This window comes from Epithele typhae, assembly GCF_022376455.1.
Source record: "Epithele typhae strain CBS 203.58 chromosome Unknown BXZ73scaffold_107, whole genome shotgun sequence".
Lineage (NCBI taxonomy): Eukaryota > Fungi > Basidiomycota > Agaricomycetes > Polyporales > Epitheliaceae > Epithele > Epithele typhae.
The window spans coordinates 1-102,366 of NW_025954298.1; the positions used below are offsets into that span (position 1 = coordinate 1).

The 102,366-nt window shown below is 57.4% G+C and overlaps 36 protein-coding genes across 36 annotated transcripts; 18 read left to right on the forward strand and 18 right to left on the reverse strand.

The window, feature by feature from the left end:
• Positions 1-886: 886 nt before the first annotated feature.
• Positions 887-2,370, reverse strand: BXZ73DRAFT_82236 (uncharacterized protein; the record flags this gene model as incomplete). Its single annotated transcript, XM_048023660.1, has 4 exons — positions 887-940; positions 1,040-1,164; positions 1,344-2,115; positions 2,218-2,370. 4 exons carry the CDS (start codon positions 2,368-2,370, stop codon positions 887-889), a joined length of 1,104 nt encoding a protein of 367 aa, XP_047871899.1.
• A 587-nt stretch (positions 2,371-2,957) lies between these two features.
• On the reverse strand, positions 2,958-4,285 carry BXZ73DRAFT_107340 (Mob1/phocein; the record flags this gene model as incomplete). Its single annotated transcript, XM_048016880.1, has 9 exons — positions 2,958-3,038; positions 3,096-3,142; positions 3,247-3,366; positions 3,425-3,558; positions 3,718-3,743; positions 3,797-3,888; positions 3,993-4,065; positions 4,122-4,209; positions 4,266-4,285. 9 exons carry the CDS (start codon positions 4,283-4,285, stop codon positions 2,958-2,960), a joined length of 681 nt encoding a protein of 226 aa, XP_047871900.1.
• Positions 4,286-5,802: 1,517 nt separating this feature from the next.
• On the forward strand, positions 5,803-7,429 carry BXZ73DRAFT_107341 (NIF-domain-containing protein; the record flags this gene model as incomplete). Its single annotated transcript, XM_048016881.1, has 5 exons — positions 5,803-6,044; positions 6,092-6,842; positions 6,931-7,047; positions 7,122-7,236; positions 7,296-7,429. The coding sequence occupies 5 exons, from the start codon at positions 5,803-5,805 to the stop codon at positions 7,427-7,429; spliced, it is 1,359 nt and encodes a 452-aa protein (XP_047871901.1).
• Positions 7,430-8,549: 1,120 nt separating this feature from the next.
• On the reverse strand, positions 8,550-9,630 carry BXZ73DRAFT_56119 (Snf7-domain-containing protein; the record flags this gene model as incomplete). Its single annotated transcript, XM_048021436.1, is given in 6 exon segments — positions 8,550-8,605; positions 8,712-8,820; positions 8,895-9,006; positions 9,113-9,290; positions 9,375-9,414; positions 9,433-9,630. The coding sequence occupies 6 exon segments, from the start codon at positions 9,628-9,630 to the stop codon at positions 8,550-8,552; spliced, it is 693 nt and encodes a 230-aa protein (XP_047871902.1).
• A 716-nt stretch (positions 9,631-10,346) lies between these two features.
• BXZ73DRAFT_56118 (longevity assurance proteins LAG1/LAC1) lies at positions 10,347-11,657 on the reverse strand (the record flags this gene model as incomplete). The annotated part of the gene is made up of 3 exons (XM_048021435.1): positions 10,347-10,670; positions 10,729-11,019; positions 11,142-11,657. The coding sequence occupies 3 exons, from the start codon at positions 11,655-11,657 to the stop codon at positions 10,347-10,349; spliced, it is 1,131 nt and encodes a 376-aa protein (XP_047871903.1).
• Positions 11,658-12,139: 482 nt separating this feature from the next.
• BXZ73DRAFT_56147 (RNA-binding domain-containing protein) lies at positions 12,140-13,071 on the forward strand (the record flags this gene model as incomplete). Its single annotated transcript, XM_048021442.1, has 4 exons — positions 12,140-12,379; positions 12,447-12,702; positions 12,744-12,843; positions 12,894-13,071. 4 exons carry the CDS (start codon positions 12,140-12,142, stop codon positions 13,069-13,071), a joined length of 774 nt encoding a protein of 257 aa, XP_047871904.1.
• A 203-nt stretch (positions 13,072-13,274) lies between these two features.
• BXZ73DRAFT_82240 (ThiJ/PfpI) lies at positions 13,275-14,237 on the reverse strand (the record flags this gene model as incomplete). The annotated part of the gene is made up of 5 exons (XM_048023661.1): positions 13,275-13,370; positions 13,458-13,682; positions 13,771-14,024; positions 14,079-14,115; positions 14,175-14,237. The coding sequence occupies 5 exons, from the start codon at positions 14,235-14,237 to the stop codon at positions 13,275-13,277; spliced, it is 675 nt and encodes a 224-aa protein (XP_047871905.1).
• A 1,356-nt stretch (positions 14,238-15,593) lies between these two features.
• On the reverse strand, positions 15,594-17,423 carry BXZ73DRAFT_82241 (uncharacterized protein; the record flags this gene model as incomplete). The annotated part of the gene is made up of 11 exons (XM_048023662.1): positions 15,594-15,699; positions 15,745-15,774; positions 15,946-15,974; positions 16,026-16,070; positions 16,187-16,230; positions 16,258-16,271; positions 16,313-16,449; positions 16,607-16,685; positions 16,871-17,009; positions 17,127-17,229; positions 17,262-17,423. 11 exons carry the CDS (start codon positions 17,421-17,423, stop codon positions 15,594-15,596), a joined length of 888 nt encoding a protein of 295 aa, XP_047871906.1.
• Positions 17,424-19,096: 1,673 nt separating this feature from the next.
• On the reverse strand, positions 19,097-19,315 carry BXZ73DRAFT_32347 (high mobility group box domain-containing protein; the record flags this gene model as incomplete). The annotated part of the gene is made up of 1 exon (XM_048017819.1): positions 19,097-19,315. A coding segment is annotated over one exon (219 nt), but the record flags the coding sequence as incomplete, so codon positions are not given.
• A 1,325-nt stretch (positions 19,316-20,640) lies between these two features.
• BXZ73DRAFT_56144 (translation factor) lies at positions 20,641-21,852 on the reverse strand (the record flags this gene model as incomplete). The annotated part of the gene is made up of 1 exon (XM_048021440.1): positions 20,641-21,852. One exon carries the CDS (start codon positions 21,850-21,852, stop codon positions 20,641-20,643), a length of 1,212 nt encoding a protein of 403 aa, XP_047871908.1.
• A 1,012-nt stretch (positions 21,853-22,864) lies between these two features.
• On the reverse strand, positions 22,865-23,139 carry BXZ73DRAFT_28659 (uncharacterized protein; the record flags this gene model as incomplete). The annotated part of the gene is made up of 3 exons (XM_048017760.1): positions 22,865-22,923; positions 22,974-23,033; positions 23,088-23,139. Coding segments are annotated over 3 exons (171 nt in total), but the record flags the coding sequence as incomplete, so codon positions are not given.
• A 231-nt stretch (positions 23,140-23,370) lies between these two features.
• On the forward strand, positions 23,371-23,828 carry BXZ73DRAFT_93160 (like-Sm ribonucleoprotein; the record flags this gene model as incomplete). Its single annotated transcript, XM_048026586.1, has 4 exons — positions 23,371-23,484; positions 23,540-23,641; positions 23,695-23,748; positions 23,805-23,828. The coding sequence occupies 4 exons, from the start codon at positions 23,371-23,373 to the stop codon at positions 23,826-23,828; spliced, it is 294 nt and encodes a 97-aa protein (XP_047871910.1).
• A 96-nt stretch (positions 23,829-23,924) lies between these two features.
• Positions 23,925-24,469, reverse strand: BXZ73DRAFT_56117 (uncharacterized protein; the record flags this gene model as incomplete). Its single annotated transcript, XM_048021434.1, has 2 exons — positions 23,925-24,125; positions 24,188-24,469. The coding sequence occupies 2 exons, from the start codon at positions 24,467-24,469 to the stop codon at positions 23,925-23,927; spliced, it is 483 nt and encodes a 160-aa protein (XP_047871911.1).
• Positions 24,470-24,823: 354 nt separating this feature from the next.
• BXZ73DRAFT_93161 (uncharacterized protein) lies at positions 24,824-27,647 on the forward strand (the record flags this gene model as incomplete). The annotated part of the gene is made up of 3 exons (XM_048026587.1): positions 24,824-26,105; positions 26,164-26,450; positions 26,502-27,647. 3 exons carry the CDS (start codon positions 24,824-24,826, stop codon positions 27,645-27,647), a joined length of 2,715 nt encoding a protein of 904 aa, XP_047871912.1.
• A 527-nt stretch (positions 27,648-28,174) lies between these two features.
• On the forward strand, positions 28,175-28,942 carry BXZ73DRAFT_93162 (acyl-CoA N-acyltransferase; the record flags this gene model as incomplete). The annotated part of the gene is made up of 6 exons (XM_048026588.1): positions 28,175-28,198; positions 28,249-28,318; positions 28,383-28,467; positions 28,521-28,630; positions 28,683-28,811; positions 28,887-28,942. The coding sequence occupies 6 exons, from the start codon at positions 28,175-28,177 to the stop codon at positions 28,940-28,942; spliced, it is 474 nt and encodes a 157-aa protein (XP_047871913.1).
• Positions 28,943-29,601: 659 nt separating this feature from the next.
• BXZ73DRAFT_56148 (uncharacterized protein) lies at positions 29,602-31,060 on the reverse strand (the record flags this gene model as incomplete). The annotated part of the gene is made up of 6 exons (XM_048021443.1): positions 29,602-29,824; positions 29,894-30,333; positions 30,394-30,505; positions 30,563-30,669; positions 30,766-30,907; positions 30,966-31,060. Coding segments are annotated over 6 exons (1,119 nt in total), but the record flags the coding sequence as incomplete, so codon positions are not given.
• A 173-nt stretch (positions 31,061-31,233) lies between these two features.
• On the forward strand, positions 31,234-31,988 carry BXZ73DRAFT_93163 (uncharacterized protein; the record flags this gene model as incomplete). Its single annotated transcript, XM_048026589.1, has 2 exons — positions 31,234-31,836; positions 31,890-31,988. 2 exons carry the CDS (start codon positions 31,234-31,236, stop codon positions 31,986-31,988), a joined length of 702 nt encoding a protein of 233 aa, XP_047871915.1.
• A 487-nt stretch (positions 31,989-32,475) lies between these two features.
• BXZ73DRAFT_107352 (uncharacterized protein) lies at positions 32,476-36,041 on the forward strand (the record flags this gene model as incomplete). The annotated part of the gene is made up of 7 exons (XM_048016882.1): positions 32,476-32,828; positions 32,884-34,480; positions 34,534-34,701; positions 34,760-35,375; positions 35,434-35,581; positions 35,642-35,758; positions 35,807-36,041. The coding sequence occupies 7 exons, from the start codon at positions 32,476-32,478 to the stop codon at positions 36,039-36,041; spliced, it is 3,234 nt and encodes a 1,077-aa protein (XP_047871916.1).
• Positions 36,042-37,010: 969 nt separating this feature from the next.
• Positions 37,011-38,107, reverse strand: BXZ73DRAFT_93165 (kinase-like domain-containing protein; the record flags this gene model as incomplete). Its single annotated transcript, XM_048026590.1, has 3 exons — positions 37,011-37,370; positions 37,448-37,818; positions 37,948-38,107. 3 exons carry the CDS (start codon positions 38,105-38,107, stop codon positions 37,011-37,013), a joined length of 891 nt encoding a protein of 296 aa, XP_047871917.1.
• Positions 38,108-40,430: 2,323 nt separating this feature from the next.
• BXZ73DRAFT_93166 (glycoside hydrolase) lies at positions 40,431-41,483 on the forward strand (the record flags this gene model as incomplete). The annotated part of the gene is made up of 7 exons (XM_048026591.1): positions 40,431-40,488; positions 40,544-40,572; positions 40,630-40,987; positions 41,043-41,107; positions 41,164-41,205; positions 41,262-41,398; positions 41,456-41,483. The coding sequence occupies 7 exons, from the start codon at positions 40,431-40,433 to the stop codon at positions 41,481-41,483; spliced, it is 717 nt and encodes a 238-aa protein (XP_047871918.1).
• A 605-nt stretch (positions 41,484-42,088) lies between these two features.
• On the forward strand, positions 42,089-43,137 carry BXZ73DRAFT_93167 (14-3-3-like protein; the record flags this gene model as incomplete). The annotated part of the gene is made up of 4 exons (XM_048026592.1): positions 42,089-42,161; positions 42,274-42,583; positions 42,673-43,019; positions 43,106-43,137. The coding sequence occupies 4 exons, from the start codon at positions 42,089-42,091 to the stop codon at positions 43,135-43,137; spliced, it is 762 nt and encodes a 253-aa protein (XP_047871919.1).
• Positions 43,138-43,215: 78 nt separating this feature from the next.
• BXZ73DRAFT_56132 (Deoxyhypusine synthase) lies at positions 43,216-44,587 on the reverse strand (the record flags this gene model as incomplete). The annotated part of the gene is made up of 6 exons (XM_048021439.1): positions 43,216-43,284; positions 43,335-43,430; positions 43,483-43,512; positions 43,569-43,778; positions 43,838-44,311; positions 44,390-44,587. 6 exons carry the CDS (start codon positions 44,585-44,587, stop codon positions 43,216-43,218), a joined length of 1,077 nt encoding a protein of 358 aa, XP_047871920.1.
• A 556-nt stretch (positions 44,588-45,143) lies between these two features.
• On the forward strand, positions 45,144-51,483 carry BXZ73DRAFT_93169 (Sec7-domain-containing protein; the record flags this gene model as incomplete). The annotated part of the gene is made up of 21 exons (XM_048026593.1): positions 45,144-45,178; positions 45,201-45,232; positions 45,267-46,221; positions 46,270-46,443; positions 46,494-46,767; positions 46,823-47,007; positions 47,058-47,559; positions 47,612-47,733; positions 47,789-47,985; positions 48,040-48,356; positions 48,407-48,864; positions 48,913-49,021; positions 49,074-49,262; positions 49,312-49,485; positions 49,535-49,640; positions 49,693-50,014; positions 50,071-50,354; positions 50,406-50,609; positions 50,665-51,103; positions 51,160-51,286; positions 51,346-51,483. The coding sequence occupies 21 exons, from the start codon at positions 45,144-45,146 to the stop codon at positions 51,481-51,483; spliced, it is 5,343 nt and encodes a 1,780-aa protein (XP_047871921.1).
• A 202-nt stretch (positions 51,484-51,685) lies between these two features.
• Positions 51,686-55,721, reverse strand: BXZ73DRAFT_82253 (uncharacterized protein; the record flags this gene model as incomplete). Its single annotated transcript, XM_048023663.1, has 10 exons — positions 51,686-51,768; positions 51,817-52,005; positions 52,061-52,090; positions 52,140-54,183; positions 54,237-54,794; positions 54,848-55,039; positions 55,092-55,166; positions 55,219-55,398; positions 55,453-55,534; positions 55,588-55,721. 10 exons carry the CDS (start codon positions 55,719-55,721, stop codon positions 51,686-51,688), a joined length of 3,567 nt encoding a protein of 1,188 aa, XP_047871922.1.
• Positions 55,722-56,262: 541 nt separating this feature from the next.
• Positions 56,263-58,282, forward strand: BXZ73DRAFT_56130 (eukaryotic polypeptide chain release factor 3; the record flags this gene model as incomplete). The annotated part of the gene is made up of 5 exons (XM_048021438.1): positions 56,263-56,707; positions 56,770-57,403; positions 57,465-57,906; positions 57,964-58,155; positions 58,211-58,282. The coding sequence occupies 5 exons, from the start codon at positions 56,263-56,265 to the stop codon at positions 58,280-58,282; spliced, it is 1,785 nt and encodes a 594-aa protein (XP_047871923.1).
• A 218-nt stretch (positions 58,283-58,500) lies between these two features.
• BXZ73DRAFT_56145 (uncharacterized protein) lies at positions 58,501-60,389 on the reverse strand (the record flags this gene model as incomplete). Its single annotated transcript, XM_048021441.1, has 7 exons — positions 58,501-58,603; positions 58,657-58,679; positions 58,741-58,817; positions 58,843-59,039; positions 59,104-59,209; positions 59,264-60,189; positions 60,241-60,389. Coding segments are annotated over 7 exons (1,581 nt in total), but the record flags the coding sequence as incomplete, so codon positions are not given.
• A 1,048-nt stretch (positions 60,390-61,437) lies between these two features.
• BXZ73DRAFT_56103 (uncharacterized protein) lies at positions 61,438-70,048 on the forward strand (the record flags this gene model as incomplete). The annotated part of the gene is made up of 33 exons (XM_048021433.1): positions 61,438-61,510; positions 61,563-61,758; positions 61,808-62,240; positions 62,295-62,479; positions 62,541-62,782; positions 62,924-63,626; positions 63,723-63,968; positions 64,039-64,249; positions 64,308-64,513; positions 64,566-65,418; positions 65,479-65,503; positions 65,555-65,698; positions 65,758-65,831; positions 65,882-66,020; positions 66,150-66,422; positions 66,485-66,585; positions 66,639-67,129; positions 67,193-67,216; positions 67,271-67,349; positions 67,409-67,471; positions 67,531-67,604; positions 67,657-67,903; positions 67,957-67,966; positions 68,031-68,139; positions 68,194-68,231; positions 68,290-68,616; positions 68,713-68,755; positions 68,812-68,834; positions 68,889-69,058; positions 69,168-69,550; positions 69,605-69,694; positions 69,751-69,910; positions 69,974-70,048. Coding segments are annotated over 33 exons (6,510 nt in total), but the record flags the coding sequence as incomplete, so codon positions are not given.
• A 2,236-nt stretch (positions 70,049-72,284) lies between these two features.
• Positions 72,285-73,020, forward strand: BXZ73DRAFT_107362 (uncharacterized protein; the record flags this gene model as incomplete). Its single annotated transcript, XM_048016883.1, has 3 exons — positions 72,285-72,380; positions 72,581-72,788; positions 73,004-73,020. 3 exons carry the CDS (start codon positions 72,285-72,287, stop codon positions 73,018-73,020), a joined length of 321 nt encoding a protein of 106 aa, XP_047871926.1.
• A 332-nt stretch (positions 73,021-73,352) lies between these two features.
• On the reverse strand, positions 73,353-74,490 carry BXZ73DRAFT_107363 (uncharacterized protein; the record flags this gene model as incomplete). Its single annotated transcript, XM_048016884.1, has 7 exons — positions 73,353-73,464; positions 73,518-73,540; positions 73,601-73,647; positions 73,705-73,901; positions 73,950-74,067; positions 74,131-74,148; positions 74,226-74,490. The coding sequence occupies 7 exons, from the start codon at positions 74,488-74,490 to the stop codon at positions 73,353-73,355; spliced, it is 780 nt and encodes a 259-aa protein (XP_047871927.1).
• A 164-nt stretch (positions 74,491-74,654) lies between these two features.
• BXZ73DRAFT_107364 (uncharacterized protein) lies at positions 74,655-78,677 on the reverse strand (the record flags this gene model as incomplete). The annotated part of the gene is made up of 11 exons (XM_048016885.1): positions 74,655-75,030; positions 75,181-75,297; positions 76,355-76,377; positions 76,438-76,484; positions 76,540-76,630; positions 76,682-76,736; positions 76,795-76,900; positions 76,955-77,955; positions 78,008-78,075; positions 78,208-78,345; positions 78,408-78,677. The coding sequence occupies 11 exons, from the start codon at positions 78,675-78,677 to the stop codon at positions 74,655-74,657; spliced, it is 2,292 nt and encodes a 763-aa protein (XP_047871928.1).
• Positions 78,678-78,815: 138 nt separating this feature from the next.
• On the forward strand, positions 78,816-80,850 carry BXZ73DRAFT_107365 (uncharacterized protein; the record flags this gene model as incomplete). The annotated part of the gene is made up of 10 exons (XM_048016886.1): positions 78,816-78,882; positions 78,935-79,011; positions 79,060-79,225; positions 79,281-79,473; positions 79,525-79,713; positions 79,771-79,936; positions 79,991-80,181; positions 80,241-80,495; positions 80,630-80,732; positions 80,791-80,850. The coding sequence occupies 10 exons, from the start codon at positions 78,816-78,818 to the stop codon at positions 80,848-80,850; spliced, it is 1,467 nt and encodes a 488-aa protein (XP_047871929.1).
• Positions 80,851-86,336: 5,486 nt separating this feature from the next.
• On the reverse strand, positions 86,337-89,521 carry BXZ73DRAFT_56123 (uncharacterized protein; the record flags this gene model as incomplete). The annotated part of the gene is made up of 9 exons (XM_048021437.1): positions 86,337-86,524; positions 86,574-87,271; positions 87,320-87,437; positions 87,497-87,697; positions 87,747-88,174; positions 88,227-88,363; positions 88,404-88,578; positions 88,627-88,832; positions 88,892-89,521. 9 exons carry the CDS (start codon positions 89,519-89,521, stop codon positions 86,337-86,339), a joined length of 2,781 nt encoding a protein of 926 aa, XP_047871930.1.
• A 906-nt stretch (positions 89,522-90,427) lies between these two features.
• Positions 90,428-96,208, forward strand: BXZ73DRAFT_82260 (uncharacterized protein; the record flags this gene model as incomplete). Its single annotated transcript, XM_048023664.1, has 20 exons — positions 90,428-90,446; positions 90,747-90,827; positions 90,886-90,953; positions 91,010-91,053; positions 91,290-91,305; positions 91,364-91,463; positions 91,516-92,814; positions 92,872-93,344; positions 93,400-93,613; positions 93,746-93,771; positions 93,987-94,253; positions 94,308-94,647; positions 94,681-94,696; positions 94,861-94,994; positions 95,046-95,646; positions 95,699-95,806; positions 95,857-95,912; positions 95,960-96,026; positions 96,070-96,126; positions 96,175-96,208. 20 exons carry the CDS (start codon positions 90,428-90,430, stop codon positions 96,206-96,208), a joined length of 4,020 nt encoding a protein of 1,339 aa, XP_047871931.1.
• Positions 96,209-96,897: 689 nt separating this feature from the next.
• Positions 96,898-97,336, forward strand: BXZ73DRAFT_82261 (uncharacterized protein; the record flags this gene model as incomplete). Its single annotated transcript, XM_048023665.1, has 2 exons — positions 96,898-97,152; positions 97,199-97,336. 2 exons carry the CDS (start codon positions 96,898-96,900, stop codon positions 97,334-97,336), a joined length of 393 nt encoding a protein of 130 aa, XP_047871932.1.
• A 1,241-nt stretch (positions 97,337-98,577) lies between these two features.
• Positions 98,578-100,661, forward strand: BXZ73DRAFT_82262 (uncharacterized protein; the record flags this gene model as incomplete). The annotated part of the gene is made up of 9 exons (XM_048023666.1): positions 98,578-98,700; positions 98,749-98,847; positions 98,896-99,012; positions 99,061-99,381; positions 99,434-99,547; positions 99,597-99,632; positions 99,680-100,157; positions 100,217-100,365; positions 100,416-100,661. The coding sequence occupies 9 exons, from the start codon at positions 98,578-98,580 to the stop codon at positions 100,659-100,661; spliced, it is 1,683 nt and encodes a 560-aa protein (XP_047871933.1).
• A 1,435-nt stretch (positions 100,662-102,096) lies between these two features.
• BXZ73DRAFT_33931 (uncharacterized protein) lies at positions 102,097-102,258 on the forward strand (the record flags this gene model as incomplete). Its single annotated transcript, XM_048017838.1, has 1 exon — positions 102,097-102,258. A coding segment is annotated over one exon (162 nt), but the record flags the coding sequence as incomplete, so codon positions are not given.
• Between the last annotated feature and the right edge of the window lie 108 nt (positions 102,259-102,366).

Here is a 102,366-nt window from a genome sequence, read left to right on the forward strand (position 1 = left end):
CGTCGATGTAAAGTCGCGGCACTCGGGCGGACACAGCAAAGACAACGAGGGCGCGAGCGAGCGAAAGCAAGCGGCGTGTGTGTGGCATTGCCTCTGGGCGCGCTGAGCCCTCATGTGGGTGGAAGGGAGACTATGCCACCTCGCGCGTGCAGGGCAGAGGCGGGTGCGGGAACAGTACGGTAGCAGCAGTAATCGGCAAGAGAGAATATGCTAGACGTGTGTGCGAGACGCATGCTTCTCAGTACAAAGTCCATGAGAAACAGGGGAGGAGGGGCACGAGGGTCGTGACCGTACTCCGTATGGGTGCGTGGGGGTAAATGCAGACGAGGGGGGATGCAGGTGACGGGCAGGGGAAGGGGGAACCGCGCACGGCGTTGCAGGCAGGGTCTGTCGTTTATGAGGGAACGGCCTGCAAGAGCCGTGCTGCGGCTACGGGACGAGGGAGGGGGGAGAGGGGCTAATGCTAGGAAGGAACGAAAGCGCTATGATACAGTCAAGACAGCGGCGGGTGTTTTACAGTGGATGCGAGGATTCATGCGAACGAAACTGGAGCCTGGGAAGTGGGATACAGAGCGACCGACGACCGGATACACTATGCGTGTGGAGTGCATGCGAGAGAGCGGGTGCGAGCTGCGGAACGAGGACGGAGGAATAATTTACAGGGCGGAGGGGAGATTTTTTGGGTTCGCCCGCAACGCGACGGCAGGAACGGGGGTCGGGGTCAGCGGACGACCGCTTGTCCAAGTCCTCCGCGCAGTGAGTTAACCGTGGAGCGGAACGCATGCGTTGCGGAGCTGCGCGAAAGACGTCAACGGGTGCCCAGCGTGAGCGGCCTCACATGCGGGGCGGGCCGAGGCGAACATAGGAGAAGGTGGAGTCGAGGGAGTTAGAGAGGCGCGCAGCTCGCCGGCTTCCGAAATCGTGGGTGTGCGGGAGAAGCCTTCGATAGCGCAATCTGACCTCATATTGATCGCTGGCGGGCGTAGACGGGACCATAGTCAGTGGACGCCAGGCGCGGACACGAGTGCAAACAACATACCTTGACGACGGACCACTGGATGATGAGTTGCCGCACACGGTCCGCGAGGCTCTGCTTGCACACTTCGCACGAGAGGTGGTCGGCGAGCGGGCAGAGTGCGCCCTCCATCGTACTGGTCGACAGGTCTGCGATGGTGGTCGCGCGAGTGTGGTAATGTTTGAGTGTTGACGACCAGGAGAGTGCACCAACATCAAGCGTGGCAACGATGAGCGCATGTATGCGTCATATACAGGGCACGCGTTTGATGAGAAGGACAGCGAAGCTCAACAAGCAATCCATAGCGAGCGAGGGCGAGGGCACGTACCTGGCCGCGCGTCCCACGCGAGATAAGCTGAGGCCAACGCCCACGCGCGCGTAAGCTTCTTCTGCTCCGTGAAATCGCATCCTGATGTAGGTGGATGCGGATGGGGCGGGGGCAAGAGGAGGCGTTTGAGCGCGTCGAGTCGGCCGAGATGGAGGAAGAACAGGCGCTTCATGTATACTGGCCCGATCCGGACTGCCATCTCGTCGGTGAGCGAGTGGAGGGCGAAGGAGAGAAGGTGGGACGAGACAGGGACTGCGAGCTCATAGAGGTCGTGAGCGGAGGCGAGCGCGTAGACAACGATCGGCTGAATGGGAGCCTGGCTGAGGATGAACGAGTAGAGCGGGGTCGAGGGAGCGATATGGCGCTTGGGCGAGAGGCCGTACACGTCCATAGCGTCGACGGCGGCGGCGAGGGTGTCTATGCTGGGGTGGTAGTGGGCGCATGAGAGTTCGTAAATGACATGAAGGAGGACATTGAGGACGGCGGCGGGCTCGGGGAGGGGGACGACGGGGCCGAAGTCATCGCGGAGCTTGGACTTGTTGAGCTTTGGGGGGACGAGATTGTTGAAGTGGTTGGCGGACAGGGCGAGTACCTGCGTAGTGTGGGCGTAAAAGAAGACGCCGTCGGCAGAGAGGAAGATGAGGTCTGGGGGAATAGGGAGGAGATTCGAGCCCGGGTGGAAGGTGGTCGAGACAGAGACGATGGTGTTGCCGGGAACATGCCCCTGCGGGACGTCGTCCTGGAGGTCGGGAGGCGACTGCTTGTCGGAAGCCTGTGTGCGGGGTGGTGCGGGGACAGGAACGCGACGCGACGCGGGGCGGGAGAGCAAGATGGGGTCAGCGGAGGGAGTGGAGAGAAGCTGGGGGACGCGTACCGGCGGGGTGAGTACCTGTGTCGGGGTGGGGAGCTGTGGATGGAGGGGGAGGCCAGTGGTCTCGGCGACGGGACGCTCAGGTTGGGGCGAGGGCAGGTCCTGAGGCGTGTCGGAGATGTACTGGAGCACGGAATCCCAGTCTGCGCTGTCCATGACGGGGGGCGGGGGAGGTGGAGGGAAGAAGGAGGGAGTGGGGAAGGCAGCGGGAGTGGGTGCGAGGGGCAGAAGCGGGCGGGCGGGAGGGTATATGAAGGAAGGCTGCTGAGCTCAGACGGGCATCTGGGATGGAGTGCACGGTACGGATCGGCAGAGCGCGGTCGAAGGTGCGGCCGCGGTGGCGGGGCGGGACGAGGGGGCAGATCCAGCGCCTGTCCGGCTGCCGTCCATTCTGGGCCCCGGAGTGGACGAGCGGCGACGATGCGGACGGGCTCTCGCGCATGTGTGGGGGGTCGCGCCAGGCTAGGAGATGGGCTATTATACCCTCGCAGGGCCTGAGCCTGCCACCGAGCCAGGCCCATCCCTCGTCCGTTCCCTGCTCTTCCTCGTCGCTTATGACGTCACCCCGCCGTCCTCGCTCACTATGGAATCTGGCGTGGGGTGGTCCAGCCCCGGGTATCTATCCCAGCCCAGCGCGGTGCCATATATTCTACAGCGCGTACCGTAATCCAAGCCCAAGTCCGCACCTCCCTCACGCCATTACTATGCCCCGTGCCGCCTCCTTCTGCCTCGCGCAGCGCCGTCTACCGGCTCTTGTCCTCTGCCAAGATCGCCTCGTTCAACTCGTCGAGAGGGGCCAGCTCGCGCTTGTCCACGAGATCGAACTGCGCCGCCAGTCAGCCTTCCCGGCCCACTCAAGCGACCGAACCCTAAACGCTCACCTCGTTCACGAAAAGGAAAAAGTGCCGGTAGCTCGTGTTCAGGTGCGCTGCGTCCGCCGTCAGCACGCCTTCTCCAATCCCCACCCCCATCGCCGATTCCCGTCCCCGCGCGCCGGCACAGGGGTCCTCTGAGATCGCTGACTGTGCGCACCTTCGATGCCCAGCGCGCATATGTGCTCAAAGTGGTTGCTGTACAGGTGCGCGTACACCCGGAAGAGCCGCCTAAAGAGCCGCCCAATCGTCTCCCGGAACGTCTTCCCGAACGGTTTCCCTGCGCGCGCGACCTCAGCGTACGTCCGTGCGCATACGCCGAGCGGCGGCGAACGCACCCATCTCGCTCGGGAAGATCTCCTCGTTGTCGAGCAGCCCCTGAGCCCAGTTCATGAGCGCGTCGACGTACTCGGGCGCCGGCAGCTTCGTCGCCTTCTTGTACCGCGCCCCGTCTTCCCAGAGGTACTCGTATCTGCAGACCCTCGCTGTCAGCGAGCAGTCCAGGGTACGAACGTGCGTCCACGTCCGACACAACACCCCAGTACTGGCATCAATCATGCCCGTTGGGCGGGATTGGGGTGGGATGTGGACAGACGGACGGGCGATCGCCCCGCAGAGCCCGAACGCTCACCTGGGCCCGGCGGACATGATCGGGCACTGTGCACGGACGCACGGGCGGAACCAGAGCCTCAGCGAAACGGCGTGCGAACCGCGGCCGACGGGGATGTACTCGCCTCCTGTGGCGTGCAGAACTCGGTCACTGTGCCGTAGAGCATGTTGAGGTGGTTGAAGAAGTCGACAGCTACCGGCGCGTGGGTGTGGATGGGAGATGGCGAAACGGGCATGAATTGGCGAGCGTGTACGGGGGTATATTCCGGTGATGGGTGGGATGGGGAGGAAACGCACCATGAACCGCAAGCCACTCGTTGAGGTCCTCGCCCTCGGGCAGGCGCACCGCAAGACGCAGGTTGCCTGAGCCCTATCACAAGTCTTGTCAGAGCACAGTATCAGGGACCATGCATCGTATATGCGTACAAGGGTAGCCTCGGCGTACTTGCGCAGCTGGTATTGTTTCGTTCCCTCCGGCACATCCTTGCGAGGCTTGAAAGTGCGCGTCTTTCCTCTGCGATCGACAAGACATCAGAGACATACACGGGAACAAAATGGGAACAAACACACAAGTTGAAGAAAGCAGACATGGTGGAGGTGATGAGATAGTTGTAAGGGAACGCAGGTGGACGAGCAAGTGGGTTTCACTCCGCACGGTAGATGCTCAGACGGGTAGAGATAGGCGCCTGTTCTCGATCGCGGATCACTCCAGGGAGATCTAATCTAATCTGTTACTACGCACGCGAGGCTTGCCGCGAGCGTATACGTAGTGACCGCTGCAGTCCTCGAGCCTCGAGGGCCGTCTTAGCGAGGCGTTGACGTCATGTTGTAGTTGAATAGGATGATGTACGGGGCGCATGAAAGAGAGAGCGGGGAGGGATCTCGGGCATAGATTATCGATTTTGTGCCACTTTGCGGGCGTTGGAAAAAGTGTCGCATATGAATACATCCGAGTCAAAATAACGCACAACGTGGGCGCCGGAGCAAACGTAGACCCGCATTTTGAAGGTGTAACTGTCCGTGACCTGTCTTGTCATTCGTACCGGAGACATAATCTGCAGCTGTGACAAGATTAGCGTGCGTCCTTATGATACTGGCCCAACGTGAGAGAACGCGGGGTTCGAGAACGCGTCAACGTCGCGGTCCAGAGCATCCGAAGCGGCCAACGTGGGGTCAAGAAAGAAGGGGCTTGTTGCTGAACGGCCAACCACCAGTGTGCGATGCAAACGGCGTCTTGGAGATAGACGACAAGAGCCCATCGCAGGGCCGCGGATCGGTGCCGTGTGCGACTGGTGGGCCGTGGTGGCTGCCCCGTTCCGTCGCCACCATCTCCGAACGCGCAGCGGATCGGCCTCCGCCCGGGATGACAGTCCATAGCAAACACGGAGCAAACCCGGGTGACGCCTGGCACGAACCTCGCATACACCGACCGCAAGCGGTGCGCGAGAGGCGTTTCAGCCGCACAAAAGCCCAGCTGAGGCAGCGGTGGGTGGGCGCGACGGATCTCAGCGTCCGGGGTCGTCACGGGGCGGGCGGGAGTGAAGGAAGCAGCTGTCGCTGCGGCCGAGGGTGCGGGCGGGGCAGACGGGATAACATCAGCGGGGGCTTGTGAGGGAGACGATGGCTTATCTGCGTTCGAGGCCTGCGGGGTGAGAGAAGGAAGGACGGGGCGCGCACGTTGGCCGTCCGGGGCGTCGTACGTAGCACGTGCATATGAATGCGATCGATGCTAGCTCGCGGACCGGGGTCGAGGACGCAGCGAGAGGCAGGCCACGGACGCTGGGGACGGAGCATGCACCTCTCGCTGGGGCCAAGTACAAAAGGCTGGGCTGGGGAGGACGTGCGAACGTACGACCGAGCACTGTCATGGCCGCCCTTGCCCTCCGCGGTTGGACGAGCGCGCGCAACGTGAGCGCTATTGCCTCAGCCACGGACGGCGGTCACTGTCGCCCTCAGGCGCACCAGGCTGCTCAACTCTTCCTCCCGCCATCTCTCTCCCCCTCCTCCTCCGGCCCCGGCCCCGGCCCGGCCCCCTGCTCCCCGCCTTCTCCTCCTCGTCTTCACCGCTCTTCTCGAGGCCGCCCTTCTCGGCGCTGGCCTCACCCCCATGAACTCCCTCTCCTACCTCTCCCGTCAGTTCGATGTCCTCGCCTCCCCACGGACGCCACCCGGCACCCCGACGAACGAGGACGCCCCCTTCGCGCTCAAGACAGACCCTCACGCTCGTCTAAAGCGTTCTGGCTCCACCAAGTCCTTCCTCGCCCCCCAGCCCTCGTCGTCTTCTCACACCTGGCTCAAGCGGTCCTACTCGTCGCCCGCCCAGGTGAACCCGACCGCAAGCCTGCTCGCGTCGGCCTCATCCCTGCTCGCAGCTCCGCTCACGCGCACGACCCCAGACCCGTCTCGCGTCGCCCATCTGTGTCTGCTGCTTCCACCGAGAAGGCCATCCGGCTCAAGGGCGGCCGCGACGCGTCGCCCGCGCTCCGCCACATCTTCTTCGTCCGTATCGTCCTCCAGCTCTGGCATGCCCTGCTCGCCGCCATCCGCTCTCTTCCCGGAAGGTCATTGCCCCCCATACCGGTTGTGGTAGATGAAGTGGCTGTAGACGACGCCTCGGACGATGAGGACAAGGACACCGAGGAGGACGAGGGCAGCAAACACGAGAAGGGACCGCCAGCACCTGTATCATTAGACTCTTCGCCCCATTCACCATACCAGCCAGCCAACCGCTCCCCTCTCTCGCAAGATCCACGTAAAGCCCCGCCGACACCCCCGCCATTAGTAAAGGCCCTAGAAGCCGGCGCGGAGCTAGAGAAGGAACGGCGCATCACACCAACGCCGCCTCTAGACCTGAAGGCTCTCCTCGCGCCCTCAATCACGCCTCCCGGTGCCCGTTCTCGTGCAGATACTCCAACCCCTCCCCCGAAGCAATCACCTTTCCACCGGCAAAAGACCCTGGTGCTCGATCTCGACGAAACCCTCATCCACTCCACGTCGCGACCCATGCCATACGTCGGCGGCTCCGGCCTCTTTGGCTTTGGCGGCCGCAACAAGGGCGCAGGGTACACGGTTGAAGTCGTCCTGGGCGGCCGCAGCACGCTCTACCATGTGTACAAGCGGCCGTTTGTGGATTATTTCCTGCGCAAGGTGCGTCTTCCGGTCTTCTTGTGCAACGCCACCCGTGCGTGCCCGCGAACTCGTACCGACCACCCGCGCCTTCTCTTCTTCTCCGCAGGTATCGCAGTGGTACACGCTTGTAATCTTCACGGCCTCGATGCAGGAGTACGCGGACCCCGTCATCGACTGGCTCGACGCCGGCCGCGGTATCCTGGGCCGGCGCCTCTTCCGCGAGGTACGTATCTGGTCATTTTACTCCCCTCCACGTAGTCGGGCACGAGGACTGACGTCAGGCCACGCGTCCGACAGTCGTGCACGCAGCTGCCCAACGGGTCGTACACGAAGGATCTGTCGATAATCGAGCAGGACCTCTCATGCGTCTGCCTGGTGGACAACTCGCCGGTGTGTTACACGATCAACGAAGGTGTGTTCGTGTTCTCCGTCCTTCTTGCGCCCCGGGGGCTGACACCACGGCGGGGATAGCGAACGGCATACCTATAGAAGGCTGGACCCACGACCCACACGACGAAGCGCTGCTCGACCTCCTTCCTGTGCTTGACTCGCTTCGCTTCACGAGTGACGTCCGGCGCGTACTTGGGATCCGCGGCTTCTCATGACACGCGCGCGGCTGCCTCCGCCTCTCTAGAGCCTGCTGTCTCGTCCCGCTTTCTGGGTCTTATGTCCTCGTCGCGTCTCGTCTCCCCATCGCTTAGTCGTTGAAGAACTATCGTCGCATTTGCTAATTATTCCCTCAAGTTACCATCGTTCTTGCATCCTTCGCCCCCACCCCCTTCATCACCCCCCTCCCCATTTCCTCCATCGACACTCCCCTTCGACCTCCGCCATCCCGTAGTTTACGCCGCTCCAACGCCGCACGCACACGTCCATGTCCGCACGCATACCACCCCGCCGCACGCCCTCCTTCCACGTTCGCTTCTGCCGTTCTCTCTCTCTCCCTCTCTCTCTCTCGGGCCCACGCATCCACCATGTTTTCCGACGCACCGTCGTAGTAGTCGTTAGTAGTCGTGTTAGTGACCGTCTTCCGCGCCTCCCACGCACTCTTCCCGTCCCTGCAGCAGCCCGCACACCGCGCTAATCGGCCCGCTCCGCTGTACATATGTACGTACATACTCGCTCCCCGTCTCAACGCACAGAGCACCCTCGTCCGCCCTGCCCCCGGTCTGTCTGCCGCGTGGACGGACGGCGTGACGGCGCCCGCATCCGGGACTTGAGATCTTGAGAGCGGAGGTTCACGACGGCCCGCGGTCCTCGCGTGTTCGACGATCAGGCATGCGCTGCGCGCGCTTGGCCGATCGCACGAAACGGGTCCGTCGAGCCGAGGCAGGCACCGTCGAGCATAGGGATGCGTCTGCGCGACGAGCACCGGGAGCGCAGCCAACCTCTGAATGAGGTCTGCCGTCACGCCATGCCGGATGTCCCCTCGCCTCGCATGGATATCGGTCCTCGGGCACGGGGAGGTCCTGAGATCATCTACGTCAATTCGCAGTTCGTGGGGCGCGTGATATATATCGGGGTACAGAGTGGACGTGGGACGGGAGAGCAACTAGTGTGACAGGGTCGCGGCGGGGGCAGGCCTGGCGTGGAAGCGGGCGGGCGGGGGTGGTAGTATACTAACACAATGGATTAGAGACGGGGACTGAGACAAACGGGGATCCGCTGCAGGGGGCAAGAGGAACGGAAAAAGCGAACGGAACGGGACGGGCGGGTGTCCTGGTATCACATCGCGAGTGCAGCTTGCAGCTCCTTGAGCTGCGCTTCCTCGTCGTCCTCCACTGCCGCCGGTTCTGGAGGAGGGTGTGCGGAGGGGCGGCACGGCAGAGCGGCACGGGTGGTCGTGAGCAGGCGAGACGGCGAACGAGATGGGGGGAGGACACGCACTGCTCTCCACTCTGCTCGGACCTGGATGGTGCACGGGGACGGTGTCCGCCATGAGCCGGTCGTTGAGCTCCTCCTGCTCCAGCTCCGCGAGCTCGTTCTTGATCTCCTCCTGCACGCAGACGGCGCGAACCGCGCGGCGGTCAGCACGGGCACACGCACGGCGCGGGGCGCGGGGGGACGTACGTCGTCGAACTCGTTGCCCACGTACGGCGACGAGATCGCCTCGGAGACCTCGTTCGCGAGCTGCGTCTGCTCCTGGATCTCGGACATCGTCTGGTCGACCTTGTCGATCGTCCTGGGGCCGGCACGAGCCAGCGTCAGCGCACGCACATTCCGGCGAGCGGGAGACCAGAGGTGGGAGGGGGGAGGCAGGGAGAGGGGGGAGGGATGGGCACACGCACAGCTTGCCGTGGATGTCCTTGAGCGCGGAGGCCGCCTTCTTCATCGCGGCCATGTTCTCCTGGTTGAAGCTCGCGGACTCGAGCGTGTTGACCTGCATCTCGAGCTGGAAGCGGGCGCTCTGCAGTCGCTCGAGCTCCTGCTCCGTCACCTTCTTCCGCTTCAGCGCCGCCGTCGCCGCTGCAGGGCACACGGGCGGCCGCATGGCGCATGGTATTACCCCAGAAGTACCATGGACAGTTCCGGGTAGACGAGGGGGCGGACAGGTGAGAGGGAGACAGAGAGAGTGAGCGGCGCGGTGAGCCTAGGACGGGCATGGGACGAGCGGGGAGGGGGGCGCACCGGTCTTGTTCGTGACCGCATTCGCCTTCGCCTTCTTCATCTCCTCCTCCACCTTCTTCAGCAGGTACTCCTCCTTCTTCTCGATCATCTGCAGCTGCTGCCGCAGCGTCACTATCGCTTCGCGTGACGATTGCTTTGGGTCGCGCCGTCCGCCAAAGTAGCTCATGAATCCGGCCATCATTGTCGTCTCCACGGGGAGCTAAGCAGTGTGTGCGTGTGGGATCTCTAGTTGGGGAGGAGAAGGGGCGAAGGAGGGGAACGAAGGAGGTCGGGGTGTTGGTCAGAGAGAGAGAGAGCACAGGCGGGGCAAGGCGCCAGGAGCGCACGAGCCGGCTCGTGCCGCTCGATGCCCCCGATAAGGAAGTCGAGTACGTTCGCAGCAGCGCTGACTCGTCTGTCCCGTCGGCGCGCAGCTACGGGCGAGGGTACTGAGTACTGAGGGCTGAGGTGCTGTGCATGACTAACGGTTGTCAGGACTGCTATCGTTGAGAGAATCCAATCTGTTTTCAGACCCCATTCTGGTCATCCAGGCATATTGCTGCACACCCATGCACGTAGCGTGTCTAGGCTGCAGTGGGACGAACGCTAGCCGCATACACTGCATCCAGCTCAACATCAGACATAGGGGCGGCACAATGAGGTACTGGAATAAGACGTCATATCCAGGCTGGATTAAACTCGCACAGTAGTACTAATTCCACGGCATCAGCGAGTATTTTCATCTCCGTCTGTCCCACCCCAGAGACCTCGACGGAGCGAATCCGAGCAGCGTTAGCATATCGTAGGTGAGTCTATCGTGTCATCTACGTGAAGAAGGATAAATTAGTTGTTCTTGTCGCTGTCCTCCTCGCTGGGTCTACTGTCAGCTTTGATACGCGGATCAAGGGGGAAGACTCACTCTTCGTCATCGCTGCGGGTGTCCTCCGCGCCTTTTCCTGATACTACCAGGTATGCGACCCGGCAAATCATCCCAAACCAGACCAGCTGGATAACCTGAAGCGTGCAAAGCATCGTGAAAAATCCAAGGTAGATTTCCTTGGTGAGGTAGTGGCCACGCGACGGATCCCAGATGCGTGGAACAATGTACCACACCTCCCAGGTGACCTTGATGACAATATTGAAGAGAACATGTCGAGTGATGAACCACGAGACCATGAATGTGATGAACATGACGTCACAGAGGGTGCGCATGCCCAGGTACTTGAGCATCTTCGCGGACTGGAGCATCAAGCCTGTTCAGTTGGTGAAGCTCTAGCGGTCAGCAGGGTGGACTGACCGGGAGGAAGATATCGCAGATGTCCATCAGGAGCATGATAAGACAGCCGACGCGGGTATAGTTGTAGAAGTAGCTGCCGACCATGAGCGCGATCGTGATGACATGGTGGCTCATCATCTGCCAGTGGTCCTTGCGGCGTGCCTCCGCGTTGAGGATGAGGACCTGGTGGATGTAGAACGCGGTCTGGAGGAGGTAGTAGAACTTGACGGGGCCGGCGAGCGGGAAGTGGGGGTAGTTGGCCCACACATCGACCGGGTTGAGCATCGAGGTCGGCAGGTTGGCGTGCACGTACTGCAAAAGGCAAGGCACAGAGGGTACGTCATGAGCCACGGGTTCGCGCGACGATGGGATAGAGTTGACGCGGGCGCGTGGGAGACGGAGTTTAAGGACGGGGAGGAGGATGGCAGACGTACCATGCCGAATGGGACCTGGATGGCGTAATAAACGACCGGCCAGCCCTGCTCCGAGAACCGCGTCACCGCGTGCCTCAGCTTCTTGCGCTCTGCCGGCGTGACCGTGTCGGGGGAGGATGCATTGTACCCGTTCCCGTTCCCGTTCTGCGCGCCGTGCCCGTTTGCCTTCTCCGGGGTCCCGTTCGCCTTCCCATTCGTCTTGGCCGCGGCGAGCTTTGCCAGCTTGTGGGCGCGGAGGTTGCGGGTGAGCTTCCACCTCGCGAAGGGTTCCGCGAGGAGAAGTCGCGTCGCGTCGCGGAGGACGGCCATGACGGCGATGAATGTGATCATGAGGCAGAAGTCGAGGAGGCCTGCGCCATAGTAGCTGGAGTCTGGGAACGAGTCCGGCTTCACGGGAGGAGCAGTGGGGACGGAGAGGGTGACGAAGGGAACGAGTTGGCGCGGGAGCCAGGAGGGGGCCTGGGCGGTGTTCACCGCAGAGGGAGGGAAGTTGAGGGCGGCGACGAGCACGTCCATGGTGTGCACGGGTGCTGCTGGGATACGCAGTGGAGGGAGCCGACGAAGGTTGTGCGCGGGGGTGAGATCTTCAGAAGGCAATCGTCAATTTCGAGCGACGTGTGCTGTAGCGTTATAGCAATGGGCGGCAAAGAGCGGGCGGGGCTGCGGCGGAAGAAGCAGCGGAGGGGGGCAACGGGCAGCGGAGGGGGTCGGGGCCGGACACGGCGCGAGGGCAGGGTCGCGCGGGTCGTGCTTGCAGAGGCCTGCGTCGGACGAGGGGGCTGGGGCAGCGTACTCGAGCAAGCAGGCTTTTTGCGCTGGCCGGGAAGAGGAGCGCCCCAAAGCGGCGAGCGCGAACGTGCCACCGGCGTCTCGCCGCTTGATGCGCTGCCTCGGCGTCTCCCCACCCCACGCGTCCTCGCCTCCTGCACGCGCAACGCGCCCACCGCCGCCCGCCATCTCCCTCCTCCGCTCCCCGCCCCGCTCCGCGCGCTGCCATCATGGCCACTACGCAGCCCAACACGACGCTCTACGTGAACAATCTGAACGAAAAGGTCAAAAAGGACGAGCTCCGCGCCCAGCTTTTCGTCCTCTTCACCACCTACGGCCGCATCCTCGACGTCGTCGCCCTCAAGGGCCCCAAGATGAAGGGCCAGGCCTTCGTCGTCTTCACCGACCTTTCAGGCGCCACCGCCGCCCTGCGCGGCTGCGAAGGTATGGTCTTCTACGATAAGCCAATGGTGCGCCCGTCTCAACTTCCTCCGCCCGGAGCACGCCTTTGATCGCGGGCCCCGCCGCTCGCTGCAGCACATCGAGTACGCAAAGTCCAAGTCGTACGCCACCCTCCGCCGTGAAGACCCCGAGTTCGTGCCCCCGACGTCCGTGCACGTCAAGAACGCGCCGAACGGCAAGCGGCCCAGGGAGGAGGAGGACGCGCGCGAAGCCAAGCGCGAGCGGCCGGCCCCGGCGGACGACGACTCGGACGACGAGGAGATGGAGATCGAGGACGATGATGAGCAGGCGGCGGGGAAGGCGTCGGCGAGCGGTGCGTGGTGTTTCGGCTGTGGATCGCGCGCCGGTCGTTCATGGGCTTTCGCGATGCAGGCCAGATACCCGCGGCTGCCCAACAGCCATCGGCACGTCTCATGTGTCTCAATCTGCCACAAGAAGTCACCGAAGATGTCCTCTCGGTCCTGTTCCAACAGTGCGTACTTTTCGCGTTCGTTGTCAGACTGCAAACTGAGGCTTGCCCAGGTATCAAGGGTACCACTCAGTATCCGTTGTACTATCACAAACACCAAGTGCATCAGGGCAAAAAGCGAAGATGGCACATGTCATGTTCGATTCACCAGACCTGGCGTCGGTCGCAAAAGAAGCCCTCGACGGTTTCACGCTGAAGAAGGGTTGGGTGATGTCTGTCTCCTACGTCTAGCATTTGTACTCTATACTGTTTTCATATCGCAGCATCTCACACTGTATCGTCGCATCGCAACCCGCTCGCATCGTGGCGCGAGACTATCGGCACTGGTCTCGAAGCACCTTGCATATATTCGACACTACTGGCAAAACACTGCTGAAAGACCGCCATCGATCTCCCAGGACCATATCGTACACTTTTTCTGTATTTTTGCCATCTCAAGCAGACAACGCCTTGTCAATCGCCTCCCCGACGCCCTTCGACGACGCCGGGTTCTGGCCCGTAATCAAAATCCCGTCGACTCGCACCGCAGGCTGCAAACGAACGCGCGCGCGTACGACCGCGTTTCGCATCAGCCTCGCATCGCCATAGCGCATCCCCAAAACGCGCGCACGACGCACCTGCCACGGCTCCGCCGCCTTCTCGAACTTTCCGCCGAGCGCGACGAGGCGGCTCTCGAGCAGGAAAGGCACGTCCTTGACCTTGCCCACGAGCTCCTCCTCCTTGTCCGTGAACCCGGTCACGGTGCGGCCCTTGACGATCGGCGCACCGGACGCGTCCGTCGCGCCGACGAGCGCGCCGGGCCCGTGGCACACCGCCGCGGTCACCTTGCCCGCGCGGAAGAACTGGGGCGGAGGGGCGGACAGGGCGAGCGAAAGGCGGAAACGTGGGATCAGCGTAAACGGGCCGGGGACGCGACGCGGCGCGACGCACCTCGGACGCGAGCTGCGCGTTCACCGGGTCGCTCGCGAGGTCGAGCATGGGCCCGTGGCCGCCGGGGTAGAAGACGGCGTCGTAGTCCGCGGCGGAGACGGCGGCGAGCGGCCGAGCGGCGGCGAGCTTCTGCCGCACGGCGGGGTCCTCGAGGAAGCCCTTGTCGGCGGCGAACATCTGGACGCTGCCCTCGTCCACGGGCGGGTTCGCGCCCTTGGGCGCCGCGAAGTCGATCTCGTACTTGGGCGCGAGCACTGGGCGCAGAGGGTGGTGAGCGCGGGCGCGCGGGGCCGGGGGGTGTGGCGTACCGTAGTAGGGGTGCGCGGCCTCGGGCAGGTACCAGCCCTGGTCGAGGAGCGCGGAGAGGTCAGACGCGGCGGTGGGGCGGGGGTGCGCGCACGCACCGTCTGCGCTCCCGTGAGGGTCTTATCGGCGGAGGTGAAGACAAAGAGGATACGCTTCGGCATGCTGCTGCTGTGGTGGGTGCTGAGCGAGGAGGGGCCTGTAGCCTACTACATATATATGGCGGGAGAACGGACGATGACGATATCTCTGCCATCCGCGAGCGCGTTTGTCATCCTGATCCACCACGAGAATCCGAGCCTCGCACGTCGACGGTCGTAGGGAGACCCGCAAGAGCGTGCTTGGTCCGGCAACCTTTACTCCGTTCAACCGGCGGCGTGGGTGCCGGGAGAACGTGAACGAGAGAGAACATTCGAGCGTCCTTACTGGGCATGCGATCGCTCAGGAGCCAGAGCGGTGTGGCGTGGAGGCCGGGTATCCATACCGAGCAATAAGAGCTAACCCAGCCGAAAAGCGAACACACTTATGAGACTGCAATAAATCTTCATTGAGAACACAATCGAAACTCGTTCAGGAAAACACGCTCCGTCCTCGGGCCGCGTTCAACATCAACACCATCTCGCACCCCAAGGGTGGCAGAGTCAGATAGCCCACCTGCGTCCTGGGCGCAAGGACGATCAGCCAAGAAGGGTGCGCAAATAATCCCTACGCACTCACTTCGAAGGCAAGACGCCCTGCTGGTGAGGATTCTGCATTGAAGACCAGTAGCCCCACGGACGAGGAGGTTCGTTCGACTCTCCAAGTGGCAGCTGATAGAAGTGGAGTTGGCCGACCTCACCTGGGAAAAGAGAACAGATCGCCTGCGTTGGATTAGCTGCCAGACTGTAGTTATGCCATTCAAAGAGGTTACCATTGGGGCAGGGTCGCTGTAGTACCAGGATCGTTCATTGAGGTGGAGCCCGGTGGGATACCCGATAGGCTCCGGTTCTGCACGGTCGCGGTATGGATCGTTTTGTGAACTGTGCGGGACAGAGCGTGTCAGATCCGCAAAGAGTCGTAGTGTTTGAATGGACTCACTGATAACAAGGTCATGCATGGCCACGCCATGTTGACTCGCTAGTGCGGCGGCAAAGTCCCAGAAAAACGCTCTCCGGGCATCTTGATCGAGCAGGCGCTGAACGCGTAGAGTGTTGAAGGCAAGAGTTGATCGCCAGGCTGGAAACAAGTGCTGAAGTTATGACTGTCGAAAGAGTGAGTTACTACCAACGAAGTATATGTATCGGCTCCCTGAAACTATGTCCTCTGGCCAGGAGAGTACTCCCACGTCGACCGAGCCCGCTAGCCGAACGTCGTGAGCTTCTGCAGTTTATTCCGAGTGGGGCCGCCGAGATTTCGTTGAGGTGCCCGAGCGGTATAAAAATGCCTTTGCGAATGACCCCATATTCACCGATCGACCCATAGCATCATCGTTGAGCATTTGAGCTGCCCAGAATTACCGAATTCTGAAAGTGCAATCTGATCTATGTCTTTAGCTGCAAGAACGCCCGTAGCCAGAGCGGCGTTAAGGTGTTCTGATATATGTTGATTGTAGTATCAGCAGGTAACGGGTTCCATCCTCCTTCTGCACTGTAATGTCAACGACATCAAACGGTGACAATTGGAATTACGTACTGTCGGGCACCACTGACGAGGATCGCTGTCCTGTCGTGGGCAATAATTAGGAGAGGACCGAAGCATGGAATGAAAAAAGCAAACTTTGCTGTACAGCTGCGATAAATAGCGTCGGAAGCAACGTGCATCCGCGTTATGCAAATCCAGCGGATCGATGATAAGGCGTCCGTAATGATTGACTGTCAAATGGGGCAAGCATACGGCATGATCATGCGGCGACCCTTCGTGGGCTAGCAAAAATATGAACGATGCAGCCAATAATCACATCAAGTAGTACTTACGTCGCGAACGGGAAATCCCATTCGTCTTGCGAACTCCCAAGCGCTCTGGAAATGAATAAGCGTGCGTGCTTTGTGGGTGTGGAAGGCAGCTTGCATGATAATCCACAAGCTAGTAGAAGTGGTTCTCAATATCAAGCGATCACCTGATTCAATACACTCACATGCTGCAGCCACCTCATAACTCGAGGCAAGCCTTCATCCGCGTCTGAGAAAGATGACAGAGAGGAAACACCTATGATGACAGAACTGTGAGTATTTGGCGAGAATTGATATAATCAGGGACCCACCTGACTCGAGAACGTAGAAAGCTTGTTCGATAGACGGATGAGAAATCCAAATACTTGCGCGAGACCACGCTGCAGCCCGTGTCTGCCAGATCGACAGTGGTGAGACCCTTCTTAGCTTGATGCGCAGTCGCACGCACCTGTTTGGATTGCATAACATCAAAATTTCGTCATCCAGCTATAGGAGATCGTTAGTGTGCTGTCGCAGGTTCACTATGGCATGATTACTTGCCAGCCTCTCAGAAGCCCGGCGGGTAGCAAGACATCGGATCACCACAACTCTTCCATTCAATCTACCTTGCCACTCTTGCCGTCCGTTGGATCCTCTACCAGATTCACGCCCGATATCGATGTCACTCCACCGCAGCAAACGGGTCTGCGGGAGACACAGTGTAAGTCAGACTGCACATGTACGACTCGAAGGGACAGCTTACATTCGTCTGGGTATCATAGGTTGCCTGAGAGCTGAGAATATTGACCGTGGCTATCATGCAGGCCGTCTGCAATTAGCCTCATGTCAGCGCCAATCGTATGGAAGAGGAGATGGCTGGAAGTACACACATCGAAGGCGTGCCAAGCATCTTCCAACTCAAGTAGGCACTTATTGGCCACATCTTCAATGGATGCCCTATGGATGACGCGGCGGAAGCGTCCCCGCCGTAACTCGTCTTGTGCAGCGCGCTGTATCGAAGATAGCTTCCTGTAGAGCACATCAGCGCACGGCTGACGATGGGGGAGCGATCTTCGTTCATACAGTTCAAGGTTCTGCACATTCGTCAACATCTCGCGGGGAGTGTACGCGAAAGCATTGACAGACGCGTGGACATGTCGAAGGAGAGACGACGCCCGTTCTGCTGTCCGAGTGAATCGCTCTTCCACTTCTGCCGCTTGCTGAGTTTGTCCGTGGAGTTAGTGACGATCTGGCGGTCCTCCAGTGCGCACGCACACTCACCTGGATCGCCTCGACGATCCCGAGGACAACAGCCAGAGACGCACTCAGGCCCGGGACGACGCCCACTGCGTCGGAGGCTTCTTTGGCGATTGCCAACGTGGTGGCCACGGCATGTAGAGCGCCGTCTGTCTGGGGATGCGCGTGAGGCTTGGACAGGCGCATCCTTACCTGCGTGGTACCTGTGCTCAGTACTGGGGGATGGGAAGCATCAACGAAGGTGTCGGCAATGTATTTCTTCGAGTGAGTGACTCGTCAGAGCAACAAGATTCCCAGGGCGGGGCGGTGTCACCTAGGTTTGTTGGGTGACAGCATCAGTACACGTTGGTAACATCGACTGTCAGTAGTCTGTGCAGCGCGACCATACATTTTGTAGACAGCGAGATGATCGATTGATCCATGCAGTGTGTCAGATGAGATGGACCATCATGAGAGTCGAAGTACAAGTTCCGAACCGCGCTAGACGAACTGCAGACGCCGGGACCACTGGCACGAGCCGCACCGGGCCGTCTGTACGACTCCAGTACTCAATACTCATTCATCGCTAGAAACAACTTCTCGGGCGTCGCGTGTGAAGCTGCTGCAGTGAATGGCACGCGCCCGTAGCAGTATTATCAGTAGTTATGTGCGCGTCGTACCACCACCAATCAAAATCACTGGCGGTTTCGCTGATAGGACTTGTTGCAACTTTGTAGGTCACTTCGGGCAAAGAGCAGATTGGTTAGAGCAGAGCTATGGATACAATTTCCAGCGTCATACGGCGTATGTATGTACAAGGGAGCGCGTGGCGTATGGCGGGTATCAAGTGGACAAAGAACAGAAAACATACAACAAACACATAACGGAGATCATGGGACAACACGGTACCAGGACAGTGAATACAAAACGGCACAGAGAGGAAGAAAGAAGGAAGCGCGAGCTGTTACAGCCGCCCCGGAGGCTCAGCGCCGCGCTGCACAGCAGCGGAAGCGGCGGGGAGCTCAATCCGTCGGCGGGAAGATCGTCTCCTGGTCGTACTCGACCGTGTGGTCGTAGGTGAGCGAGGGGTCCGGCCCCCGCATCTCCAGCATGCTCGACACACACCCCGGCAGGTCGCTCCCGAAGATGCTCTCCCACTCGTTCGCAGAGATCGACGGCGGCGGCGGCGACGAGTCCGGCTCCTCGCTCGGGGCGCAGCTCGCCCCACGTGGGGCCGGCCCAGCGAGGGGGCTCAGGTGCACGCCGAGGCCGAGCTCCAGCTCGTGTCCATCCCCGGGAGGTCCCGGCATCGATAGCAGGGGAGAATACGCGTACTTGTGGGGCGACATCAGACCGAAGGCGGGAGACCTTGGGGTCTAGGGTGAGGGCGAGCGTCAGTATGCGACACGCGGGAAGGACAAAGAACATTGGCGTACCGCGCCGTCGCCGAGTGGGGTCGCTGGGATGTCGAGCGGGTACGGCGTGAAGTAGGAATGGTGGAAGTAGCCCGGAGGTGGGGGCGGCATGCTGAGCATCGCGAGCTCGTGCGGAACGTCGTAGACAGAGACGGGAGGGAGGTGCTGAGGCATGGGAGTACCTCGCCGTGACGGCCCCGCCGGGAAAGAGGGCGGTGCGGATGCGGTGCGCTCCTGAGTTGGAGTAGCAGTGGGGGACGGGTGCAGCGAGGGCGGGAGGGATATAGGCGTCTGAGAACGTGCCTCGGCGCCGCGACGGGACCTAGGCTTGCGCGGACGAGGGGGGGTGCGCGCAGGCCCATTGATGCCAACGAAGTGCTCGCGGATGTAGCGAATGTACTCCTCGGAGTTCGGCTCAGGCGCGTCCGGGTGCGGCGCGATCTTGCGGCGCGAGGACTTGCGCTCGGGAGCGAACTTGTAGTCGGGGTGACGGAGCTTGTGCAGCTCGAGCGCGTTGCGTGCCTCGGCGTGCCACACCGCCTTCTCGTCCATGCTGAGCATGTTCCAGCACTCACCGGCGACTCGGCTGATGTTCTGCTGGCGATGCTCGAACTCCTTCGGGATCTTGCCAGTCTTCAGGAGGTGAGAGCGGTAGAGCATGAAAGCGTTGGGAGGGCGGGGGATCTTGCGTTTCGGACCTTCCAAGGGTGTACTGGGGCGTGAGGACGAGTCGGGAAGGGGATGAAGTGCGCCGGCTGTAGCAGCGGATTGCTGCATGCTCATAGCTTGCCATTGTTGGAACTGTTGGAATAGCTGGAAGGTGATGGGCGGGGTCGGGACCGGGGTCGGGAGCCGTGCGGGAGAAGGGGCACGAGAAGTCACCCATCGACGGGTTCCCGTCACGACCCAATCATCATCGGGGGGTAGCGCAAGCGCAGCCGCGCATCCTGATGGCGCGGGGAACGGTGAAGGGGTGTGCTGACCTGGAGTAGGAGCATTAGCCGCTATGGCTAGCCACGTTGCAAACGAAACTCACGGCTAGGCTCAGAGGACATGGCAAGGGACCAGGGCGTCAACAACGGACGGGGGCTGAAAGGGGAAGGGAATGCGCGGAAGCGGAAGAAGAAGAGAATCTGGCGTCCCGACATACGGCGGACAGAGGTCTATATAACTCGGAGGCGAGGACGTCAGCGCCAGCGGGCGGGGGTCAATGGACGGCGAGCGCATTCGTCGCCCTCGATGAAATCAAGTTGCAGCCCGCAGCCCTTCGGCGCGTCACATCGCAGTGAAAGGCCTCAAGACCGACGCTACCGTACCTGAAAGGTTTAGACGGCGCGCGGAGTCGCGTGGCGTTCCGGGCACGCCTACACATCGTTGCCGCGTGCAGCTGGTGTTGGTACCATCCGCTTGAGACCAATCTCCATAATGCAAAGTCGTCAATGTTTCGAACGAGAACTTCTCTGCTAGCCACGATGCATTGGCTCTCGTGCCTCCATCTTCAGATTCTTCGCTTTGTGGCCACGTTGCGTAGTGGGTGATTTGGGTCCCGTGCCCCAAAGGGCCCCAAAGAGAAACTGGAAAGAGGATTCGTTAGTTGTCTGGGCGACAGCAGGCGTCGAGGAGTATCGTCTGAATTTCGAGTGCGCCGTGCATGGAGATGCCAGGTGTACTGGGACAAGCGGGTGTCTTCCTTGCACGGCTGGCTGAGCCACTCAGTACATGTGGCTAGCCTCGAGGTCGCAATGAGGTGATGAATGCCATCCCACCATCAGAGTCGCTTCACAATTTCGGTGCTCTGGCGTGTTCATGGTCACGAACACCGTTGCTTTCTTCGAACGCCTCGATAAACTCACCCTGATGCCATACTTTTGCCACTACGCCTCCTGCAACTGGCACCTCCTGGTGCCACATGATTGCCACATGGAAGAATTCTATAGCCGGATATTAAACGATGTCAAATCGCAGCATTCGTACTTGTTTGAGAGAGCGCACTGTACCATTGAGCAGAATTACATTCCAACGTCTAACCATACGGAATCGCCGGCAGCCTTCTTTACGCGATTCATAACGGCCAAACCCTCTCTCTCCTCCTCTACCTCTTCGACGAGAATGAGGTCAACTCTAGCACCGTCTAATGATAAAAGTCCGTCGAACAAGCGTTGGGCGGAGATGGCCGGGTTGGATGTCGGACCGAGGGGATACACGTTCCATCGGATCTCCGGCGCGGTCACGCTTGAAATCCTCTGGAGGAGAAGAGAGTCTGAGGGCGCCATAACACCGATGTGGAGAGGCCGGCCAACGGAACGCGCGTCTGACTCAAGGGCGGCGAGGAAGGTGTCCACTGGTGTACGCTGCGCACCGAGAGGGGGGGAGGAGAGGGTGTGCAGTAAAGTCACGGGTACGCTTGGCGAGTAATGCCGATACTTCATCCCCGGGGTCGTGGGCGCATGTTCGAGAACTTCATCGCGATAGTCCCGACGGTGTACCAACACTTGCGGAGGGGGTGCAAGGAGGCCTAGAGTTTCGCGGAGGATACGCTCGAGGTCTTCGACAGTGACGCCTCCGGGCCGCAGCACCCGGAGATGGCCATCCGGCTGTAATCCATCCACGACGGTGCTCTCCAAGCCGACCCCGCAAGGACCACCATCGAGGATAATGCCTAGCTTCCCCGAGAGGTCGTGGAATACATGTTCAGCGCGAGTAGGACTGGGCTTTCCCGACGAATTTGCGCTTGGAGCGGCGATGGGTGCGTCGGTGAGTGCGATCAGCGCCCGGGCAATCGGATGAGAGGGCATCCTGACTGCCACAGTGGGCTGACCGGCGGTAATGATGGGAGGGACGATGGAGGAGTTGGTAGGGAAGAGCAAGGTGAGGGGTCCTGGCCAGAAATGCTTCATCAAAGCCTCGTAGATGGGCGGAATGGCGTACCCTGGGGGCAAGATCCGGAGCAGCATCTCGCGAGAGGAGACGTGCACGATGAGAGGGTTATCGGCTGGCCGTCCCTTCGTCGTGAAAATACGGGCAGCGGCGATAGGCTCCAAGGCGAGGGCCCCAAGCCCGTAGACAGTCTCGGTGGGAAATGCGACTGGTTGACGTGCGCACAGATCTTCGGACGCCCTTTGCAGCGCCTTGAGGGTGGCCACCGATGTGATCTCAGGAGTGTTGGATGGGAAGGTGACTGACGATGGGTCGCATTTGAGGATCTGCGTGGTGAGAGCCATGACGGTACGATGTTTGCTCGCGAGCAGAGGACATGAACGGGGCGTGTTCCTACGCAAAAGAGATTTGAGGGAATGCATACATGATCCAGGAGGAGCGATGGGCGAGATTAGGGCAGGGGCGTCGAGTCAGCTCAAAGACCAGTCCGAGTGTTCGCGTCTGCTGGCGGCATTTCCCCATTAAATTCGGCGCTTTTGAAGCATTTTATCTCCAGATAGCACTGTAGGCGCCCGACACGCGTGGGCCGAAATTCAGTGTTTTTGCAAGCGTTATGCGAGAGGGACTAGAACAAATGATTCACAATAGCAGAGAGAACATGACTTGTGCATAATGGAACTGCGTATCCAGTTTATATACATCTCGCAAACGGGAATGACCAAGGACATAGCGAACGCCCCACAAACTGGCTTTACCTGCCCATCATCCTCAGCCTGTCCGGATGAATGCCAGGAGCGGGAGTGTCACCGTTGGGGTGAGAAGGGGGGCCTTGGTTTGGGTTGAACCCATTCGGTGGACCGCCGTTCGGAGGGCCACCGAAATTACCTGGAGGCGGTCCGTTCGGTCCGCCCGGAGGACCGGGAGGAAAGGGAGGACGGGCCATACCAGGCGGCCCGCTGTTTGGCCCACCCTGAACATTGGGAGGGAAAGGCGGCAGATCTTGTGGGGATAGACGTCATCGGATGCAGGAGAGTAAACGCATGGACGCGACGTACTGGGAGGGAAGGCACCAGGGCCCATGCCTGGAGGTCCCATTCCAGGGGGCATGTTCGGAGGGAAAGGAGGCGCACCTGGAGGACCCATCATACCCGGAGGCGGCATACCACCTGGCGGCATACCAGGACGGCCTGCGACGCGTCGGTACTGAGGATAACTGGCGGTGATGTAGGACGTACCGAAAGGGGGAGGGCCACCAAACGGAGGCGCACCGTATCCCATAGGCGGACCCCCAAACGGAGGGCCAGCAGGAGCCAAATGTTGAGGACCAAAGCCGAACCCACCAGGTGGAGGGTTGCCGCTCTCGTACGCTGCTGTGATTTGGTCAATGATACTCTGAGCCTTGTCATGACCAAGGGCTGCGTAGAAGGTCAGTAAGTGGAGGTCATAGTACATGCAAACCACATACACGCATAATAGTCCCTGACGTTGGCGAGATGGTTGCGCCCGTTGTTGTGTGCTTTGCGCACTGTCGTGGAGGGGAATCAGAACCGTGCGGACCCTGGGCAAAATTCCAACTGACCTGAAGCAGAGTCGTGGGTTAGAAAGACATCGCAATAGTCACAATAGTGTTTCTGAGCAGCTGATAAGCGAATATTCCTTGAGAAATACGAGGGGACATACGGGCATGGTGGCAGAACACTGTAGTGGCAGCGGGCAGAAGTCGTCCTTCCTCTGCCTTAGAGCTCAGCGCCTGAAAGGTTCTATCGGAGCTTCAAAACTATCACGTGCGCCCTGGACCGCGATCGCGTCCGCCGAGATTAGCGCTGACTTCAGCTTTGTTCTTCCGTTCGTTCCTCACCCACATGGATTCCTCCTCTAACGGCATACAAGAACCATTCGACCTGATCCGTCTATCTTTGAGTGAACGGGTTTTTGTAAAATTGAGGGGAGATCGCGAACTATCTGGTGTACTACATGTTGGTACAATGCGATCACCGTTCATACGTACGCTGATGGACCGCTTTCCATTAGGCATACGACGGACATATGAACCTGATCTTGAGCGACGTAGAGGAGACGATTATGATTGTGGACCAGGTCGACGGGGCCTCCGAAGGCCAAAATACTGTGAACGTAAGTTCTGTTGTCTGTTATGTTCTATTCATGGGTGAACGCCGCCTTTTAAGATCGCAAAACGCAAGATGGAAATGTTATTTGTTCGAGGGGACGGGGTCATATTGGTAAGATACTTCAGTCCTATTGCACACCGATAAAACCCGACATTGTGTTGGCGCAGGTCTCCCCACCGTCGCGACCGTAACCAGCTCAATTCGTGGCTCTCGCGACCTTTCGCCAACAGTGATTGTCATGTCCAACGCATAGTTCAGTTCGTTGGCCGCCAAAACCACAGATATATCTAAAATCCAGTTTCCTCGACAGTACAACTGCGGTCTGCCGCAGACCCCGGTGTAGTCGCCCCGGACATCCCGGAGATGACTGGCGGGACGGACTGATGTGCAGGTTCATCTTGAAGGCCAACGCCTTCGTCGGAGTCTGGGGGTACCGCTCCTCTCGGCCATGTGCCCTCACGTATCCAGCCTGCTTGTAGAATTTTGAGCTGCAATGGAAGCTGCACGGTTACCGTCAAAAGTTCGCTACTGGGTGCAATGAACGACTTACGACCAGGACAAGAGGGAGCCGATGCTTCAGTCTAGAACCTCCCACCAAACCCCGCCACACCCTATCCACACCAGCATCCCATACTGCATCGTCTTCTGTAGCACCTGGCTCGTCGAGTAAAGCCTCAAGCTTTTTCCGGGAAGGGTTGTCTTGGTTGCGAGACGGGAGATTTGGAAGTGACGATAACCAGAGGGCTCTACGAGCGTTGTATAAGGCGGGCCCAGAATATGGCAGTTCGGCGGCAGCCACACGCTCGTTGAAGGAAGACGTGGGTGTGCTCATGCTGGGTGTAGGCAGGGGACTTAGTTGGGAGTCGAATGGGATAAATGATATCTCATCTGCCAAGGCGTGGGTCGACTTGAGGGATAGCAAAGAGAGAGACTTTGGAGAGGAAAGTGGCGATCCATCAGGAGACGAGGATGGGGTGACGATGATGTTGGCGGATGGCAGGCCGGACTCTGCTAGCAGGGCATCGTCGCAGAGAGTTTGCATAGATAGACTCAGATCTCAAAGGTTGAGGGATATATACCGAAGACTGCCAGAGCCGGCGTTTTCTGCTTATGTCATGGACCACGTGCGCTGCTTGCGACCCAACCAAGCCTCTCACAGAACAACGCTCATGCTAGAGCCACCATCATGTACTCCTGCCATTCCCCCGCCCAGTCCAACACATCCCTCTCCGATAACGACGATGACGACTTTCCCGTCAAGTCCGCTTTCTTTCGCGACAACGACGCCCAATCGTCAGCCACCGTCCTAGTCCCCGCACAGTGGACCTCCCGCCGTGGTTCCCTCCCCAGGACCACCCCACTGTCGCAAGCCTCCCGGCTGCCCCCAGAAATTCTCATCCACATTCTCAAGCATCTCCACTCCTCGCGCGACCTTCTACATGCTCTCCTTGTCTCACGCACATGGTGCGAGTGCTCGGTCGAGCTCCTGTGGTATCGGCCCAGCATCTCGGCTGTCAAGTCCCTTCTCAAGATGATGCGCGTAATAGCCAGAGAGGACCAAACCTTCATATATGCACATTTCATTCGTCGCCTCAACTTCCTCTGCATCGGAACGGACCTCTCCGACTCGCTCTTCTCCCGAGTGGCCAACTGCATCCGGCTGGAACGCCTCACCCTCATCAACTGCACGTCTCTTTCTGACGAAAGTTTTGGTCGCGTCTTCCCCAAGTGCCCCAATCTCGTCGCAGTCGACCTTACAGGCGTAACGGAGGTTTCGGACCAATCACTGGTCGCACTCGCAAGTACCGCCAAGCGGTTGCAAGGCATCAACCTCACCGGATGCAAGAAACTGACGGACATCTCCGTCCTCGCGCTCGCAAGGAGCTGCCCTTTACTTCGTCGCGTCAAGCTCGGAGGCGTAGACCAGGTCACAGATGAGTCAATTTCAACACTTGCCCATCATTGCCCCGTCCTCCTCGAAATCGATCTCAGCAATTGCAAAAACATCACGGACATCTCGGTTCGCGACTTGTGGACCTATTCGGTACAAATGCGAGAGATGCGGCTGGCCCACTGCGTCGAGCTGACGGATGCGGCATTCCCGTCCCCCCCAAAACGCGACATTCTCCCTCCGAGCTCAAACCCTTTCGCGGCACCGTTCCTTCCTTCTAACGAACTCCCTCCCCTTCGCGTCTCTCAACCCTTTGATCAACTTCGCCTGCTCGATCTCGCGGCGTGTAGTCATATCACAGACGATGCCATCGAAGGCATCGTCGCCGCGGCCCCCAAGATCCGTAATTTGGTCCTCGCGAAGTGCTCACAACTCACCGACACCGCTGTTGAGACTATATGCAAATTGGGCAAAGGGCTGCATTACCTTCATCTCGGGCACGCACAAGCGATCACGGACCGTTCGATCAACAGTCTTGTACGGTCGTGCACACGGCTGCGGTACATTGACTTGGCAAGTGAGTGGACCCCAGTCTTCGACCCGACCGCTATTAACTTGGCCTCTGCTCGTTTTAGACTGCGTTCACTTGACGGATATGTCAGTCTTCGAGCTCTCAACTCTTTCGAAACTCCGCCGCATCGGTCTCGTACGCGTCAACAACTTGACAGACCAGGCCATCCAAGCGCTAGGAGAAAGACACACGAATCTAGAGCGTATTCACCTGTCATACTGCGACCAGATTTCCGTCATGGCCATTCACTTCCTTCTTCAAAGGCTCCCGAAGCTCACGCATCTGAGTCTCACTGGGATCACATCTTTCCGTCGACCAGAGTTGCAGCAGTTTTGTCGTGCCCCTCCTGCGGTATGTGTCCAGGCAATAGGTTTGTGTGTCGAGGTTTACATTGTTGTGCAGGATTTCAACTCCACCCAACGGGCGGCATTTTGCGTCTACTCAGGCAGGGGAGTGGTTGAACTCAGGGACTTTCTGGGCGAGCTGTTCATGTCCATCACGAATGAGATGGCTACGTCCAACGACACCGACTACGAGGATTATGACGAGTCTGTTCCTCGCCGGGCGCACAGGGAGCCGGAGACAGAGGTCATCGAGGAAGACGAAGATGATGAAGACTCTGGGTCGGGAGAGGTCTTTCCGCAAAGTACCCATGCAACCCCCCGGATGCCCGAGCGAATTCCCATCGCTCAGGCAACTCCCCGGCCCTTCATCCCCGTGACGGCAGAACTTGCGATGACTCGAGAGCCCAGGAGGAATCCAACACCTCGCGCTCAACCCCGCGCTTATCCCGGCTCCAGACCATCATGGCTCGGCACCGATGGTACTGCTGCGCGTCCACGACGAGGTTTTGGCCAACAGCCTCTCGTGGAGCAGTCGACGTCCCCTACTCCCAGTGAAGCGGCGTCCAACCGGAGTGCAGGGACAACCCACTCGAACGGCACGACGTTTTTTCGGTCCTACGCGGACGCCCCATCATCAGCGAGGAATGGCGTCATGACCCCTGATCTTGTCTATGCTGAGATAGGTCATGGTCGCGGCGCCGGCCCCGGTCCCAGCACCATCCTGGTCCAGAATTACAACAGGCGCGAGCCTGCTGTTGAGCCTACTTTCCCATCCATGATTTCCGCTTCGCGTCACGCGACCAATCCTGGATCTCCCTCCAGCATTGTGACAACAACGGAAGTTTTCAGCTCAAGTACGCGTCCTTTCCGCATGCAAGATCATCCGGTCCTCCACGACGCGTCCAACTCATACCTGCGAGGAACTGGCCAGGTCGACGGCACCACCTCATTCGACATGATGCATGATGTGTCGCCTCCGTCGCCAACAACGCGCGAGCTGCAGGAGTCGGTCCAGTCGGCGCTGGGGGGTCCGAATGCAGCCCTAGACCTGGACGGAAGGGGGCGGAGTGTCAAGAGGACGATTAGAAGCACTTTTGCTGCCGCCGAAACCTTCTTCACGGGGCGTCCTCCTGGCGGCAGCGCAGACGGACCTGGGGCCGCTGGCATGACTGGTGGCCGCGATATGGACACTCACGGGCATTGATGCCTCTATGTATCTCAAATTGTCCCCATCCCCTTTTGTCATCCCATCTCTCTCACCACATGAGCGCATGCTTATGTATAACTACCCATCTATATTTCCCCGTCGAATTGCAGGTTGTGTAATGGATTCCTAATTTCTGTCTGTAGTCGGTGTCACACGCGTATTCTTGTGTGCGCTCTATTGTATCATCATGTAGTCTCATGTAGATGTCTCGTCTGCTGTGTGCATAACATGCCTCCTTGAACCCGGCGGCAGGGCGGTGTGATTAGACGCCATCGGGTGCACGCGGCAGTCCGAAAAGTACGGCCTGAAGCGAATCGTGGCTAGAGTGACTGTGACTCGCCCAACTGCTACGCAGGGTCCGTGCGCTCGCGTCAACGAAGCGGGATAGAGCTTAGCAGTACTTACGTCCGATACGGTACTTACGTACGCCTATGTGAGATACTGGATAAGCAGATCATAATAATAATAATAATAAAGCTAGAGTGACTGTGTCTTCACTTCTCATCCTGCTTCATCTTTTTACGATGGTCAATATAAGGCCCGCTCGGGTGCGTCGATGCAAATGCGCCCCGAGTATCAGCTGATTGAGAGAAGCCAGGTAGAAGACCTCACAGGCATGCAGGCCTGCAATCTGCACAACCTCCCGGAAAACTACACCTTGAAATATTGTGAGACCAACCGGATAGCAGTAGACGAAGAAGCCGACAATGCGTTTCCCCCTTTCCCTTACAGACCTCTATCATGCCTTGACATGGCCGCAGCTGTCGTACGTCGCGGAGGATGAGGGCAAGGTCGTTGGGTACATCTTGGCGAAGATGTGAGTGCACCAGCCCCGGTCTTTCCCCAAAAGATATCCTCAAGCACCCACAGGGAGGAAGATGTTGCAGAAGGCGACGAGACGCATGGGCATGTTACCTCGATATCGGTCCTGCGCTCGTATCGTCGACTGGGGCTTGCAAAACGTCTCATGATCCAGTCTCGTACGTCCTATATCGATTTCGCAGTGCCGCTATCTTAAATTGCGCACCGTAGAGGAGGCTATGGCGAGAGTATACAAAGCTGCATATGTGTCCCTGCATGTTCGCAAGTCAAATCGCGCCGCACTATCCCTCTACCGCGATACACTGGGCTTCACCGTGAAGGACATAGAAAAGGGCTACTGTACGTCTTTCCCTCGCACCACTCCTTTTAACCGCAAGATACCGTGGATCGTTCACCCGGCTGATGCATTTTCAGACGCCGATAGCGAAGATGCATATGCGATGCGGATGTCGCTGAAGCATTTGAGGTGAAGCTAGTTGGTTACCATGTTAGCACAGTGTATGTGCCGTGTACAACACGTAGTGATACATTGTTCCTGTGAGGCGCAAGGCCAAACCCGATGTCCGTCCCACAAAGCCCCATGTCAAGTACTGCCTTTAGCGGCCGAGGGAGTCGCCTGCGTTCCCTCTTCCTCTTCCTCCTCCTCTTCGTCTTCGTCTTCGTCGTCGTCGTCGTCATCATCGTCCTCTTCCTCTTCCTCTTCGTCATCGTCTTCATCGTCATCGTCATCGTCTCCTTCGTCCTCTTCAGAACTTTCCTCGTCCTCATCTTCGATTTTCACTTCCGCTGACGGCGCGGCAGGAGTTACGGCAAGAGTCGTAGTTGCAGCCTCCGTATTGACTGCACTTTGAGGCGCCGCCTCCTCCTCTTCTTCTTCCTCGCTGGAATCCTCCTTATCGCCCTTTGCTTCAGCCGCAGTGGTCACTCCAGCGATGCCGACTCCAGCAATAGCGGCAGCAGCGGCCACCGGCACCGCGCTCCCAGCGCTCGGCGCCGCGGCGGCCTCCACCTGTCGCGCAATCGCAGAAGAGTGCATCGCGGTTGTGACCTCCTGCGCGGCGTCCTGCTTCGCAGGCACCGGCGGCACTGGGAGGTCCTTGGACTGCGCCTCTCTCGACCGGTGGTGCCTGACGGCCTCCCGGATGAGCTTTGCGCTGGACAGGCCGAGTTCGTAGTAGCCGTCGTTCGTCTGCGTGCCGAACATGCCCGTGTGCGCCTGGATCTCGTCTTCCGCGAGCGTGTTCGTGTTCGGCGCGAAGTATGACGCCGCGACGGACCGCGGTGGCGGCAGGAGCGTGAACGTCCGCGCCTCGGGGGAGTTTGGGGGGCGCGGCGGGAGCAGGGTGAAGAACCTGTGCCGTCGGCGAGACCGCACCGGGGTCAGCGGGCCAAAGGGAGGGAGGTGCACACGGCGCACTTACGTGTGGAAGAGCACGCCGTGCTCGGTCTGGATCGCGAAGAGCTTCAGGAGACGCGCCTCGAGCTCCTCACGGCTCCAGAGGTTCCCGACGTACTTCATGTGGTCCGACACCCAGGTGTAGCTGCCGCTGACGACGTCGGGCTTGGAGTAGACGGCGCCCGCGGCGGCGCCGGCGAGGATCGCGGCGCCGGCTGCGTACGCCGCGGGCGCGGCCCACTTCTGCCAGAGGGACGTCGCGCCAGTGGTGGATGCGGCGTCGGCCGCGGGAGGGGCGGGGGCGATCGCACCCTTCGGAGGAACGGGGGGCGGGGGCGGGGAGCTCGGCTCGGCGGCGAAGCCGCCCCACGACTTGAGGCTGCTGAGCATGCTGCTCGCAGTGGAGACGTACTGCACGGCTTGGTTCGCCTGGTTCTTGAAGATGTGTGGGTGGAGACCGAGGTACTGCGGAGCGAGGCCGAGTTATCATCGGTGGGGGACAGGGCGGGTGCGGGTGCGACGCACCGGAGTGTCATACGCTAGGCACGCGACGATGTTGGGCCAGAGTGGGGCGTATTTGTCGGGCAGAGTTTGGACGAACTCGATGAGAGCGTCGGCGGCAAGGAGACCGCCCATGCTGCATGCAAGCCAAGAGGTTCAGGGGACGCTGTTAAACAAGCTTTGGGGCGCGCACCTGTGTCCGCACAACACGATCTTTGCCTTCCCTGCCCCACCATTTGCGACCTCGCGCCGAACGGTGGCCTCGGTGAGCCAGTCCGCGAAGAGTACGACTGCTGCGTTCTATGCGGGGTGTCAGAGAAGTACGGAGAACCCAGTCCTGCTGTAGCCTACAAGTTCGCCTTTGGTCTGAAGCAGCGAGATGAGGGGTTAATTGACAGATAGTGCCATCAGCAATCGCGCCCGTACCTCATACGCAGGGAAGACGATGCTTTCTACCAACGTATGGTCAAGGCTTTCAGACACAATGTGCTGCAGACGTTGGGGAAAATCTCGAAAGGTCGAATCGTCGCCCTTGAACCTGGAGGGACGTAGATCACCGTCAACAGGCCGTACGGATGCTTGAGCGCCCTACGCACCCATGAATGAAAACAAGCAGCACGAGATCGGAGGGTGCAGCATCAGGCGAAGCTTCCGGAGGAGGTTGCACGGAGGAGGGTTCAGTGGATGCCATGTTGATGAGAGAGCATGAATGATAGCGTCAATCTGTGTCTGCAGTGTGCTGAGCAGGGCGACCAGGGCGGGATTTTCTATCCGGGGCTGGGCGTCGCGCTCGTCACGTGGAGGCTTGCTTTGCGGCGAGACGAAGGTTGACGAAGTCTGCGTCTTACTCTCACGTCGACCAACATGTCCGTCCTACTGACAGACACTGCCGCATCATCCATCCTCTCTTACTTGGCCCTTCCCCTGACATACGAGCCGAACCCGTCCGCGGAACCACTCGACTTCCTCAAGAAGCATTTTCGCGAGCTCCCCACACATCTCCTCAAGCTCTTCTCGACCTCCACTTCCCCGAGAGAGCGGACCACAGTACCCGCCATACGCAATCGCCGGCTCAAGTATGCTGATACTCGGCCATCAGAACTCTCCCTCGTGAATGCGAAGTCCACATGGCCTGCGCTATGGGAAGGTTATGAGAGACCCGGTGTAGAGCAAAACCAGGAGGAGAGAGAGTGGGCGGAGAAGAAGTTCCTGGGAGGCGACACCAAACAGCATGTTGGACGATTAGGTGCGCTACTCGGAGACTTCGAGGAAGAGCGGGAGTTCGTGCGCGTTCGGACAGCTCGGCGGGAACGCGCGGAGTACATCGAATCACTCCCTGAAGAAGACGAGGATAGCGACGAGGATGGCGACGAGGATGCCCCCCCTCCTCCGGAGATTCCATTGGTGGAGAGGGAGATGATGTTCCTCCGAGTTATCAGGGAACGGTTCATATATGGACACTTGGAGGTGCGCTGGATGTACCCACCAGTCACTAGAACACAAACCGACACTTACGATAGTCCATCGACTACGATCTTGTGGATTGGGATGAGCGGTGGGACGGAGATTCGGATCGTGACGCAGAGGAGCGGTGGTTCGACGATGAGGAGGAAGACTGAAGATCCGCCTCTAGTGGTAGTCTCTATCTTTGCCCTGCCATCGTCCAGCCCATGTTTGGATCCTTCTCAATCATGCGTTCACGATGAGACGAAAGATGACCAGAGAGCGGCTCATAGCGGGCCGCGGGGATGGGACTACGTCATCCGCCACATTTGGCGACCTCCGAGTCAGGGCCGTGGCCTCCGGAAACGCCTGCCCACAAGCTGCCTCAGCGAAACAAGCAGGGCTGTCTTCCTCTTGTGCACGGTGCTATTTCTGCAGCAACGTTACAACTTACCAGCAGCTCAGCGGAGGTGAGTGAGGATGGAGGGAAGAAGCGAGAAATGCGAGCAGACTTCTGATACCCACCAGCGTTTACGCAGACCGCAAACACGACCAAACTCCTTACAGTCGTTGCCGGTTGCGGCCCTCGCTCGTTCCTCAGACACAACTGGACACTCCCCTCGCCCTTCAGGCTCTGTCCGTCATCGCCCCTCTTGTCTCTCCATGTCGAGCGGTCTCCACCAACCAGACCTCGAGCAGGACGATGGTGCGCGAATTACGCCGGGTACCGCTTCGACAACTGGCTCTCGCGGGCCGTTGTATCGGAGCATGAGCCACAGTTCTCAGTGGACGGTCCCCGACACCCCTTCCCACCATCTTCAGGGAACGTCCTACTTCACCCAACGCGCATCTTCCCCCAGTCAGCGTCGTATCCACTCCAGCAGCCAGCCCAGGACCGCATCCGTCAGCTCGACCCGCCGTCGCGGTGCCCGGAGCACAAGCATCACCAGCTCGCATGCTACCGGAGGCCGGCCCTACGAGGAGCGCAGCGCACTTGGTGAGGAAGACGAAGAGCAGTATGGCGAAGGCGAGGACCGCGGCGACTCTTCGGGGAACGACACCCCGCAACAGCAGGACGGGCAGGCAGACGATGAACGATGAAGACGATGAAGACCTCGACCCCATTACCCTCAAGGACCGCCAGTCTCTCATCAACGTCGAGCACCCCTTCGGTCTTCCCATCTGGAAACCCGCTCTGTACAAGAAACAGAGATCCGTGACCAAGTACGCCGACCAAGCTCTACACTCCGTCCCCAGCGCGCAAGCAGAGCGTCATCTCCTCCCCGGCAATATCTTCTGGCTCGTCGCGTTTGGATGGTGGCTCGCGGTGACTTGCTTCGCCCTCTCTGCCTTCTTGTATGTACTCCCCAAAGGTGGCCGCAACTACGCGACCCTCTTGTTCGGCCTCGGATGGTACATCGTATGGCCTTTCGGCAAGTACGTCGAAGGCGACGTCGAACTCCTTCCAGAGGACGAAGAGCAATGCGTCCCCGAATCCGCGCATTCAGAGTACTTCCCAGAAGAATACCAGGCGGGCAGCTCGACGGAACCAGGTTCCGTTCACAACACCATCACTCCTCGATCGCGTATGGCAATCCCGCAGGAAGCAAGCTCGGACTCTTGGGTAGCCCAGCCCACTGCTACGACGTCTCTTCTCGCAGCAGTCAATGGACAGTCACGCGTTTCCAACCGTGCTGGTGTCGCAAAGTCGTATGGTGCTACCCAAATGTCGTCCTCATATTCTCTCGGTGTATCAGTTGGAGACAACAAGGCGGAGTACTGGTTGGGCAAGGCCGTCTTCTGGGCCGCACTGATTACCCTCATCGCGCCGCTCATGCTCATCGTCTCGCTTCTGTGCTGGTTCTTGATTTTCACCATTCCCATGGCAAGGCTGAACTGGGCCCTCATCAAGCATCTCTTCCAGCACCCTACCTCCGTCCGATTCTGTGCAGCACCAGTCATTGCCATTCCGGATGAAGAGGGGGGAGCGGACGCGACCGCTAGGAATACGGATGCGGAGGCGACCCCAGTCGCGTTCAAGCACCCTCGCCTCGCGGCGGGCCAGGCTGCGCCTTCCGGCTCACCGACGTCGACGGTCCTCCTGTGTACGTACCGCGCATGGGGGTGGAAGTACTACAAGTACACGGTTGGCGGTGTCAACATCATTTTCGTCAACCTCCTTCCTTTCGTCCTCTTTGCCATCATCGACGGCATCGTCCTCCTTCCCATGGTCGAACGGCGCGAGCACGCTGGCCAACACGTCCCCACCTTCCTCGCCGCGATCACTTCGCGCGCACTCATCTTCGTGATGAGTTTGGCTAGTGTCATTCCGCTGTCGTACTTCATCGGCATGGCTGTCGCTTCTATATCGGCACAGTCGTCTATTGGTATGGGTGCGGTCATCAATGCCACCTTCGGTTCCGCCATCGAGATCCTGCTCTACGGCATCGCGCTTACGCAAGGCAAGGGCCACCTCGTCGAAGGATCCATCGTGGGTAGCTTGCTCGCCGGTGTGTTGCTCATGCCCGGAATGAGTATGCTCAGCGGTGCCCTACGGAGGAAGGAGATGAAGTTCAACGCGAAGAGTGCTGGCGTCACAAGTATGTTGCTCATCATGGCCTTCATTGGCACTATTTGCCCCACGTTGTTCTATCAGACTTACGGCAGTGTAAGTTTCTTCTCGGTTCGTGGTGGCCAACTCCCGACTGACTGGTTCTTTAGTTCGAGCTGGTCTGTGATGGATGCCCATCGGAAGATGGGTTGACCTCCTTGACAAAGCCATGGGTCTGCCAGCACTGCTACTATCAGCATCCTGACCCCGTGGATGATCCCTTCTACCAGTCTACAGTTAAAAGCTTAATGTTCTTCTGCGCTATCATCCTCGTATTTGTGAGTAGTCTAGTCCTGTCGACTTCAAGTTTCCAATAACCTCGGGTTTCTCATCCAGTCGTATCTCATCGGCCTCTGGTTCTCACTGCGCACTCACGCCAGCCAGATCTGGCAGAACCCGCAGCAACTCCTCCAGCCGGAACAGATCCACGCGCCTACCAGCAACCGTATGTCTCTGTACCACAAGCTCATTCCCGGGGCGCACAAGACTTCGCTGCACCACAAGCCAAGCATGATGACCGTCGAAGAATCCTCCATGTCACGTAGCGAGACCCCAGTTCCGCGCATTCACGAGCCTGTGTCTCCACAGCTCGCCACTGCGAGCCCTGCCAACCGTCACATCTCCTACGTCACCCCACCCGCCGCCCACGGCCCCAACTACACCCCAATCTTGGAGAGTGTCGACCACGCGATCAAGGACGCCGGCCTGCAGCCCCTTCAACTCCCCGGCAACCTCTCCCCGGACGACTTCACCCGCGCCGTCGCTGTCGCCACCGTCAGCGCTCTCCGTCACCAGCAGAACCATTCACAGTCCCCCGCGCGTCTGCGCTCGTCTGGCGCTGAGATGGACACTGGCGGAGGTGGACACGGTGGACACGACGCGCCGTCTTGGAGCCGTACGACTAGTGCAAGCGTTCTGCTTGCGTGCACGGCCCTGTATGCTATCATTGCTGGTCAGTCTGGGATGCATGCGTCTCACTGTGAATGGCACTAATCATTGTCTGTCTGCAGAGATTCTCGTTGATGTCGTCGACGTCATTTTGGAAGGGTCCGGCATCGACGAGAAATTTCTTGGGGTAACCCTCTTCGCGCTGGTGCCCAACACTACTGAGTTCATGAACGCCATCTCGTTCGCTCTCAATGGGAACATCGCTCTGAGGTGAGTTCGAAGTGAAACGGTATAATTGTATTCGGTATTAACTAACGTCTCTTTCCATAGCATGGAAATTGGATCCGCGTATGCCCTGCAGGTCTGTTTGCTCCAGGTCCCGGCCATGGTCGCTTTCTCTGCTTGGTATGCCCCTGACAAGATGGGGTCCACCGCCGAGACCTTCACGTGAGTCGTAATTTACTTCAAGATGCCATCCAGCTCACAGTTTTCTAGGTTGATCTTCCCTCGCTGGGACATCATCGCGATTATCCTGTCGGTGTTCTTGATGACCTACACCTACATCGAGGCGAAGAGCAACTACCACCGTGGCAGCATCCTCCTCCTCAGCTACCTGGTCCTCCTCTCGGGCTTCTACTATGCCCCGAACCGCTCGGATGAAGAGAACGAGATGCTCGGCGTGCTCGGCTCTGTGGCTCACAGCGTTGGCTCGTTCCTCTCTGTCATCTGAACCTCGCACTTCGTGATACCCTCCCGTCGTTCAGATCGGAAGGCGCATCATCTATACTTGATTCGCATAAACCCCACTATTTCCCAACCCCGCTCGCACCGAGCCCTACATCTTTCTTGATCTTTATTCCCCTGACTTACCGTGTACTCCCCACGCCCACCGATCCCTCAAGTATATACAGAGTTATGTCTGGAAACCACCACCTCGAACGGACGATTAATGCATATATCTCCTCCGCGACTGTGCCCCCCATGTGCCCCGTCTAGCCGGTCACTGTAGCCCCAACTTACGACCTCTCACGACAAGTTACGACTAAGCGTATCCTAAAGGTTCCAGACATAGACGCAATTTGCTTCCATCTCTTTGACTGCGACGTGATTTGGTGCGGGCACATCCGCAACACTTGTTGGGGATGATGAGCCGCTGTATATACCAGACGGGGATTCCGTTCTCCTACTTCTCACCCCCATGACTACATAGAGCATGTCAAATGGAAGTTTTGGCAGTCTCGAGCCTGACCCCGCGGACAGGCCCGAGAACTATGCTAGTATGTACCATGGTTTGTGTCGCTACTAAGGAATGCTGACCACGCCGTGACATACTCCAACCAAGAAGGATCTTGAGAAGCGCATCGCGGACCTTCAACACGAGTCAACAGCAGCTGCGTGGAAGCGACGAGGGTTAGTCTGGGCACAACACAGACTCAGATAAGCACCTTCGCAAAGCTCGTTCCTACCATGCCACGAGGTGAATAGCACCCAGAACGGCTTGTAAGGTGACGTGACGGGTGACGTTCACCATCCAGGGGGGCGCGCACAGTGGTTGATTGAAGTAATGGGTCACTGGACTTCATGCGATGCGACACTTCCTACGCAAATGGAATCACGATATACGGGGTGTTTTGGTAAATTGTACGAATCTCGGGCATACACTGGCAAGGCACTCCCAGGTACTGCGTTGAGCTTTCGATCACCAGTATGTAAGATATGCGAACGAGAACCATCTGTCCTCCTTATAGTACGGACCGGTGATAAACGGGATCATCAGGTTCCACAGCCGGTCCTCGCGATCAAGTTCCGCTGCCTTCCCGCCCATTTCGCAGCACAACCAAAACTCCCAGTTGACGTATTCGAACCAGGGAGGATAGAATCCCGAGTACCCCCAGTCCAACAGGTACAGTCGCCCGTCGTCGCCAACGAGGATGTTGCGCATGTTGAGGTCGCAGTGGGTCATCACGAGAGGCTGTGAACAGTCGAACCACTCCTCCGGAACACCCGCGAACAGATGAGGGTAGTATATCATGTTGGCTCTTCGCCGGCAGTTGAAGAACTCAGCGAGGTCGGCGTAGGACGAATGTGTTCGGAGGGGTGACCGAGGGTGCCTCGAATGAGTTGGCACTCGTCTACGCGAGCGAGATCCCCCGGGGCCATCGGCCCAGGCATACCAGGACGAGGGTTACGGACGGTGTGCAGCTGGCGGATGTACCCACGGAGGATGAACGCTACGCGCAACTTCGCCCAGAGGGACATCGTCGGCCACGCGCGCCGAAGTTGCCTTCCTGGAATCCGGTCGAGGATGATGGCATCTGTGTGCTCGGAATCGATGCGGATGACGCGACGAACGCGAGGGACCGGGATGGTGGTGTGGGTGAAGATGTGATCCAAAGTCATCGCTTCGGCCAAAGGGAGTTCCTCAGGTTCATACCAGTCATGCCACTTCACGACGGTGTCAGGCGAAAGAACGGATATGTTCTCAGCGTTTAGCTCGATGCCGCATACTTGGCTGAGCGGTGGAAGTGGTTCCTCCGCCGTGAGTCGCTCGAGCAATTGGGAGTCGCTCATTCGGTCTACATCTGAGACCTTCGGGGTGTCAGCGTTGGCTCAAAGGTCCAAGAAAGCGAAGCCACATGCCCGGTAATCCGAAGAGGGACGACTCCGAGGGATGATGTGAACGAGCTGCAGTGTCGCGTGCAGGAAATCCGCCGAACTTCCTAGCAGCATATAAAGAGCATATGCTGCAGATTCCTTGAAGCGTTCGACGCCGGTGGGAAGCTTAGCGACAAGCATGGGGAGGGTGTGGCGCCAGTGAGAGGGAAAGGCGATGGGGTACGCGGGGGGTGCACTTTGAGGAACGCAAAGGATAGCGGAGGATACCCCACCACTTGCACGCGCAGTTGCGTAATAGTGGGCGCAGCTGTGAACGAAGCCAGTCTCTGGCGCTTCTCAAGATGAGTCGGGCGTCCAGATATACAACCTCCAACTCTTCGACAGCCAGTCCTTTTTGCCTGCAGCTGGAACTTCATGACCACTCGCAGAACCTGATGCACCGAGTGTCATGTCCTTCACTGATTCGGCCTATAATTAACTGCAACAAAACCAGGAGTCCCGGTGTACGAAATGGAAGGGCACTGGGGCTCTCTATGTTGATCAGACTTTTGCACCACCGAAGACCACGTGGACTAAGCACCTAATTTTCTCTTCTATCTTGGACCCACAGTCCTCTGGAGTTGGCGGGGGGCGGGCGGACGCGTACTGGCGCTGGCGGGAGAATAAGTTGGCGAGCTCCGCGTTTATCGAACGCCCTTGATGAGGGCGTCCTAGTACTCGCACTCGAAGCGAACGGCGGGGATGGCAAGGTCATCTCTTCGATGCCTGGGAGGTCGTCGTCGTCGAAGTCCCACCTTTCGCGACCATGTCGGGCGAGTGTTGGTATATGTTGTCGACGTTCGGCTCGACTTAGTACACGCCACTTAGTCGGGGAAGTGGCCTTCCGTTGTTCGTTCGAGTAGTTGGGAATCGTTCATTTCGTCTATATCTGGGGCCTTGGTACTCGGCGGCGATGGTTCGAAGGAAAGTAGAGTGAGAGCACATACGCAGTTAGAGATGGAACGTCGTGCAAAGAATCCGAGGAATGTCCCAGCAGCCTATGCAGAAGTTCGCCACATTCCTTGCAAGGGGCGAGTGACGCCGGTGAGCGAAGGGGACTCGGGGGAGCGCGGTTTCCCAGGGCTTGTTCACAATGGGCGCTACTAGTCCTGTACTATGGCGCGCCGATTAGATGCGCTTCAATTTTAGTGTTGCGCACGCGCTTCCTCCACTCGCCCGGTCTCAACGTTCAACATCGCTATGACTTCCTACAGGGGCTCACATCGTCATTGTTTCAACTTCACAAGCTCTTCCGCGCCAATCTCATAGATTCTGACCCACGTCTTGTTCAGTGCACAAGCCCCGACTTATTGAATCCACACTCGACACCTGGCCACCCTGTGTTGCCGGCTTGTCAAGAACAATCCGGAACTCCCTCAGCCCCTACCTGCGGTGCAGCCCACCGACGCCGACCATCGCCTGCTGTCTTCGGGACCTCGCACGACTAAATCACCGCTCCCCTCGCGCTCTATCGCCTCTACAGTGAAGCTACGTCCATCCACACCTCTGACTCGTGCTCTAACATATTCCACAACCGCACGGTGCGCCGCGCACCGTCACCACTACGAGAAGATACTGTACGCGGACTACCACCAGGACTCATGGTTGGACGTTTATGAATGAGGACTACCACCACCCTCCGCCTCGGACGCCGACCTCCCGAAGCCGACCCCACCGCCAGTCACCGATCGCGCGGGCTGTCCTTCAGTCGTCTCATTTTCGAATTCCCTCCACAACCGACAGGAAGTTGGGCGGATACCAGCCCGAAAACGGGCGTAGTTAATCGACCGCACCGGTAACGTAGAAGAGACCTGTCTGTCATGACGTACATATCATCCAACATTGCGGTTCGTGCTCCGGTCATATAACCCATTCGGATGTGACCCGGATGATGCAGCCTCAGCATCCGTTACCCGTCCGAGTCATTTTCACGGGCTGTGGGGCGGTTTATCCGAGACCGTCGTCTCTCCCATCATGTCGATAGCTCTGTGAAGCTGATGGGCGGCACTCTCGAAGCCCACCACAGGTCTCTTGGGGACTTTTAAGCTCGTATGTACGCATCTCCCGATTACGCCATGGCCAGTGCTCACCCGCGGCACTATCTACTACTCCCAACGCAGCCGTTTTTGCGGACGCTGTCCAAAAAGTCAACGTGGGATATAATTCCTTCCTGTTTAGTCGCCTCAACCTCGGCCGTCAAATTGCCATATGACCCCATGCTTGGGGTCTAGCCGAACGGCATTGCGTTTCTCAAGACTTGCGCCTATGTGCGAGAGCCGCGTTCGCGACATCGAAAAGGGCCGAGGTATCTTCGAGATCTGAACGACAGGGAACGCCAAGCCAGCTTTTCTCGGCATGCGGTCTGTCGCGCGACCACGCCGCTTGAAACTTATGGCTGAGCCGAGCTCCATAAAGGCCGAACGAGATACCGCCAAACCTCTCAGCTCACCAGGGGATTCGTACAATGAAGGTCGCTCTCCTCGCCTCTCTCGCTACGGTAGCCATCAGCGCCCATGCCCACTGTGAGTACTTGCTATCGTGAGTAGATGCGATGAGAGCTCATCTGTTCTGCTTCAGTTACGATGCAGTACGTCTGGGACGACGGTGTATGTTGCCATCCGACCCAATCACAATGTCAATTCACTGACATTGTGAACTTACAGGTTGACGAGGGCCTGAACAGCTACATTCGGATACCCCCAAACAACAACCCGGTGACCGATGTGACCTCCACAGACCTGACTTGCAACGTCAACGGTCTCTCTGGATCAAGCGTAGAGACTCTCACGATTCCGGCTGGTAGTAGCATCACCTTTGAGTGGCACCAGCACGACCAGCGCACCGGCGAGGACGCTATTTCAGGCGGCCATAAGGGTCCCGTTCAAGTCTACGTTGCCAAGGCGCCAACTACCGCGGCCGAATTCGATGGTCAGGGATCCGTGTGGACCAAGATTTACTCATCAGGTCTCCTTGACGCTTCCTCTTCGGAGTGGGCGACCGACGTTGTCAACGCCAACAATGGTCAGCATATCTTTTCTCTTCTCTTCTCTCGTCGTTGAAAGTTCTCGCTACCTAGGCAAGCACACTGTCACCCTCCCTTCTTCACTTCCCGCTGGAGACTATTTGCTGCGTGCCGAGATCGTACGTTCATGGTCATCTGTCCTTCAAGCTCAGCCCCACTCAGCTGCTTTATCTAGATTGCACTTCACGTTGCACAGAGCTACCCGGGCGCGCAGTTCGTCAGTGTATATCATGACAGACGGATGACATCGCAGTTGACCGCTCTACTCCACAGTACATCGGATGCGCTCAAGTCACCATCACGGGCGGCGGCAACGCATCGCCTCCCACCATTGCGATCCCAGGCGAGTACCAGCCCACCGACCCCGGCATCACCGTCAACATCTACAACAACCTTCAGAGCTACACTGCGTGAGTCACAAGTCACTACTTTGTGCTAGCATCATCTAACCACTATTCGTACAATAGCCCCGGCGGCGACGTCTGGGTCGGATGAGAGGCAGCCTGTTGCAAACCATCGTTGTAATATCTAGGCTTGACAATTGAAACTCGCATTCAATCTCACTCCAGCTAGCGCAGCCGTGCTCGCGATGCTCTACAGGCCACGAGCCCCGCTCAGTGTACTGGTGTAACCGCAACAATGCGGGTTGTCCGGCCGAGGCGATGAACCACTACGGCTGCCAAATCGGGGTGGGAGATCGCGTGTGTGGCCGGGAGTGTGCGCACCTCGTTGCGTGGTTCCCACAGAGGTCCGCGGCGAGCTGCCCCGCCGCACCTTCGCCTCGCCTCGCGTGCACGCCATGAGCCCATCGGCTCATCAGCTGTGCGCGGGCGACTGCAAGCCTTCGTCCCCTCCGTCTCGCGATCCCCTCTGCCCAGCGTCCAGCGTCCGCCCGCGAGCGCGGTATACATAAGGCGCGCGGCATTGCCCTGCGCCCGGCTCGGACACTACTAGTGACCACCTCTCTCTCGCCCCCCACCGTCCACCACCGTCTTCCGCACCTGCAATCTCCCATGTACACCGGCGTGAGTACGACGACGAAGGCAGCCGTCTCCCATTCCCCGCTCTCCATATCGCTCGTCGGGGGCCGGTCGCGCACCATGGACATGTCGCTCTCGAGGCTCGACTGTCTGTTCCTGGCCAAGATAGCGGATCAGTCGGAGCGGTACCACGGTGCGTCGTCCAGCGCACGCCAGAAGCCGCCGAGGCACGCACCGACGCTAACGCACACATGTCCCCCGTTGCTCACCCGCCGCCGACCGCACCACCGCGCACGGGCTCGCAGACGTGATCGCGCAGCTGAAGGACATCTGCAACGAGAACGAGGCGCAGCTGACGATCGACGAGCGCAACCTGCTCTCGGCGGCGTACAAGAACCTGACGGCGAAGCTGCGCGCGAGCTGGCGGACGATCGACGCGCTCCAGAAGAAGGAGGCGCTCGCGTCGACGCGGCAGCAGGTGAAGCTCATGCGCGTGGAGAAGGACGAGATCGAGCGCGACCTGGACAGGCTCTGCCGCGACCTGGTCGGGCTTTTGGAGCAGCACTTGATCCCGGCGGCGAGCGACGGAGAGGAGAAGGTGTTCTATTGCAAGATGTACGTCCGCGTCGCGTGCTGCTGCTATTGTTGTAGTGGGAGCTGACTGGTTGCCTGGTCGCTGGGTGGCGATCTCGCCGGACTCTTAGGCGCGGGGACTACTATCGGTACCTGGCAGAGCTGAAGATCAACTCACAAGAGGAGCTCGGGAGGCTGTCTCTGGAGGCGTACAAGGCAGCATACAAGCATGCGATGGCGACGCTCGTGCCGACTCACCCTACACGGCTGGGACTCGCGCTGAACTTCGCGGTGTACTTTCACGACATTATGAGGAGCCCAGAGCGGGCGTGCCACCTCGCAAAGCATGCGTTTGACGAGGCGATCGCGAGCGCATTGGCCGAGGGCGCGTCGTCGGTGGCCAACTTGGAAGACACCTTGATGATTTTGCAACTAATGCGGGATGACATCATCTTGTGGCAGGGAGAGATCACTAAAGGTGAGCGTCGGTCGGTCGCATTTGGTGGCGCGTGACTCAAGGACGCCTCGCAGAGTGAACCAATCGCAAGACTTGTATCGATACAGTGTCGGAGTTGCACCTCGGGTGCTCGATGTAGCCTAGTAATCTACAATGTTTTTGTATCAGCCGTCTATGCTTTCGTGCGTTCACTGCATCAACCGGCAGGCCAACGATGCTATGCGTCGGGTTGTGCATAAGTCGCCGCGACAAGGAGCGGGAAGACAAGCGTGGCATCGGCGAACACCTGGAGAGGACAGCTCAGTTGTGTTTTCGTCCTTGCCACGCGTTACGGACCTTAACGGACTCCGAACCCGCACGGATCTTGCCCCACGACACGGCCTCGTCCGGTCGAGCCCCAGAGTCAGAACCATCGAACTCTTGACCGGTGTTCTGACACGATGACAGGTCCGTAAACAGCACCCGCGATGGTTACGACACTCACAATATACACCGAGAAGTCGGCGCCGTTACGCTGTAAGGGTATATAATTAGAATATACATCATTGTGGCTGAGTTCGCAGGACGTACAATCAGCATGGCGTTTGCAATCTGGTGCTTGCAAACGCCGCCGCCGAGGATGATCATGCCAGCCTTCTTGGATTGTCGCGAGAGCTCGTTCAGGTTGCGGATATCTTGTACAATGTCGACGATCAGGCCCGGGTTGCGGAACGAATGAAAGTAGATCATATCTCCGAGCGAGCCGTCCGTCAAGGCTGGACAGAAGACGGGGATATTGTTCTACAACGCAAGACGCGGGCTCAGTGCGAACGACGGCATGCAAGACAACATATATTCACTTTGTAAGCCCAGTAATATACAGATTCCTCGTTGTCAATCTCTTTTCCAAGCCGACGGATGAAGGAGCTCGGCGTCCAAACCTGGCCGGACGCCTTTTGCTCCTCAAGCATGGCATCAAGTATAGGAGTGAGCCAGTCCTCGAATTTGCAGTAGTTGTCATTGGGCACGAGCAGGTTACCGATGCGGTTCATACCACGTCGACGAAGGTCCGCGCCATCTATGTTGAAATCAGCAAGGTAGGTTTTGCCGAGACACTTGATGAAGTCTTCCTCAATCCCTCCAGCGGTTGTCACGAGAGCACGGACGTGCTTGTGTTTGACGAGGTAGAGAATGACTTCACGCAGACCCGAGGAGATGAGGTTGGAGGTATAGCCCAGGAACACATCGCACTTGGTGTTCGCGCGCACCTCATGCGAGAGGTACTCGTCCGCTTCGTCTTCCTTGATAGGCTCGTCCGACAGCCGCCACTTGCGCTAGAGTGGGAAGGGACCGAGCATAACGGAGGGGAGTTCAGGGCGCAGATACAAGCGAGACGAGTGGAGCAGACGTACCATCTTATCGACAATGTCAATGGCCTTGCCAAGGCTGTTTGCCTGGAAGCCGATGCGTTGGTAGCTCGCGATGAACTTCTGCAGGGACATTTGTTCCTCAAAATTGGGGCCCTCTACAGAGACCGCGAACTCCGGCATCGGTTCAGACGGCTTGAGGACCGCGGCTGATGCGCCAGAGGGGACGGATCCAGAGGCCATGGCAGGATCAGACAGCAGCAGCGGTGCGGGTAGAGGAAAGGCAACGACTTGACGAGGCGCAAGGAACGGAACTTCAGCAATTTGTGTCGGACGCGCCGGGACGAACGGGGCCGACGTGTCCTAGATCTCGATGCCCAGCGCGACGCGTCTCGTGATGCCCAACAGCTAAGAGCTCATCGCCCTCGCTCTTCGAGTTCGACCACATATCCACTCGCGCCCCTTGCTGCCACGTCTCGCCGCCACCGCCGACGACACCCGTGGCCTACCATGGACCCCGACTCTGCTCAGGTTGCGCAAGTTCCCGCCCTGGAGGCCGAGACCGTTCCTCTTCCGCCTTCGCCGCCTCCCCATGACGAACCCATGCCGAGCATCATGTCCCACTTTCCTATGAGGGACCCGGTGAACGAGAATAGGGCAAGGTCGACCGACGGTGAGCCCCCCAACGACAGGAGCAGCAATGGGTACACCGAGGGCGAGGAGGACCTGCCTCCTCCGCCTACTCCTCCAGCCAAACCGATCCCCTCCAACCCCGTTTCGCCTGTGGCACGCCGACCGAATGTGCCCCCAAACATTCCCCTCTCCCCTCGTACCGTTAGCGGCTCCTTGACTGGAGACAGCAGGCCTGCAACGCCGAGCATTCGTCCAGTCCCGTCGCGCCAATCCACAGACTCGGCACAAGGGCATAAACGCTCCCTTACACTCTCCAAGGGCAACACCGTCTCCGTGGTTCTCATCTCGTCAGCACTGGAGACTATTGCCGCGTCAAAGGAGGCCAAACGATCAGCACCCCTCCGCGAAAGTACGCAGCGCGCGTTGGAGATGGTTAAATCCGGGCAAGGGGGGGACCGTCCTCGCGAGATCTTCGAGCCTCTCCGTCTCGCTTGCGAGACCAGGAGCGAGAAGCTGATGATTGCAAGCTTGGATTGCATCTCGAAGCTCATCTCCTACTCGTTCTTCGCCGATTCGTCCTCTGCGCAAGCACCCAGCTCTCCACCGCCGTCTCCCGGTCCAAACTCGCGCGGTGCAGCGCAGCCTCCGCGCGAACCTACGTCGCTCGTCGACCTTGTCGTGCATACAATCACCTCTTGCCACACCGAGAATACCCCCGAGACCGTATCCCTACAGATTGTCAAGGCCCTCCTTGCTCTCGTCCTCTCCCCGACCATCCTCGTTCACCAGTCATCCCTACTCAAGGCGGTTCGCACAGTTTACAATGTCTTTCTCCTCAGCATGGATCCAGTCAACCAGATGGTCGCGCAGGGTGGACTCACGCAGATGGTGAACCATGTCTTCGCGCGGTGCAAGATCGGCAATTCGAGCCTTCCGCAGTCGGATTCCACTTCGGCATTTTCTGCGCGCGACAGTCCCGACAGCCCGCGGCCATTCCACCGGTCGCCTCTTGTTGGGTCTCCTCGCGGCTCCCTGCCACTTCCTACACAAAGTCCTGAGCCCTCGCTCAACAGCTCGGATGGCACAACCTTGGTGTACGAGCCGTCGGAAGTGCCTTCCAGTGCGGCATCCGTGGCTCCAACGGAGGCCACGGATGCGACGCCAGGCGATTCTGCATCGGTGGAGCAGCGGCCGAACGGAACGAACGGTGTGAATGGGCATCAGAATGGGACACACCATCGACAGTGCGTATTCAATCTTGTGATGCGTTCGTATACCTAAAATTATCACAGAGAGGCGTCCGGCTCTCAGGCAAGCGAAGTAGCCCACGTCCCTCATGACGATGAAGATGAAGAAGGTGGTCTTTATCACAGGGAACTGTCCACCAACGACCTCTTCGTCAAGGACGCTTTCCTCGTCTTCAGGGCTCTCTGCAAACTCACAATGAAGCCATTGAATAGCGAGAGGTTAGGGTGCTCGACAAGGTCTTGGAACTCCAGCTGACAATTATTAACAGCGAGCGCGACTTGAAGTCTCATTCTATGCGCTCGAAACTGCTCTCTCTGCACCTTGTGCTCATGATCCTCAACTCTCATATGCCCATCTTTGTTGCTCCTTCGGCGATCATCTATTCCTCTTCCTCAAACGAGGCCACCTCTTTCATTCAGGCTTCGAATCAGTACCTGTGCTTGTGTCTCAGTCGGAATGCCGTGAGCCCTGTACCCCAGGTTTTCGAGATTAGCGTGGAGATATTCTGGAGGGTGCTGTCTGGGATGCGTACAAAGCTCAAGGTTCGTACTTGCGACATACTCGGGCCGGATCCAAGTACTCACAGCTCCCATCCAGAAAGAAATAGAGGTGCTCTTGCACGAGATCTTCATCCCTATCCTGGAGATGAAGACATCGACGCTGAAGCAGAAGGCCATGGTTGTCAGCATGCTCCAACGACTGTGTCAGGACCCGCAGGCTCTTGTCGAGATCTATCTCAACTACGACTGCGACAGTGAGGCGGCGGACAACATTTACGAGCAGTATGGAATAATTTCTCCCCCATTGAAGTACTTTTCTGATCGGTTTTCAGTTTGATGAACATAATATCCAAGATCGGTACTTCTCCCGTGTCTCATGCCCTGCAGAAGACGAATGATCCTGCTAGCCCTGCTCTACAACCTCAGAAGAAGGACAGCCATGGAGCTCAAGTTCCCCCTTCATTCAGCACTTCGGCGCTTTCCGTACCCGGCAATGTCGACACAGCAACCATAGGTAATTCGGAGGCGCAGCTCCGTAGGCAAGGACTCGAATGTCTCGTCGCCGTCCTCAAGTCTCTAGTGGCTTGGGGTACTACCAGCACCTCGCTACCGGAACAGACAACAGATCCCACTACGCAGTCGATGTTCCTCGACGAGTCACGGAGAGATTCAGGAACTCCTGACTTGTCTGAGAAGCTTTCGCCAGGGCTCCCAGACATATCGCGCGGCGTGACCCCTGAACTCGCCGATGACCCGACCCGGTTCGAAAGCGCCAAACAGAAGAAGACGACCCTGCTCGAGGGCATTAAGAAATTCAACCAGAAGCCTAAGCGGGTGCGTATATCTGGTGTTGCATATCGCGCACCGCTGACATTCTATGTTGAAGGGCGTTGAGTTCTTCCTGGAGACTGGATTTATTGCAAGAAAGACACCCCAGGACATCGCGAGATTCCTGCTTGACACAGATGGTCTTAGCAAAGCGGCGATAGGCGAATACCTGGGTGAGGGGTAAGTCATTTGAGTTAATTAACAAGAGCCGACGAGAAGCTCACTAGCTACTCAGAGACGAGGAGAATATCATTATCATGCACGCTTTTGTCGACATGCTCGACCTCTCCAACATGCCCTTCACGGATGCCCTTCGTGCTTTCCTTCAGACGTTCCGTCTCCCTGGGGAAGGTCAGAAGATCGATCGGTTCATGCTGAAGTTTGCCCAGCGCTATGTCGCCGGAAATGACAGTACGATTTTCGCCAATGCCGGTGCGTTGACAAGCTTTATCCCTCGATCTTATAGTGACTAACGGGTCTGTTCAGACACCGCATATGTGCTCGCTTATTCGGTGATCATGCTCAACACTGACACGCATAATCCTCACATCAAGAACCACATGACCAAACAAGGATTCATTGCCAACAACCGGGGCATCAATGACGGTCAGGACTTGCCTGACGACATCCTGAACGCGATCTATGACGAGATCCAGGTCAATGAGATTCGTATGAAGGATGAGATTGCGGGCCCGGTGATTACCTTAGGGACTGGAATCGCCGGTGTCTTGGCCAACGTTGGCAGGGACCTCCAGAAGGAAGCATATGTTATGCAGTCGAACAACATGGCGAACAAGACTGAGGTAGCTTTGTCTCACACAACACTGTTGAACCTAGACTAACAGCGTGTTAGACTCTGTTCCGCACTCTCGTTCGGTCACAACGGAAAGGTGCGAAGTCCAACGACTTCTTCAGTGCTTCGCACTTCGTGCACGTCAAGCCTATGTTCGAAGTTGCATGGATACCGTTCCTTGCTGGTATCTCTGGGCCTCTCCAAGGTACAGATGACCTGGAGATCGTTGAGCTCTGCCTGGAAGGCTTCAAAGCCGCGATCCACATCGTCTGCTTCTTCGATTTGGAGCTTGAGCGGAATGCCTTCGTGAGCACGCTTGCCAAGTTTACTTTCCTGAACAACCTGGGCGAGATGAAGACGAAAAATATGGAGGCGATCAAGACGTTACTCGACGTCGCGGTCACTGAGGGGAACAACCTCAAGGGATCATGGCGGGAGGTCCTCACTAACGTCAGCCAGCTCGAACACATGCAGTTGATCAGCAGCGGTCTGGACGTTCACGACGGGGGCAAGAAAGGGTATGTCAGTAATCCGATCCTGTGATTTAGGTGCTCACGAAAACCTAGCGGACGCGTTCGCAAGCCTCCCACCGAGGAGCTGGCTAACGAGAGTCGCTCGACTCACATCACGGTCGCCGCTGACATGGTGTTCTCTCTCAGTCACTATCTGTCTGGAGTGAGTTTGGTGCTCTCTCAGTATACGACCGGATCATTGACGCGTGGTTTAGACTGCGATCGTCGACTTCGTGCGTGCGCTATGCGACGTTTCGTGGGAGGAGATCCAGTCATCAGGGATGTCACAACACCCGCGCTTGTTCAGCTTGCAGAAGCTCGTCGAGATTTCGTACTACAACATGAACCGCATTCGTTTGGAATGGTCCAATATGTGGGAGATCTTGGGTGAACACTTCAACCAGGTATGTTCGCAACCCAAACATGTTGATCAATGCTGATCATAGATTGAAGGTTTGCTGTCACAAGAACCCACCCGTCTGCTTCTTCGCCTTGGATGCATTGCGGCAACTGGCCATGCGCTTCTTGGAGAAAGAGGAGCTTCCGCACTTCAAATTCCAGAAGGATTTCTTAAGGCCGTTCGAGTACACGATGGTCCACAACTCCAACCCCGAGGTTCGCGACATGGTAAGCTTCAGTATACTTTCTCCGTACTCGTTGGCTAAATATGAGGCAGGTTTTGACTTGCTTGCAAGTGATGATTCAAGCGCGAGTGCAGAATTTGCGTTCTGGGTGGAGAACGATGTTCGCTGCCTTCTCCGCCGCGTCCAAGGCTGCAACAGGTATGCTCCAACGTTATCGAGTGATGGGAACAGGGCTGACCTTTACGAATAGAAAAGATCGCCAACTCTGCGTTCGAGATCGTCACTCGGCTGAACAAAGAGCACTTCACAGCTATCGTTCGCCATGGGTCTTTCGCGGACCTGACCGTCTGCATCACGGACTTCTGCAAAGTGAGCAAGTATCAGAAGATCAGCCTCCTCGCCATCGCCATGCTCCGAGATACCATTCCCACTATGCTCGAGTGTCCCGATTGTGCCTTTAAGGAGAAGGACCACAAGCCTGCTGACGACCCCATGATCAAGTACTGGTTCCCGGTTCTCTTTGGGTTCTACGATGTCATCATGAACGGCGAGGACTTGGAAGTTCGACGACTGTACGTGATGATGGCTGTCTTGCTTTGCGTCAAAAGTCTGACTCTTGAATGAACAGAGCTCTCGACTCGCTCTTCAGCACGCTCAAGACGTACGGTTCCACCTATCCTGTGGAGTTCTGGGACACGGTCTGCCAAGAGTTGCTCTTCCCCATTTTCGCGGTTCTCAAGTCCAGCCAAGATGTGTCACGCTTCAGTACCCAGGAAGATATGAGTGTCTGGTTGTCTACGACCATGATTCAAGCGCTGCGCAACCTGATTGACCTCTACACGTTCTACTTCGAGACACTGGAGCGTTTCCTTGACGGTTTGCTCGACCTGCTTTGTGTCTGCATCTGCCAAGGTCAGTGCCTGGTTCGTGCTCAAAGGGATCGCAGGCTTACCACGCCAACAGAGAACGACACACTGGCGCGGATAGGAACTTCATGTTTGCAGCAATTGCTCGAGAGCAACATCAAGAAGCTCAGTGCAGCACGTTGGGAACGTGTCGCCACGACGTTCGTCAAGCTCTTCAGGACGACGACGCCCCACCAGCTCTTCGACGAGAGCCTTCGCGTCGAGATCGATGACGGTTCGCCTGATGTCCAGGACACGTCAGGTATGATGTATTGGATTTGGCCTCAATTTAACTCCCTCACGCTGACCTTCTCTAGAATCCGGAGAGCAAGCAATGGTTCCCGCACCTCTCTCCCCAAACAGCGAAAAGCCGAAGGCCGGTGCCAGGATATCGCTGAACGAGCGGAGACGAATCTTCCGGCAAATCATCGTCAAGTGTGTTTTGCAGCTCCTCCTCATCGAGACGACGAACGACCTGCTCCGCAACGACGAGGTCTACAACACCATCCCACCCGAGCACCTCCTCCGTCTCATGGGCGTCCTCGACCACAGCTATCAGTTTGCGAGGATGTTCAACGACGACAAGGAGCTTCGGACAGGGCTCTGGAAAGTCGGCTTCATGAAGCACCTCCCCAACCTTCTCAAGCAGGAGTCGAGCAGCGCGTCCACATTAGTGCATGTCCTCCTCCGGATGTACTACGATTCTCGTCCCGAGCACCAAGCTGCGCGACCGCAGGTTGCGGATCGTCTCATGCCGTGAGTAGACTCGGTCCGGACACCGGGTGGATCTTCCTGACTTGAACTGTACGTAGGTTGGGCCTCGGCGTCCTCCAGGACTTCAACAAGCTGCGCCTAGACACGCAAGCCAAAAATATCGCGGCATGGACGCCAGTCGTCGCAGAGATTCTTCAAGGTTTCGTCCGTTTCGACGATAAGGCCGTACGTCGCCCACGAGCTCTTCCGATCAAGTTGGACGCTGATTATTGTTGCTCCCGTAGTTCACAAGATACCTCCCAGCCGTTTATCCCCTCGCCACTGAGCTGCTTTCGCGAGACATGGCTTCGGAGATTCGGGAAGGCTTGCGGGAGTATTTCGTTCGCGTTGGCTACGTCCAGGGCATCACAGAGCGTCCATGATAGACATCACGCCCACCGACCACACCTATCTTATTTGCCGGCACGGTTGTATAATGACGGAATCCTCGGGTATATTATTGCAATGTTTCCGTTGAATCTTGCTTTGGAAGTGCATCCGCAGAGGTTCGTGCGTGAGAGATAAGTCGTGTTCCTAAGGTAGATAATAGTACTGCAAAACAAAAAAGTCCTCGATCCCTCGGGCTCACTGGTAACCATAGCCATTCTGGTATCCAGTAGATCCACCGAACCCTCCCCATCCGGTAGGCTGCGCCATCAGCGGCGTAGCTGCGAAGCATGTCAGCGTATGTTCGAAAACTTGCGTAATGTACTTACGATTCGGACGGAGGGCATCGTACTTGTTCGCGTCCTGTGGCGTGTTGTCGTCTTGGCCAAACGTGCCACTCTTCATCGACGCAAAGATGTTCGCAGGAGTGGTATTGGTCTGTGGCTGGGACGGCTGAGGCGGGGGAGTAGGGTTGGCGAAGGGCGACTGGCCGAATCCAGGGTTGAAGCCAGTGGGATCTGTGACAGGGCAGGTCAGCAAGAAAACATACGACTTCTGCTTCGTGAAACGTACTAATCGCAACGGGATTGAAGCCTGTCGGATCTGGAGGCGGCTCAGAACATGATCGGATGTAGACGCGAAGGGTACCTACTCATTTGCATGGTGTTCATGCCGCCAAAGCCCGGAGTGGACCCGAACGAGTTCATGCCACCGCCCATGCCGTTGTTCATGCCGTTCATGCCGAAGTTGTTGCCTGGCATGCCCGTGGGTTGCGACATCATCGGCTGAGGCTGGAAGCCCGTAGGCTGCGACATGACAGATGGCGCCATACCAGGGAATCCGGTCGTTTGTGGGAGCAACGATTGAGGGGACGAGTTGAACGGTGAAAGAGCTGCAGATGGCTGAAAGTTCGACGGCGTTGATCCCGGGCGTGTTGGCACGAAGCCCTGGAAACCTGTCGTTGTCGGGACAAGGGGCTGGAGCAGGGCTTGATTCGCTGGGACAGGCGCGAACGGACCACGCGGACCGTTCATAGGAGCGAGCATCCCGGTCGCTTGAGCTTGCAAAGCCTGACCCATAGACACGGGAGAGCCGCCCATGCCCATGCCAGACTGGAAGCCCATGGGGGGAGACAGCGTTTGCGGTGGGGATAGCGTCGTCGCGCGCGCGGGAGCAGAAGCCACAGCGGTAATTGGCTGAGGTGCTTGGGGAGTGCTCACGCGGATAGAGGCAATGCGGGCAAGCTGGTCGAAAATGTCGTTCTCTGGGTTCGGTGCGGGCGCTCCTGAGGCAACCGATGCCGCACGAGCGGGCGGGGGACTGACAGCGACAGCAGGCGCGGGGGGTGCTGCGGTATCAGCCACAGGCGGAGCGGGAGGCGGAGGAGGGGCAGGGGGTGCCGAGGGAGCGCGAGCAGGAGGAGTCGGCGCTAGAGGTTTCGTTGAGCTCGGCCTGTTTGTCCAGGCGTCGTCGTCGAATCCGCTAACCGCGGGGGCTACAATAGCAGCCTTGGGTGGCGCTTGTGCGGGACTTGACGATGGGGCAATGGCATCCGGGCTGGAAACCATGGGAGAACCTGTCCTGATGATTTGATCAGAGGCTGTCGAGATCGACTGAATGTTGACGCTGGCCGGAGGTCCGCTCTTGCTAGGCTGTGGTCTCCCGCGACGTATGTTCTTGATTTCGCCGTTTGGACCGGCGAACAGGTTGGGTGCAGGACTCCTCGACTTGAGGTTCGAGCCATTCTCTTCAGCTTGGAGCTGCCTAGCCAACTCTTCGTCTTTCCGCAGCTGTTCACTATGGACATCTGAGGAGTCCTTGGACTTCCGCTGTTCAATGGCCTTCTTGACGCGAATGATGTCGCCTTCACGAAGACCGAGTGAACGCATGGTGCTCTCTGTGATGTCCGGAAGGATGGCTTCGTCGATCTTGTCTTTCTCGAATGAGGTTGCGTAGCGTGTGCAGTCATCCATATCGCAGCCTGCGTTGAGGAAAAATTCAAACCAATCAATCGTTGGCCCCTTCTTCTGCGGCGAGGCTCTAGGCGAAGGTTTAGCAGCAGCATCGGGGACCAAGGATCGTCTGCGAAGCTCGAGTGGCTCGTCATCATCATCAGATTTGCGGTGGGACTGGTGCCTCTGCTTGGTGAGCTTCTGGACGTATCGCAAGTCGTCTTCGGACATCTTCTCTGCTGGGACCTCGATGACGACTCCATTGACCTTATGCAGACGAATCTTGCCGTTGGTGAACCCGAGGAATGCCGCATCGACGCGGAACTGGCCAGTGCGATCCCTCCACTCACGTAGCGCTTCCGGGGGCGGGCCACGCTTGTCGGTCGACGATCGGCTTTGCTCGCCACTCTTCTTACGCTGTTGCTCGGTCTGCTGCTGCTTCTTCCGCTTCGCATCATCCTCTGCGGCTTGGAGCTCCTTCTCTTTTTGCCTATCCCGCTCCTGCTCGCGCCGCTTCTTGTCGGCTTCAGCGGCAACCGCTGCTGCCTTCGCGCGTTGCTCTGCCTCTTCCTTCTTCTTCCGTTTGTCAGCTTGTTCGCGCTCCGCGACAGCACGACGTTCGGACTCCTCTCGGGCAGCCGCATCCCTAGCGGCTTTCTCTGCGGCCGCGGCTTGCGTCTTCGCTGCAGCCTCTTCAGCCGCCCGGTTATTGGATGGTGCAGGTGGCACAGCGCCACCGACCACCTATCATGCCAGCATCATTGGGAGTGTTCGGGACGATGTTGAGAGACACTTACCTCGATGTAGCTTGCGGGAACGACGCCTTCGAGGCCGTCAGAGTTTCTGCACTTCCACCATTCGTCGCTGTCCCTCTCCAACACGATGAGCGTCTCCCCTTCGCGAACGCTGAGCTCATCTTCGCCGTCGGCAGCGAAGTCGTATAAAGCCACGGCGGGAACGCCGTCCTCCGTCTGAACTTCAGCGTGCGACGGAGCCTCGTACTGCTCTTCTGCCGGCTCCTCCTCCGGTTCCGCATCCTGATACCTCTCCGAGGGCGGGATGACGTCCGGCTCGTCTGGGGCAAAGTGCACTGATTTCGCCACGCTCCTGGGACGCTCTATGGGAGAGCCATCAACCGGACGAGGTGAAGAAGTCCCGTTGGTGGCCACGGCGTCCCCACCGGCAAGCGCACGGGAGGACTCGAGCTTCGCCATGATCGCTTCGGCGTTGTCCTTGGAGCCCGCGTGGAAGTGTAAGCTTGCCGCGTCCGGCCCGCCGACTTCGATGTGGACATGTTTCGACTTCTCAACCTTCGAGGACTGCACGTCGGACGTCTGCCACTTCCTCACGGGGTTCTGCGCACATCGGTCGGACGACTGGGGTAATGACGATCGTTGATAGGGCGTACCTTGTCGGATTCGCTCGCGAAGAACATTGCACCGTTGCCTATCCCAAGCGTGCCCTTCTTCTTCTTGCCCTTCGTGTCGACCTCCGATATCGACCACGTCTGGATGGAGTCCGCCTGGGCCTTGTTTGAAGCGGCCGCGACTCGATCCGCAGGGTCCACATATGTGCTGACCGGTCGCGGGGGTCGTGGGGGCTGATATGCAAGAATGAGAAGAACGTTGGGCCCAGTCGGCCTACGCACGTACCGAGTCGGGGACGACAATGGATGAGATGGAAGTAGAGGCGGCAGGCGCGGCACCCCCTTCATCGTCGCCGCTAGTCTGATATGCGTCTCAGAAATACGGCTCTAGCAGCAAAGGAAAGACGACACACCTCTTCAACATAATTACCAGGAACATATCCCACCCTGCCCTCCTCCTCTGGGCTCATCACCAAGAACCATTCTTCATCCTTGCCATACACATGCAAGACTTCGTCCTCTTTCACGGTCAACTCAGTCGGCTGGGTTGCTTCATAGTCGTAAAGCACTTTGACGACTTGTATTGGGTCGGCCTGGGAATAATCAATAGTGAGATGGAGAGCGAGGCAGGCAGTACAGTAACGAACAAGTTCGACATATGCCGCCGGTACGAGACCAGAAGGACCCTCTTCATCCTGTGAATCCGGTTTAATCTTGACCTTCCACCAGCTATTGATAGTGTCAGTGGGAACAGACTCAGGAGGAGGAATGGTTGATCGTACTCGTCGTCTGTACGCTCCAAGAGGAAGAGCAGTTGGTTCTCCTTGAGAGCTAACTCATCCTCAGCATCAGCTTGTGGGTCGTAGTCATAGGATGCCTTGAGAACAGCAAGATATTTCTCTCGTTCTGAGGCCATGGGGGAGGGGAGAGGGAGGGTAGTGATGGTGCTCGGGAAAGTCGGCGGCACGCGCTATGATGGCATGCTTGTGGGTAGCGCTCATCCTGTTGCTGCCTCCAAAGTACGCTCATGCATCGGTGATAACATTGAGAACACTGGCATTCCTCTTGGGACGGGCAGAAGGAGCACAAGCCCAGGATGGGTACAGCTGAGATAATGCGTGCAGCTCTAGCTGTGGTGCGATGGATCTAGCTATTGGACAGGCTGGAGTCAACAGCGGGCCCGATCAGCAAACTAGTAGCGAGTCAGCATGGCTTCATGGCCAACGATGCACATCAGACGGGTCATGGCAGGTGGCGAGTGCGACGCTCGCGAGTGCACCGGAGCCGGTGGAGGACGGGCAGGCGCTGCGATGGCGGAGTCGAGATGAGCGATCGGGCCGGAATTGGCAGGAGATAGAAAACTGGAGATGTGCAAAAGGCCGTCCACCCACCACGACTCCTAATCTCTTCTGCTTTGCTCGCTTTCTGTCTCTATATTATCCCTTACGAACTCCGTCATGAGCAAGCTCAACGCCAACGCCTTTAGCTTCGTCCCCACCCAGGCCTTCAAGACCCCCCAGCAGCCGGCCCAGCCTCCTCCTCCACCCATTGAGCGTCCTCCCCAGACCGAGGCCCCCGCACCAGCACCCACTATCTCGCTAAACATTGGTGGCTCTAGGCCTCCGCCCTCATCCGTCCCCGCCCCCGCACCGACAATTTCGCTTAACATCGGCGGTTCGAAGCCCGCACCTGCACCCGTCCCTTCCCCCTCGCCCGCCCCCGCTCCCAAAGTAAAAGCAGAGCCTGCTCTTGCATCAGTACCGGAGTCCAAGCCAGCAGCTGCCTCCGCCGCTCCTTCGAAGACTTTCACCCTCGATCGCGCAAAGACCGACACTGCTGCCATAGCGCAAGAAGTCCGCACTGCCGCGGACGATGAGGTCTTGAAGGATCTGTTCGGAAGTGGTACGTCGCATAAATGAGTGCATTCGGCTATCCGTTTCTGACCTTGATCTACTGGCGATCAGTGAAGCAGCATCTGAACATCGTTTTCATCGGACATGTTGATGCTGGGAAGAGTACTATGGGTGGAAACCTCCTCTATATCACCGGCATGGTCGACAAGCGTACCATGGAGAAGTACGAGCGCGAAGCCAAGGAGGCCGGCCGTGACTCTTGGTACCTCTCCTGGGCACTTGATTCGACACCACAGGAACGCGCGAAGGGCAAGACTGTCGAGGTCGGTCGCGCGTACTTCGAAACGGACACACGCCGCTACACCATCCTCGATGCTCCCGGTCACAAGACATTCGTGCCCTCTATGATCTCCGGCGCCGCTCAGGCCGACGTAGCTGTCCTGGTCATCTCGGCCCGCAAGGGTGAATTTGAAACCGGGTTCGAGAAGGGAGGCCAGACTCGCGAACATATCATGCTTGTGAAGACCGCCGGTGTCAGCAAAGTCATCGTTGTGATCAACAAGATGGACGAGTCGACGGTCAACTGGGAAAAGGCCCGTTTCGACGAGATCAAGGACAAGCTCACACCTTTCATCCGAGCCGCCGGATTCAACGTAAAAACAGACGTCACCTTTATCCCTGTGTCTGCATACACTGGCGCCAACTTGAAGGACAGGTTAAAGAAGGAGGTCTGCCCTTGGTGGGAGTACGTGCTTATCGTTTCACCTGTATCTCCGCCCAACGTCCTGACGTATTCTGTCGTTCAGCGGCGCATCACTCCTCGAGCAGCTGGACACTATGCCCATGGTAGACCGCAAGATCAACTCGCCGCTAATGATGCCCGTATCGGAGAAGTACAAGGACATGGGTACTGTTGTCGTTGGGAAGATCGAGTCTGGTCACATGAAGAAGAGCGACACTCTCCTGCTCATGCCGAACAAGAACATCGTCGAAGTATCCGCCATCTACAACGAGATGGAGGATGAGGTTGATGCTGCGTTTTCCGGCGACAACGTGCGCATTCGACTTCGCGGAGTAGACGACGAAGATATCAGTCCTGGGTTTGTGCTCACGAGCCCATCGAACCCCGTACATGCCGTCCGGCAGTTCGAAGCTCAGCTGGCCATCCTCGATCACAAGAACATCATCTGCGCCGGGTACTCTGCTGTCATGCATTGCCACACGCTCTCAGAGGAGGTTACCCTGGTCGTGAGTTATGTTTTCGCTCCCTCCCCATGCTCCATCGTTGAATCCGACGGCGTATAGTCGCTTCTCCACTACTTCGACAAGGCAACGGGCCGCAAATCACGAAAGCCTCCACAGTTCGCGAAGCGGGGCCAGAAGATCGTCGCACTCATCGAGACCGAGCAGCCAGTCTGCGTCGAGCGGTTCACCGACTATCCCCAGTTGGGGCGGTTCACGCTCCGAGACGAAGGGAAGACAATCGCGATCGGGAGGGTAAGGAGGCTTTTTCGTACAGTTTATCCGCTCTGTTACTGAAACCATCATGCAGGTAACCAAGCTTATCGAAGGTCCGCTAGAGGAAATCGCTGAGGGCGTCGCGAACGTTTCCGTCAACGCTTGAGCCAAACCAGGTCGTGTTGAAGTCCCTTTGAGCCTGTAACGATACGCGGTACTGCCACCCGTCAACGTCAATGATTTGTAGCATTTTTGAGTATACCTCCTCCCACGAGCGAGCGCACGTAGCATCATGACAACAATCTCGTAGCTATAGACCTGGTCGATCGATGCCACACGTACTCGTACAACATGTAGACTACTCGACGAAAATACCAACTGAGGTCAGAAAAGCCTGCATTTGCTGTAATGTTTTGAGACTGCCGACTGGATGTCCGTCCTCCGGACAGATTGGACTATCAACTCGCCGCATACGTAACAGAAATGTCTAGTGGGGACAATCAGCGTCATGAGAATGTAGAAGGGTACGGGTGGGCGTACGTGTTGCACGAAGGGGATATACACTTCAAGTACAAGCACGTGAATTGAGTGTACGTGTAACTTGTGATGTAGGAGACTGCTCACCGTCATATGATTGCATCCCTCCGTCTTCTCTGCAGGCGTTTGACAACCTGAGTAGAACGCGTTAGCAGGGCGTGCACCTCACCAGTGCCCAAATCAACACACCTGGACAATTCTTCCACCCGTGCTGACCCATAAGATGCTGCAGCTCCGACGACCCGTCACAGGAGTGCTTTGGGCCGCCGATCTGTATCGCTTGCGAGCACATTTTGCACCAAACGTGCCCGCACCCGCGAAGCGGGCATACTATTGTCTGTACCTCTTGGTACTCAGTCTTGTCCACAAATATGGCTTCTTTGCATCTACGTCCGCGACAAAGCCCATAAACATCAGAGTCATGCAGGGATGGAGCAGGGGAATACGCACTTGCGGCAATGGATGATTGTCGAGAAAGGCGCAAGCTGCATCTCGCTGTAAATGTCGTACTGCTTATCCATGAGACCCAATTGTTGCACGGCCGCGTCGTCAACCTCTGTGCGAATGGGAAGCTATGAGCCTACTGCAGACCACAGACAGGAGCACGTACCTCCCATCTCGCCCTGCTCTTGACCGGCGGAACAGGTGGGGCAGGTGATAGGATATCGATGGGACTCGATAGCGTTGACCACGTAGCCTCTCACGCAGTCACGGCAGAACGCATGGCGACAGGGCAAGAGGCGAACCACGAAATCCTCCTGAAAGCAGTCGAAGCAGATACCACAGTCGAATGTAGCGGGTTCTGTGTCTTGTAGGAAACGATAGTGGAGCTGGAGCCGCCGGTCTTCTTCGTCGAACTGGCGCTGTAGATCGAAGGCGAGGTCGCCGTCGCGGCCTTGAGTCTTCCAGGGAGACTGATGCCCATTCGTTCGAGTGCCGGATGCTGTGGTGGAGGCTGGGGAAGGGAAGTGGGGAGAGGTATTGAGACCAGTGTCGACAGGCCTTTCGGCACGTTTCAAGTCCTCGCACTTCTTCAGCCGCTCGAGCTCGTCATCGAGCTCGGACAATCTATCTTCCAGTTCTGATGTCTCATCCTGGAGGCGCTTGTTTTCGGACTGAAGGTTCTCGTTGACGTCCTCTAGCTCTCGCACCCGAGCCTGCAAGCGGAGCATCTGTAAACTAGAATCGAATGCGACCTCGGACCAGTCTCCGTCATCAACGGAAGCCTCGGGCGCGAGAAAGAAGTCGCCAGAACAGTGGGAGAGGAGTTGCGCTTGCCACTGCAGGTTGCTATCAGCCAGCAGATGTTCATCGTAATGCAAGAGTTCGGCGAGGTATTCGGCGGCCCCGTCAGCTGAATTTTCAAATATGAAAGCGGCTCCATCAGGATGATGGCGAGGACGTGGATGGGAGTCGAAGATGACGAAGAGAGGGCCGGAGAGACCGAAAATGCAGAAGCATGCCAGGATTTCTGGGGGCCGAGTAATGATTACGCATGCCGACTTCGACTCATAGCGAGTGAGGTCAAGCAGCTCTCTAAGGGTCGTTAAATGGAAACGAAGTGTACTGAAAGTGAAATATTCTCACAATAAGACCCCCCGAAAGTACGCTGGTTCCGCTTTGCCATGACTAGACTTGACGTGCCGAAGAGATCGTCGAAATGCCGGCGCGCTACGAATTTCCTCGACTGCGAGATGGACTGGGCTGGACCACGATACACAGGGTGTTAGGATGTTCTAACGAGCCAGCTAATTAGATTTTTGTGTTCAGAGTGGCTCCGCTCACATACCTCAAGAGTAATTCGCTTCGTTAACAGTTCAATGATTTGGGCTGCCCCCAAGCCGGCTCTGTGGATGTTCAAAACAATACGGGCGCAATTCAAGGCAGCCAGGCCGCAGGCAGAGACACCGCCGCCAGTAGGACTGTATTGGCTTCGTCCTGCATAGCTAACGATGTATTCGGGGAATCGACCGTGTATGATTTGAGGGACATTGGGCGTATGGTCGTAGTCATGTTCCGTCATTGAGAGCAATCCAGTGAGAAGTGAACCGAAGGTAGACGTGCGAGGACGGATCACGAGTGGGAACTACTCAGGGCTGAAGGAGTGAAAGACCCTTGTGGTGTGCTGCAGCTATATGCTGCCCATTAATTCGAAACGCTGCCGCAGCATATGTGGAGAGAAGTCGGATAAGGCGCTCCCCCTCCCAGCCTGAGTCAGAGATCTGTTGGTCGACAGATCGTCAACCAAGCACGTGACCCCGGTCGCGGGTTGCGGTTGCCGCCGCGTCTGGCGAATCGCAAGTCCCTCTGCCTCCAAACTCGGTGCTGCGGTAGCTCCGCTCCTTCAAGCAATATGGCCTTCTTTCTGGCACCAATCCCTCATCACTGGTGTGCTGCGGGTGGGAATATCCTGCCAGCCTCTAGTACCCACTTGCCTCGACGCTACCTGAGCCCCAAGCCCCCCTTCCCCCATGGCTTCCAACGATTTCATTCCGTCGTCCACCTTCGCCGGCATAGATCCTGAATGTGAGTACGATTGTCATACATGCGCTTTCATTCAGCCATGCCTGCGTATTAATATGTACTATTCAGCCTACGCAACGTCGGTGCACCAACAAAAAGATCGTGCTTCTGACGTCCCCCACCAACAACCTTCGGTGAGTCTCCTTGTGTCAGCATTAAACCAAGCGCGATGTCAATGGCGCATGACAGGATCCGGAACCAGATGGAGTGAAGGATCCCTCCGGAGTCGAACGCGTACAAACTCCCGTCTTCTCGGGGCACGACGTCGCAGCGTGTATACCTGGGCTATACCGTGTCCTTGATCTGATCCGTGACAGAGGCAGTGGCGGCCTTGGTGTGTACTCCCTTTCTTATTGCTGGTAATGGTGATGCTCAGTAATTTGTAGTCGACAAGATCATCATTGAGCAGGACGGCTCTCTCGGCCGTTTCGTCAACTCGTTGAAACCCAACACATATCAGTCCATCAACAAGATCGACTTGACTGCTCTGGACGACCTGGAGCTACGGCTGGTTGGACTTTATGGCAGCAAACCGGCTCTCGTCGACTTCCTGCAGAAGAAAACGTTGATCGATGATGTCGTGTACGTTCAACCGCCTTGTGGCGTGTGAGAAAAGACGCTAACTCGTCAGCAGTGGTGGCTTGATGCTGAAGTCTACGGACGGGGCTGCGGACGGGGAGCAGCTTACTCTCCGGTCAGGCATATATCTTCTCCGCAGTGATGGCGAGGACCTCCTCTATGTCATATATTGGCCGGAAGATACAACCTGGAACGACAACGCGACGCATTCGGTTGGCAAGAACCGTGTCACCTTCATGCGGCAAGTGCACTGTCTTCTTGATCAGATGCGCGCTCATAGTACCCAATTCAGGTACCTATCTAAAATCACTCACCAAACAGTCTGCCTGCTTTCAGACGATCATCTGTCTGCTATTGTTTGGCGTGACGATATCGATAGTGACGACGAAGACGTGGACGATGACGACTGTGACCGCCTTTTTGCATTCGAGGTTCGCAAGACAAATCAACAAGAAGAAGGCATAGTTTCAACCCATGGCTTCACAGTGAGTCTTCCCTTCCGTGACACGGTTGATGCGCACTTGACTAATTACATCTAGATAAACCATTCGTCGATATCTTCTCCCAGTTCCCTCGATGGCTCTCCCGACGATCACCAACTGCGACCTCGTCTTGCACAAGGCGAGACACAGCAGGCGCTACTAACTGCTGCATTCGTTCCTGCGGTACATAATCAATCAAGCAACATTGAGACGTTCACGGAGTATCGCCTGAAGGACATGTTGTGAGTGAGAGTTACGGCTATCGTTGCCGACGTCCGACCCATCTAATTGGTCAACTTACAGGCAGAAGGAGTCAATTAAGATCGGTGACGAAATCTCGTCCGCTGGCCTGCAAGTCCTCCTCGGGAACGGGTTCAAGCATAGGAGTCCTGGTGCTGTATCCAAATACGTCACTGCATGCGGGGATGTTGACAAGAACGCCTCCGAAATGAGGCAACAAGCACTCCACGACATGACGACTAACATCGAACAAAACGCCTCGCTTTTACTCCGCAGTGCTCAGTCGCGTCTTTCTCAGATCATTAGTGACAAGTTCCCGTGAGTATTCCAAGACGCGTAGGGGAGTCCCACTCCTAAATGCTCTGGGCTCATTTGTCACACACCCAGTGCGCTTGGAGATGTGACTGCAACTATGTCGACCCTTGACACAGACGTCAATCCTGCAGGGACTTCTTCCCCTCCTAACGAAGGCATGTGCCGTCGTGAAGCTGCCATTGAAGAAGCTGATGTTTCCGAGTTAGATTATCTCAATGGGCTCTTACAAATGCACTCCGACCTTCATCGGGAAATTGAGTCAGTACTGCGCCAACCTGTTCTTCACGGAGTCACCACCAAGAAGTTCAAGAGGACCAAGGAAAACCTCATTGCCCTTGACTATCTTCTTGGAGAAAACCTCGATCACTTGAACAGCCAGAAACAGAAAGAGCTTGTGGAGTCGGTTCTCAACCACGGTGTCGACAAGCAATCCTCCCCCCTTAGTCCGGGATTCTGGGTCATCAAAACTGCTCGCAGTGTTCTTGGCTCAATTTTCGGCGCTGACTCACAATCCTCTGTTGCCGACATCCCCCATACGTTCTTCTCCCAGCCAGACGATGTATTCCTGGCTCGCTTGCACTCTATTTCGGACAAGTGGCCAGTTCTCAGCGAGCTCACTGACAAGGCTTTGGCGCAAGCAAAGGAGCACTTCATGACCGCGATCACCAAGGAAGCAAGGTCGCTTCAGTCGAAGGTTCAGAGCGCTCAACGGCGCCTCCTCAGCAACGAGATTGACCGCAAGGTTGACGGAGCCAAGAGGCAGAAACTAGAAGACCTACGCTCAAGCGTCCTGGCTGTGATCGCATCCGACAATATGGATGTTTCTACAGCACGGTAGGTTCTCAACGCATACAACAGCATCGGGTTCTGACTCTCGAGCTCAGCGTCGTGCACACCGTTGAGGATATTCAGGTTCTGTCAATTTGTGAGTATGAGGGAGAGAAGTCTTAAGGTACCGAGTTCTGATTTGAGAACAGCCTGGGGAAGCCCCTCTTACCGAATCCGGAGGACAACAAACCGACGTTCCGAGCCTTCCATCCGGTACACGGTCCACCCGCTGGAGCTCACTCAAGATGACCGGCACCGGATGCAAGAGGATTCACGTCACCACCCGCGTCCCCGGATCCACCCTCATTCATCATTCACGTTTACCACATCTGCCAGTACCCATCTGCTGTGAGTACCATTACCAAGTCCGAATTCAATGGGTAGCTTTCCGGGGCTCACTCATCGTACTTGTTCACAGTCATTTCCAACTTCTTCCCGGTACTCGTTGCCTGTCCATTACCAGAGATGAAACTGGGAACTGCAAAGTTTACGTGTGCTCTACCATGCAAGCCCACAATGTGATCGGAGGTCAACCCAAGAAATTGCTCAATCGTGACAGAATCGGTGACAACTTTCTCCTGACTTATGACGAGACACATCGAATCTTGGCACTTTGCAGTGTCTCCTCAGTAACTCTCTTCTCTACTCAATGCCCATGCTAGTCTGGTTTCTGACACGATTCAACAGCGCGAGCCCCACCTTCACCTCAACACTTTCATGTTCGATGAGACATACACCAACCTGCAAGGAATGGGTCAAACTAACCTCAGTCCGTGGTATGACATCTCTGTATCCATCACACATATGGAGTTTGTCAGCAACAGTGAGGAGCTTCTCTTTGTCGATACATTCGCCCGCGCTAGGATATTCTCCCTTCTGACGCAACAATTCCGGTGGGTGTTACAATATAGGTACATCTATCTCCCATAACTGATGGTGTGCTAGACCTGCAATGCTCCAGCTGCCGAATGCTCCTTCAGCTGTTCAGGCCACCCCGGATGGTTCTTGCTTCCTAGCCGTTTTCCCAGGAGCGACACTGTCTGACACTGTCTCTGTTCGCGCATACCACTGGAGTAGTTTCGGCTCCTCCGAAGGCATTGTGGTAGACGTCCCGGACGACTTCGCATCCCTCGACTCCCACATCTTCACTTCGTTTGTGTCTCGGAGTAACGTCCATTGGCTGGCTTTAGACCTCGGTGCACATTCACTCTCATCCATGGCCTTCAAGATCACCTGCAAATCGACGGATTTCGCAGTTGAAGAGCGAGGGTCCGCGTCTTTCACCTCCGGTCGTGATCGCGCGACCGTTCATAACAGCATCATTGACTGTCACGCTCAAGTCTGGTCACGGTTCCCGGTTGTGCCCGCCATCGGCCGCGAAACCATCCTCTCCGGCCAACGCCAGAAGCGCAATCTGACCTTTGTCTCCAGCAACCAGTTCTCTCCCTTCAGCTCGCATTTTGCCTCCATCATCAAGACGTTTGAGAAGACGACACGAAAGCCGGTTGGCGATGAGCTCTCCAGCATCCAAGTCCTGTCGGTCGACACGGAGTCGTTCCTTGAGGGCTTCCCCTTTGGCATCTCCACGTTCCGTGCAGGAGAATGGCTCGTCGAGCTGCTGTGCCTCATCCCGATTCACATCGCGGTCACGAGGGACAACAGGTTCATTCCCCTCAAGGATGGCGTTTGGTCCGATGAACTGGAGAGGTCTCTTCTAGGTGCTGACGTTGTGAGGATCACAGATTGTATCTCGTTCGGCTGGTATGAATCTCTCTTCCAGTCGTACAAGTCGAAAACAGTGAGTACTCCTATCCACTGGTCGGTATGACATTACTGAAAGATGCCGTGACGCTGGCAGCCTGTCAAGGTTGTGTCTTCGATGGGTGCGAGCGACGTCTGTTGAACGTGGTGAATATCTACTGATGTGGTTTCAGGCGAGCAATCTGTTGGGAAAAGTTATGCGTTGAATCACCTTGTGGACACGTCATTTGCCGGATCGGCCATGCGTACCACTGAGGGAGTGTGGATGTCAGTCACGCCGACGAAAGAGGTGCTCATCGTCGCGCTCGACTTTGAAGGTTCGTCACGCATTCCCAGGTTGTCGCTCACATAATGACCCGATGGAATGCGGTTGTAGGTGTCCATAGCATCGAGCGATCTGCACAGGAAGATTCTTTACTCGTCCTGTTCAACACTGCGATCTCAAATTTGGTGAGCAATAATATGTATCTACATATGCATACCTTTGACTGTTTGTGTAGGTGCTGTTCCGCAATAATTTCGCAGTATCTCGAGACATTGCCGGGCTATTCCAATCATTCCAATCGTCTTCCACTATACTCAGCCCAGACGACAACCCTGAGCTTTTCCAGTCCATGCTTGCGATCATTATCAAGGCAAGTTGATGTGTGACACGACAGAAGGGATAAACCTGCACTTATTTTGTGCGGATTTTCTAGGACGTGCCCGAGTCCGATACAAAGGAAATCAAGAAGGAGTGAGTCATTCATTGCAGCTCACAGTGGCTAGATCTCACCTTGTCTTGTGATAGGTTCCATCTCAAGTTCCAGCAGATCGTCCAAACCGAACAGGCTATGAACTTCATCACGCGACTTCACAAAGGGCGCTTCGACATCGTGCCATGGAATGTCATCGAGTCAAAGCAATTCTATACCTTGTTCAAGGCGATGAAGCGAAGTCTCGATCGGCAGCCCATCACACATCCCACTGGGAGTGTGTTCTTGCAGAGGATCAAAACTCTGATGGCAAAGCTCAAGGCCAATGATTGGAGTTCAATGTCACGTGCGTGAGGTATTGCGACAACGTGATACAATATTTGCACTGAGACTTGTGTCGCTATTCAGAAAATATGGCCACTCAACGTGCACATCTGCTTGACTCGCTTCTTCCACATGCATTGATCTTCGGCGCAGCAGAAGTAGTCCCCGATTTTGAGCCTCTGAGTGTCCGTCATGTCACTCAATCTATGATGGGGAACCAACTAATTCAATGATACAGGACCTGAACACCTCCACAATCATTGATCTCCCTGATTCACGTGCACACTTCTACCTGACCGATATTCCTGTGTCAGGTCAACCTATCTCCCGCAACGATGCCCTCCAAAACCTCTTCGCAATGTGGAAATCCTCCCTCGACCGATTCGTTACCCCCGAGTCTGAGTGGGTCGACCAACTTCAAGGCTTCCTCAACCATCTTGTCGAACAGCGTGTAGAGCTTGTCCACGCTTGGCTGATCTCCAACACGGCTGGTTTCCCACCAACCCATGCTGACATTCAGGGTGTTCGTCGGAGGTTCGATAGTCTTATAGTGGACCTCAAAGCCGGTGTACAGCTCTGCTCGTCCCAGTGCACATCGTGCAACCTGCGCTGTCTGCTTGCGGTGCGACATGAAGGAGACCATCACTGTCGAACCGATCACGTGTGCCCGCAAAGGTGCCAGCTGACAGAAGACGCGGATCACGGTGCCGATGAGCCTTGCGGTCTTCCGTACGTTGAGCATTGTTGCTTCCCTACTCTTTCAGACAGGCTCACGCCAGGGACCATCCACAGAGCCGGACACCCAGGACTCCATCTGTAGGTTTGCCTACAAGCCATTGACAATGTGTGCTCACCGATGGACTTCATTAGCTGTGAGGTGACGGCCCACCTCTGTGCAAAGCAATGCAGTCTCCATGGAAAGAGGGGTTGCCAAGGAGCCTGCGTCATGGTGATTCCCCGATTTGCTAACTTCACTATGATGTCATAGCATACTCATCTTGGCTTCAGGTGGTCGACCATCCGGTGGAGGAAGATCACATGTGTGCTGCTCAACTTCACGAGTGCGGGAAGGTATGTCTCGCGGTTGCGGTTTTGATTAGTATGGTTGCATTCTGATGCATGCATGCTAGGCATGCAGCCTCTCTGGCGTCCCTTTGTCCAACGGCAAACGATATAACTGCTCCAAACCTTGCAGCGTCTCATGGTGAGCATCAATGCATGGGAAATCACCACTCACTACTCAACTTATGTACTAGTGAACAACCCCATCTTGAACATCGCTGCGACACCCGGCAGTGTCCTATCGATTGCAAACTCTGCAAACGACTTTGCTCTGCGCGCGATCATTTTCATGCGCTTGATCCTGCGGCAGTTCATCTTTGCGGTCAAGAGCACGCATGCATGGCGCTGTGTAGTTCCAAGGGTACATGTCACATCAAGTTGACACCAGAAGCTATCCGAGCCACTTTCTCGGGCGCACATGAGACCTTTCAGTACACGAAAGTATGTAGCCTCTTTTTCGCAATTCATTCTGAAGCTTATCGCGGTGCTTGCAGTACTCGCAAGGTGAGAATACCATCGTCGTGGTAAGACTGGTTTCTTATCGGACATCTACGTCATGATATGACAGCGGCCAAGCGACTCCCGTGTGTCGTGACGATTCCGGCAGGCAAGGAAGGGCATGCAGGCCCGCACAGCCATGACCTGGACCCAAAATGCTTCCACTTCTGCGAAACACAGTCAGTGACCGCAGATTGGTGTCGAGCAATTGCCAGATCTAATGTGATGACCAGGTGTCCGGACTGTCGTTACTTTTGCACGCTTCCTTTGGGTGAGTTGGCAACATCGTCAACATGTGACGTGTGAGATTTTCTTGATGTCTTTTCCAGGTCACGCACAAAGGGAACACGACACCAGCCATGGTTCCATGTCGTACACTCGTTGGGCAGTTGATGGGCCGGATGGCACTGTGCTCGAAGTCGATGGTCGCAAGTTTGGTTCTCATGACGAAGGGGCACCCATGCTGTGTTCGATGTACTGTCAGGCAATGGGTCGTCATGCCCACATCGCCTATTGTCGATCAGACGATCCGGCGGCCTGCGGCGGAGCGGGGGTCGAACACATCAGCACACCTATGCAGCCGCATCCCGAGCGTCCCAAGGATTTTATCTCTCACGCCCTTCATTGGCAACGCACAGGTACGTTAATTTCCGCTTGTCGCCTTAGACTTTCACTGAAGGTAACTGCAGGGTTCAAAGGTAATTTGTAGCCCTCCTCGACCGCCGTGATCCGGATCTTATCACGTTTTACAGATCCCTATTCTCAAGAGGACCAGACAAACGTTTTTGCCAAGTGGTATGTGACGTGTTATTCTCTGCCTTTATGTTGCCATCTCATTCGATTCGTCGTAGCGACCGGATGTGTAGTGGTATGCGTTTCCACGGCTATCACAATTCACGTCGCGTTGAAATCGTAACAACAGGTCCAGACCACAATTCCACAGCACACGGACCAGCCCAGCCTTCGTACTGCACGTTGCCCATCCTACACCCTCGACAGGCTCTGGATCAGGCGCCTCCCGGAGGACTGGGGTACATCAGCAACGACGGCCACTCGTTCATGTGCAGAAACCCAGCGGTGCTGAGGCAAGCATTCCATGTGTACGTCACCACGCCTTAGACCTACCTATATACGTAGCTCATCGGGCTTGTAGGATCTTCGTCATTGATAGGTTTGTTGTTTAGCTCTGGACTCCGAGCTCAAGTAGTTATTGATGCCTCTACTTAGGTCGGGCTCTATGGGACTTCAGGACCGATTGCCCCTGGACAACACTCCGACGACGCAGCTCATCCGCAGGAGACACAACGATCGTCTAGGAGCAGTGTGCTCTGCTCTACACGGCTTTTGGGAAGCACGTCATCATGCGGTTACAGCCGCGGCAGGAAGAAACGCCGGCGCTCTCCGCCGAGACGCATATTCCATTCTCCTGTTCAATACGTCGGTCATCACTGCTGCCACGCACGACTTCCATAGCAACCCGACGGCCCTACTCAACTTGCTTCTCGCACACGAGTCCGACGGAGGCACGGACTTCATCACGGCCCTCGAATCCGCCAAGGCATGCATGGAGGCTAATTGGAGCACGGAGAGGTCAGTCGAGTGGATAACAGCAAGACGCATGCACTGAAGCTTTGCACCAAACAGGTCGCCGGTCATCGTCTTCCTTTCTGACGGAGAGGCCGAGCTGGAGGACGAGACTATGCAAGACGTCTGCCGACGCGCCATTGCTCTAGGGTATGCATAGAATGTTCTATGACATTGCTGGATACATCTCATAATCTCACGTCTAGGAAACCGCTGTCTTTCCACGGTGTTGCCTTCGGCCCAGATGCGGGTGGGATCTTGCGTCGGATGACTCAGATCGCCCGTGATGTCGAGAGTCGCGCCCCTCCTGACCCTCTCAACCCACACGCCGCGGTCCCATCGTCGTACAACGAGGCCATGGACACGGTAAGTCGCGGTTTATTACATAGCAAAGCACCAGGTTCTGAAGGTGCATGACTGTTCGTGCAGGTTCGACTCGCCGAGACGTTCTTGGGCATCGCCGACTCTCTCGCCAAACCCAGAGGCGCTCTGTTCCGCGGCTGAATGTCCCATCCTCCCCGTCCTGAAGTAGCCGTCTAATCGCCGCCTGTCTTGAGCGCCGTCACATCGCAGAAGAGAGCTATCGTACCCTGATGAACTGTTGTATTAGTATCCAGTAGTAGTTTGGACTGTCGCACCATCCACCTCATATCCCTTCCCCCACGGCGCAAAGTAGCATTGTAGGCCAGCGATATGTCTATGAACGATCCTTCTTGGTTATTCCGTGAGCATGAACCGTTGAGCGATGGTGTTTTTCATATCTCGTCCGTCACACCGACGGAGAAATCGTACAGGACGAAGTGTGTATCTTGGGCGATTCATAATGGTATAATATCAACTTACAGGCCGCTCCGGACAGCGGACATCGTCTGTGTGCCAGATGATAGAAGTCTTGGTGAAGAGAGGGGTAGAGTCGTTCGAATGCACCTTCAAAACCATAGCATCATATTGAACACTGTAGCTATGGTACAGGATCGCCACGTCGCCTCCAATGCGGGGACAACGGAAACCACGCACTCCGCAATGCAAATGCCGATCCAGCGGCAAGGGCAGTAATTCGCGCCGTGGGCTCACATGATCACCTCGTCCGCTCCGGGAACGCGCAGGACCCACTACGCAGCGGGCTGGCATGGGGCAGCTTGGGCTTCAAATGCCTACGGGTCCTTCGAGGAGGGAGAGCCTCCTGTGAGGACCTCCGGGCAGCTTCGAGGCGGCTGGTGAACGTACTTCCGGAAAGGTGCGGATCCGCGACGAATATCGATACACTGAGTCTGGCCGCTGGGCAGATCACTGGGATCTAGCACGGGCCAAAGGGGCAAGAAGGGGGACGTACGTGACTGAGTTGCCCAAAACTCCCTGCGGGTCTGCGCCCCGCGCGTGTCACGTCCAAAAGAGTAGCGCGAGACCGACCGGTCAAGTCTTGAGAAGAAGTCGACCGCGTTCGTTGTGGAGCTTGTGGGATCATGAGACTGTGGAGGGGTGGTGGCAGGTTGGGCGGGCGATGGTGGAGACAACGCTTGAAAGAGAGATACGAGCAACTAGTGCTACCTCCCCGCTGTTGTAGATCTTGGTAGGCCCGCGTGGATGCCGTCCGTGTTGTTTGCAAGGGCGTTGTGTCCGGAAGCAGCGGCAGAATCGTTGAAGCCGTCCCTGGGCCGTCGCCTGGGAGGGCTCACTGGCTCTTCACATGGCAAACGTGCGATGGCTGAGGGCCGAGAGCTCAGAGTATTCGGGGGTGGGGACAGGATGGATGCCATACGGCGCGTCGTTAGCACGGGCGTAGTGAGAAGAAGACGGGGCAGCGCGCACGTCCTCACGTAGGCATGCTCCATAGAGGAGCCCATGCCCCCCACCCCCGCGCCGAGGCCGACTGCGGCGGTAGGGACGAGGTTCTGGGGGCTTGCGCACCACTGGCGGAGAGGCCTACACGAGGGCGTGCGGGGACTGCGCAGGGAGGAGATAGAGATAGTGCTCACCGGGATCGCGCCGAGTCAGCAGGAGGGGCTCGAGCGCATCGATTCGTCGAGCGGCCGGCGTATATGAAGGAGAACGGAGGTCGAGCACGGGGGGCAGAGGGCGGTCGAGGGTGGGCTGGAGGGCTGCGGGCGGGAAGGAGACTGTATATACCCCCGTTCCGACGTAAAAGCCGTCCCGCGGTGTAGAGCGTTGCCCAGGGTCTTCACGCGAGCTCCCGACGCTCGAGCATTGCGCCGATCGAGCTGAGCGACATGTCCCGAGGGTTGCTGGCCGGCGTGGTTTCAGGCTGGGTGCACGCTCATGCGCCGCCCTTTGGCACACGAGCCAGTAGGTTAGATGTGATGTCAGCGCAGGCGCCTGTGCGCCGGAGGCGTCTATCTGCTGCTTCGTCCAGCTCCTTCCCCAGTCGTCACCGGCCGCGGGGCACCCTCCTTCCTCCACCCATCCTCACCATCGTCGTGCGGACGTACCGGTTTCGGGACCCGGGCGTACGCGACGACGCGCACCGCAGGCCTTGGCATCGACCGCGACCGGGCGGTGTCCTTGCCGGTACCCTCCACTTGCATTCCACCCTCTGCTCACCACCTTACCATCGACCCCGCCCTGCGTCAGACTCTTCTGAATGCCGCGCTAATATCCTTGAAGCTTGAAGAGCAGACCCGCCTGTAACAAGACGTGTACATCCAGCACAGGTGTGCACGACCGCCGCGGCTCCGGCTCAAGACGCCGACCCCGCTCGCTGCCACAGACAACGGCGACCCCCATGTACCCTGCAGGTTCGCAGCCTGATCTCCCCGACGACATGGCCTCTCCTGGACGCCCAGGCCACGTCCTGCCGCCTCCGCCATTCCGCTCGATGGTGAGGAGTAGCCAAGCACCACCCAGGTCCCACAGTCAGGGGTCGTCCTACCTCCCGGGAGAGCGCCAGCTCCGACTTGTGCACCATCTCCCCCTCCCCCTACAACTCCGCCCACACGCCAACGTCCGCGGTCACGGTGGCGTCCCCAAACGTGTCCACCGTCCCCCTCGTCGCTACACACTGACGGCTACACGCACAAGGTCTCCTTCGACACCCTAGAGAAACCGCAAACGAGCATGCTCTCCTACGCGCTCCACGTCCAGAGCGAGGGCTACGCCCGCACGCGCATCTTCTGCGCCTCGAGCCCGGACAAGAGCGGGACGCAGGCGCCGGAGTGCTGCCTCGACGGCCTCGTCCACGACAGCGACGAGTTCGTCGTCTTCCACGGCACCGACCCGGACAACCTTGGTGCGTCCAGTTTCAGCTTTACTTTGTTTTCTCGTCGTTGCTGCATCTGCATTGTTGTCTTCCCTGCTCCTGACACGCATCATCGAGGTGATTTACGTCGTAGATACCCGTCGAATAGTACTCAATACATCCCATACCATTGCTCACACTAAACGATGCGTGAAACCGAAGCCCGCACGATGCGTAGGGCCCCGCTGCTAAGATTGGGTAACTAGCTACGAAGGCTAGTTAGCATGTCACAGCTCTGCTGACCGCATAGATTCGCCCAGAACATGCGACGGCGATACACCACACCAGTTCAGACCCAATACTATAATAATACAGTAGTCGGGGGCATCGCACACTCTTTCTCGCGGCTCGATCCGTGGTCTGGGAGGTGGACCCGCATGGTTACCTCCCAGTACCGTTGTAAAGTCTCGGAGAGTTAATCCCGTTTCGCGGTCGTCAGCCTGAGATCCATGATCTGGATTGATTGAGCAAGTATCTACGAAGAACAAGAAGTTCTGGTAGTACAAAAGGGTACTCTTACACCCACATCGACTGCTTCGCGAGATACACCTACGCTCAACGATACTCAAAAAGCGTGCACTTCCGGTAGTGCTTCGCCAGTGCTGATTTGAGGCTACTTCTCCTGGACGTTTTGACGATGAGCTTGCCACACAAGTAACAGAAGTGGCTGCGAAGGCATCAGTGATCTGGAACTTCTGGGATGCTAACAGCAATGCTCACGTGTTGCACGCGGGGGACATGCACTGCCAATCGAAGCTACTCAGCGAAAGAGAATCTCAGGGAGAGGGGAAGCGGGTGCTCACCGTCATGTGGTTGCATCCGCCCGTCTTCTCCGTGGGCGTGTCACATCCTACATAGCTTCGCGTCAACGACGCGCGGCTCACACTGGCGAACAAATGAAACAAACCCGGACAGGCTTTCCAGCCGCGCTCGCCCATGAGATGTCGCAACTCCGATGACCCGTCGCAGGAGTGCTTTGGACCGCTGGGATCGAGAGCTTGCGAGCACATCTTGCACCACGCGTATCCGCATTTGGGGAACGGACAGACGACCTCGCTGGTCTGCTGATACTCTCGCTTGTCGACGAAGATCGTCCTCTTGCATCTACGCATGAGGAAATGTCAGTGGAACGTTCGCCAAGGTCGCACGGACGAGGCAACTCGCTTTTGGCAATGAACGATGGTGGAAAACCGCGCCAGCTGCATCTCGTTGTATCTCTCGTACTGCTTCTCTGTCAGACCAAGCTGCTGGAGGGATTCGACGTCCAGTTCTGCGCCAACGCAACTCGGTCAGTATCCGGACGCGAACTCGAGGGACGGAAGAAAAGACGTACCGCTGGATCGCCGTGCCCCTGGTCCGCGACGCACGAAGGGCAGCTAATGGGATAGCGATGGCTTTCGATGGTAGAGACCGCGTGGGCAGTCATACAGCCGCGACAGAACATATGACCACACGGCATAAGGCGGACGACGAAGTCCTCTTGATAGCGTTCGAGGCATATGGCGCATTTGAAGATAGCGGGGGCCGTATCCTTGAGGAAACGATACTGCTGTTGCAGATGTTGATCCTCCTGGTCGTACTGGCGCTGCAAGTCGAGCGCAACGTCGGCGTCGTGCGCTTGTGCCTCCTTCCCTTCGGGGCGTTTCTCGAGTGCGCGGGTGTGAGATGCGTTGGTTTCGATCGTGGCATTCATGGTCGTAAAGCGTGTCAATGTGGTCCCAAGGGGGCTTTCCGGGGAGTAGCCGAGGCCGGAGTTGCGGATGCGCGCGGGCTACTCGAAGGACCAGGTGACGTTCTGTGACGGAGCCCGACTTCTTCAGAGCCTTGTACTTCTTCTTCATGCGTCAAACTCATCGTCTAACTCGAGAAGTTTGTCTTCCAGGTCTGAATTCTCCTCCCGTACCGTTTGTTGTCGGCCTCGAGGGCCTCATTGTTGGTCTCGAGTTCTCGTACTCTTGCTTGCAGACTGAGCATCTGTAGACTCGCGTCGAGAGCGAGCTCGGACCAGTTCTGGTCGGTCATCGAGGTGTCCGGCGCCGTGAAACGTTGCCCGAACAATGGGAGAGGAGCTGGCTTGCCATTGAAGAGCAGTGTCCCTGAGAAGATGCTCGTCGTAATGCAGGAGATGAGCAAGATACTCGGCGTGACGTCCACGGAGTTCTTGAAGATGAATGCCGCGCCATGAGGGTGCTTGTCGGGACGGGGATGCGAGTCAAAAATGACGAAGAGATCGCTAGGGAGCCGGAGATGCAGAAACAGGCAATGATCTCAGGAGGGCGAGTGATAATGACGCATGTCGACCGGGAATGTTGCTTCGTGAAACCCAGGACCTCTCTGTGCGAAGTGTTGGAGCGTGGTCTCCATAAAATGACGATGTACTCACGAGAGCAGTTCTTTGAAGTAAGACATCTCCGCAAGTCCATAGCTGGATCGGACATGGTGGAGAGACCGTTGGAAGATGGGGACTTTGTGGATATCCTCCACCTCGAGATGCGCAGGACTAGACCATGTTAAGCAAGGTCTTAGAACCTCCTGAGGTGACGGGTCTTGTGTGGGATGCGCATAATGAAAGAAGGGGAAGTATGCACACCTCCAGAAACTCCCGTTTTGTAAGAGCGTCGACAAGCTGAGGGGCTCCCAGTCCAGCGGCTTGGACGCTCAAGACGACTCGAGCACAGTTGAGGGCGGCAAGACCACACGCAGATACGCCCCCGCCGAGCTTGCTGTACTGACTGCGACCAACGTGGGTAATGATGTACTCCGGATAGTGCCCTGCGATGATGCGGGGAACGTTGGGGGAGTGGTTGTACTCGTCTTCGGAATGCATATAGTCGGAGGGCAGGCGGAGAGGATGTCACGACGCGTTTGAGTGAAGGGAAGAAGCGACGCGTCAGGAGCCCAGAAGATGCAAGGGCATACGAGATTTGGGCACTTGAGTCATCCTGGCACGGCCAGAGCCTGAGATTGGACGGTTGGATGAGCTGCAGCACAGGGAGACGGCGCTGATGCGATGAGAGGCGTAGGCACGCGTAGACGCTCGCAGAGTGTCCCTCTTTCTCAGACTTGTTCCGTTTGTTTGTGTCTCGCGTTCCGACCTCAGCCTCTTCCTCAGCTTCATCTCCGTAATGATGATACTCCCCTGCACGTACCTCCTCTCACCGTGAGCGACGAAGTCTTTGGTAAACGCCTAAGCCAACACAGGTCGTGTTGAAGTCCCTGTAACGATACTTGGTACTGTCACCCGCCAACGTCAATGATCTGTAGCATTTTTGAGCATACCTCCAACGAGCAAGTGCACGTGCATCATCATGACAACAGTCTCGTGGCTATAGACTCAGTCGGTTGATGCCACACGTACTACTCATACAACATATATACTACTTGTCGAAAATACCAGCTGAGGTCAGAAAAGCGTGCACTTGCTGTAATGTTTTGAGACTGCCGACTTGATGTCTCTCTTCCGGACAGATTGGACTATGAACTCGCCACAAAGGTAGCAAAAGTGTCTAGATGAGATGTCAGGCATGGACGCATGCACAAGTCGCATGAAGACTTACGTATTGCACGACGGGGACATGCACTTTGGACACAAACACAGGAATTGAGTACACACGTAAATAATAACAATCAGTGGGCTCACTGTCATGTGGTTACACCCCTCCGTCTTCTCTGTAGGAGTCTCACAGCCTGGACGAAGCACGTCAGCAAGCCTTCTTTTCATAACTCCCTGCAGCTATCATACCTGGGCACTTCTTCCATCCGCGCTCGCCCATGAGGTGCTGTAGCTCAGTCGAGCCGTCACAGGAGTGCTTCGGACCCCCTATTTGTATCGCCTGCGAGCACGTCTTACACCAGACATACCCACACCCGCGAAGCGGACACACCACCATCTCTGTCTCCTGGTACTCGACTTTGTCGACAAAGATGGTCTCCTTGCACCTGTTTTCGACACCTGCGATCAGTTTGCTACCCAACAATTCGAGGCCGTGGTACGCACTTGCGACAGTGGATGATGGTCGAGAAGCGGGCGAGCTGCATCTCGCTGTAGGTCTCGTACTGCTTGTCCGTCAAGCCCAGCTGACGCACGACCGCGTCGTCGAGTTCTGCGGAAGTTGCTCGTCACGAGGATGCTTGGGGCGAGCGTTACGATGACATACCGCTGGGATCGCCTTGCTCTTGACCAGCTGTGCACGATGGACATTGGATGGGGTACCGATGCGCCTCAATGGCAGAAACAGCGTATGCCTTGGCGCACTGGCGGCACATGGTGTGACTGCATGGCATGAGACGGACGACGAAGTCCTCCTGCAAGCGGTCGAAGCATATGCCGCATTCGAAGATCGCCGGCTGAGTGTCTTGCAGGAAGCGGTGCTGGCGTTGGAGCTCCTGGTCTTCTTCATCGAACTGACGCTGCAGGTTGAAAGCGAGGTCGCCGTCGTTGGCCTGTTTATGGGCAGGCCAGTGACTGCTGGCTTGCGCGTTGGATGCAGCGTTCGTGTCAACGTGCACGACCGCGTGTCGCGTGAGAGTCGTCCCAATCGGACTCTGAGAGTAGCCCAAGTCGGCGGAGCGGTGATTGTGTAGACCGGCAGAGGGCCCAGCGGCTGCTCCGCCGGATTCGCTAAGAGTCTTCTTCAACTTCGTATACTTCCTCTTGAGACGCTCGAAATCGTCGTCGAGCTCGGAAAGCCTGTCTTCCGTGTTGGACACCTCGTCCTTGAGCGCCTTGTTGTCGATCTCGAGCCGCTCGTTCGCGGACTCGAGCTCGCGGACGCGCGCTTGGTGGGCGAGCATCTGCAAGCTGGCGTCGAGCGCGAGCTCGGACCAGTAGCTGTCGGTCATGGTGATGTCCGGAGCGACGAAGACGTCGCCGGAGCAGTGGGAGAGGAGCTGCGCCTGCCACTGCAGCGCGCTGTCTTTGAGAAGATGCTCGTCGTAGTGCAGGACTTCGGCGAGATGCTCGGCGGTGACATCCACGGAGTTCTTGAATATGAACGCGGCGCCGTGCGGGTGCTTGTTGGGACGAGGGTGGGAGTCGAAGACCACGAAGAGGTCGCTCGGCAGGTCTGCGATGCAGAAACACGCTAGGATCTCCGGGGGGCGAGTGATGATGACGCATGTCGTCCTGGAGTGCTGCTTGGTGAAGCCCAGTATTTCCCTGTGTAGATTCGGCGTCATCCAACATACGGCTTTCGTTGCGGAAAGCTTACGTGAGCATTTCCTTGAAGTATGGCACACCTGCTTTGCCATAGCTGGAGCCGGTGTGACGGAGACATCGCTGAAAGAAGGGATTTTATAGATATCTTCAACAGCCAAGTGAGCAGAACTGGACCACGAAAGGCAGGCCGCAGAATGTCCTGAAAGACCAGTTAACCTTGGAGATTGATCAGCTGGCCAAGGGAGAACGTACCTCCAAGAAAGGCCGTTTTGTGAGCGAGTCGACGAGCTGGGGGGTACCCAAACCGGCGGCGTGTATGCCAAGGACGACACGAGCGCAGTTGAGGGCTGCGAGACCGCAAGCAGATGCCCCGCCGCCAGTCTGGCTGTACTGGCTTCGACCGGCGTGAGTTACGACATATTCGGGGTAGAAGCCGGATATGATTTGGGGACATTGGGAGAGTGGTTGTAGTCGGATTCACCATACTGGTGGAGGCGGGTGAAGGAGGAGCTGTCAATTTCAGGCTGAGAGTTCCGGCGATTATTATTCTCTGGGATGGGCAGAGAGCTGCAGCACAGAACGAAGCGAAACGAGCACAGCCGTTGCGGGAGGAGTCGCAAGCGGCAGTAGACGCCGACGGCCTGCCGCAGCGACCTCATCTCGCCTTCTTGGGCGCATTTCTCGCCTTCTTGTTGCTCGAATTCTTGCCCATCAAACCTCATAATGCAGCCATCGATCGCGTGTGCTGCGGCAAGTCACGCCACCCGACACAAAGGGCCCCCCGTGTCCATCCTCCCACTCAACACTCCTACACCTTCCCCTCTCCAAGCGCTCATTCAGACACCCCGGAGTTCGTTCCAATGTCGGCCTCACCAGGGCAGACATTCACATCCCCCAACACCTTCTCAGACTCATCAGATAGCGACTGTGAGTACTCTTCACCGCGGGCTATGGCTTTCCTATTCATTCGCTCTTCAAGACGTCCATCTATCACCCGTATCTGGTCACACCAGTCAACATCCAACGCCTCCTGAGCATCGCGAGAAGGCGGCAGATGTGAGTCCCCAAGGTAAGCGTGTGGTCAAATGCTTACATGTCAAACAGTCTGTCCATGTCAGACGTCGCGCCATCGACCAAACGACCGACAATAGCGCTCGGCAGAGTGACTCTCAAAGTCTTTCCGTTTCGAGGAACCTCGATCTTGCCACTTTGATTTCTGGCTTCTATCGCATACTTGACCTCATTCAAGAGAAAGCCAGTGATGGTTTGGGTGTGTGCCGTTTTGTATTTACGAGTCCCACCACGCAATACTGACGGTCCAAAAGTCGATAAGATTATCATCGAGCAGGAGAGTCTTGGGAAATTCATCAACGACCTCCATCTTGGCGCGTACACTTCAATCACAAAAGTCGACTTCCGCGCGCTCGACACCCTTGATGTCAAACCTGTCGGGGTATACGGGAGCAAGACCTCAATCGTCGAATTCCTGAGACAGAAAGGTGCCGTCGACGACAATGTGTGCGTCATGTCCACCCATGCACACCCCATCACTGCTTGACGTACCCACAGCTCGACAGCTCTGTTGGAACCTCACCGCAATGACCGGGATCACCCCACACTGCGATCTGGAATTTACCTCTTCCGTCATCAGTCAGGCTCCCGTGCATTGGACGAAATGTTCGTAATATATTGGCCCGAAGATTCTACTTGGGACGATCAGGCCGCGTCTTCCCGCCAGAACAGAGTGATGTTCATGCGGTATGGATGATGCATATCTACTTGTCATCATAATTGACCGTATGCCTTTCACGCCAGGTACTTGACCAAGCTCAGTGATCAAGTAGTATGTCTAATGGCCGACGAACTCGCGAAGACGATCGTTCGGCGTCGAAACTATGAGGACAATGACAGCGATGGTCTTGACGATGTCTCGAAGACGAATGAACAGGACAAGGGCGTTACATTCAAAATTGGCTTCGAGGTGAGACGCTCGGCTGCTCTCTAAAATTGCTGGGTTTATAACCTCCGGTCAAAGATTGCCGTGCCTCCATCACCCACAGGGACCACAATCACCCCACCCGAGTTCGATGCGACCGCTTTGCGCCCGCGCCTTGTGAGGGGCGAGTGTTCTCAAGGCTTGCTCACTGCGGAATATGTGGGGTGTCAGCAGATGTCCGTTGATGAGGTGGACAAAAGTATTAACGAAGTCAGATTGAAAGAGCTACTGTATGTCTTCTAAACCAGTTTTTTCAATCGTGGTGATGTACTGATGTTGCCATATGCAGGAAAAGAAATTCCATTCGACTCGATGAAGACCTCAACTCCAATGCTTTGCAGATTCTACTACGCCTTGGTATGAAGCACGGCTGTAAAGATGCCGTGGCGGACTTTCAGAAGGCGGCAAAGCGCGTCCAAGACTCGGCCAAGGAGAAAGAGTCCCACGAATTGGATGAGATGCTCGTACAGGTCAAAAACGACGAGCCGGACGTCTATGACGCTGTTGCAGGATTGCTCACCCGTGTCATGACCTCCAAATTCTCGTACGTATCTACCAAAGCACCAGCGTCTTATCATCTGACATGACGAATGACGCATATGTTGATTCCTTACATTATCTTATCTCATATGATGCAGCTCGAGGACGGACGTCCGATACTGGCCATACCTATTTTAGTTTAGTTGGTACTGTACAGTTCCTCGGCTCTCTCCGAGACGCCCCGGCACAGCGCTCGCTCGACCGCTCGCCCATACCTCAGTCGCTATTGTCCCCGACTGAGGTATGTTTCTATTCATATATTGTTCCTCTATTTCTGTACTTACGTATCTTGTACCTAGCTCGCACTCACACTGTGTGTCGTTAGGTACAGCAATCTAGTCGCTATTGTCCCCGACTGAGCTCGCACTCACACTGTGTGTCGTTAGGTTATGAGCCCTGTCCGCGTCTAGACAGAGCGAGCTCACCTACACGGCGGACTATACCCGTGATCAAATACGCATCACGAAGAGGAGCTGTCCAGCTCCTGAATGCCCAAATCCGACCCGGATCCAGACCCCACATCCACTCCACCGAGTCCCGGTCCGATGGCAGGTTCTTCTGGCGCCGGATCCTCGCCGGACGCGTGGGTCATCCCTTCAATGTCCGGTTCTCTCCCCACGACGCATCCGCTCACCGGAGAAGAGACTTACACGCCATGGTCGAAGAGGATGACAGCTGCGTTCCGACATGCCGGAGTTTGGGAGGTTGTCCAAGGCAGCACCCCAAGATCGACCAGCGACACTGCGCAGGCCGCCGAGTGGGACCGGAAGAACAATGCCGCATCCAGCTGGATTCTCCAGACGGTCGACGCAAGTATCGTTGTCACGATCGATCTCGATAAGACAGCACACCAGCAGTGGACCGCGCTCAAGAACGAATACTCTCGCACCACCATCCACTCCGCGGTTGGTTACTTTTCCATTCTCAACTCTCACTTATCCTCCGTCAACGGCCTTGAAGATCACATCCGCGCCTATCAAGATGCCGTCTTCCACATCCGCGCTGCAGGATTCGACTTCGCCGACGACCTCGCTGCGGGCCTTTTCCTGGCCACTCTTCGCGATCAACCGGGTGAAGGCACACAATGGAAGTCTTGGGCGGCCACCATCCCATTCGACTCGACCACCAAGACGACCCTCGAGCACGTCACGGTCGGCGCTCGCAACCAACGACGCCTTGCGCTCGGTATTGCGACAGCCACGACAACGTCGCAGGATACCGTCATGGTCACCAACATGGAGGATGCCTATGCCGCCATCGACCGGTTCAAGCGTGCGGGTAACAAGTGGTGTTCCTACTGCCGCCGCAAGAACCACAACTACGAGGAGTGCCGCACTCGCAAGCGAGCCGAGGCGTCGGGCGGAGGTTGGAATAAGGGGAAGGAGAAGGCGAATGTGACGCAGGAGAAGAGCAACATCGGCTCAGAGGGCGAGCACTCGAACTTTGTACGCAGCGACACCGTTTTATTCACTTCCGAGTTCTCCTGCTACCCTCTCGTGTGCGCATCACCATTCATTGCCCTTCAAGACTCGTCTTCCCTTGCGCTTCCATCTCGTTCCTCGCTCCCACCTATCGTCATCGACTCTGGAACGTCATCGCATGTCCACTCTCAACGGGTGGATTTCGCCGATCTCAGCCCCTCGTCCTCCACTATCCACGGTTTCGGAAATGGCACGACCGCTGTTGAAGGTCGCGGGGAAGCACAACTCATCGCCGCCCTGCCGGACGGATCACGCACGCGTCTCCGGCTTCACGACACCTGCTATGTTCCCGAGTCACGTCCCAGCCTGATCTCCGTACCACGACTCGACGAGGCGGGCTGCTACACACTCTTTGGCATGGGTCGCTGTGTCTCGTTCAAGATCAGCGATGGTGGGGACCTCCTTCGACGTGCGCTCTCCCGTTCCGACACGATTATGACCGGGAGCAGAGGCAAGGACCGCCTCTACCACCTCGATTTGCCTAAAGACATAACGTCGTACCACACAACGGACGACATGGCTTCACGCGTGCTGCTACTCGCTCACGGTCGCCTCGGGCACCTCAATTTCCACACTATTCGCGCCATGGCACGGTCTGGGCGACTTCCTGGGATCAAGCTCACGCCTACGCAGCTGCGCATCCCCGACCCACCCTGTCCCTCATGCGTAAAGGGCAAGATGACACGCGCGTCATTCCCGCCATCTTCTGGCTCTTCCGGTGCGCATCCCGTGCGATGCCTGCAACTCGTCTCGATGGACCTCTGGGGACCGGCTCCCATTCAGACTCGGTCTGGGCATCGGTACCTCATCACCTTCACGGACCACTGGTCGCGCTGGGTGTGGGTGGGTTTCCTGCGCCGCAAATCCGAGGCTTTTGACACGTTCAAGGAGTGGCTTACCCGAACGGAGCGCGAGACGGGACAGAAGCTGGACACGATTCGCGCGGACAACGGCGGGGAGTTCATCAACCGCAGCTTCTCTGAGCTGTGCGTTTCCTCCGGCATCCGACTTGAGACGTCGTCACCACGCACTCCGGAGCAGAATGGCGTAGCCGAGCGCCAGAATCGTAGCATTTTCGATCGCGCTCGGACAGTGCTCATCGATGCCGGACTCCCTCTCTCTCTATGGGGTGAAGCGGTCAACTACATCGTGTACACGAAGAATCGCAACCCTACGTCCGCGCTGCCTGGTCGCAAGACGCCGTTCGCTGCGCGTTTCGGACATCCCCCAGACTATGCTTTCCTTCACCGTTTCGGATGTCGAGCCTACGTTTACGTGGGTGATGTTCCCTCACGCAACAAGCTTGAAGCACGCGCGGTCGAAGGTGTATTCATTGGCTACGCACCAACGCAGAAGGCCTACCGGGTGCTCGAGCCGTCCTCCTGGCAGCTTCACTCGTCCATCCACGTCGACTTCCATGAAGACATCAATGGGTGGCCACGACGTGGTAACAGCGCGCAGGCTGAGGGGGAGCCACTCTACGACTCGTTCTTCTACCCTACTGAGGGAGACGACGAGCCTCCGAACAACAGCCCGCACACTGCAACCACGTCTCAGCCTGCCGACGCGCTACCAGCAGAACAAGAGCGTGCACCGCTACCACTGCATCGTGAGGAGCCAAACGTACCTCAGCTGCCGCCTCCTACAGACGTTGGAGCACGTCCACGAACACGTCGCACTCGACGCGAGAAGCATGGAACCGAGCCTTCACGACGATCGACACGCATCATGGAGCTGAAAGCTACGAAGAACCAGGCTGCACGTGTCGAGGACGTCCCGGATGAAGGAGACGCTGCTCCGCAAACCCGTCCGGATGACGACAACGGAGACGAGCCACACTCCTCCAACGAATCCGAGGAAGAGGTCGACGCAACACTCTTTCTTGACGCTCTCCTAGACCACTGTTACCTCTCGACTGGAGAAGAGCCGAAATCCTACCAGTCTGCAGTCGACTCGTCAGACGCTGAAGAGTGGATCGCTGCGATGATGAAGGAGCTCGAATCGATCTCAGCCCTTGGTACCTTCGAACTCGTCGACCTCCCTCGCGGACGATCAGCAATCGGCACCAAGTGGGTCTACGCCTTGAAACGCGACGCTACCGGCCGAATCATCCGCTACAAGGCTAGACTAGTTGCCCAAGGGTTCTCGCAGAAGCCGGGTGTCGATTTCTTCGACACTCATGCTCCGGTCGTCAAGCCTGAGGCGATGCGAGCACTCATGGCCATAGCTGCCATGCTTGGTATGGCCATCCACGTCGTCGATGTCGACAGCGCTTTCTTGAACAGTGACATCCCTGAAGATCAGGAAGCGTTCGTGAAGCAACCACCGGGTTTCGCGCAACCCGGACTCGAACACTTGGTCTGGCGCATCAAGAAAGCGCTCTACGGTCTTCGACAGTCCGGGCATCTGTGGTACCGCAAACTCCGCGAGATCCTACTCGAACTCGGCTTCACGGTCTCACTGGCTGACCCGTGCATCTTCTTCCGACGACACGGAGACAAGTTTGAAGCCATCACATCCCATGTTGATGATCTCGCCCTCTTCTGCGAGCAGCAGTGATTTCCCTGTTACAACTGTTGTGACAGCTTATCGGCAGGGCCAGATGCACCCGGAATAAGCGCCCATTGCGTGGGAGCCCGTAAATGTTACAAGCGCCCGAAACAATGGAGGCGCGGGAGTCGAACCCACGGCCTACACAGTTGTAGCGAGTAATCTACACCACTACACCATAGTCCTTTGTTTATGAGTGGCTGTTTACAGGTTATACCACCTTCTACATGGCTCAAGCCTTTGAATGCTCCACAGAACGCGGCCACAACACATGAGAGGGGTGCCATACGCGTGCGAGAAATACGCTCAATTCGTTCATCATATGGCACAGCACTTTAAAGAGAGTAGCGCACCCAAAAGAACAGACTTGCGTGTGGATTCCATGAATTGAAAGTCGAAGCACACGATGTACGCGCACAGTAGACCATGCACGCTGGGGCTGCATGTAGATATAGAGGATATCAAGATAATGCGTACAAAGACGTAGCTCCGCTCGCGGCTCCCACAGCATGTGCATGGGTGTAGAGTGGACAGCAGGCGCGAGACTTTGTGCATGCGAAGGATGCAGTGCAAGGGCACCACGCGCGCACGTATCATGGCTTTGTGCGGTAGGTGCGAGGGCTTGCGTGAGGGTCGCGGGCCACGCGTGAATGACAAATGAAAACTAGTATATTTGACAAAGCTGAGCCAAAGTAATGTACATGCAGGAGGGACATGCGCAACCAGACAAAGCGTGCTAAGTGGGGAACACAGGCACTCTCGCGATCTCGTGCACGCAAGAGTCCGTGTGGCGCACGCGACCCCGTCGCGAGAGTCCGTGTGGCGCACGCGACCCCGTCGCGAGAGTCCGTGTGACGCGCGCGAGCCCGTTGTGATAGTCCGTGTGGCGCGCGTGAGCCCGTCGTGATAGTCCGTGCGGCACGCGCGAGCCCGTCGCAAGAGTCCATGTGGCGTGCGTGAGCCTGTCGTGATAGTCCGTGCGGTGCGCGAGAGTCCGTCGCGAGAGTCCGTGCGGTGCACGAGAGGCGCCACTCCGTGAAACTGAGCGGTGGCACCTTCCGGAGCAGTATCATCTATGAGGCGATAAGTATGGCATAAGGATGTAGAAGAAGAGGGGCGTATATACTATATTGTGAGTACAGAGGTAAGAGGACATGATGTACAATGGACGAGAGAGAGACGAGATGGTCTTACTACAGACGGTAGCCGTAGGAACCGAGACATTGTTCGGGTTTGGGAAAGGCCCCTTTCGAAACCTCCGCATCGGCGTACGCGTAAGCATGGCGAGCTGTGAGCGAGGCGCCAGGAATGTCGGCCGGGGTATAGGGGATGGCGTGGGCAATCCAGGGGGTGTTGTAGCCGCTGCAAGAGGGCGTCAGGATGTCGACGACTATGGACATTTGAATGGTCCTCTCCCCCGAGCCCACGACTAGGAGAATGGTGCGAGACCGCGCGAAGCGACTTTGGTGTATTGAGGAGCCGGTGGATGGAGGAAGCGCAGATGACGAGGCGGCAGATGAAGAAGCAGGAGCACGGAAGTAAACGGGAGGGGGGACAGGTGACTTGGAATGGGTGAGATGCGAGATGGGGAAACCTCTACTAGTCGATGCCGAGGTCGGGAAGTCCGAGGGCGGTGTTCCAGTCCGACTTCGTCTGGTGAAAAGGATGAGTCGATTTTTGGGAGGTGGAAGATATGACGCACGAACGGCGTCTTCAGGCACATGTAGGCCTTCTTGCAGCCGTCGAATAATACAAGATACCTATGCGCTTGCCTGGCGGACGTTCAGCGGCGTTGATGGTGCTGGAGGGAGTACTTACTTTTTGGCATATGCGGCCTTGCCTCGTTCGCGGGAGTGTTCATGCAGCTCCGCATTTTGCAACCAATGCTGCCTGAAAAAGCCGAAGAACACCGCAGTTCTCCACATCTCACGCCGCAACAGCTTGCGCTCCTCCCGCCACCTCGTGAGCATCGCATGTATGCGGAACCAGTGGACGCTCTCGACTGTGAACCCGACCTCAGCTGAAGTAGTGTATCCAGGCAGGGTACTCACTCTGGTCCTTGTACCGCTGATGTGCTGCCGTCCCAGCCTTGTCGACGACTGAAAGACTGTCCCAGATCCACGACTGGTCCCCCTGAGCCGAAATGACCATCGCCTTGAGATCGGTTTCTTCGAGCGGATGGACTGCGGGGTCATCCAGTGGCACGCCTAGACGGAGGAGGCATTTGACGACCCTTCGGTACTTGTGTGCTGCCGCCTGCACGTCGCCGCGAGCCGATCCGAGGGTAGAGGAGATCTCTGTGCGCACCCTCTTGCTCCGTGCATGCTTTTTGCTAAGTTTCACAGAGAACGAGAGGATCAGTGCAGTGCGGACCTCGTCGAGTGCTTCCCGGGCCTCATCTCGTCGAATCTTGATCTCCGCTTCCACAAGAGGCACAGCTGGGGTCTCCTTCAGTACCGTTTCATGGAACGAAGAAGGAAGCGCGATATCGGCATTGTAGACCTCTTTCCACAAAGAGGCCTTGCGCTTGGCGCGTGGGGCCTTCCAGGCAGCTTCAGACAGTCGGGGGAAGTTGGTCTTGGGGGCGTCCTCTTCGGAGATCATCAAGGCTGCATCTTGTAATGCGGGCTGAATGTGGGCGTCCCAGAGTGGGGACCACTCCGCATATCGCTTGAGAAAGTCGGCTTGCTGATCCACAACACTAGACGGGACCCTGCCCTTGAGCATAATCGCTTTGAGGAGTTTTTCACTGCACACCGTTTGAGTACATGAAAGCGGAGAGTATATGAAAACCTACCGTTCTACCTGAAGGCGAGCACCCTCGTCGAGGGCTTGCATGATCTTTTCCTCCCGACGGGTTGTTGACGACGCCTTGCGCGCCTTCTGGCTTTTGGTCGCATCCTTTGCATCCGTCACTGATGGGATATACACTCGTTCATACTCATCACTATCACAAGCTTGAAGACGCACGCACCCTGCTCGATATTGATATCGTAAATGTTCTCAAGGCTGTCGTGATTCGCCATGTCCACTACTGCGAGTTTGAACGCAGCCTCTTGCTCCTTGAGCTGTGCAAGCCGTTCGGGACTGAATGTGGCCTCGAGAGCTGTAAGATGGCGCTCGAGGTCTGCGATGAACTCTTCACTGGTGTTGTACCTTGCAGAGAGGTCCCGACCTTCATCGACGGTCAGTGCACAATAACCGAAGAACCTATCAAGACATACTCATTGTGTGCAAATGACGGACGTTCTGGTCGTTCCAGATGTCGTTCAGCGCATCGTGACGAGATCCTGGTCCCATCTCCCGTATTCGTGTGGCTAGCTGGTATATAGCAGCCCACATCCGTTCAGACGCTTCACCATCGGTACGTGCAGCGCCGGGGAGGTAGTTGTAAGAGAACTTGTAGCGACAGCTGGCTTGGTGGGCAGGTAGGTGGAACTTGCCAACGGCGATAAGCATGTAAGGAAGTTTCTCCCACTCGGCGACGCTGGGGAGGCACCCCATGAGCTCCGACCAGGTAGACATGAGCTCGTCCATCCGCGTGTCATAATTCCGGTGATATTGACAATTGATGTCGTAGCCGGAGACGAGCATCGGGAGGGTGAGGTACGGCTTGATTGCACTGGCTTCACTGAGGTCTGCGTACTTGAACCTGTCTCTATTATGAACATTGTGGACTGATCTGCAATTGGACGAGGACTTACGCTTCACCTTTCGTCAGGTCGACAACGCTGTTTCTCATCGTCATCATGTGTCGGGAGCATGTCATTGCGAGGAGTCCAGAAACAGTACCAGCATAGCGCTGATATCCCATGGCCCCGAACTTGTTGCATGTGGATTCCTGTAGTGCGTGAGCTCATGCGCACAGGCTCTTATATGACACGTACCTCTGCGGGAGCTTCCGCCTCTGCATCCTTGAGAATGACCGCCGCCTGTTCCTCGTGGACAAAGAACCCTCCGTTGCGTGTCATAGCCTTGTCCTGTGGATCGACAGCTTTCATTTTTTGAAACTGGGAGAAGGTTGCGTCCTTATTATAGAAGAAGGCGTCGAGGTATCTACAACGGCATCAGTCTGGGGCTCGCAGGCTAAGACGTAGAACTCACCTCTTATCCTCGCTCTCATCTTGCTTCTTCTCGTTGAGATCCGGCGGCTCCGGGACAGTGTTGTTGATCCCTGGCTGCGGGCATGAGGAACACAGGGTGGCGAGGACTCCAGCTTCCATCTCGCCTCCCGGGTCAACTCCATTTCGCTTGGTCAACCTGACGAAGGCGTACTGGCGCATCGAAGCCCGCAGTTGTGCATATCGATTCTATTTGGATGTGGACTCATCGTCAGATGACACACGCGACTAAACATAGGGACCCTCACCTCAATCTCGTGCGTTCGAATATTGTCCTTGCTTCGTGCGAGGTAGTTCCAGATGTCGAGAACGGATATTTGCGACTGCAGGGATAGGAGATGAAAGTCGCGAAGGGCTGAGATGGTGAAAGCGGTACGTGGCGTGTCCCATGTCGCGGGCCACAGCCCGGCTTGGATGAGCTGCATGGACTCGTCCATTGGCTCTTGCTCGAAGGAGGCATGCGTGCAGAAGGTGACCTCAAACGTCTGCGGACCGTGCGAGTCGACGATGGTCATAGCCCTTTTTTGCTGTGAGGCGAGCGAAACTGGACAAGGAAGGCCACCGTGACCAAGGTGAAGGACGAGGTTATGTGGGGAGGGCAGTTCCCCAAGGCCCACGCGGTCCCAAAATCCAATGGCTGGGTCCCACTGCTCCACACGGTGATAGGGGAGCCTGCAGTGTTGGGCGACGATACATGTAATGCATAGGGGCAACGGGTACATGCAGTCAAAACATCGGTATACGTGTGTCGCCGCCCCCGCGCGCGTGCCGATCTGGAAAGCGCAAGATGAGCACGGCAGGGGAGCCGCGGGTCCAGCCTCTCGTTCTAACAACGCGTCTTGAACGCGGGAGGCCCACTCGTTCTGGAAGTTTGCCATGTGTTCCGCGGCCGTCTGTGACACGGTCATTATACATTCGTACATATGGGCAGCTGGACGTACCGTCTGTTTCTTTCTCTTCTTGGCCTCTGACGACTGGTTCACCGTGACGTCTGAATTTGAAGGCGGCCCACTGTATACGCCGCCGTCGTCATCGCCGTCTTCGTCGTCATCGCCGTCTTCGTCGTCTTCGCCGTCTTCGCCGTCTTCGTCGTCATCGTCGTCATCGGTGTCGCCAGTGTCCTCGATCCCGGCCAGGTCGACCGGGTTGTTTAGACGATCGCTGTCAAGTCCAGCCCATGCTCTGCTGGGACCGGCGACGGCCGTGGGGGGAGGTGGGCGGGGGCCATCAGGGATCTCCCCAGAGAATGCTTGCGTGCGCGTCCGCTTGAGGGTGTTTAAGAATGCGAGGCCTTGGCGTGACTTCATCGGACCTCTGGGGATTGAATTTGGCGCATGCAAGTTATGCCGAAACATGTAGAACTCACGTGGTTACAAAAAAAAAGAAGGCCGGCGTAATGGGAGTCGAACAGCCGAGAGTCTCAAGGCCAGGACACGCTGTTCCCAAGGGTTAGCAGTGGGTGTGGTGCTTGAGCTGTGTTACGCACAGTAAGTAAGCCTTTACCGCGGCGAGTGTTGAAGCCGGGGAGGATGTTGAAGGCGGAAAATTCGCAGGAACGACGCGCAGAACCACGTTCTACGACAAAGTAACTCGCCACAAGCACACGATCGTATGACCGGTACGAAGGCGAGGAAGGAAAATGCGTTGTAGAACCAGGTTCTACGGTGCAGTAACTCCCGGACGCACACGATCGTATGACCGGTACAGAGCGCAGGAGGGAAAGGGGATAGTGGAATGACGAAAGGGAGCAGGGTTAGAGTGGCAAGAAGAGGAGGACGTGGAGTATGCAGGAGGAAGACAGGAGTGAGTAGGAGGACGACGACAACGAAGGGGAGAACGTAGGAGCGTGGGACTTGACAGCTGGCAGTGATACGATCACCTGACTGGACGCGCTCGCGGTCGGGTTTGTTGATTGTGTTCTTGTTCCCACGCCACAGAGCAGGGAGTCAGAGGCGCCTTCGTCTTCTCGCTCTCTTCTCACCTCCATCACCCCACCTTCCACGGCGCTGCATCCACCACCCACCACCACATCAGCCCTCTCGTCCCTTCCATCCCACCGTCGAAGCAGACAATAGCGGCTACATAGTCGACTGTTGTTTGTAGACGTCGGCGCCCCAGGGGCACCGATCTCTGCTCTCCCCCCACAGGTCCCCAAGGTGTCTCCAGGTCTCCTGGCCAGCGGATGTGCGTAGCGCTCTGACGTTGCACGCCCGTGCTCTTCGCTAACACCGTAATGACGCAGCCCTTGACAAGACTGCGATCAACATCGCCACATCAAGTCTCCAGAAGCTTCGCCTGAAGCTCGTCAACGTGAGTCGAGCAGGACGTTTGCTGGTGGCGATATGCGCTGATTACGTGGCATTCAGGCCGGGTTCAAGGTTACAAGAAACTCAATTTCCTCAAACGAGTGGTGTGTTTTCTGGGTAAGACCGTGGGCATGTTTATGTTTCCCCGCTGTTTTCTTATCGCGCGACGTTTCAGCTCCCCTTTTCCGATCCGCCCTGTCAAGTTTGCATCCCTTCCACCTTTTCTCGTCCTCTGATAATCTTCTGGTATGTATGTCAACTCGCTGTTGTACGGGATATTGCTAACACATGTCAAAGATTCTGGTTTGCCGCCCTGTGCTGAATCACGGACACCATCTAGTTATCGCCTGTCCCCGGTAAGTTGTTGGTTGAGATGTTTGGTCGCATTTATTGAAGTTTACATCCGCAATGTAGGTTCTACCATATATGACTCCCAACACTTTCGACGCTCGTGGCGGACATGGGCCATTGGTCCCTTATGTTTCGCGCGTCCAGCCCAATCGAGACATCAAGGGTAAGTGTTCTTTGTTATTCACTCGATCTGTAATCTAATACGAATTTCATAGATCGCCCTCCGTTGGGAGAGTGCGGTCCGTTCGATGGATACGTCGCTTCCGACGGGTTCAGCAGCGGTACTATGTTCACGACGCCAAATCAAACTTTTGTACCGCAATTCGGCTTGGCATTTCAGGAGATTAAAACATTCGATGACGGTCTTTGGGGTGCACACGAGTTATCCAGGTGGCCACAGCAATACCATCCGTCCCATATCCACATTGCATGCATCCCGCGGGAAACAAGTGTGTACGCCCCCAAGCACGACATTCTCTGGGTGGGCTGGCTTCCATCCTACTGGACCCGCACGGAGTCCGACTTCGGCCACGTCGGGGTGATGGACAAGTATGTCATCAAGCAACTCGTTGACGCCGCCGATGACGTCCTCCAGTCGTGCGAGGAGTGTGCGAGAGGCCCCGCCGACATCAGGGATAGGTTCAACGCTGTACGCCTGTGCCTGCGAATCACCCTGGACCGCTTACGACTTCTACCTGCCGTCCGCGACGTCGTCTTCTCTCTCGCCGCCCACGTCCAGCGCCTTATCCTGTTCCTTGCGGGGATCCACGTCTACATGCAGGTGGTGCTGCCAAGATTGAACACGGGGGAAGACTACCGCCTCGAAGTCCTTGATGTCCTGGGCGCCTACACGAACAACCCAAGCGTGGCACAGCGCCTTCATCTCGCCGGTGTGCCGGTATGGCTGCAGCAGGAACGTAGCGCCCCCGTTGCGGTGTACGAGTCTGTGTCCCTCAAGCGCCTTCCCTTTTGGTTCTCCTCCACCCCATCCTTTCCCCGACTTGTTTTGGCCCGCCGTGACTTCGAGGGAAAGTTGAACGCCCCAGGAGAGTGGGTCGAAATGATGCTGAACACCACACATCGGCAATTGCTCAACGGCTCCCGCCTCGACGCGATGCCCTCAGGAGATGAAGACGGGTGCGCGGCGAAACGGTGGAGGGGCTCCGAGACTTCCACCCCTGGCGCGCGCGATCCGCACGATGCGCAAGCACTCGCACACCCCTTGGTGCCGTCGGCCCCACGTAAGGTCGCGAAGAACCCCGCGGCTCGTGCTCTAGCAGGCGCCAAAAAAGCCGAGGCCCACGCTCTCTCCGGCGCTAGGCCCGTGGAGAAGATCCAGCCCGTCCGCTGCTTCTACGTATCGCTGTCGGTTGCATACGGCACGTGCTGGTTGGAAGCGCTCCGCTCGGTTGGCACGCTGTCGCATCCACCCACGTCTCCCAAGTACTACTGGCCGCCGCCGTGGATATTTGACCGACTGGACAACTTCTCACCCAACGACCCAAGAGGAGCAGGTACCTCATCCAGTTGATACGTGTCCGCGAGTTCTGCCAGCGCCGATTGTTCGACAGGATGCTCAACGGCGCCCTTTGGGCATTCAAGCCTGGAGGGATCTCTTGTGGGGCGAGTATGGCGAGCGTGGTTCCGTCAACCCGGCCGTCACGGCGATCGCGGGCTCGTCGTCTGGTCCTCCTCGTCCCTCCCTACCGGCCGCTCTTCGGGATCGTCTTCGACGTCGGCAAAGCACAAGCAGCCCGCCGACACAAAGCACAAGGCCAAGCGGGCGAAGGAACGAATGAACGTCGCATCGATCTTCGCCGGTGCTTCGCTAGTGCGTTTCGAAAAGGGCGTCGCCGTCAAGTTCGGTGATAGGGAGGTCACGGAGACGGACATCCTGCAGGACGACGAACTGCTGAGGACACTAGTCTGGGAGGCCCACGAGGTCAACTGGCGGTGCGAGCTCCTCGCCCTAGACTCCGTCGTCGTCGGGTCCCGGAACTGGCCTGAAGTGGAACAATGGTCTCGGGAGAGCCTCATCTCCGAGGTCTGGGGTCCCCTAGTTCGGCGCTTGACATCTTCCCCTCCAACAAGCCGGACAGGACGGCGTTCACATCTTTCTTGTGGCTTTCGCCAGCCGACCCTGGATGGGAGGTGGGGCGCCCACATCTCCGAGCCCTGCTCCATGTCCAGCAGACTTGGCCGAGGCAGCCGGCGGAACTCGCCGGCGCATTGAAGCGCTGGAAGATTGTGATCCGTTTGAGTATAGTCGCATCCAGGCTGCAGCGGCGCAGTTCTACATTGACACATTCATCCGTACGTTCCAACGTCTCCCTGTCCCGCCCGTGCGCCATGCTGCTCCCTTGGCGACGCTTAGCTCGACATATCTTGATATATACGTTTGCGTAATTTGCTGAAGTGGTAGTTTGAAATGCTTTGTTAGTACAGCCCCGTCTCCGGCGAGCCCGGACTTTGTATGCCCATGTCGTCGCTCTTCGTTAACTCATCTGCTCTTCACGTTGGTTGTATCTGATCCGACTGCCTGCTTTTCACTCCGTCCACACCCCACCGCCGTGTTCGAACCTCCAAAATCGCCTACCCTCTCGTCATCATGTGAGTGTCCATGTACGAGTCGAGCGCAGCTTGACTAACTAGCATGACAAGCGAGCCCATCATGCCTGAGGTGAAGATACGTCTCGAAGAGCAAGAGTTCATTGCGCAGCAGCTTGCCGATCCCGAAGTGCAAGCGCGCTGCAGCAACGTGGGACATACGGGTGCAAACACCGTCCGTGACATTCTACTAACGCGTTATATGACACGGTTCAACCACCTGCTCCCTGGCGAGCCTGAACAGGTGTACTTGGAACGTCAGAAGCGTCAGAGGGGTCGCGGAAAACCGCGTCGGCAGGCAGAAACTGAAGCGGAGATGAAGGATCGCATGACAATGGCAGGCTCGGTGAGTGTTTAAACTAGTCTATCTGTGCTCTATTGTGATGTTCGATCTTTGTAGCGTATATTGAACCACATCAAGGCCTGGGTAAGGAAGAATGTCCCGGTCGGTGACGCGTCCACGGCGTCTGCTGAATCGGCGACCGCACCAGTGGGTGACCTCAAGCGGGAGGCCGCCCGCGACTCGGCGCATACAGGGAGTTCCTTAACAGCGATCACCCGACGTGCCCCAGATGGACTCACCCTGTCGCGTCCGGAGCGTATGGCTAAATTCAACCGGGAGGACGTCGGGCGTTCAAAAACCTCGGTGAGGAAGATCGGGCGTTCCTCGAGCGGCAGGTGGAGAAGAAACGCCAGGCGGTTGCGTCCAATGACCGTCTTGACGAACTCCGCCGGCAGTTGTGAGTCCAATTCCCCTACTACGTGTTTTCCAGTTAAATTTTGGTCCAGGTACGTCGTGCAGCTGCGCTCAACCCACCAAGCCAAAATGAAGGGATGGCAGAGAATGACGGGCTGTGTCGGCCTGTCCATGATAGGAGGTCTTGATGAGACGGGCCAGCTATTCATCTCGGTGTGAGTTTGTTGGGTTCGACCTTGGGAATCTTGAAACTAAGCCCTTCACCCAGCGCCACTACTGGGAAGGATCCGACGGGCCGCTCGTTTCCTGCGGCCCTGCAAGACAGTCTCGATGTGCAGCCCACCCGGCTGGAGTCGGAGTTCGCTCACTGGGTGCACAGGATCTTCGACCGTGAGCTGCCTGCGTTCGCATCAGGTGGACGCTGGCCTAAACGTTTTTTAGCCCCCGCGCGCGCAGTGCTTGCAACCTCCCAACTTGGGGCACCCGCCTTGCCAAAGGCTAGCGGGTCGGGGCTGGCTACCGCCGCCATCGCGGCGTCTAGGGCCGCTATCGCGCCTTCGCACTCCTCTCCCGCTAGGATGCAATCCCCTCTGCCAGCCCAGGTGATCTCTCTGCCAGTTGCTTCTACCTCACCACGCGCTACCGGGTTGGTAGAACCGGCCACCTCTTTCCACTCAGTCAGCGCCGTTGCGCCTGCCTCACAACACACGACCTCAGGGGGCGGCACGTCTACGCCCGCGCATTCATCTGACAGCGACCATGTGGCCTCGAACAGTCCTACACTCCCAGGCCCTCCTCGTACCAGTGCTGGGTCGGTGATGTCCGCCGAGCCTACCAACAGCAGTGGACTGGCGCATGGGCTCGATGCCTCCAGCCTCTCCATACCTGTTGCCGCGCTGTCGGAGTTGGCCCCATCGGTGGGCAGGAAAGGGCCCGTGCCACCCCGGTCTCGCCGTCCGCCGGTGACAGCGGCATCCGTGGAGAACGGCACATCCTCTTCCGCGAAGCCCAATACGCGCGCTATCATCCCCAAACTCAATATGTTAGTCCTCTTGCCCATAGCCGGTGATGCTACGATTCTCATGTCACTGCAGGGTTATACCGGCCGGCAGCAAAACCTCGACGAATACCCAGAAGGCTCGCGCCCAGGCGAAGGCGTTCACATCAAAGCCCAGCGCACGGGCCAAACGCCAGGCCAAGATGTGAGTTGTCTTCCGCATTCCGTTTTACTGTTATTGATTTCAAGATACAGGCCAGTCGCCGCTTGTGATCCTAAGGAGCGGCATGCGAGGACGCTGCAGGGAGCAGGTGGGTTCTGCGTCTGTCCTTATGAACGCGTCAAACTTACATCGCAGCAGCGCTGCGCCGGATGACGGAGATCGAAACACCGCACAGGACGCCGCTGTTACTGCTGACGGGTAGGTAACTGCTTCCGTCGGCAGGAGTAATTCCTAACGCGTTGTAGTGCGGAGCCAGGGAAGCGTAAGCGCAAACGTACGGCGAGGGCGGATGGCAAAAGCCCGTGAGTCGCACGTTTTTATTGGCCGCAATGTATCTGACGTTCATGCAGGGATATGTCCGCTGCCAAGCGGGCTCGGAAATAGTGGTATTCACAGTGCACCGGGTGGGGGCGGTTGGAATATAGACGGAGGGCGGGAGTGGGCAATTATTCTAGCCAATGCTGGTCCTTAGTAATTTTCTTTGGCCCTTGCGACAGGACGACGGGGGTGAGATGAAACCGCAGACATTGTTTGACGCCGGAGTTGAAATAAGCCTTTCCGGGCTACAGGCCGATCCTGCGGTTCAAGTTTCTCGCATATTCTGAGGTCTAGGGCTGTACTAAATCGCTGCCCAACCAGGCGTATGGGTCTGAGTCGTGCGCCCTAGATCTGTGGCTCGATTTATGGTGATGTCGCTGACGGTCTCTGCTCCGCGGCGTGTATTATCAAATCGCCCACATGCCGCCCGTAAGTCAAACTGGCAGCCTTGTACTGATCCAGGACACCAAGACAACACACAGGGGCAGACCAAAAGGTCTGCGAGCATGCGCTCATCTGGGTTCCCGGTGAAGGCTCCTGGGGGGAGCGCGGACCCCAGACGCAGATAGGACAACCCCGTTTAGAGACCGAGGTGAGCACGCTCTTTGAGGAGTATTTAAACCCTCCCCCCTCGTTCATGTCTTCACAGAACCACATCATCTGCCCTACTCGCCCTTCAACAGCCTTTTTCTTCCTGGTACGCCTTCCCCAGAACCACCCCAGCTTTGCGCTGATGTATGCCCCACAGCTCGACCATGACCGACTTCCAGGCCCGTGTCGCTGCGGTCAACCGATTCCGCACCTTGCTGCTTCCCGCTCAAGGCTCCCCCTCCTCTCAGTACAGTCAAGCGCTCAAAGAACTCTGCTGGCTCGGGCTCGAGCACCGACTCCCTCCTGAACTCGTCAACTATTCTGAAGTGAGACCCCTGTGCCCGAAATGCGGGCGTATCGATTCCCTACGCCCTTTCATGCACTATAAGCCCGACACAGCCGGACAAATGGGTATTTCCGTAAGTTCTGAGCTCTTTGATGCCCACCAGCCTGACCGTCTTGCAGTGCGATGCTCGGACCGGGCAGGGTGACGAGACTTGCGGCCCTCGCCGCATTGCTCCGCGCAACCCTGTTACGGTCGCGGAGCGCGGGAGCGCGGAGGTCGGGCGAGTCGGAGACGAGCGGAAAGGCGGGATGGATTAGAGGACGCGCTTGACCTCGGAGAGGCTCGCGGTAGCGGGGAGACGGGAAGGAGAGGCGACGGGGAGGAGCCAGGAGGCAATCGCGTAGCGATACAGTGAAGCGGGCGCGAGAATATAAGTGATGCAAGGTAACCAGTGGCGGACGATCGTATGCTGGGCGTCCGTAGCGGGTGCGCGCCGAAGCTCGTAACCAGACAGGCGGAGCAGGCCATAACACACCCCACGAGCGAGGCGGGTACACGAAGGCGGAGAAGGTGCGGTAAGGTACGGTAACAAACGTACGGTCGGTCAGAATATCGAAGAGCGCGCAGGATAGAGAGAATACAAAAACATCGGGGCGCACGAGGGTTCGGAGCAGGCAACGGGTCGAGAGCGGCAGGCGTACACTGCGCGAGACACCCCCATACTAAGGGCGACGCGGGGACAAGTGCAGCAGCGCGCGCGTCATCGACGACGGCGTCGGGTTCAGCGGAGGAGGCGGGCGCGCGGCGACGAGCGCGAGCGATCATGCAGCGTCGCGCGAGCGGTGGGCGGCATGGGTCGTCATCGTCCTCGGATCGCGGGCTTCTGCAACAGCAGTCCGGCGGGCTCGGGTTCGGTCGGTTCGGTTCGGTCGGTCGGTCGGTCGGTCGTCGGTCGGGTGCGGGATCGCGCGAGCAGCCTCACGGGGAGGGTCACGGGGAGTGGGGACGAGGCAGCGGGATCCGAAGCGCGCAGGTCGGAACGCGGATCGGGAGTGGAGTCGGGGCGGATCGAGGGAGTTCGGGTTCAGGCTCGGGGCGCGGTCGAATGCGGGCGGGTCCGCACAGGCTGGTCTTCGGCACTCGGGGCAGAGCAACGGCTCGCGGCGAGGCTTCGAGGTCGTGGGTCGTGGGTCGCGGGGCGTTTTCGCTCTTGATGCTCAGGCGCCGGAGCAGAGCGCGAAATGCGGGAGAGGGTTCGGGATGGTCGGCTCACCAGCGCGAGGGACAGCGCGGTGCAGGGTGCTCGGATTGCCCTCCGAGTAGGGACACGCGATTGTGTTACGGTCGCGGAGCGCGGGAGCGCGGAGGTCGGGCGAGTCGGAGACGAGCGGAAAGGCGGGATGGATTAGAGGACGCGCTTGACCTCGGAGAGGCTCGCGGTAGCGGGGAGACGGGAAGGAGAGGCGACGGGGAGGAGCCAGGAGGCAATCGCGTAGCGATACAGTGAAGCGGGCGCGAGAATATAAGTGATGCAAGGTAACCAGTGGCGGACGATCGTATGCTGGGCGTCCGTAGCGGGTGCGCGCCGAAGCTCGTAACCAGACAGGCGGAGCAGGCCATAACAAACCCGGTCCCCGAAGACCAGCTTGCTGCTATCGAAGCGCAGCGTGAAGCCGACCGTGTGCGTTTCCCTGTCCCTAGCGTGTCGCTCTTGACTAACATGCCATAGCTCACCAAGGTGTCCAAGGCCGCTGTTCAAAATCTGGCCAATACGCCGGTCAAGAGCAAGGGCAAGGGCAAGGGTATCGCCCTTGTCAACTCCAGCGATGTGGGTGTCTTTCGCTGTCGCGGCTCCCCTGTTCTGACCTCCGTTAAGGATTCTCCCCTCATTGACTTCCCTTCAAGCGCCAGCCTTAGCCCGGTGCTAACTCAGAAGTATACGAAACCGGCAATCGACAAGGGTAAGGCGAAGGCCAACATGAAATCACGCGCGGTATGCAGCATACTATATTCCAGGTTCTGATTTCTGACTTTTCGTTAGCCCTCCCCAGTTGTGTGGGTGCCTTCGAGCACCAGCACCACGCCGGAGCAGCTTGAAGCTGATGCGCTGCTCGCTCGGTCGCTCAGCCAGGATGAAGTGTTTCCCCCAGACACAACACAGAACGATGCAGCGCTTGCTCGGTCGCTCCAGGATCTCCTGGACAACGGGGGCATAGTCGACGATGACGAAGTCCCTCCTTGGAAGGCCCGACAACGCCCTGGGCGTGCGTCCGCCGCCTGCAGGTCGCCTAGCGTGGACGATTCTCCCAGCGTGCTGGCCGCTGCTCGGCGCAAGCTTACGCAATCTCGGAAGCCGGTCAAGGTGTGTATGTATCCGGTATATGCTCAACAAGAACTGATGGCTGTCCTTGTAGGAGTCGCCCCTAAAGGGTTTACTGAGCATCAGCGACAGCGACAACGGTGATGAGCTCTTTGCTTTCGCTGAGAGCGACGACGACACCCCCAGCGATCTCGCCTCCCAGAACCAGGTACAGCAGGCCCTCCTTCGTTCGTCTCCCTATGCTCATATCTTTGCAGGGCTCAAACAAGGAGAACAGCGGTCCTTACGGCAAGGTGCGCTTTCTTCCCCTCCCCTTCGTGTCTAGTAGTTCATGCTATAGCAGGGCCTCGCTCGCGACGGCGACATGGTTACTACAACCTCTGGCAAGCGCCGTTATTCCGTCATCTCCCTCTCTTCGGACGACGAGAACGATGGCCCGCCCCCGCTCAAGACTGTGAAGATCAAGGAGGAACCGACCGAACACGTTCTTCGCGACCTCCTGGAAGTCGCGACCACCCCTTCTACGTCCCACCCGCTTACAGGCCAAGGGCCTGGGGTTACATCCAAGGTCGCTGAGGTGCCCTCGCCCAAGCGACCCTCTGCCGACACGAACACCCTTCTGCCAGCCATTGAGGGCGTCCGGGACCTCCGGCCCTGGCTCGTCGGATCCGAGGTCGTCAACTCGTGGGTCCTTAAGCCCCCGGGCCGTGGAGCTGTCGCGGGGCCGTCGCGCGGGCCTCGGACGCTTTTCCTCCGTGACGACTACACCGGTGCCAGCGCCAACGCTGCAGAGGTCCAAGCTGCCGTGAAGGGCATCTGTAAGTTGCGCCATTTGTGTTCAGTCGTCCCACTCACCGACATCCTGCCTGGTCATCAGCACCTACTCTCCTTGCGGCCTTCGTCGGCCGCTGCCTGCCCCAGGCGGCGCACGCTCTGCGGCCTTTCGACATGAAACTCGACAAGGCCAACGAGGACATCCCCTGGGGTGACAAGCCGTGGGTTCTGACGACCAAAATATACGTAGAGGTGCGCCGACGCCCTGATGTGCGATGCTACATGCTAACGCAGTCTCTCAGGACGATGAAGGTCCGCTCCATCGGATGCAAGGCGTGGCGTCTAAGGTCACAGACATCATCGCGATGGACATCTTCTCGCTCTCCGACATCATGGGGGCCTACGGCTGTGCAAAATTTCAGCTTGGGCACAAGCAGTGCTCTGGGGAAACCACCTGGGAGCCCCGTGACCTTTTCGACACCATCAACATCGGCTGGCCAAAGGTGACCACCATTGTACTCGCTCTCCCCCACGTAACGCTTGAGTAGGTCCCTCCCCTGCCCACAGATGCAGTTGCTCACGCAGGACACAGGAACATAATCATCTAATCGTGTTGTATGTGCTCCGTCGCCGTGGTGTTGAAAGCCTGTAGCTAGAAGGCGGAACGACCCTGCTGAATGAATACGTATTTGCGTCCTTCGGCCCTGCGCTGCGCTCCGGCACGATATTCCAGCGCCCTCGGCACACAATATCCAGTATCATTATCATCCAGTCCACCTTCGACCTCGCCCAGCTCTCTTCTGAATCATATCAATCTGGTAATAGTCCCTCGCCACCACTCTGTTCCGCAAGATCCCAGTCTCCGCACACTTATCGACAATGAATATCCATGCAATCACCCACTCGCTGCCCCACCGCGGCCCTCGCGCGACCTCGCGCGCTAAGGCCCGTTGGCAGCCCTATGCTTCCAACATTTTGCATGCCACACACTCGCATCCCACACTTCCAAGTCACCTGTCCCGGCTCCTGTTTACTTGCACACCCCCGCTTCTTCATCTGCCACCTCTTCTTCATCCACCGCCCCCTCCACCCAATCTGCGACATCAAGACATCACTGCCATCGCCCGACTCAATCCGGGATGTTCAAAAGTCAAAATATGCCGCAAAACTCGTTGGTGAGTACTTTTTTGATTTAATGTTTATGGAGCGGGCCAGTCCACGAGCAACACTGTGTCATTCCCTGACGCGCTATGTCGTCCTGGCGCACGCGCGAGTGCATCGGCGCGTCGGTCACCCTCGGGTGTCACGCATACCTACTTCTGTCGCGGGCGATAGAACAGATATTCATGGCAACCGTCTTTCCAGATCAAGCCGTGAAAACACCTTCAGACGTTCGGCAAACCGATGACATTCCGGCCGTGTACCTTGTTGGTAACAGTGACGGGCTCTGTGCACAGCCCGACCTCAAGGCCACGTCTTCGTCCGCCGCAATCGCCTCGCAGTCTCGCGCCAATCTTCTCGTCGCGGAACACACAGCTTCTCTCCCCGATATCGTCGTCGACGCACCGCATGTCCTCTCCAATCGCGAGCGGGTGCGAGCCACACTCACAGTCGCCCAAAGGTTCCGTCAGCGGAATCTGCTTCCGATCAAGGGCTTTGTGCAGAGGTCCTCTGTCGTTCCCGAACGTCCACCGATGTCCTCCAAACCGCGCTTTGCTATCTGGAGGCCGTTCGCGCCAAGATCCCCGACATCCTCCGCACCAAGAAGACTGGATCATCTGTCCTCCGTCGAGCCCAGGATTGTGCAAGGTGTCGTCGGTGAGCCTCGCATTGTCAGCTCTATCTCCCACGATCTCAGCAACACCATTCTAACCGTTTGCGACGGTGACAGGCGACAGAGACATCGACGCCCGCGCATCATGTCGGCCCTCCCTCTGCAGCACTTCTCTGCCCCCGCTTCCCCGCTTCCCCTCCCCCTTGTGTTGTCCCCGCTGCACCTTCCTGGCTTGCCTCATACTCGCCTCCAAGTTTATGCAAGATCGTTCGCAGTCCAATCGTGCGTGGGTGAAGCTTGCACGTCTTCCTCCACGGGAAATCGGGCGCTGCGAATGCGCGCTCGGGGAAGCTCTCGAGTGGCGCCTCTGGGCCGGCCAGATCACTGCCTCATCTTCAACTGTCCACCCTCACCTCGTCGCTTTCTTGCATCCCGGAACCGGCAGCGCCCTCCCTTCCTCCCCAGCACCTTCACACGTG